Here is a 129,283-nt window from a genome sequence, read left to right as displayed (position 1 = left end):
GTGTGAGGACTGTAATACCACGAATATAATGAGATTTAATATGTGATATTAATAGACACACTTCAGTTTTCATTTCTGGTTAAATCTGGTTATTATTCTCTTTCTGTGTGTGTGTGTGTGTGTGTGTGTGTGTGTGTGCAGGGGTAGATGCTGGCCTCCGGACAGTGGAGATCACGAGGGTAAAGTTCCTGCACACTCACAGTAACAGCAAAGTTAATAAAAGAATGAGAAGTAATGAGCCAGTTCTCTTAACTGCATACTGTACACATGTACACACCCGACCAGATAATACCACAAGTTAAAGTATAAAAAAGCAAAAAGAGTTTAAGGTGCTTCAGGGAGGACTTGAGAAGTTCAGGCCTGGAACGTGTGTTGCTCTTGGAGGACTTGAAGAGTGCATTACTGGTATATGGAGGCCTGAAACCTTAAAGGGGGACAGGTGGTCTCGGGACATGTACAGACAACATTATGCTCTTCTTATTCGGGATAGTTAGTGACTGACCAACATATCACGGGGGAAAGTAATACAATTAGCAAAGAAGCAGAACACTAACATGACGCCTGGACAGACTTGAGTTCAGCGTCCTCGGGGACTGCTGCTGTTACACCGTTTAGATCAGGGTCACAGACTCTGACGGCTGTGGTTTGGGTGTAATTGTGACCCGTCTTGTGACAGTAGAGGAGGTGTTTGTGCTCTACAGACGGACTTACACACTAAAGTTTCTCCTTTCGCAGCTTTCAAACATTTCGTATCTAATATTTGAGGACACAAGTTCACAATTTGTGGTTTGTGGCCGTCAAAATGTGCCAACGTGGCTGCCTGTCAAGATTATGTCTGTGATAAAGTATGATGAAAACATTTACAGTAGCAATACAGATGAAACTCCTGTTCAGGTCACAATACGGTGTAACAGTTCCTGAGAGGCTGAGGCATCCTTTTGTTCCTCCCTCTCCCTCCCCTCAGGGTGTCGGTGACTCCCTCGGGGTGAGTATAGCAGGGGGGAAGGGCAGCCCGCTGGGAGACATCCCCATCTTCATCGCCATGATTCAGGCCAATGGAGTCGCTGCCAAGACGCACCGACTGAAGGTGGGCTGAGAGAGACGTTTGTGAATGAAGGAATTAGTGTGACACACAATGATACCACATATAGATAAACAAATACTTGTGTCTGTTGGTCTCACTGAAGTGTGTGTGTGTGTGTGTGTGTGTGTGTGTGTGTGTGTGTGTGTGTGTTCAGGTGGGCGACAGGATCGTCAGTATTAACGGTCAGTCTGTGGACGGTCTGTCACACAGCGAGGTCGTCACCATGCTGAAGAACAGCTACGGAAACATCAGCCTGAAGGTAACACTGCAATCTGTGACCCACCAGCAGCGATAGCAGCAGCCTTCATGCTGATGAAGCTACAGAGAGTCTGTCTGGTTCATAGTTTGGTGTTTTATTGGCTCCCTGCTTTAGTTCTGCTGGTTCAGCCTCTTGTTTGTAGTTGACTACTTGCTGCTTTGAATTATTTGTGGAAATCCTTGAATGCTTTGAATTCTTACGACCAGGACTTTGTATTGTTTCTGTAAAGTGTCTAAGTGTCTATTTATTTTTATATCTTGTTTTTGTTATTTATGTTAACATACATATAAAGATATAACTTACATTAATATTAGTCCTAGTAATTCAGTATTGCACTTCCATAAAGTCATTGTTGATGTGACAGATTTAAAAGCTTTAAAAGCCTAAATCTGAGCAGCTGAGGTGGAGATATCCTGACCTTTAGTCCGAAAACACTGGATCCTACATTTCCCATAATGCACCTGGATTCTTTCATTAGAGCCTCCCCGCCTCATAAACAGCCACATCTTTCGAACTCCACACCAAGTTTTCATTTCTGGTTAAATCTGGTTATTATTCTCTTTCTCTGTGTGTGTGTGTGTGTGTGTGTGTCTCAGGTGGTGGCGGACACTAACATCAGCGCCATCGCCACTCAGGTGGAGTGTTTGTCCAGCAGCTCCAGTCTGTCAGCCAACACTGACACACACACAGCAGAGCCAGAGTGAGTATACACACACACACACACACACACACACACACACACACAGCAGAGCCAGAGTGAGTACACACACACACACACACACACACACACACACACACACACACACAGCAGAGCCAGAGTGAGTATACACACACACACACACACACACACACACACACACACACACACACACACACAGCAGAGCCAGAGTGAGTATACACACACACACACACACACACACACACACACACACACACACACACACACACAGCAGAGCCAGAGTGAGTACACACACACACACACACACACACACACACACAGCAGAGTCAGAGTGAGTACACACACACACACACACACACACACACACACACACACACACACACAGCAGAGCCAGAGTGAGTATACACACACACACACACACACACACACACACACACACACACACACACACACACACACAGCAGAGCCAGAGTGAGTATACACACACACACACACACACACACACACACACACACACACACACAGCAGAGCCAGAGTGAGTATACACACACACACACACACACACACACACACACACAGCAGAGCCAGAGTGAGTATACACACACACACACACACACACACACACACACACACACACACACACAGCAGAGCCAGAGTGAGTACACACACACACACACACACACACACACAGCAGAGTCAGAGTGAGTACACACACACACACACACACACACACACACACACAGCAGAGCCAGAGTGAGTACACACACACACACAGCAGAGCCAGAGTGAGTACACACACACACACACACACACACACACACACAGCAGAGTCAGAGTGAGTACACACACACACACACACACACACACACACACACAGCAGAGCCAGAGTGAGTACACACACACACACACACACACACAGGTATATATAATGACAGGTGGTGCTAACCAGAATCTGACCCCCCTCCTCCTCCTCCTCCTCCTCAGGGGTCCGCGGCCCCGCAGCATCAGTCTGGAGAAAGGCTCTGAGGGACTTGGCTTTAGCATCGTTGGAGGATTCGGCAGCCCACATGGAGACCTGCCCATCTATGTCAAGACCGTCTTCAGCAAGGTCAGAACCTGTCTTTGAACTTTGGACAGAGCCAGGCTAGCTGTTTCCACCTGCTTCCAGTCTTTATGCTAAGCTAGGCTAACCAGGTTAGTTTCAAACCAACCATCTTGCCGCGTTGGTGCGTGTTTCAGGGCGCGGCGGCGGTGGACGGGCGCCTGAAGCGAGGCGACCAGATCCTGTCAGTGAACGGAGAGAGTCTGCAGGGGGCGACACACGAGCAGGCGGTCGCCATCCTGAAGAAACAGAGAGGAGCCGTCACACTGGACGTCCTGTCATAACACGCACACACACACGCACACACACACGCACACACACACCTGCATGCATACACAAATATGAATCACCTGCACACACACACACACACACACACATATGAACACAGAAGCTCCTGTGACATGATCAGATAAATCACACATACTTTGACTCCTGGACTACGTGTCATCATGGATCTTGAACTCTGAACGTCCCAACATGCAAAAAAAGAAACCGCATCAGACGGTGCCAACACACACACACACACACACACACACACACACACACACACGTCCTGTGTGGGCAGACTGGTGGGTGAAACCAGTACACACTGATGTCAGCATGGCTACATGTGTCTCACCACTTTAACACCTGAGACAGAGTTTCTCAACCTTGGGCTCAGGGCTTTTAGTGGGGTCATGAGAAACACCTGATACAGTGATACGGAGACCTCGGCTGGTCGGCTTGTTGTGATGTCTCAACAACTACTGGAGCATATTTGCATGAAATTTGCAGTTTATATAATATATATACAATAACTACATTCTGCTGATGGATTTGAAATATTTTTATAACCCGACTTTTCTTCAAGCGCCATCATCAGCACAAATATTCTGCTCATACACAAGAAAACACTCTAATGGGCAGATTGTGATGAAATGTCTTCCAGAAACTCTCCTTTCGTGACTCGTCTCTTCGTTTGTGAAGTTTATTCATAAAGCCTCAGAATACGTGAAACATTTTCAACTCGCGTCAAAATTCACAGTTTGTATCTTTGCGCACTCTTTCCATGTTTACCATGTTCACAATCCTAGTTTAACATATTGACATGCTAACATTCGCTAATTAGCACTAAACACAAAGAAGGAGAATCTCATTCGTTTTTCAGGTATTTGGGCAAAAAGTATTGGACACAACTTAAATGTTTACCTGAAAGTATTTAGAGCTGAAACATTTAGTCGAATAATTAATTAGTTGAATGACATAAATTATCAATTTGGCAATTATTGGCAACTATAGACTACTATTTTGATAATCTGTTAATAATTTAAGTAATGTAGTTCCATCTCAAATGTGTGTTTGTTGGTTTTCTCAGTCTTCCGTTGGTTTGACTAAACGAGACATTTGAAGAGGTCTTTGGGAAATAACGATGGACAATTTTTACTATTTTATGGACCAAACAATTAATCGATCATTTGAGAAAATAATTGTCAGATTATTCAATAATGAAAATAATCGTTAGTTGCAGCCCTAAAATGAATAAAAATGCATCTTGTGGGGATCATGATGTCGGATAAAAATTTCATGGCAATCCATCAAATAGTTGTTGAGATATTTTAGTCTGAACCACAATCGTCAACCTCATATTTCAGTCTGCTAGTGTGGCAAAAAACTGTAGTTTAACAGAAATCTGACACTTAAACATGGTGTCACGAGCCAGAAAAGGTTGAGAAACTCTGTTACTAGACCCACTACCACTTCAGAATATTATCTACAATGAATAACTACCAATATGGAGGGACCTTTCAATCCAGCCTGCACGCATTAATACAAGACTACAGTCAGACATACTGATTCTGAGGACAACAGGGAGGTTTGTTTTCATGGATGAACTGTTTATAATCCAGAGGAACAAAGGGAAGTGTTACAGGTTAGCTTAGCAACTCCTCTGTGGTAAAAGACCTGTTAGCTGTTAGCCACCGAGTAACAGTTATTATAAATGTGGAAACCACCAGAGGAGAAAGTGTGATCGTTATATCTGTTACCATGCCATGCTAAGTAGCTAGCCATCAAAAAGGTACTTTTCATCTTCAAATCAGCAGTAACGACAATTAGGTTTGAAAGTTTTTGTCTTCATTTTGTCGTACGTCATAGCCACACAAATGGAAAATGACATTTCGATTTGATTAAATGATTTCCTTTTAATATCAGCAGTCACAGACTTCCATATAAAAATGTAAAAGCACATTTGGGAAAAGAGGGTGAATCCAGTCTGAACCATGTGGTTCTGAGATGACTCCATGAAGTGGATCATCCCTGTGGTTCATTGTTTTCAAAGGAAATCTGATTATTTACTGGTGTTTATGTTGAACATTCAAAAAAACAAGTAGTTCAAATCAGATGAAACCATCAATAACACAAAATCTCTTTTAGCACATTGTGAGCTATTTTCACCAGCAGAGGAGCCTGTTTACTATGAACTGACTGCAGTGTCTAATGGATCAGAAACCACTTTAATGATGAGGACTGGACCCTGAAAACAGGGAGCCTCAATTCAGACTTTTTTCCAACGATAGTACAACGTTCCTTCATGATAGAGACACACTCTGTGTTTCCTGAAGTTTATCATATTTCTGTTAAATCAGACAATTCAACCTGTTGTCATATTTAGTTCTTTACAATCTTATGAAAAGTGCCATCGTTTGATAAAAGTTAGTTAAGTTCAGTGGTGAATATTTAATTCCTCTTACGGACACATACAGATATTTTCTTCCAGTAATTAATCCATATGACACATCAAAGAACATTATATAAATGTTAAATATAACATGTGTCTCCATGGAGATGACTCTCAGGACTTGGTGGGCTTGGAGACCCCCTGTCGCCCCCGGCAACAGATACAGTGTCTTCCACATGATTGTTACCATGGAGAGAAAAAGTTAAAAATGTGTCTCCATGGAGATTTAAAATAATAAAAGGCTTTCTAGAAGCAGGCGTGAATAAAAGCAACAGGCTGACATTTAGTAAAACTCTCTTGTTCTCTGTCGAGTCAGATGTTTCAGATGGATATCAGTTTCATCCCTACAAAGACATGATTAGCCTAGCTTAGCACAAAGACTGGAAGCAGAGGGAAACTGTTAGCCTAGCTCCATCAAGAGAAAAAAATCCACCTTCAAACAAAGCATTGCATCTTGCACGGATGCAGGACTGAGCTGCAGCAGCTCTTCACAAAGTCCTTCCCAAGTTCTCAGTAAATTCACTAAATAAGAAATGTCTCAGCTACTAAAGACTTTAGTCGTGTGTAAATCTGTTGCTAGGAAACATCTGTGGCGCTGTCCAATCAAGAGCAATCGTCTATGTAAACAGGAAGTCACTGTAGCATCAACAGCTAGCATAACTCCTACAGTTTTAGAGGCACAAAAGATAAATCTTTGTAACTCTATGTTGTCTGTGTTGCCAAAGCAGTACAGAAAAGGATTAACATTGATTGAACTTATGATTAGCAATAAACAACAATAACGTGCACATCAACAGTTCTATGATACTTGTACAGACGTTCCTCATTGTTAGCTAAAGCTTCAGCCGTCTGTTTCACTGGTTGACATGACAAACTTTAAATCAGCTAACACTCAAAACTGCAGAGTTTCTCCCTTCTCATCCAACACAATCTGATTCCAGGATTGGATGAGTGGATTTGATTAAATGCTAACAAACCTCAACCTTAGTTTAGACAGAGAACGAGAAGATTTACCAAAATGTCAGACTGTTGGTTTCAGTCTGACATTTTACAGCGTGAAGGTTGTTGTGTGTCTAGCATGATGCCGCAGCATCAGCCTCAACAGGGAATCTGTTCAACATATCGATCAAGTGCAAAATACTTTATGTTCAGCTTTTCATGTCCTAATTACTGTCTTAAGTTTTGGTACTTATTTGTAGATGAACTGTAATTTATTTTTTTGATCTTGCTGGAAATTAACAATGTCATTTTTGCTGCTGTTTTATTGTTATGAGCACCATTATGTTTGACCAGTGTCTGAATCTGAACAGTCAGAAATCACATTGGAAACCCTGCAGCTTTGGTTTGCCTTCACACAGGACTCGTTCAGAGTCGCTGCCAAAAACCAGCTGGGGTTGCACTTTATTTTACGTCACTTCATGATAATTCCCTCAGAAGCTTCCTGAACGTGGTTTGGTACTATTTATAGAGCGAATACAGGTTGTGTTCAGTTGAATCTTTTAGTCAGAGCACAAGAAATGAAGGAAAAGAACAACTGCTTCAACTGCTGCTTCCTACAAAATACAAGTCTGAGGACATAAAGTTGCAAAGTGGGAGGGATCATTTCGTGCGCCCCTGGTGGTTGAAGTGAAAGTCCCACTTCTACTGCTTGGATCGGCTTAAAAGATTAAGAACTTACATCTCGTTCTTTTATCAACTCAGAATGACATTTTACTTTTTGTGTGAAAATGGAGGAAGTCAAAAATGTTTCTGCTAATCTGGAAACATGCTAACACCAACATAAAGGCCTGTTTGTCGTAACGTCAGCTGATGTTCTCTGTTCAGCCTGAAGCTGTTTACACATGGTCTCTTTAAAGCAGCGTCCTCATGGATATACAGACGGCTGTCACTGGATCACTGTGATACTGAAGGAGACTTAAAACTTCAAGTTCACCTCACGCAGTATCTTTGCCTCCCCGTCAGCTCTCCGGCGCCCCCCTGAGGAGTCCTTTGTCTTCGTCCTGCTGAATGTCCATGTCTATTACACATCAGATGCCGTCCAGACGAGGCTTTATAAATGACCAGTGCCATGACAACGTCCAGCAGCCATTTTATGATAATGAACACACTTTTCTCTCGTCGTTTCTTCATGTTGTTGCAGTTCAACGAGCCGTGATGCTAAAATCCCTTTAAAGAGTTCAAACACAACAAACGTCCACCAGTCAAACCCCTGCTGCCTCCTCCCCTCTGCCTTTACTTTACTCTCCCGTCTCCTTCCCTTCAATGAGCTTTCTGTAGGTTTTTACAATACTGATATTTTTGTATTTGAGCCTCTCATTCTTAACATTTCACACCCCAAAAAAACTAAGACAGACTAATATAAATGATTTTATGATGAGCAGCATTTGACAGGTGTCACTGCAGGTTGTTTCTTCACCTTTGAGTGTTCAAGTTACATCAAACATTGAAGCTGTTACTGTAAAATCTATCTTAAGTTTATAATATATTTCATAGTCTTGAGTCCAACTGATATTAAGTCCATTGTCTTCCCCCAAGCAGATCAGTTTGATCCCAATCATAGGTATTGATCCAAAGAGGCTGTCGGTTGGCTCTGACGTGACTCTGACAGCTGATGTGGCTGTTGAACCAGCTGTGGAAATGTTGTGAATGATCTTTGTGTCTGTTCTGATTATTGATCATCTTCTCTCTTTGATTTGTACTAAATCTGTGTTTTATTAAAATGTAAAGAGAGCACAATCTACCTTGCTGGAGTCTCCCTGAACTATAATCTGTGTGCGAGAGGTCATAGTCTGTATACGACGTGTTTGTGTTGTACCTGCAGGTTTCTGACGGGGATGTTTAAAAACCTGAGGTTCTGGTTTACTGCTGGAGCAGACAGTGAACTAACCTTAGACGCTCCACTGTCCCGCTGTCGTTACAGACAGTGAACTAACCAGACACTCGACTGTCCCGCTGTCGTTACAGACAGTGAACTAACCTCAGACACTCGACTGTCCCGCTGTCGTCACAGACAGTGAACTAACCTCAGACCCTCCACTGTCCCGCTGTCGTTACAGACAGTGAACTAACCTCAGACGCTCGACTGTCCCGCTGTCGTTACAGACAGTGAACTAACCTCAGACCCTCGACTGTCCCGCTGTCGTTACAGACAGTGAACTAACCTCAGACTTCCACTGTCCCGCTGTCGTTACAGACAGTGAACTAACCTCAGACACTCGACTGTCCCGCTGTCGTTACAGACAGTGAACTAACCAGACGCTCGACTGTCCCGCTGTCGTCACAGACAGTGAACTAACCAGACGCTCCACTGTCCCGCTGTCGTTACAGACAGTGAACTAACCAGACGCTCCACTGTCCCGCTGTCGTTACAGACAGTGAACTAACCAGACGCTCGACTGTCCCGCTGTCGTTACAGACAGTGAACTAACCTCAGACCCTCCATTGTCCCGCTGTCGTTACAGACAGTGAACTAACCTCAGACCCTCGACTGTCCCGCTGTCGTCACAGACAGTGAACTAACCTCAGACACTCGACTGTCCCGCTGTCGTTACAGACAGTGAACTAACCAGACACTCCACTGTCCCGCTGTCGTTACAGACAGTGAACTAACCAGACACTCCACTGTCCCGCTGTCGTTACAGACAGTGAACTAGCCGCTGTTTTCTGTAAATTGAGACTTCCCTGCCGAGTGTTTAATTATTAATCGCAGGTCATTCTTCATTGATCAGTAATGAGAGCCGACACAGCAGTTTGTCAGGAAAGATCACTTATTAATCAGATCACAGACTTTTCTTCTTGTTTACTGAGGACCATTTAAAAAGTCAGAAAAACATGCAAACACACTAACTGATATATTGATCTACTTGATGATTAAAATGATTAATAATCCATATAATCTCGCACTCTGCTAAATGAATTTTGCTGTATTTGAAGATACAATGAAAACTGAAAAGATCAAACAGTCACAGAAGATATATATATATATATATATATATATATATATATATTTAGGAGTAAATTCAACATGGATGATATCTGAAGTTCCTCATAGTAAGCTCCACCCGCCGGGGACAACAGGTACGACGAAACAAACACAAAAACCACATCATCTGTAAATGTACATTTTCTCTATAAAAAGAACTTTGTGTGTTTCTGTCCAGAGTTGGTGACGTCGACGTTCAGACAGCCAATAGGATCAGTGCAGGACGGTCACATGGAGGTAACTTTGTCCTCAGTGCTGTCAATCACCAGGTTGTCGTAGGCGTTCATGTCTTCTTTGCTCCTGATCGACAAACAAACGCACTCTTTAAAACTGGTGTTTAAATAATAATAATAATGATGGACTGATGTGATTCAAAGCGCATGTTGCAAGTGCATTTAAGGCGTGTCCTCCTCCCCTGCTAGTTAAACGCTGCATAATCTGTGCGCGATGTGCAAAGGGGTTGTACTTAGTCTCGGAATTATTCACAGGTGTGTTTCGGGCGTAACATAAATTAAACCAATCAGAGTGTCATCTCCTATTGCCTTTAAAGCCAGGTGCACCTGCTGATTGAGGAGGAGGAGGAGGAGGAGGAGGAGGAGAGCTGCTGCTGCGCCTCCCTGAGAGTCTAACAGGCGTTGGTTAAATTGTGCTCAGGTCTCAGGTCTCAGGTGTCCTCGGTCTTAATAATTCAAACAATAAAACATGTTTTGTTCGTAGCTGTAGAGATCAGAGGCCTACCTGAGGTGATGGAAGAACGTGAGAACATCTGTCGGCGCATGGAGAGCTGCCTTTTCCCTCCTGTTACAGTGCATAACCTTCGTCTCCTCTTCCTCCCGTCAGTAGACTTTATTTTGTTCTCCAACTCATTATTACAGCAGTTTTCCTCACTAGTCTTGTAACTACGGTCTCTACAGTATGTACATGAACGCGGCATTAAACTGCTGACTAATTGCTACCTAATACACTAAATTTACTTTCTGCCATTTTATTTAAGCACCCAAATTCCCAAAAATTATATGTAATATATAATGTCCTGAATAATTCCCACAATGGAACAAAGAATGTGAAGTATTAGTTGTTGTTGGTCCTACCTGACCATGTCCAGGGTGGTCTCGTACGTGCCGTCGCCGTTCTTGTATGTGCCGGCGTTGTTCTCGAACGTGCCGTCGTCGTTCTTGTACGTGCCGTCGTCGTTCTCGTAGATGCCATCGTCGTTCTCGTACGTGCCGGCGTTGGTCATGACAAAGTCATTTTCCCTCAGCGACTCCACGGTGGCCTTCCTCCTGCAGACAGATGCACTATATTAGTATAGTATTAAAATATTAAAATTACACATTAAAAACTCTTCCCCCCGATGGACCTGCTGGGCCCTTCACACCAGGCCTTCTTCACCAGGAAGCAGACGAAGCAGAGGAAGAGGAAGGCAGAGACGGCGATGATGCCGGTGAGCCACTGAGGCAGCAGACGCTCGGCCGCTCGAGTCGGAGCTGCAACACAAACACACAGAGGTCCACTTAAAATAAGACCATAACCTTCAAAGTCTCTTCTACGTTTCCAGCAGTGTTTCTGCTTCTGCTAGCTAACCAAACTGTTTTAATGGCTAAACTGATGTGTTAGCTTGACTAATCTACACTGTTTGAGCTAATAAACTGTAAGATTAACTTAATCTGTTCTATCCAATCTAAACTATTTCAGTTGCTAAAATAGCCTCTAAAATAAACCATTAGCTAACCCGAACTTAACTCTTTTAGCTGCTAAAATAAACCATTAGCTAACTACCTTGACTTTTCTATTAGCTGCTAAAATAAACCATTAGCTAACCCGAACTTAACTCTTTTAGCTGCTAAAATAAACCATAAGCTAACCTGAATTTAACTCTTTTAGCTGCTAAAATAAACCATAAGCTAACCTGAACTTAACTCTTTTAGCTGCTAAAATAAACCATAAGCTAACTACCTTGACTTTTCTTTTAGCTGCTAAAATAAACCATAAGCTAACCTGAACTTAACTCTTTTAGCTGCTAAAATAAACCATAAGCTAACTACCTTGACTTTTCTTTCAGCTGCTAAAATAAACCATAAGCTAACCTGAACTTAACTCTTTTAGCTGCTAAAATAAACCATAAGCTAAGTACCTTGACTTTTCTTTTAGCTGCTAAAATAAACCATAAACTAACCTGAACTTAACTCTTTTAGCTGCTAAAATAAACCATTAGCTAACCTGTTCAGAAACGTTCAGAATGAAGACTAGGACTAAATATATTTAGTGAAGTAAAACGTACGATGTTCCCCTCTAAAATGTTGTTAAATAGAAGAAGGATAAAATAAAAATACTCACTTAAAGTACCAGTATAATACTTTAGTAAACGTAGGGTTTTGTGAAGGAGAATTGTAACACATTGTACAAGGTGTGTCTCCATTATATGACCCTAATAATGATATTAACAGGAAATAGAAGCTGCTTCCTTGTCCACTTGTTATATTTATCTTGTATGTAAAATGTAGAGAAAATGCATTTAAAAGTTCCCAGAGGCCAAACTGCTGATTTACTGTGACAGTCCCACTCCACAGATAAAGCAGAAACACTGGAACCAGATACTTATTGATTTATTGTTCATTTAAACAATTAATCAATCAAAATATTTCAGAGCTGAAATGAAAAAACTATTTATAACTATATATTTTCATAATTGATTAATTTTTAAAATACATTTTTCTAGCAAAAATGCCAAAGAATCGCTGGTTTTAGCTTTAGTGGATTTCATGTTTTTTTTCTTTGGGTTTTGGACTGTTGGACAAATTATAATATAGTTGTAATTTCACTACTTTCTGACATTTTATAAACAAAACAATTCCTCGAGAAAATAATATGCAGCTTGATTGATAGAGAAAGTATCGGCAGTTGCGTCTCTCTCTGATTGCGTGAACACTAATGCAGCTCGTACCTGGCTGAGCCGCCACTGCTCCGACGGTCAGCATCAAACAGGAAATCACTGCACAAAGTTTTCCCATCGCCGGTTCTCCGCTCAGGCTGAAGAAAAAGCAAAGTTGTAAAAACCTCCACAAGAGTTAAACCTGCAGCGTCAGAGTTCGAGTTGAGACTTCAGACGCTGAGCGTGAAACTAAGAGCAGACTGTAGATCAGTGGCTCAGGTGGTGTTGGTGTGCCAGCTGAAGCAGCAGGTCACGACGCTTCTGTTAATGTTTAACTCTGATTCACAGGAAAAGCTTTTATCTGCTCTCTGAGTTTACGACCCAATCGTGTTTCTGTTGTCTCAGGTGGACCCAACTGTTACCTGAGAAATCTCACTTATTTGTTGTTAACGTTGTTAAACCTGAGGAGGAAGAGGAGGAGTGGACTGTTTGTTTCCATCTATACGTTCTAGTGATTTCCACCGGGGAAACAGTCGCTGGCAGATTTGCTCGGCTAGCTAAAGTTAACGTTAGCTGTGTGTGTATATGGCTGTTTGTAAGAGTGTAGGTTTGTTTGTGGCACAAGTAATAAACATGTTACTGTCTTCATTTATATGGAGAGCAGACAGCCTCCACCCAGAAGGCAGAGCAGTTTGTATTTGGGGAGGTGATGAACTCAGAGTTTGGACACTTTAGTGAATGAATCAAACATGATATAATGCCAACTCAGCACTGTGTAAAGGTGCAAAAAAGACTGGAGCTACAACATCACACTGAGTTACCTTTTATTTTATTATTTGAGTCACTGAACAAAGATAAATAGATGTGACAGTGATTCATAGGTCGGTCACGCTAAAGGCTAAAGGCTAAAGGCTAAAGGCTAACAGGTCCCAAAAAGTCAGCATCCTCACCAGCTCACCTCACATTCATCCATCTGTTTCATCAGTCTGACGTGGCCTCCACTCCAAACCATTCTAATGGATTTTCGCTGACCAATCACAAGAGACCAACGGACGCGCCTGAATCTAACGTCCACTGAAGTCGACGCTGTAGTAGCCACGTCAACGTACTGGTTTTGCCGGGGTTTTAAGAGCGGAGCAAAGTAAAACTAATTATGATGTTGGGCGATATTGAGAAGACAAGTGGGATCGTATCAAATTGAAGAATAATATTCAGGAGCCCAGATGCCAAGGAGAGGCCATTAAGTGAACGTTTCTGAGATGTCGGGGTAATTCTCCATGTAGCCCGGCATACAGCTCGACAGCGGCGTCCCTCTGTGGTGCTGATTGGCTAATCACTTTTTTAACAGCGAAGCCGCTGTTCCACGTCAGGATGCCGGACCAGAATCAGTCAACTCGGTGGAGTGGGCAGATTCAAAGGTCTGGACCAGGAAAGGGTTCTAGCAGCATTTTGAACTATTTTAAAGGAATATTCCACTGAAAAGTGATCTTTTGAGAATGAAATACTCACCCTCCGTAGTCAGTTTGAAGCGTGGTTCTTCAGAGGACAGCAGCCGAAGGCAGTTTGACTTCACAGCAGTTACAATATTCACATGTAGTCCATACGAGACATCTGAAACCACCTCTGCGGTCCAGCTCTATCTGAAGGCTATACTTCATCTAAAACCCTCATATTTTTGCCAAAACATGGCTGAACAGTGTAAACTGTTGCACCTTTATCTGTTTACATTTGTTCCTCTCAACCTTTGTAAGCAGGTGCATTCAACAAACGGAAGAAAGGATTTAGCCATGTTTTGGTAAAAATATGAGGATCAGAAACCTAGAAAGATGTTTTAGTATATTTTATAGTGTTGTTTACTGTATATATATATACACACATATATATATACAGTAAACATCCTGTGTATATATATATATATATATATATATATATATATATATATATATATATAAAACAGTCATGTACATTAACCCGGATCACAACTGAACGAATGAACTTCTTAATAATGAAAATACATTTTTCCTCATTTTCTTTTGAAACCCCCCAGAACCTAGAGTCCGCTGGGGGTCCCGGGGTCCCGGGGCCCCAGTTTGGGTCCCATTGCCCTACAGTATGAGACAGGCGGAGGAGGGTTTGGCTCTGAGCATGCTCATGAGGTTCAGGTTTAACTGTGCCGGGTTGAAGTCCTGGAGGTCGGACGCGGAGGCCTGCTGGCCGCCCCGGTTCTTCTCCCTGGAGGTGACCCGGTACTGGGCCTTGACGTTCCTCAGAGGGTTGTAGTCCGGACTGACGTGGTCCGGACAGCGAAACACCTCTCTGATGACGGAGCCCTGCTGAGACAAGGCCACGAAGCCGTTCCTGAAGGTCACCATCCTGACGACGGGGGAGTAGACGTACTGAACGTACAGCAGGTTTCCTGAAAGGAAGAAACCGGAACAGCTGACGGCCCACGTGACCTCTCTATTCAAAGTGCAGGATGTAAACTACGATCCCTGTCAGTCTGACGTGATTCACAAATGGTTTGGAAACGTGTCGGACTCGTACCTGTAGCAACGTCCCAGACTTTGACGCTTCTGTCCTGAGATCCTGTGAAGACGAACTGGTCGCTGTCAGAGAAAGCAGCAGAGAGGACGCCCTCGAAGAAAAAACCCTGGACATCAACAGACAACAGAAGGAACCTGTTTGAGTGTTTTGGATGTACAGCATTTGGTTTATGTCTCTTTCTTTTTATTATTGTAAAGGTAGTTAAACTACATTAACATTAAAAGTAATATTTGATTCTGATGGTTTTGGAAGATGACCTGCAGTTATGTTACGTGTATATAATCTGATGGAGGTACAAGGTGGTTTACTGCAGGTGTACAGTGGGTCTGACCTTGTACTCCATGGTGTGGTCCAGGACCAGCGGGTTCAGGGCCCACAGCCTCTGAACGGCGTCCTCTGAGCCCACCAGGGCGTGGGTCCCCCAGTTACTGGCCGTCACACAGGTCACTCTGCTGCGATGTGGCTCCAGACCGGAGCTGCTGCCTCTGCTGAAGTCGTAGAGCTTCACCTCCCCACAGCTCGTCCCGTACAACAGCCTGCGGTCGGACAGCAGGGCCATGGAGGACAGCGGGGCGTGGAGCAAGGACAGGGGGAACCCCTTCAGGGGTCCCTCCACCGTGGGGAAGCTGTCTCTGGTGGTGATCTCGAACAGACACACAGAGTCCTCGTAGGCCACTGCCATGTGCTTCTCCTGGGAGCTGACGGCCAGGCAGAGCACCCTGGAGAGGCTCTCCGGAGGGGGGATGCAGAGCGTCTCCTGGGGCAGGGCTAACGGGTAGATGAGGACGGTGCCGGTGGTCAGACCGCAGAACAGCAGGCGCTTGTGCTGCGCTAACTCCAGACAGCACACCTCAGCAGAGACCGCCAAACGCTCCGATAGAGAACCTGCAGGGAGATCCAGGAGGAGGTTTCAGAGCAGCTGGACTCTCCACCTGCTGAAGGTGCTGGTTTTTCACATTTGTGAATAACTTTAGTTTGGATGAACATGATCACCAAAGCAAGCTAATGGAGGTAGATATATATTACCAAAACCACAAACAAGTGCATTGAAAAGCAGTTCATTCTCTTTCCTGTGACTTTGCTCTGCACTGGCCTGTGTGGTTGTTCCAGCTGATGACCTCTCTCTGGCTCTGCTGTCGGACATAGAAAACCCGGTCTGCGTCTTTAGTGACGGCGACGTGGGCGCAGCCTGCAGGGATGTGGGCGGTGGGTTTGTGGCGGTCGTCGTATTTCAGACTCCACAGACGGACGCCAGCAGCGGCCGTCGAGGCTGAAACCACGAAGCCGCGATACAGAACGACTGAGGAGACGGGGGCGTCTGAACCACACAGAGTGTCCAACAACCCACCGGTGGTCACCGACCAGATCTGACAGAGTTCATGCAAGACAACAGGAACACATAAATGCTGCTGCTGTGAGGTTCAGAGTTCTGCTTGTAACAACTCAGGCTGCAGTGAGATTCATAAAGCTGGAGTTGTATGACGCCTTTTCTACCCTACAATATCTAAAACTTTTATAAGCATAAGCTAATCTTGTGTATGTTGTTTGCCTGCAGCTGCTTCACAGTAAAGGAGCTGGAGGAGCTTTTACTGTGAAGGAGCTGGAGGGCTTTTACTGTGAAGGAGCTGCCAGGAATGAAATGTACATGGAGATGTTAATTTGGCCACCGAGCACTAGCTAGTTTAGCTTAGCATTGCATTGCTTGATAGAAATGTGTACATTTGGACATTTTTCACTACTTTTAAATACACAGGCTAAATTAAATGAAGTGGAATATAACATTAATTGTGTATTCTCATATCTTACTCGTATGAGTTGGTCAGCAGCTCCGGAGGCGAGCAGCCTGCAGTCTGAGGAGACGCAGGCGGACAAAACGGCGTCATCGTGTTGGAGGTCGAGGAATCTGTCCACAGAGTCTCTGTTGATGTTGAAGAGGCTCAGAGTCCGATCGCTGCCTGCAGAGGACAGAGACGCACATCAGCTGGAAGACGCTGAGTTTACCCTGAGAGAAGCACTGAACCAGCGTCACCATCACAGAGGACTTCAGATTCAATCAGATCTTTGCTCCAACGAGCGATGTGAATGTTTGAGTGTGCAGGCAGTGGTTTCCCTCTTTGTAGGTGCCACGGCAACCTGGGCTTCCTAAAGGACGGGCCAGTGGTGCCGCAGTCATTTCAATTATTTTATTGTCTGAATAATGTCCCACCTCAAAAAAACAGGGTGATATTTTAAATTAGCTACATTTTTATGTTGTCAAACTAGTCAAAACGGAAGAAATAAGTCATAAACACATTAAAAACCTGTTGAATAAGCAGTTATGTTACAGCTAATGCGAAGGCATCGTTTTCATAAGACAGGCTGACATACTGACAGCTTTAAGAAATGTTTGAGTCTGAGACAAAGAAGTAAAGGCTGCTGAGACTGAAAACGTTTGGGTGCCACAGAGTTAAACCTGACTCGTACCTGCCATCAGTATTTTTTCATCTTCAGTAACTGAAAGCAAAGACGGAAGCAGAGGAAACTCGACGGCTGTCTGTTTCCCCGTCCTGGAAATCTGCAGACAGGAAGGTGAATGTCATCATCATGGGTTACGGTCTTGTGTAGCAGACGACAAAATAACCATGTTGTGGTTTTAATGTTGAATACTGAAGAATATAAGAATAGTGTGTTTGGGTCTGTCGACTGTGACCTATGAACTCCGTCTTACTGCGTGCTGTCAGTCAACTAACACGACTACAGACACACTGTGAGTCCGTAAAGCTTTTCACACTCTAAAAAACCCAAAACAGACGCATGAAAAACTCACCTGATGGAGGAATCCTTCTTTAGAAACCACGAACACTTTCCCACGTTTTGGTGAAATAACAGAGTTCATAAGAGTCAAACTCCGCTGTGAGTTTTCCAGCTGAGGCTTCACACTTTGAGTCCCATTAACAGGATGAGAGATTCTCACCAGACCAGAACCAGACAGAGAAACTACAGATTCTTCCAGAACTCCCAGAACCACCGAGCCTTCATCGCTGCTGCAGCTGAGGAGCTCAGCTGCGTCCAGCGTCCACACCTTCACCTGCAACAGCAACACAAAGCTGGTGATCGAACCCACGGAACGTTCCTAAAGTCAAGGGCTGTAATTCAAGAGGAAAGTGCACTGAGCAACATTTACAGGGCACACCACACACCATGTACTGTGTACTGTGTACTCTGTACTGTGTGCTGTGTACTGTGTACTGTGTGCTGTGTACTGTGTACTGTGTACTCTGTACTGTGTGCTGTGTGCTGTGTACTGTGTACTGTGTGCTGTGTACTCTGTACTGTGTACTCTGTACTGTGTACTCTGTACTCTGTACTGTGTGCTGTGTACTCTGTACTGTGTGCTGTGTACTCTGTACTGTGTACTCTGTACTGTGTACTCTGTACTCTGTACTGTGTGCTGTGTACTCTGTACTGTGTGCTGTGTACTCTGTACTGTGTACTGTGTACTCTGTACTCTGTGCTGTGTACTCTGTACTGTGTACTCTGTACTCTGGACCGTGTACCGTGTACTCTGTACCGTGTACTCTGTACTGTGTACCGTGTACTGTGTACCGTGTACTCTGTACCGTGTACTCTGTACTGTGTACCATGTACTCTGTACCTTACACACGGCAGGTGGGACTTCTTGAAATAATCGTCCCATCATGAAAAGAAAATATCTCTGCATAACAAATTACTTTTGATACCAAGTAATAAGTAAAGTAATATTATTCCTTTTAAAGGAGTAAAAAGTAAAAAGTAACTTATTACACGTCCTGAGTAACTTGCCCCACACTGTACACAACTTTACATGACTTTTTCTTCCAAAGCGACTTACAATAAGAGCATTCAAACCACGCAGGAGAAAAAGATACCATCTCGGGAGTGTGACCAACAAATGTGTCCTCGCTTTCAAGTTAGAGACAAAACAAAGACAAAAAGACACAACTAGCACTAAAAATACTGGCAGCAAGAGTAGTACTAGCAGTAGTAGTAGCAGAAACTAGTCGAAGTACCTGTGTCCCGGTGTAAACAAAGAGCAGCTGTTCAGACAGGTGGAGGTGTACTGAGGAAGGGGCGGAGTCAACAGGCACCGCCTCCTGGATGCAGCGCACCTGTTGGCCGTTCATCAGGCTCCACCTCCTCAGAGAGCCATCAGCAGCCAATGAGAGGCAGTGGGCGGGGCTGTCAATCAGCTTGACGGACAGAACCGCCCCTACGCAGCACGGATTACACAGGAAACTATTTATTATTATCATCATTATTAATATTAATATGAATATCATTTCGTTATTAATATTCTTTAATCAACACAGGCTGACCCGTGTGTCCCAGCAGTGAGTGTATGAGCTGCTGGGCAGCGAGGCTCCAGACCGCCACCACGCCGTCATCTGACCCTGCGACCAGAAGCTCCGCCTCCACGCCGACGTCCAGACAGAGAACACCTGAAGACACAGCGACAGGTACAAGCTCTGCTGCTGCACCTGTCTCACCTCACACAGCTCGACTCAGGGATAAACCAACATTGTTATTTTCATCTTGATTATTTTCTATAAAATGAATTCCAGTATTTGTGGTCTACATAGTTTTAAACAAGACGCAAGACATCATCACCAGCAGTGATGACATCATCACCAGCGCAGACTTCACAGTGTGATGATGTCATCACCAGCGCAGACATCACAGACATCACAGTGTGATGATGTCATCACCAGCGCAGACTTCACAGTGTGATGATGTCATCACCAGCGCAGACTTCACAGTGTGATGATGTCATCACCAGTGCAGACTTCACAGTGTGATGATGTCATCACCAGCGCAGACTTCACAGTGGGATGACATCATCACCAGCAGTGATGACATCATCACCAGCGCAGACTTCAGTGTGATGACATCATCACCAGCGCAGACTTCACAGTGTGATGACATCATCACCAGCAGTGATGACATCATCACCAGCGCAGACTTCACAGTGTGATGATGTCAAATAAAAATAAAATGCCCCAAAAATGACCTCCAACTTTTATAAACACTCACCAGCTGCAGCATTAAAGTGATGAACACATGAATGCATCAATAATTATAATCCAATAATATAATATATATTATTCTCAAATGGGCCATTCTGCATACTGGGTACTTTTACTTTTGGTACTTTAAATATATTTCGATGCTAATACTTTTGTACCTCACAAGAATTTCAAATTCAGAGTATTTCTGCACTGTGGTACTACTACTTTTACTGAAGTAAAAGGCCTGAGTACAGCTTCCACCCCTGAACTGTGTCCATAAACATCTTTGAGGAGTCATTGTTTAATTTAGAAAAGTTGAGAAAAGTTAGAACTAAAATTGCGTCTGAGTAAAAACTGTAAATCACTCAGCTCTACTTTAACATTATACTTCTTTCAGAGTACCATGTAATATTTCTGACCTCCTTGTAGTCCAGTCAGTGTGTGTTGTAGCGCCCCCCCTGGCGGCTGCAGGAAACTGCACTTGGGAACGAGGACCGGCTCCAGACACGTCAGTAACCACTCCTCACATTGGCTGCACAGCCGTCCAATCACAGAGGGGAAAGGCGTGGCCAAGGAGCAGAGTCTGGCTAACAGCTCGGTGTAAAACAGGGACATATCTGCAGCCAGAGGTTGTTGTATTTTATGCACCTTTTCTTACACCTCCAATGTTTGGAAACATTTGGAATGAAAATTGTAAAAATATGTAATATTGAATAACTGACCCATGTGACCATCCAGGAAGTCCAGACTGGGTTTGATCAGGACCAGAGAGTCTCGGACCAGTCCGGTCTCAGTGCAGTCCATGTACTGGGCGCACTGGTCCAGGTCCTGGATCACGCTGGACACTCCACACACCCTGCTCTTACAGTACAGCCACTCAGCACTGCCTGAAAACCAGCAAGACTTTCAATGAATCTTCTGCAGGAACCGAGAACGATGAAGTGCTGAACTTTAAATTAGAAAATCACACATAAAGTGACTGAAACTGACCAAACCTGCGTGCCGATATTCTACTAATCTGCTTGACTGATTGATCAATTGATCATCTAATAAAATTAATAATAATAAAAAGGGAAAACAAACATTTACACGAGTGCCAAAAATAGACTGATTGTAGCAGTGAGTGAAAAGGTAAAACCATTATAGCTCAGCTCTCTCTTTGTGTGCTTTTACTTTATTTGTGCAACACTAATCAATCAGATGATTATGTTTTGATGTTTGTAATAACATAAACAAAGCATTAATTGGTGCTTTCTGATCTGAGGGCTATTTCACAAGAGCCGGATTCAGAAATCCAGGAAGAAAAGCGCAGCTTGACCTAGTTTAGTCAGAGCATCCTGGATCCTTAATGCGTTTCACGTTGGCCAAGCCAGGTCGAGGAGGTGCGACACGTGCCACGCACTTTACACGCAGCGAGCAACGGCCACTAATGGACGTTTACGAAGAGGTAAATATCTTATCATATGTGACAAAGGAAACTGATTAAACAAGCGTGCAGCCTAAAAACATGCATCTACTGACCACTGCTCTTAGCTGGAACCATCATAATCACACACAAGGAGTTACTTGTCATTTGCACAAATGAACAGTTGAACTCTTTGCCTTAAAAGAGAGCCGTGGATGTTATTCAGGAAATTTACCATTACGACTAATCCACAATGCCAGAATATGTTACACTCAAACATCTCTCGTGTAGATATGAGAAAGAAGAAAACATTCTGAATAACTGGTATTACCGTGCAATGCTGTGTTAGTGTGGCAGCTTACTCCTCCTATCAGTTAATGTTCTGACAGAACAAACACGACTGACCAAAGAGAACCTGGCAACAAGTCAAGATTAGTATAAGAGCATTTTGCAGAACGTGCCTCGATGAACTGTTGATTACAAAATACAAATGAGTATAAACGACTTAGAAGGTGCCACTACAGAAACTGCCCCCTTGTGTTATGTCGACTGTCTGATATTGTCTTGCAGTACCAGTGAGGAGTATTCATTAAAGGCATAGACTTGACATCAACACGAGGTCAATACAAGCTCTATTGAACGTGGCAGGGTGACGATGAGGAGACTGTCGGTGGACCCCAGAAGGCTGGATCAGTCTCATGGAAATACTGATGTGGTGCTCATAGAAAATATATTTGAATATATATATATTTATATAAATACATTTAAAAGGACCCAGACGCTGTACAGCCTGAGTCACACTGAGGAAAGTGGACTTGGAAATCCAGAAACTAGAAAGAGAAGTAAGTGATCACTGTTAGTGATAACTGGAAAATCCCGGTTTAATCTGCTATCTAGGTTTTGTGAAATGGCCCTCTGATGTGATGATATTTCCTTTGGCTCTGTTTTATATCTTCATATGATCATTTAACATTACAGTGAACCTCTTCCGACATCTTACCGATAACATCCTGCCGTAGCTCGTCCCACAGACCAGCATGCAGCAGGTGATAGGGCAGCTCCTGGAGCTTCCTGACGTTAGCCAATCCCGGAGCAAACCACAGCGGCTGGGGAGGGACCTGCAACGCCACAGAACCAATCAAACTGCCACAAATATGAGCGTGCTGGAAAGAACAAACAACATCTTGATGATTTATCTTTCCTTAGGGCCTGAAGGCCTCAGAGTACTACAAGTACTTTAAATCTACAGGGTTCATCCTCTGGAGAGCATGAATGAGATCAGGACGTTTCAACCTGCTCGTTAGATTCTGACATTTCTTCTGGGGAGTGTACATTTTGTCCCAGTGGTGTCGATAAAGGTAAGAACAGTTTTCATCCTTTGGGTTGCACGAATATCCAGTAAACCTAAAAGAAAACTGACAACTAGCTGTGAGATATCTTCTTCTAGAAAGTGTTGGCACAACCTGACGGTATCGTCGTGTTAAAACCTGTTTAAAAGTAGCCAGAATGACCTGCTGGTGCTGGGAGACACTGAAAGCTTCATGTTTCCCTCAGCGTCAGTCAGCGGTGTTTCAGGTACCTTTCTGTCGGAGAGGAGCAGCGACAGACCCGGCAGAGCCACCGGCTTCAGTTTCCCCGACCACCGACCCAGGAAGTACTCCGCCAGGATCCTGAGGCTCCGCCCCCGCCGCTCTGATGTCAGATACCGAGCCGAAACTGCCTCGCACAGACGCCTGCACACATTTTACTCAAACATTGACCTTTGACCTGAGTGACTGTGATCATTTATCAGATGTTTTTCTTTACCGGTTGTTGAAGGCGACGGTGGCGACCCCGCCCGACCAGCGCTCCTCCAGTTGATCCTCGAGGTCCCTTCTGAGTCGAGCCCAGAGGAGGGAGGGCAGCCGGATCAACGAGGGGGTCGGAGGGAGGGAGTACCTGTACACCTCACTGATGACATCATCATCCAGGGACATGACATCACGCAGTTCAGCCTCCAGCAGACCTTCCCTGTGGAGTCAGAAGACGTCAGTTTGTTCTTTGTAACATTTATTTAAAATAATACATTTTATTGTCTTCATTGTTGTTATTGTAGCACTAACACTGTAGGGACACATGACCCAGATACAAACAAATAAGACGGTCGAGTCTCACATCAGTGCTGTCTCTCTCTCTGGACCTGTCCTTATCCTTTCCTGTGAGTTATAGTAGATATGAAAATGATAAAAATGTGTTTTTTTAACCATAGCTCAGCAGAGAAACCTCAGGTTACTGCAATGAAACAATCCCTTCTTGCATTCACAGTCAATTGAACAATGTTGACATTTCCATCCATCCAATCAAATCGCTTCATTTGAAACCATATTTGAGGAGCGAACTCCAAACATCTACACCTAAGCTTTTAGGCTAAGTAGCACTAGCATACAGTCTTAACACCAACTCTCTTTTCTGGGACTTTCATGTGACCACACAGTTACGTCTCCACGACAGCCCCCTCACCTTGCCAGAGTGATGTATCCTAAGGCCCCGCCCACCAGCTCCTTCCCATGTTTCTCCTCCAGCATCAGGAAGAGCTGTGACATCACTTCCTGTGTGCTGGCGCCCAGGTGTATCTCTGTGAGCGGGGTGAAGGACGTCCAGCGTTTGGCTGCAGATAGAATCAGTTTGAGGTGCAGAGGACAGCCGGTCCGTTCGAAGCTCCGCAGCACGGCGTCGCTCTGCTCGGGGGTCAAAGTTCGTTGAGACGCTCGCAGGTACGACTCCATGATCTGTTTTCCTTCATCGCGAGACAAACGCTCAACTTCAAAGAAACTCCCCAATGTCTCCAACTTCAGCCGCATGTTAGTGAACGCCTCACTGTTGGTATCCATGGAAACCACCAGGTGGACATTGGGTGGCAGGTCGGAGGGCAGCCAGCGGAGTTTGTGAGCGTGATGTTGGTCTGAGAGCTGATCCAGGGCGTCCAGGACAATGAGCAGAGTGTTCCCCTGCTGGGAAACCTCAGCGAGGACGTTCCTGAAGAACCTGAGCAACTCCAGGTGAGTGTTGGCCGTCAGCGGCGAGGGTGGAGCCAAACCACAAGCCACACAGATCTGGAGGCAGACGCTGCGGAGGACGTGGTCGATGTCGGGTCTCTGAGGATGACGGACTGACAGCAGCCTGATCACCACCACCACCCCGGCCTCCAGGACGCTACGCATCTCTTGGACAAGTTTGCACAGCAGAGCCGTCTTACCCATCCCAGCAGCCCCGTGCACCACCAGCGGGCCGTGATGGACGTTGGTGGACTCCCACATGGCTAAGCAGAGCTTTCCCAGAAGACCCTCCCTGCCATAGAGACCTCTGCACAGCTCGGTGCTCGTGTCGACATGCCGTCCAACCTCTTCAACCACTTGGTCTGAGATATCCCCCCTTTCTTCCTCAGTGCTTCCCCAAATCTTCCTCTTCCTCCCCTCCACAGACGAATCAACCGCCGCTCCAATCCTGGCCTTCATCTGTGAGACGAACTGCTCGCAGACGCTGTCCAGGTACTGAGCGTGCTCTTTGCGCTTCGGGTCGATGCTTCCTTTGTTGAGCTCCACACAGTGCAGGTTGAGGGTCTTCTGCCACGTGGCGTAGAGGCGGGACTTCAGGCCGGTGAGGAGTCCCTGAGCTTCTGCGTCCAGCAGGCCGTCGGCGGTCAGGTCCATGTACTTGGCGAGACGTTTGGGACCGTCCCTCACTCTCTGGCGGGGAATCTCTCGGACGAAGAGTAGAGCCGAAGGTTTGCTGTCGTCCTTCCACAAACCCTGCTCCAACTCTCGCTCTGTGACTATGGACGAGAAGAGGAAGACTCACATTGTACTAATACTTTGAGACAAAGAAGGGACAAACTGTGCGACCGTCTCTGACCTGATATGTAGAAGAGTTGCTTCTGCTCGGCTGTGATGTCTCCGGCTGCCTCGGCGTCTGTGGCGGCGGATCGTAGGAGCTGCAACAGTTGAGTCTCTGTGAAACGCCAGGAAAGTAGGTTGTTGTCACGCTGCGGCCCGCTCTCAGGTCGGAGGTCGCTGTAGTGGGGGAAGTGAGCCGTGATTGGCTGAAGGACGTAGGTGGGTGGGACAGCATTGTTGTCTTTTAAGAACCACTGATTCAGCTGCTTGATGCCTTCAGGGTTTTTGGAGAGCTTGGACAAAAGAACTTCAAACTGCTTCTCTGGGATGAGGCGAGGAAGAGCTCGGTGGCCGTACCGGTTCCCCAGCAGAGCCTTTGGAGCCCGGACCCAGGAAAATAAAGAGAAGAAGAAGAAGAACAAGCTGAAAGATGATCCTGGATTAAATACTTCCACTCCAACAGAAATGTCTAATAAAAACATCGAAAACACTGGATGTCTAGTTGCTTTGGTTCAGAAGAAGGAAAGTGTGGTTGTGGTATCTCGTCTTCCTCTCTGCACATCTCCTCTGGCTGGACAATAAGATGTAGTTTTTGTGCTTCAGAGAGAAACATATTTCATCATAACATCATAAGCTGACCCTGAACTTAAACTTTAAGTCTGACTTTAATCAGCCAAATGAAGCTAATCTTGTTTCAGTTTCAGATACTGTTAACCTCAGTCCACCTAAGTTCACTGGTAGTTTGAGTGTTCAGCGACTGTCAAACTATCTGGTGCCATGTGATCTCAGCTTCACCACTGACACTTTGGGAACCCCGACAGCCTCATTAGATGTTTGTAGCACATCAAGTAAAAGCTGAAATGATTAGTAGATTGACAGTGTGATGATCTGCTGCTTTTCTCTGTTTTATATCACAGTCAACTGAACGTTTTGACATTTTGTCTGACGTTCTACAGACCAAACAATGACTCAAGACAATAGCCGGCAGATTCATCAATAATGAAAATGATTATTATTTGCAGCCCTCCAGAGCAAGAGCAACTTAACAGCTAACAATGAAGAGTACAACATAGAGAGGTCACTACAGAAAGGAAACACCTTCAGTGGCTATTACTTAAAAAAACTCCAACCACCAATACTATCAAAAATGGAAAATAAAAGGTAGTAGAACCTTTTTCAGGATATTTTGTTCTATTTTGTCTATTTTTCCAGGACTTTTCCATGACTGGAACGCTGATTGAAAGAAGAAGAATTGTGTTTTTAAGATTTCCTGGATGTGTGTTTTCTGTCAGCTGTAATCTTACAGGCTGAATATGTTTTAAAGAAGAAGAAATCTGGAGCATGAGAGGCTCACGATGAAAGCTGGACCGGCTGAAATCCTCCTACAGCTCCTGATCTCCTGCAGGAAGATCTCGCAGGCCTCGTGGTCTCCGGACGGGACGCTTCGGATCCCCCAACGCAGATCCACCACCTGAACAGGAAGTGACCTCACTGATCCATGAGCAGATATTCACATTATCCGGATGACTCTGTCATCTATTTACAGTAAACTTTACATTAAAGGAGGGGAACTGACCTCGAACACCAGCCCCAGACTGCGACAGAAAGCAAGGACTTCTGGGTAAGCTCTGTCCAGCAGGGCTTTCCTCTCACTGCTCATATCTGAGCAGAGAGCAGAGACAGTGTCAGAGAGGTCAAAGGAGAATCACAGTCCGTCTGGTCTAATGTAAGACTGAGCTCAGCGGTACAGAAGCATGAATCAGAGGCAATCTGACGTGAGGTCACCTGCTGCTGTAGCCTCGACCCCCCTGAGCTCATGTCTACGTTATTAAATTGATTAAAACACATTTTTACAGACTCGCCTTCTTCTCTGACAACCAGACTTATTTATTTGTAACGTTACAGCCAGACTTTATGTTTACTTTTAATTGTTTTCCTTGTTTGTAGCTTATTGGTGCTTTTATATGTAACTGTCTTCTGTTTTTATATCTGTGATTGTCTTGTTATGTTGTCTTCCTGCACTGCCTTACAAGTTGAGTTATTATTATTAATATTCATATTATTTTGGAGTAAATCAAATATGAAAAATCCTAATTGTTTTTCTAAAACCCTGACTACAGTCCTGACTTACACTTTATTTAGTTTATCTGACAACAAAGCTGAGAAAACAAAATATACAAACACATCACTTTAATGATCCATAATTTGGGAGAAATCCAAACTTTGTCTCAACGCAGACTAATAATAACTTTCAAATCCTGTCATTAAAGGACCATTTCAGCGACATGTACTACTAAATATGTTTTTTCCTCCACCTCCAGGCAGCCATTGGTTTCTGATCATTTCCATGTGACATGAAAATCAATGAGCAGACTCCTGAAACTTGCTGGATTACTCGTGTTGTCCATCACACTGAAAATAACGTCTTCTTCTGTGGATCAACAAGAGTCTGAGTTTGTGAAATGATGTTCAGAAAACATTTCAAAGCCTGTAAACCTTTAAAAAAAGAGAACGTGTAGAATGGATTTGTGGTTATAGAATAACAGTGAAGTGCAGAGTCAGAATCAGGACCACAGCACACACCGAGGTGGTCCTCTGTCATCATGAGATTATGTGGAGACCATAATCAGTGAGTTAAACCGCTCTGACCTGTGAATGTGGAGCCGATGAACACCCGGATCATGTTGGAGCTGCTCCTCGTCCTCTGAGCTCCATCCGTCCGTCCTCTCAGGACGTCCTGCAGGCTGACGTCTCCTCCTGCTCCTCCTGCTCCTCCTGCTGCTGTTGGAAGCTCCGCCATCGTCCTCTTCTTCCTCAGACTGCTCCGGTCGTCTGGTCTTCCCTCCCTCAGCTGCCTGTTTGTTTCCCTCAGAGAGTTTCCTCCAGGACAACCGCTTCTCTCACATGACCTGCAGCGTACCTGCAGCGTACCTGCTGTTACATGTTAATCACATGAAACTGGAGTAATTATCACAATCATCAGTAATGTGAAGCAGGTTACTGTTGGAGTTGAGGTGGAGCTTATTCTGAACTGTCAGCTAATGATTATTAGTTCACTGTGGATGAATCAGCTGATTATTTTCTCCATTAATGGATCGATTGTTTGGTCACAATGACCCAGAGCCCAAAGTGACGCCTTCACAAAGCTCCACATTATTAACAAGACATTACAGTTATTAACAGCATTCAGAGGGAAAGCAGCACATCTGTTTGCTAACCAGAACCAAACTGTTTGAGCTAACCTTTAGCTACACCAAACTAACATACACTATTCAGTTAGCTTAGAGTTAGCTTCTAGGTCCATCTAGCTGCGTAGCTGCATTCACATTATTTTAGCAAAATGGAAATATCAAGAAAACCTCCTGTTGTTTAGATTTTAGTGTTCATGTATATTCCAAGATGGCTAACCTAACTGCTAGCTTTGTGATTACACTGTATACATAGCCTAAATTAGCTATTTTATTATATAAATCATTTCACAGATATCGTTTCATAGCTAAAATCAGCTAAACCAACAGTACTGGTTAATATTGTATTTGAATCATCTATATTATTAGTGACGGTGGCTTCTCAGCTACTTTGTGATCAGTTTGTTGATGTTAGCTTTTAGCGCCTGTTAGCTTAAGAGTAAACTCCTGGCTTGACTTAACTAAACCCACCTGACTAATGGATGAACTGGTGACTAGCTTGTTAGCTAACATTAGATACAACATATAAATCAGACAGATTGTTTATTCTCTTTTGATGGGGCTAGGCTAGCAGTCCCCCCCTGCTTCCAGTCTTTATGCTAAGCTAGGCTAAACGCATCCTGGACCTGTCCCTGTCCCGGACACATATCCAGAAACAAATTACAGTCTGTTAATTAGCTGTGAGGCCATTCAAGTGAAGCAAGAAGAGTTTCCAGAAGTGTGTAACGTTGTTGTTTGTTCTCTGTTGGTTTTAGTGTCTTTACTCGCACCTGAGTGTTTACTAAGCGGGGCCTGTGGGAGTCGGGCCCCCAGGGGCCGCCGCTCACAGCTGCAGCTCAGAGCTAATTACACTGAAGACGAAGGCGAGGATGATGATAATGAGGATAACAAAGCTACTGTAGAGCTGCAGGACATCTGCTGCACCTGAAGAGACAGCTACAAACCTCTGACATCATGTGACGCACAAACACCTCAGACATCAGACAGGTGTGTTTTTTTCATCAGGTTCAGGTGATTTCTGTCCCTTACCAAACTGCAAATAATGAAATATTATTTTTACTATTCAGGGGATTAGTGCATCATGGACATAAATTAAAATCCCATTAAAGAGTAATTAATACACTCGTGTTAATAAAAGAATATTATTACAAGGATGTCTTGGAAGCACATTGTAATGGAAATTGTACTGACAAACATTTTATTTACGTTGTTAAATGTAATTTCCTTTGTTTTATTTATGTACTTGTACTTTACTTAAGTACAGTAGTTGAGTAAATGTACTTCGTTACTTTCCACCACGGCTGAGCAGTACTTCAGAACTCCTGCAGCATCTTTGATGTTGACTTTAATACATTTTACACCCTCCTGACGTCGTGTTTTTCCACCTTATAAGTCACAAAGAAGATTCCCTACAATCAGTCCTGGATCAGGACTAGGCGGGGACCAGACTCTACTGATGAATCCATCTGAGAAGGATCAATGGCTCATATTGAACTAATCACAACTCTCAGATATGAAACCTGGGATAAGGAGTAGCATGTAGATGTGGCTTTGTCCTAACGGGTCAAAGGCAAACAAGAACTTGGAATACGTTCTGTTATAGAGAGGCTTAATGTAAATGTTGACTGTGATAGATTCAAGTTTCATGTCTTTCAAAGATGATTTCCATACAAATGAAGTGAAGGAAGGAAATCGAGAAACTGATGGAGGTTTTGAAAAGTGATCAGCAGAGAAGAACGCTGACAGGACTTGTAGCTTAAACGTGTAAAATAAGCGCTGCGGTTGTTTTGGACGATGTAAAATCTGCCCTCCGTCCTGTGAATCTGTTTGTTCTGCAGTTTCACCCTCAGGCTGTTTTCTTAAAGCAGAGCTGTTGACCTGCAGGTCTCTGAGGACGTTACATCAGAGACTCCAGCTGGGAGACGCCACCTCAGTCACCTGCTGATACTTCATACTCCCATCAGTCCGTATGAAACCTCTCATGTGTGGCTGCCTGCTGCGGCATAAAGAGACGAAGCAGCAACCACCAGAGCATGTGGTGACAGGGGGCGACACCTGTCAATCAAAAAGCAGCTATAATAACTCTTTAATAGAACAATCTGCTCTCAGACTCACATCAGAAGAAGACAAACTAACGCCTGAGAGCAGAACCCAAACTGAGTTTGTAGAGAGAAGTTGGAGGTTTCCCCATTCACTTCAAGTTTGATCCAAGCAGCATCTAGTGGACGCAAGAGGAACTGCAGCTCAACACACTTCACCTGAGGAGGCTGCTGATTGGTTGCTGTTGCATGTCAATCAGTAAATGGCTCCAAATTACAGAGCTGAGTGGTGGAAAGTAACTAAGTACATTTACTCAAGTACTGTACTTTTGTACAATTTTGAGATACTTTGAGTATTTTCATTTCCTGCCACTTTATGCTTCTACTCTTCTACATTTATTTGACAGCTTTAGTTACTTTTACATAAAAACTAATTCCCCTGAATTTATTATCCATTATCTAATAATGTAAAATATGATAATATAGAATTTGCAGAACAAGTGAATTCTATGAGTACATTTTGATTTGAATACTTTAAATGAATGACTTGCACTTGTTATGTCATCTGTGGGCAGATGCAGAATTATCCTCAAATCTTTAAAATAATAAATGATAAGTTATCCACATGTAGAGAAATGTTGGCTACTCGCTGTGCAGATGTGGCTGCTGACAGATCAGAGCTGAGGTCACGACGGTGAACCAATCCCTGCGCTCGGTTTACTAATCTGCTCGCACAAATTTCCACATCAATATTTTGTCCCCCTAAAATATAATCAACAAATAAATGATGATTATTAAAAGTTTTATTTTGAAATGCAGCGCTGTGTCAGGTGTGGATGAGACCGTCGGGACTCATTTCTGTGTCGGACACAAACGTTGAGCCCAGTGAAGAAGACTTCTACACACAGGACGTCACCTCAAATCACTTTATTTACTGCTCACGTTGGGTAACATTTCATTGTTTATTTTCTAGAAAACTTCAGTCTGTTGTTCTCTGTGGGTTACTGCTGGGGGGCGGAGCCGGCTGCTGTGATTGGTCAGCAGGGACACGGCGTGCCGGCGTCCAGCTCCACCGTCAATCCTTTACTCAGGAGGAACGCTTCCTGTTTGGGTTCACGCCCGAGGAACTTCCTCAACATCTCAGAGGCGTCCTCGGAGCCGCCGGGCCGCAGGATGAACTTCCTGTAGTCCAGACCCACCTGGAGGACCAATCAGGGGACAGCAATTCACAGTCAGTCAAAATCTACATCAAAGTCCTGAACTCATAGTGGCTCTGTCCTGCTGTCCCTTTAGGTCTTTGCGCTAAGTATAATAACAACATCTACATTATCCATGTGTGCCTTTTAAAATGATCTACGAGATTCTAACGGATCTCTATTTTGACATGTGGAACCGGAACAGAGCCCACGTGTAACGGCAGCATACACAGATCATCATCGGTCTGACAGGAGAACGCTTTCCCCAAAATACCACCAAACATTCTTTGTTCTCTGTTTTCATGCTAATGTATGCACCTGACTCCCGCTGTAGAAATCAAACTAGTAGAATCCCTCCACGCTGTGATTTTATCAGACTTTGGTCTGATCGGTGGTGTCGCCCTAAATCTGACCTGTGATCAGCAACAACAGTGACGTCTGTCCTACGTTTTGCTTCAGTTTGTTTATGATCTCTCATTTGTTGTCTGTTTACGTGTATTTTCCTTTTTGGGAGAAGCACATTGTATTGCATCATTGTGTATGAAATGTGCTTTATAAATAAAGTTGTACCATTGTTAATGTAGGCAGGATTAAGAACACAAACGTTAGCTAGGACGAGATGGTTGCAGCTGCACAGGTCGACTTACAGAAATAACAAAAGATAAGTAAACTTCATCTGCACAGCAGCGTTCAACAACATGAGAAACACAAGTTCACATGAATAGGATTCCAAAAAGAGAAAAACTAAATAAAACAGAAGATAAAAATAAGCTGCCTGATCTGAGATCTGAGTCGTCGAGCTGACTGAAGATAAGCGCTTCAGCTGTCCTTTCATTCTTAACATAGGATTTTGTAGACCTCTGCTCTGGTTTGTGGTCTTTAACAATTCTTTCTGTTTTATCTTCGTTATATAAAAACCTCTAACGGACACGGCCTGTGTGTCCACTGAAAACTCGTCATATACTGGATTATTTGTCCATGTTGTTATCATAAGGCCACAGTCTCCTCAGCCGTGTGTTCTGGGATCTGACCTTGGGGTTCATGATTCCCTCCTGTTTGAAGCGAGCGAAGAACATGTCCATGGAGAACACCTCGCTCCACAGGTAACCGTAGTACTGAGCATCGTAACCGCCGGCCAGGTGCCCGAAGGTCGCCGGCATGTTGGTTCCTACAGAGAAAGGTCAAAGGTCAGAGACGAGGAGGACGAGGAGGACGAGGCGGACGAGGCGGAGGAAACCAGACAGCGGTGAGTTTGGAGGTTCGGTTATTTTCGGGGGAACTGTCCAAAAAAGAAATGGTTATTTTTGTTACTTAATTCGAAGGCTTATCACTTTGCGTCCACTACATTTATTTCCGTATATGATACCACCATAACTTCTGTTGGAATCTGAATATAGATTTCAGATCAAAGTGGCACTAGGTGGAGCCTCTTGTGTCTCACTGATAAATGTTTTGGTTTTCTTGGTGTAGAACCTCTGTGCATATTCATTTATTTATCTATAAGCATTTAAAAGGTGACCTGGAGACGCAGGGATTCCCAGGACGTCCTGACAGAGACGTCCGTACTCCTCTGCCGCGTCGAGTCCGTTCCTGGTGTGCAGAGCCTGATCCACTTTAGCCAGGACGATCTGCCTCAGGTTAAACAGACCTGCAGGAGAGTCGCGGTTACCATGACAACAGTGAAACGAGTGTTTCGCAGAAACAACAGTACGACTTCCTGTTCGGTACCCACCGGTGTTGGCGAGGCGGGACTTGATGAGTTTGTCGAGCAGCTCCTCAGGGATGGCGTTGCCGGTCTTGTAGTGTCTGGACATCCTCTGCAGAGGCTCCCTCTCCCAAACCCAGTTCTCCAACATCTGAGACGGAGCCTCCACAAAGTCCCGCTCCACGTGAGTCCCGCTGAACATGGCGTAGTCCGCCTGCAAACACACAGACACACAGCCAATCAGGAATCACATCCTTCTGGGGTCAACAGTCAAATACTGAAACTTCATGTATGTTTTCAATGAATTGAGTCGAAGTTTACTTTGTGAAACTCATCAGTTAGTCCTCATCCTAAACTCTCTGAACACAAACAAGTAAAGATCTGTAACTTTCTATAGTAAACGTCTTTACAATACTGTGCTGTCTAACACTGACTGACTAACAGTGCTGAGTTAGCATATTATCACCTGCGACGGGTGGACACAGAGCTAACGTTAACTAGCTACAGCTGATAAAATTAGACTAGCTATCACTTCACTGGACATGAGAAGCTGCTTCTGCCTGAAATCAAGGACCCCTTGTTTCAAAAAGGACGAAGGCTTTCGAAGGTAAATCTGCCGCCGTTATTACAGTAAACTGCACCCACGGCCCGCTCCAACAGAAAGCTCGACAGGTGTAGCAACAGTAACTACAGGTGAAGGTGTGTGTTTATCAGCTGACCTCGGCGCAGAGTTGGTGCATGACGTGGCCGAACTCGTGGAAGTACGTCTCCACCTCGTCGTGCTGCAGGAGCGACGGGGCGTCGGCCGTCGGCTTGCTGAAGTTGGCCACCATGGCCGCCACCGACATCTGCCGCGTGCCGTCGGGCAGCAGACAGCCGGGCTGGAGGCCGAAGCAGGCGGCGTGACCGTACTTACCCTCCCTGCACAGGACAGGTACGAGAGGGGACACTGAGAACACCTGGAGACTTCTAGTCACATCTACACCCTAAAACAACATGGTGCTTTCTGCCGTCCCGCGACCCCGCCTGCTGAGCCCTCACCTGGGGTACAGGTCCAGGTAGAACTGGCCGACCACCTGACCACTGCTGCGGTCCTTCACACAGTACAGAGTGACGTCCGGGTGCCAGACGGCGGCTCCGTCCACCAGCTCGAAGGACAGACCCAGAAGCTCCTGGTAGATGTCCAACAGACCCTGAGTCACCACCTCCATAGGGAAATACTCCTTCAGCAGGTTCTGGTCCACAGCGTACTGCGTCTCCTCCACCTGAGGGGAGGAGGAGGAGGAGGAAGAAGAAGTAGAGATAAAAGTTACTGTCACACAGGAACAGAACACACGGAATGAAAGAAGCTTTTGTGTTTGACTGCAGGACGTAAACAGCATCAGATTTAAACTCTCTTCATCTCTGACCTCCTGCTGCAGCTTCATGTGAAGATGAGATCATATTGTTCAAGATTCATTCGTTTGTTTTGTTGCGTTTAGGTGCTTTTATGTTTTCTGTGTCTGTCTTTTAACATCTTTGGACCATGTCGGAAACAATAGTTCTTCTTGTGTGTTTTGAAGGTCCATCAGTGAATCAAAGACCTGGAGTCCTGGAGCTGCTGGATTCGCTCCGTCTGTAGGAGCTTCGTCTCTCTGATCTTTGTGGCTCCACCTGCAGCAGCAGGTGGCTCAGGTGTGCAGCTCTTACCTGGGTCATGAAGTAGCGGGTGTCCCAGGCGTGCAGCTCTCCGTTGAAAGGCAGATTTCTCTTCTGACACTCCTTCTCCTTCAGTTGGAGGATGACCGCGCGCTCTTCGTCACCCAGCGGCTTCAGTTTACGGGCCAGCTCCTCTGAAGACGCAACACAGAGAGAAAAGTTCACGTTTCACTTCTGGAAGTTTCGTTGAACTTTGAACTCTGGATCAGATGACAGAAAACATTATATGACATTATTCTATCCAAACCGTGACGTGAATATTTTCAACATTAAACAATGACAGTAACAAAAAGGCCAAACATGTTTTCCTTCCTTCAGTCGCCATTTTCAGTCTCATAGAGTCCGTTTTCCCATTTTGCCCCAGTTGTGCTTCTTGTAGTCTCAAGATCTTTCTTCATTATCAGCCGTTGGTTCTATCTTCCTCCAGTTCCTCCTAAGAGCTTTTCTACTTTTTGAACCAAAGACCTGTCGTTTCCCATCACAGACCTTTATATCCTGGTACCTGTTGTAGCTTTACAACCATCTCCCAAAACAGAGTTACTTGAAATGATTCAAACTCTCTCCAACATTCAACATCAGCTCTTACATATTCAGTTGAGTGTTCATCACTAATGTTCAGTCCTTCACAGAAAGCAAAACCACGTCTTCTGTTACTTTCCTTAAACATTCAGTTTCTCTCTGCAGCTCACTCACCCAGGAAACCGGCCACCTTCTTTCCAGATTTGGCCATGTTCATCTCCAGGACGAAGTCAGCGTGGGTGGTGAAGCTGAGCACGGAGCTTTTCTGAGCCCGAAGCTCCACCAGCTCCTTCAGGATGGCCGAGTTCTCCTGAAAACACACACATGAAGGTGTTAATAGATCATTCCATTCTGACTTTGTTTAGTGATGCCAGCATGTTCCCAGATCTCAGATATGAGCTTGTTGGGTACAGTGTCATTATTATAATATAGTGTTATTATCACTGATAGAGATGATGGACATAACTACCAAATAAGAGCCAAGTTGTAATAAACAGGAATGATCCTTTAATTAAAACGATATTTAACATGCAAACATAAAAACCAGCTCAGTGATGAATTCAAGAAGAATCTGAGGAGGGAAGCCGAGCTCTAAGTCCACTGTTTGGAGTCTAAGTGTTCCACCAACATATTAGCGGCTCTGTTCTCAGAACAGCTTTACACTCACAGCATCCTGACTCTCGTTCTTCCCATCATGAAACCCTGCTCACTATCTAAACGTCTGAAACTCTTACAGCTGATGACAGACAGTGTTCGTTTCCCGCCTCACCTCTTTGCAGCGGGAGTTGAACGCCTCCTCCAGCTTCCTGCGGGTTTCTGGGACGAAGCACTTCTTCATGGTGGGGAAGTAATGAGGATACTTCAGGGTGACCTTCAGCTTCTCTCCATCCCTCTCCAGAGAGCTCAGGAAGTCCTCGGGGAGGCCGCCTGAAACCAACACGTTTAATACTCAAGAGAGGAAAAACCAGGTCAGACTGTCGCAGGTCCAGGACCGGCGGACTCACCCAGCTCGTCTCTGGTGAAGGACAGACTGGTGGTGTCCTCGTTCAGGTTCTTGTTGAAATCGATGCACAGGTTGCTCAGCTTCTTCTTGATGGTCTTGATCTCCTGTTACAGCAGAGTGAAGGTGGATCAGAGTCTAATGCCTCTACCTGACACCAGAGACCACAAAATAAGATTACAGTTACACTGACAGGGGACTTAATCCATGTAGCCCACTGATCCCACTCAGCCATCCGCAGATAATAGTTCCTCTTAACTACTCAAATAAACGTACTTTAATACACAGATATCCTGCATGTTAAAGCTCCACAACGTTGGTCCCGAGCTAATCTGCAGGATCAGGATCAGCTGTTCTGTTTCAAGCAGTTGAGAGCTTCAGAAAGCTTCGTTACCTCCTCACTTCGCTGTAGTTATTAAGGAAAAACTGGACAACAATGTTATCTGGAATAAATATAAGATGGTGGACATGTTTAATCTCTCTGCATGAGGAATGATGGTGGGCGGTGGTGTTCTAAGGGTGGAGAGAACTTGTGGCTGAGAGAGCTTCAGTCTCCCGGGATAATAAAGGTTCAGATCAGGAAGCAGCTCCACCTCTTGTGTCTCTCTGAGCAGGTGGAGGCCGTTTCTCTTCCCCAGTTTGATCAGTCGCTCCATGTAACGTTTGGACTCTGCAGTGAGGCTGTCGCCGTCGACTTTCTTCTGTAGACAGAAAGAACAAGAAACCTTTAGAAACCAGGACGCTGTGAGGAGACCTGAAACAGGTCCAAGTGATCTGCAGATCCTGGACTTCTAGACTAGATCCTGCAAATAAGAGGTCTCTATTCAAAGAGACAAAACAAGTGAAAACCTTGTTTGGAACTTGACTGTCGTTGCTTTTGAATATTTTAATTGCTGCTAAATCATTTTGATCTTTGACTGTACAGTTTATTTCTGAACACATGAGCACCGGCCCTGACTGTGACCCAGGCCGCTGGGACGCGTTTCTGATCAACAGGATTACACTGTTTTGGTTTACCAGAAACCGCTGTCACATATTTCTAGAATATTTCATTTTAATATTTCTCCAAAGGACACCAAATTAGCTTTGCACATCCAGTACGCTCTTGAGGTTTTCTGGCTTCCCGGGTGCTTCGGGTTGGAGATTCTTTGGGTCTGAGTTTACTTACGAGGACATTTGATTACAGTCCGATGTTCTATTATTGTCACTTTAATGAGTTTGTGAAAAACTCACTGAGAGTTCAGTGATGAGAAGAAGCCAAATCTTCGATGGGGACATGGGGGGGACCAAAGACTAATGACAGACATATCGACCAATCATCTATCTGTCTGCTGATTGGACGTCAGCTCACCTCCAGAGCGACGATCCTCTGGTAGACGTCCTCCCTCATGCTCATCTCCACATCGAACTCGGACAGACGCTTGTCGGCGTCGGTGCTCGCAGCTCGGACTTCTTTACAGGGAGACACGTGCTGCGGGAAGTCCAACATGTTCCTCTGGACTGAGATACAGGGGGCGGGGTCAGACATGAGAGGGGCGGGGCCAGACATGAGAGACACCAGTCACTAAGATGGATTTCCTGAACTGCATCCAACAGGATCTAAGGTGACTCGAGCTGCAACTATAGTTATTATATCAGAATCGGAAATACTTTATTTTTACAAGTAAGAAAAAACAAGAAAACAAACAGGAGCGACTGTAACAGGCTGCATGAACACTACTTGTCATTCTTGATTAATCTACTGATCATTTCTTTGATTTAACATCATAATTTACTCTTTAAAATGTTAGAAATGACAAATTCCTTCTCATCCCGTCTTCAAATTGCTAATTTATTATCTATATATTATTATTCTGATCGACAGCTTCAAACTAAATATTCTATTAAAAATGGTGCAAGCAAAACCTCACTTCACTTCATTGAAGCTGTAAGTTTTATTCTTAAAATCAACAAATAACTGTCACCAGGACAAGAAATGTAAAAACTAATCTCAATAACAAGTAATAATAATAAGTTCAATTCTTCTTCACAATTGCAATGAGGGATTTAGCATTTTGATTTAGCATCTAATGATTTCAACATATTATTTATGAACATTTTGCGAAAGTATTTCATTGTTTTTCTTCTTTTTGTGGCTGAGAAGGGAAAGCTAATTTTCCCTCTCACAGACTCATAGTTCCAGTGTTCCCTCCTGCAGCAGCAGCTGAAGGCTTCCAGCTGCCTCCACAAAGCTTCTGTCTCTATTGTCGCAGCAGCAGCAGCTGAACCAGCTGCTTTCTCTACAAACTGCTGATGAGTCTTTACCATCACATACTGATTCTGCTGACTCAGAGCTTTACTGCGAAGCTCACAAAGGACAACCAACCTGAGCGTGCGGTCAGGTTCGTGCTGTGTTCGACCTCTTTACATTCAGGTTTGTCATCCGTCAACTGTACAAACTGCAGAAATATCTGGAGGGTACATATGAATCCTAAAAACCTCTGTGCTCGCCTGTGACGCTGTTGTTGCAGGTATAAAGATGAAGTCTGGTGATATTTTATATGTTTCTTCATGTTCAGACTCAAAGCAGCAGCGAATGTATTGTGTGTGTATGTGTCACAGGCTGATACAACTTCCTCTGTGACAAATATGTCTTCTTCTTTGAACCACTTTAACCTCCTAAGACCTGGCTTCCACATGCGTGGACATCACATTTTGGGTTATACCATATACTTAATTCTGCTTATATGGAAATTCAAAATTGTCCCCGTATGCGGAACTACATCATGTCAACAGATGATGCTTAGTTTTTATACTTATCAGGCCCCAATAAGCCCAAATAGCAAAGAGAAATTAAGACAGAGCTTGGGTCTTAGGAGGTTAAGTCGTTGGATTATTGTCAGTTTGAAGTTTTCAGTCACAGACATTTATTTGTAAAACTCTTGGTCGTGCGTTCAAGAACACTCTGCTGCAACATATTACAGCCTCTATGTCTGCTTATTGTGGATCTCCTACCACTTAGTTTAACCATGTCGTGTTCGTCAGCAGCAGATTATGAAATCAGAGTTCCCTTGAACACACCGCCAAGAGCAGTTTTCAAACCAGTCCCTGCTCTTAACTGCACTGTCACATTACAGCAGCGTAACTTTTACAAAAACTAAACTTCAGTGAACATCGACTGTGATGGATTCTGTCTCTGCTACAAGTTTTACATGTTTCATAAAGTAAAACTGGAAATCCATTGAAAGCTAAACTAAACCTGTTGGAATGATCGGCAGAAATTTAACATCATGTACACAAGTTGTGCTTAATGGTTTTAAAGACAACTTGTAGTGTACATTTTTTAAAATAGAGATCTTGTTGATGAATGAGTCCAAGAAATACAGTTACCTTTCACTGCACAGGGAGAGTGTTGTTGTAAATTCATGTAATGACTTATTACTTTGAAATAACATACAAGGTTCAAAGGTTCATTACAAAAATGGAAATATGTATAACAGGTATGAGTTGGTGTCCTGTCTCTGACACTATACGGACTCTGAATGACGTCTGTTTTATATGACGTACTGTGCAGGACAGACTTACAGATGAATATCCTCAGAACATATGAGCTCTCAGCAGCTTCACAGGACGCAGAGACACGCTGTTGATTGGTGGATACTGACCGGTGTACTCGACCTCCACGTCAGCGAGGGCCTTCACCGTGTTCTCGAAGGTGACGCTGTCGAGGTCCAGCGCTCCGACGCGGTCGTACACCTTCTTGGTGTTGCCGATGAGCTCGTCAGAGAGCTGCTGGATCTGCTCGGGGTTCAGGTCCCAACGCAGCCGGTTGTCAGAGCAGACCGGCACCGGGCTGCCAAACACCACCTCACCTGGGACAACAAGAAGCAGGACGAGACAAAACGGGACATTAAAAGGACAGGAAATGACAATTAAAGATGGGACAACAAGACAGGTCAGTGGTGGAAGAAGCATTCATAAAAAGTAGCAATACCACGGCGTAAAAATACTCCGTTACTGTCCTGCATTCAATACTGAAGTAGTATCAGTGAAATGTACTGAAAGTATAAAAAAGTAAGTACTTAAATACTTGTAGGGCAGATTGTTTCATTACAATATATTTTATACTATTGGAATATTATTACCGATACATTAACACATAAGTAGCATGTTAATGTCACAGCTGGTTGAGGTTAGACTTCTTTTAATTTCATATAGTTTTGGCTACTTTAATCTATGATGCGTCAGAAGTTGATCATGTGTCTCAACTGTCAGATAAAGGTAGTGAAACAGAAGTATAATGTAGCATAAAAATACTCAAGTACCTCAAAATTGTACTTAAGTACAGCATTTGAGTAAATGTTACTTTCCACCGCTGTCAGAATAAGGTACAGGCATCTATATTTGTTTTTGATGATGACACCATCTTCTTTGATGTACATGTCAATTTCTATAACTATTTTCTTCCAAAATGTATTCGACAGCGGACAAAACCAAAATATATATAACTACATGAAGTATTTTTACTGCACTCCACAACAGTTTGAAGAATTGATGCATTATATTTAGATTGTATGAAAAGTGATAAATGTGGTTTGGTGGATCAGCAGAAATCTGCCAAATTCATAAGCAGAATGTGACCTTTTAGAAAAGGTATTTAGTTCTGTTTAACGAGGTAATGTATTTGGCAGCAAGCAGCGTTGACTTTAAATTGACATATTCATAATAGAGTTTGGCGCACTTCTTTCATATATGTATGACAGAAACGTCGGGAGATTGGTAATCCATCTGTAATCCATGGTGTCACCTGGAATAGCAGTTTCTCCATTCAGGAACAACACATTGCTCAACACTTAGTTAGCTCCGTGAATAAGCACAGTGAGCTAGCTAACACTGAACATGCTACATAAAACAGGAGAGAATCAAGGCAGAACTGCGGAGAAACGAGAAGACACCATTATAACACACCGTCTTTCTCTTGCCTTGTATATACTCAACCGACAGCTAACGTAAAAATATAGTTCTGGGGAAATTTAATTAATTGGCTCAAGTAGTAACGCTACTCTACAGCGCAGCAGCTAAACTAGCTAACGTTAGCGCTAAGACTTTCGTTAGCTAAAACAGTCTCAGTGATCAAAGCTAATTAACTCTAAATGATCACAGAGACAGTCAGAGAGGAAACATGGCGGCCACATTAAAATGATTCAGTTTCATTAAAAACATCAGAATATTACTCACCTGTCGGCCCCATGGTTCAGATATTGAATGAAGGTTCGTTAGGTCCGTGTGGTTAACTGTCAGGAACCTCTGTGGAGGAGGATTAAAGCAGCTACAAAAGAAAAACTACACTTCCGGGAAAACATTTCAAAGTAAAACCCTAACCCTAACCTTTTTTTTTCAGCAAAACTGACCAAATATAAATATATATATATATATATATATATATATATTGCACTATCCTGAACATTTTTTGATAAGAATTCATATTTCATTTCACTTATTCTACATATTAAAATGCATTTCACGCTTTTCTATATGTAGTATGTGTATGTATTACATTTATATCACATTTATACTATACATATTACAACCAAAGAAATACTTGATTTTTGAGGCTGATATTGGTATTTGACAGTTGAAAAAAATCTGTTAGTGTTTTTTCATTAATTGGTTATTATAAAATAATGACCAAGATATGTAGTGAGTGGAACATTTTACACTGTAAAAATCAACTTGTCAGTGCTCTCTGATGGACAAACTCTGTAATGGAGACACTATTTCTAAATTACCTCAAACATACCTGTGACATTTCTCCACTGACATTTGCTGGTTTTTAATTCAAGCTTTTCAATTTCGATTTCTTTCATGTTTTTTTCTACCACTGTTTCCCATGCTCTACTTATTTAAAATATAGCATTCTAGTATGATTTATGGTGAAGAAAAATTCTATCCTTGTGCCGTAAGTCTTATCTCGTCTTATCTTACATGTATAAGACTAAAAAAAAAAAGCTTCGCAAGTGTTTTATTCTGAAGGCAAATTTGCCAATCTTCCGGTATATTCCAGTTGTTACTGATAACTTGACACCAACCACACCACACCGGCGCCTATGCATGACGACATAACTCCGCGACAAGCTAATTGGCTATCTGAGTGACGGCTACGATTACTCGAAGGAGCGGAGCTAACGTCAACTATCCGTTACCGGGCTAATCTACACCTGACATACAGAGACAGCTGGTAGGAAAAACACACTACTGTGTTATCATGTTGAATTTGGCAGCATGACAGTTTCATATATACGACAACACCGTTGCAGTCAACGGGATGTGATCAGCTAGCTAGATAGCCGTTAGCATCGTGCCGTTATGGAATGGAGAACACGTCACGCCAAGCCCCTTTCAAAACTCTGGCAATACAACATGACCTTGCTTCTGAGTAAAATTGTACTCCGGATAGAACGAAAGTTAAGACTTGTGATCAACTGACAACAACCACTCTTCAATTCGGCTTACTTAACATACCCCAAGTAACCTCTACATTAATACAATTACAGCTTTTAGTAGCGGGTTCGCCCAATGTTAACACACTCTGTCCCTCCCGGGATATAAAGAACAGTAGCGGGCAGTAGGTAGCGATTGGCGTAAATGAGAAATTCGTTGTTTAAGTGACATTCTGTTGAGATGAGCTGCTGCCCGATGAGTCAACTATATACCGACTTTTTCATAAAACATATAGCGTTAGGAGTTTCACCCATGCAACTCAATCTCGGTCTAACGCTTCCTTGCTGCTGCCGATGAGCAAGGCAGCGTCCAACCACAACTCACTCGTATTAACTTATTTTACAAGTTACGGTACGCAAAAGTGAACCTAACGTAAGCCAAGCGTACACCGTGTCTTGTTCTTGGCATGCTAGCAGTTGCTAGCAGGCTAAGTAATCAGCTAACTTGTCCATGGAAAATGATTTAAAGTTCAAAGTGACCTCATCAGAATGACCAGTGGTGGTTAAAACGTCACTTAAGCTAGCTTTGACCCACAGCTAGCTGATTGTCTGCTGACTATCAGTTGTTGCCGCTAGCTTGTTTGATCATGATTCATATACCAAGATGGCAAGTGTTAGCTTGCAGCTGTTAGCATTACTGAGACAGTCATGTCGAGTTAAACTTAGCATGAGTTGCTAGAATGTTCTACAAGCTAATGCTAAAGGGGGTGGCTACACTGAGTGTAATAACAGTGTGCTTCTGTCCGCGACACTGTGGTGGGAAGGAGGTTGTATCTAATGTGACAGTTTGTAAGTAACAGAAGTAATGATGTGTTTTTCATCTGTATAACATTCAATGACATGATAACAACTTGGCTAGCTAGCTGACTTTCTCTGCTGTCACCTGCAGGGTCCCTCTCCCTCAGTGACCACAGAGAGGTCTGATCCTCCGTCACCATGACAGACAACAAGCGTCTCGCCTTCTCCATCATCCAGTTCCTCCATGATCAGCTCCACTCAGGGAATCTGACCTCAGGGGCCCAGGAGAGTCTGGAGGGTGAGTCCTCCTCATACCACAGGAAACGGGACAGATACTGAACTAAAAACAGCAGGATGTGTATTGGATCAGCCTGAGGAGTCAGTCACATCACAGCTGCTGAGCCTGTTGTTGGGTCACGTTTGGGTTAATAGACCATCTTTGTGACCTGTATGGTAGATTCATTAACAGTAACTTCTATCATCTGTGCCCTTTGATATCAGCCCTTCGAGACATCAAGTCTATGTGATGGTTTTAGTACATATTTGCATAAACGAGTCATCAAGTTAAATCTTACTGAAATCTGTCAGAATAAGATCTTTTAAATAATTCATTTTTTCTTAAAAGTTACAGGATTGTGGTCAACCAAAGGAACAGATGATAAGGAAATCAATCAAAAACATTTTTCTATTCTTCTCTCAAAGCTCTCTGACTTTGTCCTGTGAGGTTTGTTTGTACAGAGTCACATTCATTAAACTCTCTTCACTGCACAAACGTATGTCACCTGTTCATGACGAGGTGTTCATGTTAGTGAGAGTTGATCTTTAGCTTTCCCCCCCGGGATCAATAAAGTATTTCTGATTCTGATTCTGATTAATTGTTGTCCTGAAGAGTTCAGCCGGCTCAGATCAGCTGTCACTAATTGATGTTACTTCAGAACAAAAGTAAACTTGTCTGTTTGTGTGTGTGTGAACTCGACCAAAGATCCTCTGTGAGGGAAGAAGCTCCACTCTGTTTGAGTTGTTGAACTACAGAAACACTCTGATTGTGCAGTGGTGTTACAGAGTGAGACATTGTCAATAAAACCATCAGCTGATCTCACGTCAGTTTCAAGAGTTAAAGTCAGTTAAACTTTCATTCACATAAGATTAATAATTAGCTGGATCATCTTAATAGTTTTGAATCAGGATTTGGATCAGATTTGTGTCTACAGCTGTGTAGAAACTAATATAAGTATCCGACTCAATATTAAAGGACTCTGATCGTGATCATGGCCAAAAAAACATGAGCGGGACATCCCTAACTGATAGGAATTTTGTCCCAGCTGCCCACCCCTAGATTCTGCTTCTTCAAACAAACCCAGATATGAGATGTAAGATGGTTGTTATCGTGATATTTGTTGTTTGAGAAATGACTCTGACTTGTCTCTTGTTGGACCCGTCGTAGTTTCCTCCGTCTTTAAAGTGAGCTTGTTGTTCTGCAGTCGCTGTTCAGTGTTTGGAGACGGCGTTTGAAGTTTCGACTGACGACCAGACCCTCGCCGTCCCCATGACGTTACCGGAGATCTTCGCCTCAGCTACCGCCAAGGTAGACAGCCTGTTTTAAGGATGAAATCCGGACAGCTGTCGTTCTTGTTGGAGGTGTTTTTGTGACGCATTTTCCAGGAAGCGTCTGACTTACAGTGTTTGTGTGTGTGTGGCAGCATCCAGTTGAGTCGCAGGTCAACAACAACTCCACCCAAAACTCCCTCACTGAGGACCAGAGAGCTGAGGCCGAGACACTAAAAACTGACGGTAAGACGATGATGAATACTGCTTCACAGTATTTTTGGCTGCTGGTTTCTTTTCTAAACTTTATTTGTCAGTAATAACGTCGCGTGTTTTGTCTCGACTGCAGGAAACGACCAAATGAAGGTGGAGAACTTCTCTGCTGCTGTGGAGTTTTATTCGAAGGCCATCACCATCAACCCTCAGAACGCCGTCTATTACTGCAACAGGTCAGTGTGCCGCGGGGACGCCTTCATCACTTTAACCATTTAGATCAAAGTGTTCTGCCTCCGCACTGGCGACAGTCCGTCACATCCTCGTGAACGTGACCACTTGAAGGAATTTCTTCAAATTTGGCTCAAATATGACTGAAGGATGAACTGATTTGATGGTCAAACTTAACGGTGGTTAACTTCACTGTGACCTCATAATGTCCATTATTCAACAACATGACTCAGGAACAGAAGCAGAGACTGTGACCACTTTGGACTCAAAGGTCAAAGGTCACTGTGACCTCTAAAGAGGTTTTTAGGCATACTTCAAGAATGAATTGGGCGACTCCAGATGTCACACACATGTTGACATATAGCTCTGTTCTGTAACACACACACACGATGGTCCAGACGCTGCTTGTTTGTCAGACAACATCAGTGTCCTCACTAACATGTCAACATGTCTCGTCCATTCGGCCTTTCACTTCCAGCCTCGTTCTGAATGTCCAGCATCATCTGAATCCAACGTGTTGGAGCGCCGAGCCTTCATGAAGCAAACCAGCTTTAGTCTGGAATAGACAAAGGAATAATACAACACGCTTCAGTATTAGTTTAGTTTATTACATTCATAGTCAGGGACCACATACAAAGAACATTGATCTCATACAGAAGAAGAGCTGTATTGAACCAGAGTTAGCTACTAGCTAATTTCCACAAAGTCATTAATACTAAATTCAGTCAAAGACCAGAACATATGAATCTCAGCCAGCCAGCGGAGCCCCCAACTGTCTGTCTCATGAACAGCATCGTCCCCCGCAGCGATCAGGTTCCACTGTAGCTCGGTCCAGCTGCTGCGTGTTGCACCTGTAAAGGGGTGAATACAGCTGGATAAGACGGTTCAAGTCAACTCACACTGGCCTCCGTCAGGAGGAAGAAGACTGAAGGAGAATTTTAAAAAGGGAGCCGATCACCACATTTACACCTCCAGATTTGGTCTGATTGCAATGTTGTCTTTCCAAGTCTTTGCTCCTCTATATTCTTACAGGTCACATGCTGATGTCAGCTGGGATCAGCTCCAGCCCCAACACCACCCTCCAAAGGGTAAGCGGGTACAGCTGATGAGTTGATGTGGTGTCTTTGTGTGTGCAGGGCTGCGGCGTACAGTAAACTGGGGAACTACGCAGGAGCAGTGCAGGACTGTGAGCAGGCCATCAGCATCGACCCAAACTACAGCAAAGCCTACGGGAGGATGGGGTAGGAAACGCCTCGCTCTCTCTGTGGTGGTTCGGCTGCAGCAACACAAGCAGAAGTATTAAAGGTCAGTTAATGTTCCTGACTCGAGCCCTGACGTGTTCGCTGTCCTCTGTTTGTGGTGTTTCAGTTTGGCTCTGGCCAGCCTCAACAAACACACAGAAGCAGCCAGTTACTATAAGAAAGCTCTGGAGCTCGACCCCGACAACGACACCTACAAGACCAACCTGAAGATCGCTGAGGAGAAGATGGAAACATCCAGTCCAGTAAGAACAGGAGAGATCCAGTGGAACCAGTGATAGTGATGGTAGTGGACTTACCTGTCTCTCTCTCTCTCTCTCTCAGACAGCAGGGATGGGGGGAGTAGATCTGGCCGGTCTGCTCAGTAACCCCGGCTTCATGAACATGGTGAGATGTCAATCCTTCATCTTCATCATCTGCTGTCACTGAAAGTGTCTTCAGCAGCGACAGCTGTGTTCTTGTCTTTATAGCTGTGGTTGATAATGATTGAACTCTGTGTAAAACGATATTATCGTATTATTTTTGCTGCCAGTGTGAACCCAGGACAACAAGTAACATCCTGTTCACTTCGTATCTTGGTGAGAACTCTTTGACTCACTGCGTCAGATCATCGTACAGTCATAACGTCGGCCGAGACACATGACAGACACGTCGGCCCCTGACCAATCGTAGCGCGCAGTCTTTCACGGTGTGCGTGATGTCATCAGGAAGGGGGTGCTAAAGACCGACGTCCAAGAAAGGGAATGTAAACAAACATGGCACCCGATGCGTTTGCTGTCATGGAGTTGAACGTTCACCAGCCGTTCGCTGCTAACATTAACTAGCTCACAACAAATGCGTCCAAATGGGATCATTTACCTCCAAGTCAGTGCAGCGATTAGCAAACTAGCTAGCTAACAACATCACTAATCGGAGGCAGATCATCATAATCACGCTGCTTATGTCATTATACAGATACAGCGCGTATATTAATACAATTATAGTAATCAATAAAACAAACAATAAACATTCTAAAAAATCTTTCAGTACCTCAGTGCAGTTTACTGCACCAGCAGCCGGCAGCTCAGAGGCTGTGACTGAAGGTTTGTGGTTTGTGGTTCAGTTTGAATGAACAGAGTTCATTGAGTTTCTGTGCGTCCGTCTCTCTGCAGGCGTCGTCTCTGATGAACAATCCTCAGGTCCAGCAGCTGTAAGTTGATTCAGTTTCTCAGTCAGTGTGTTTTAGTGTTTCCTCCTCTCTGGTTTGTTGAGCTGAACTTCCTGTCTCCTCTCTCTCCTCGCAGGATGTCGGGGATGATGTCAGGAGCGTACGGTGGGATGGGAGGAGGAGGTGTAGGAGGTGGTGTAGGAGGAGGTGTAGGAGGAGGACTAGGAGGAGGACTAGGAGCAGGACTAGGAGGAGGACTAGGAGCAGGACTAGGAGCAGGACTAGGAGCAGGAGGAGCAGCAGGAGGAGGAGGAGGAGGAGGAGGAGGGAGTGCGGCGGCACCTGGAGCTGCTGGACCCGCCGGACCCACTGGACCTGCTGGAGCCGGAGATTTATCAGGACTGATCCAGGCGTGCGTACCTCTTCTCATTTCATTTTGAGCTTCTCTCCGAGTGCCGCTTGATGATATTATCACCGTAGATGTGTTTGGTCGGTAGAGTTGGACGTTAAAGGGCTCTTTGCTGTTTGTGTTGCAGAGGTCAGCAGTTTGCTCAGCAGATGCAGCAGCAGAACCCAGAACTCATCGAACAGCTGAGGAGTCAAATCCGCAACCGAACGCCCAGCGCAGGAAACGAAGAGCAGCCATGACACTCAGATACAGTAAACACACACACAGACACAGACACAGACACAGACACACAGACACACAGACACAGACACAGACACACAGACACAGACACACACACACACACACACAGACACAGACAGACACACAGACAGACAGACACACACACAGACAGACAGACAGACAGACAGACAGACAGACAGACAGACAGACAGACACACACACAGACACAGACACAGACACACAGACACAGACACACACACACACACACACACAGACACACAGACACAGACAGACAGACACAGACAGACAGACACACACAGACAGACACAGACACAGACACACAGACACAGACACACAGACAGACACACAGACACACAGACAGACAGACACACACAGACACAGACACACAGACAGACATACAGACAGACACACAGACAGACACACACAGACACACACACACACAGACACACACACACAGACACACACACACACACACAGACAGACACACAGACACACACACACACACACACAGACACACACAGACACACACAGACACACACAGACACACAGACAGACACACACACACACACACACACACACACACACACACAGACACACACAGACACACAGACAGACACACAGACAGACACACAGACAGACACACAGACACACAGACAGACACACACACAGATCACGGTGTTCGTTTCAGATTCATCTCTTTTCGATATTTAATAAGAACAAAGAGGAGGCAAAGTCTGGTGTCCAACGTTCAGATCGAGAAGTACTCCGACCTTTTACTTCAGTAAAAGTAGTAATACCACAGTGTAGAAATACTCTGTTATATTTTGTATTAATAATCTGAATCTGCAACGTAGCTATAGCTGTCAAATAAATGCAGTGCAGTAAAAAGTTTCCCTCTGAGCTGTGGAGGAGCTGTCAGTCACAGCGCCCTCACAGAGCCCTGCTGTTTGGTCTTTTATTTTGGCGGTGATTAATCTTTGGTTTCCTCTCTCTGTTTCAGGTCGGACAGGTTTGTGTGTGGAGGCGAAGAGCTCGTTTGGATCATTTATAACCTGAAGGACTAAAAGGAAGTTGTTGTTTTTTTTTTGTTCCATCACTGAATAATTCCTGCACGAGAGAACGAGAGGCCTCCCGCCGTCATTCAGGAGCCACGTCACCAAAAACTACGCCCACTTCCTGCAGCTCTGTGTGGTTTTTAGGAGGAAGGATTTGATGTAACACTTTAATATCAAACACAGATTCATTCTAATAAGTCATGCTCTGATAGGAACATGGATCCCAGAACTTAAACAGCTTAAACCAGAAGATTTAAATTTCTTCTTAAAACTACACAGTGTAACTTTAAATACAATGTTTTTGTCCAGTACCTTGTTTATGGTGTGTGTGTGTGTGTGTGTGTGTGTGTGTGTGTGTGTGTGTGTGTGTGTGTGTGTGTGTGTGTGTGTGTGTGTGTGTGTGTGTGAGTGTGTGTCTCCTCGGTCACATGGAGCTGTGAGGAGGCAGCAGAGAGCTGAAACACAGTCTGGGAATTAAAAAGAGCATCTCAACATTTTACACCCTCCTCCTGTCTGATGTCTGTTGATTCACAGTTTGGACTCGTATCAAACAAATATTCTGCGCTTTTCCTGATCAGCAACTTTACAGAAAAACTGGCTCACTGACTCACAGTAGACCCACAGACACACTGCTGTATGATCCAAGTGTTTAAAGTACACATACGCAACGCTGGAGGAAGTATTCAGGTCCTGTACTGCAGTAAAAGTACTAATGCTACACTGTACAAATACTCTGTCACAGTAAAGGTCTTGCATGTACAATGTACCTTCAGTAAAAGTCTGAGTATAATCAGTCAGATGTCCTCCTGTGTCTGTCCCCCTGTGTCTGTGCTCCTGTGACTGTCCCCCTGTGATTTTCCCCCTGTGATTGTCCCCCTGTGACTGTCCCCCGTGTCTGTCCCCCTGTGACTGTCCCCCTGTGACTGTCCCCCTGTGACTGTCCTCCTGTGTCTGTCCTCCTGTGACTGTCCCCCGTGTCTGTCCTCCTGTGTCTGTCCTCCTGTGTCTGTCCCCCTGTGTCTGTCCTCCTGTTATAGATTCTGTCATTAGAGGATTATTCCTCCTCATTAATGTGAAGCAGGATGTTGCTGTTGGAGTTGAGGTGGAGCTCATTCTGAACTATCAGCTAATGATTATTAGCTCACTGTGGATGAATCAGCTGATTATTTCCTCCATTAATGGATCGATTGTTTGGTCACAATGACCCAGAGCCCAAAGTGACGCCTTCACAAAGCTCCACATTATTAACAAGACGTTACAGTTATTAACAGCATTCAGAGGGAAAGCAGCACATCTGCATCTGAACAGCTGGAACCAGGAAATGGTTTTACGGGAAAAATAACAAACGACAGTCAGATAAATGTAGTGTAGTAAAAATACAATATTTACCTCCGAGATGTGGAGTAGTAGTAGAAAGTGGCATGAAAAGAAAAAGACTCAAGTAAAGTACAAGTACCTCATGTTTTACTGTAAGTACTTGAGTAGATGTACTTGGTTACATTCCACCCCCAAAGCCCAGACTTCAAACTTCTCTTCGTCATACGTTTCATGTCTGTAAGATTCTTACATTTTGAGAATTTAGTTTTTCCTTATTTTCTATCTAAGCAGAGGCTCATTAGTCGTCAACAAAACTAAATGGTCTTTATTTTTTCTCTTTGCTTGATCTGTTTTGTGTGAATTGCTGGACAAGTTGACCTCTGGGGTCTAAAAAGTATTCACATAAATGTGAAGGGAACATGTTCACATAGACGCGTGGCTGTATGTGAGGTGAAGGTTAAACCTGCTGCACCTGATGTTCAGTTGGACTGAGTCTTTGTGTCTGTGAGGGCTGAAGTTTACTTGTGAATGTCTATAAATGCTTAAACGTATTGATAATTGACATGAAAATAGTGTTTAATGATACAGATGATTTATTACTGACTTGATTATGTACAAACAGAAAAACGTACATTTCTTGTTTGTTTCTGTCTCTTCTCTGAAGTCTGTGACAGAAACAACAGTTTTCCTTCTGCTAATATTCAATATTCAGGAAATACAGATACAAAATAGTTCTACAGCTCAAATCAGAATCAGAAACTGTTTATTGCCAAGTAACATACATTAAAAGGAATTTGCCGTGGTCTGAAGGTGCTATTGTTTTGACAACAAATATGTAGAATATAAAAGGTAAAATAAGAATAAAAATAATAATAAATCATTTTTATATCTGAAATGACACGTTTCTCAGATCATGACTGGAGTCACTTCCTCTGCGTGTATTTCACACTGTGTTGGGAATAAAACTCCACATGCAGTCTAACGCTCGTGAGCATCTAGAAGCACAGTGTTTCCATCATAAGAGCGCGTGTCTCTTGCGTCATGAGCAGATCCTCCACTCAGCGCCCAGGGGCTGCGTGACGTCTACGAGGAAGTGTTTCCTTACACCTGCTGGAGAGGAGACGGAGGTCGGCAGGTAAACACCGTCACTAGCTCGTGTTTTGGGGCTTTAATATGCTCATGTTGAGCTGAGGCCGCTGCTTTCACTGCATCACACAGATGTGAACAGCTGCTTTCGTTATAACCGGAGTGTTTGTGTGTTAGCTAGCATCTTTAGCGACTAGCGACAGCTAGCTAATGTTAGCAACTCCGTCAAGCTAACCGCTGTTAGCCAGGACAAGAGCGGAAAGTTGGCGATTTTGTCGTAAACACATAACATTTACCAGAATAACTGAAGAAGTTAAGTCATATCTGTTAAATACATTTATCGTAAAGAGGAAGCGGCAGCTCACAGAAGGACACTAAAAATAATATTCTTAGTCTTGAAGCGCAGTATCTATTGTTTTATTTTGAAGTTCCTCACGGGAAGCGGGAAATGTTGGTGACTTGACGTCGTTGGTCCGCTGCAGTGACGACATTGACATAACAGTTAAAAACGGACAAAACAGACCAACAAACAACCGGTTTATCGGTTTATCTCGGCGCTGCTGTAGTTTAACGGTATTTTACGTTACGTTTGTGACGTATCAAACAAAGCGGGAGGATGCGTGCTGCCACCGGTGACCAGATGACACGTGTGACGTAACCGGAAAGTTGCAAAACCGTTGCAGGGTTTCTAAGAGTGCTTTTCCTGAACGAGGCCGGTTTTGGGTGTTTTGTCAAATTTGAAGTTCAACTGAAAACAGTTGACCAACTGTTTGTCTTTGAGATGATTATTATTATAAAGGGACATTTAAACGTTAAAGAATACTTAATGAAGGAATTCTTCCACATTGTTAGAAAATGAGCACTTTGAAGAAAGAAATGTGTTAGTAATATCTGTTTATGTTCATGCTGTGGTTCTTTAACTTTATTTGGTGATGAAAATGTATGACATAACAAAATGTATTTTTCCTCAAAGGAAATGGACCACAGGATGAAGGTCAATGAACTTAGAAAACACTTTGTAACTAACGCTAGTTGGACTTTTACATACATATAATCCAAGTAAGTCACACGTATATATATATATATAACATAGTTTTCTGTTTTAAATCTGGACTTGATGTTCACAAAAGCCTCACTTTGGTATCATTTGTGCTCAAACTTTGTTAAGCTTTATTAAGCTCTTCAGCTACAGGTCTTTACTACAACATGTGAATTTGTGATGCAGAGACTTGGCTGAGATACGTTCATCAGCTGCTGTTACATATTGTTGGATAGTTTAATCTGTGACAGTGGATCATATGTATGTCAGATTTTTTTTGATATATTGAATTCCTTTTTCCCAAATAGAAATGAAAAGATAGAAAAGCATCAATGTCAAGTTTAGTGCTAACTGCTAAAGAAGAAGGAGGATGCAGGCAGGAAGGTACTGGCAGCTCTGTGGTGCAGCAGCAGTCAGCGCGGCTGAGACCATCACATCAGCGTAGTCGAGTAATCGTCCGGGACATTCGGATTTTACACACACATATATATGTGTGTATATATATATGTATGTGTGTGTGTGTGTAAAATCTGTTAAGTAAATGTTGTGCTGTAAAAAGTGCAATATTTCCCCCTGACGTGTAGTGGATGAAAAGTAGAAAGTAGCGGGACATGAAAATACTCAGCAAAGTACAAGTACCCCAAAATTGTGCTTCAGTTCAGTACTTGAGTAAAAGTACTTAGTTACTTTGCACCACTGGTTTTCCTGTTACTGTACTACAGTGAGTAGCTTTATTTATAATATTGTTGAGGTGGATGAGGGAGAGCTGCAATGATTAGTGTATTCATAGATAAAGTACAAGTACCTCAAAATTGTGTTTAAGTACCACACAGGAATAAATGTACTTCATGACTTTCAACCACTAGACAGTAGTTTTCTCTGTCAGTGGAGGTTTTTATGTGCCAGACGTCTGTCACTCAGTGTGGTCCTCTCAGAGAGAAGAATCTGGGTGGACTGGTTTATTCTGGTTTAATCTGCACATTCTGCTCACAGTGTCTGTGTGTCCCAGTAGAACCAGTAGAGGCCAGCAGCAGCAGAGTGGAGGTTTGCTGAGCAGAGCTTCAGGATGGAGATCCTGGTGGCCAAGCTGCTCGGCCTGCTGGGATTGTTCGGCCTCATGCTGGCCGGTGTACTGGTCCCAGTGCGCCTCCTGCTGGTCGACTACGACAAGGCCCACAGATACAGGAGGGCTCTGTCTCTCTGCAACTCGTTCGGAGGAGGCGTTTTCCTGGCAACATGCTTCAACGCTCTGCTGCCCGCCGTCAGAGACAAGGTGACACACACACACACACACACACACACACACACAGGTTACAACTGCAGCTATTAAACACAGCTGAAAAATTCACTTTGTCCTCACATCTTGAACATTACAAACACGTCTGATCACAGGAAGTCTTTCAACACGACGTCACGTTGGCTGTAGAATCGCTCCTTATTTATCAGAAGGGTTCCGATTTGAAACCAGATCCAGAATCAGTAAAATGTCGTCAGCTGGATGAGTTTGTATGTGAGCTGATCTTCAGTATTTCGACTCTCCTCAGGTGGCCGACGTGTTCAAGCAGCTGAAGATCGACAGCGACTATCCTCTGGCTGAGACGATGATGATGCTCGGCTTCTTCCTCACCGTGTTCGTGGAGCAGGCCGTCCTCACCTTCAGGAAGGAGAAACCGTCCTTCATCGACCTGGAGACCTTCAACGCCGGCGGCTCCGAGGCCGGCAGCGACTCCGAGTACGACACGCCCTTCATCTCCTCGGCACGGGGCTCGCCGGGCGGCGGCGGTCGGCATTCCCACGGACACCAGCACGCACACTTCAGCCCCGCCGAGCTGGCGGGGGCGGGGCCTCTGCGGCTGGCCAGCCTGGTCCTGGCTCTGTCGGCTCACTCGGTGTTTGAGGGCCTGGCGCTCGGCCTGCAGGAGGACGGAGGAAAGCTGGGCGGCCTCTTCCTGGGCGTGGCAGTGCACGAGACGCTGGCCGCCGTGGCGCTCGGGGTGAGCGTGGCCAAGGCGTCGCTCGGCATGAAGGACGCCGCCAAGCTGGGCGTCACGGTCAGCCTGATGATCCCGCTGGGGATGGTGGTGGGAATGGGCATCGAGTCGGCTCAGACGCTGGCGGGCGCGGTGGTGTCGGTGGTGCTGCAGGGACTCGCCGCTGGCACCTTCCTGTTCGTCACCTTCTTTGAGATTCTGTCCCGAGAGCTGGACGACAAACAGGACCGCCTGCTCAAAGTGCTCTTCCTCATCCTCGGCTACGCGGCGCTCGCGGCGCTCGTCTTCATCAAGTGGTGACAGACAGGAAGTGCACGGACACAGCACAGCAATACCAAAGGAAAACTCATAACTCCATAAAGGCTCAGCTCCAGCTGTGAGAGGCAGAAACATCTGGAGCAGCTGGATGAACACAAACTATTTATTGTCCTCTGAAGGGAACAAATTTAAGAAATTCAAGTTAGTTATTGAGAAGACCCCCCCCCCCCCCCCCCCCCAATGTATTTTGTCTTCGTAGAACCTTTAAAGCTGATTTTTGGAAGAAATTTGAAACTAAATTGTTTACATCCATGTTTACTTGCAGTCTTCTTCTTGTCTGCCTTTGTTGGCGCATTCCTACTTTCCTTGGCACGTTAGCGCCACCACCTGTCGATGGTGGGAGTAGCCTGCAAGTCTGGCAGGACGGTGTGTCAGGTCACAAGCTGCTAACAAAACAGAGGACGAGAGTAAAAGTACTCTGTAAGTACTCTGTATACAGAAGAATATATATTATACTATTGATTATAATTATCGATGCATTCATGTGTTCATCACTTTAATGCTGCAGCTGGTGAAGCTCCTTTTGATGACTTTATATACTGCTGGGTAGTTTAATCTGTAATAGTATCTAATTTATTTGTTAATATTTTGTATTACAATCTTAATCTGCAAAGTAACTATAGCTGTCAAATAAATGTAGTGGAGTGAAAAGTACAATATTTGCCTCTGAGATGTATTGGAGTAGAATAAAATAGAAATACTCAAGTATCTCATAAAAGTACAGTATGTGAGTAATTGTACTTTGTCACTTTCCACAGCTGCGAAGTAGAATATATATTAAGGCATTGCATCACTCTTTAATGAACCTGCTCCACATGGAGCCACTTAAAACTGTAAAAACACCGGAGCCTTTAAAGACAGTCGGGATACTTCAGTCCATCACATCTTTATTTTTAGGACATTTTCACTGTTTTGTGTTTATGATGGTTCGTGCCATGTCATCGTTGTCTCATATTTGTTATTTGTTAGTTGACATTAAACCGATAATTATCAAACTTATTTAAGGATGGCTTCATTATTATTATTATTATTATTATTATTATTATCAGGTAATATAATATAAAAGGCAAACTTGACACCATGGTCATGTGGTTGCAGATACATGAGGTCGGTGTGTTGGGAGCCCTCCCAGCTGTGTTTCTGCATTTGTACTGATGTTATCTGGTTCTGCGTTGTTCTCCTCAGTGTTTCCACACTGTGATCTCTGTTAAACATTAGATATTAATATTCATCATTAACCTGCTGTTTACTTAAACCTCTTTAACTGCTGTTCATTATTTAAGAAGTTTTAATGTTCAAATGACAAATTCCCATTTTAATGTCAAACTTAATGTTCTGGCTGCAGTCTTTTTGTTCAGTTTCTCAAACTTTGGTCACGTGTAAGTTCATCTTACCCTGGTGTGTTTCATGTTTCTCCTTCAGGCTGCTGCTCATCGTCGTTCATCCTGAAAGATTTTGACCAAAGACGAGTCGACGCAGACACTTTATTGAATCACAGGTAACAATAATATACATGTGGTCCAGGTGCCGTGCTGCAGATTAACCTCCGAGAGATCCTCAGTCCTGGAGTCAGTGACTGGAGCGATAGCAGGGCGAGCCGTCACAACACTAGTAGTTTGGACCTTTACCAGCTAAACATCAGTACCTTCTTTCTTTCTTTCTTGCACTGCTGAATTTAAAAACCACTGATTTCACCACGGGCTGACTGTTCTATCCGTTGTCTTTATTTGATACGACCACCAGGAGTCACTAAAATACCAAAATCAGAGTTGTTGAAAACCTCCTCAGAGGAGCTTTAAGTTGGAGATGAACTCCTTTCAGTCTGCTGAGTCATTTGGGGAGTTAACTCGTCAGTTTGAGGGAAACAACATGCAGGAAAGTCAGTTCATGCCTGTCTGGCTGCAGGTCTGGTCTTTGTGTGAGTTTGTGTTGGACCTGCAGGTTCACCATTGCGTCGCATCCTGACCCATCAGACCTGATCCCGACATGACGCCAGCCTCTAACAGCCCTGATTGGATTAGTGCTGATCCACCAGAGTTTGATTGTTTATTGACACACTTAAAGACAACTGACAAACCCGAACATCACGATCTGGACCACTGAATCGGTCCCTGAGTTTAGGTCGGCTGTAATGTGATCAATAAGAGCTCCGTCTACAGATTATAGAGCTGGAACTCAGCGATTTAACTAAATGTGAGAAGGATTTTCTGATCAGTCTGAACCTGAACATCAACTCAGTCCACTCAGATCTGTTGGCACCTTTTTAAAATTAGTAGTTTGATGCCAGACTCCGGAATCACTGGACTACTGTAGTCTGACAGTCTGTAGTCTGACAAGTCTGTAGTCTGACAGTCTAGTCTGTAGTCTGAAAGTCTGTAGTCAGTCTGTAGACTGACAGTCTAGTCTGACAGTCTGTAGTCTGACAGTCTGTGGTCAGCCTGACAGTCTGTACTCTGACAGTCTGGTCAGTCTGACAGTCCGTAATATGACAGTCTGTAGTCTGACAGTCTAGTCTGACAGTCTGTAGTTAGTCTGTAGTCTGACAGTCTGTGGTCAGCCTGACGGTCTGTAGTCTGACAGTCTGTGGTTAGCCTGACAGTCTGTAGTCTGTCAGTCTGACAGTCTGTAGTTAAAAATGTGTGTCTGTGAGCATCCGTCCCTTTTGTATGTAGTCTTTTAAAAAACTGGACCAGGTCTGAATCAAACAGCCAGTCAGGGTAATCAGGGGTTCTGTGTTCTGAGTCCAAACCAGAAGGTGGAACCTTCCATAGAAGCCGTGTTTGTAGAGAGTCGATGTGATTGGCTACGTGCTAGCTAACCCTGATTGGTCGTTTGATTCAGACCTGGTCCAGTTTTTTTAAAAGACTAAATCCAAATTCAATAATCTTGCCTACTGTAGCTTTAAGTAACAGATCTGAGGACTTCTTCCACCTGTGGTGGTTTTTAAAGATCTTTTGTACACATTCACAAACGGCTCTGTGTAAACCTGCAGCATCCTCTGACCTCTCTGTTGACTTCTTGACCCTGACAGTTCAGCCAAAAGGAGTATTCAGAAACAACAACAGGATCTGGTCCAGCAGCAGGACCAGATACCACAACAAAGGCGTGTGAGGTGTTGTTCCACCTCTTTAAGCCTCTTAGTGCCTGTAAGTCTGCCTGCCTGCCTGCAGCCGGCCTGCAGGGCTGCCGTTGGCCCTGATCACACCGTGATGATTTAATCCTTCAGTGGAAAAGGTTAGCTCGCCTTGGCGCTCTCAGGTTTGTCACCCTGCCAACCGCAAAGAGACAGAGAGGAAGACTTGGGAGGCATGGAGGAGCTTCTGTTACCGAGCGGCGAGGAGGAGGCGCGCTCCGAGCACAGTTCGTATGTTCCAGGAGACGCAGGGAGGACGATGGGGGACCGAGTGAAGACTTTCGTCAAAGTGACGGTGAAGAAGGACTGTATTAGGACTGTGAGGGATTTCTGTAAGACGAACGGGCTGCTGACGCTGTCGGTCATCGCCGTGCTCACCGGCTGCACGCTGGGCTTCATGCTGAGAGGAACTCACCTGTCCACACAGGTACGACTCACCTGTCAGGACACAAGGATTCAGCTACTGTTATTCTGTGTTTTAGCTTTAACATCCAGACTCGGGGGCTCTGCTCCGTGTTGATTCTGTCCCGTTAGTGTCCTCCCTTGATATGGACCTCTGAATTTAACATTTCAGCTCCAGTGTCTATAGTTTCCTTTAACCTCCCATTGATACTTTGGTATAAACTCCCCAACAGGACTCAAAATGTTCCCATGAAGACACTTATACATGTCCCGCCCAGCTCTCACGTTCAACTGACATTTGAATTCTCTGGACTTTTTGTAGAAGAACATAACAACTGCAGCTATTGTTCATATATTTTAGACAAAGGATTCAATCTGTCTCTTTACGATATTCAACACTTTATTCGACCCACCGTGATGCTCAGGTTGAATTCAGGTGAAGGCTAATGTGGGAGGCTAACTAGCTTAAACTCTGAAAACAGAGGCTAGTTAACTTAGCTTGCTAGTTAACTTAGCTTTCTAGCACCGATTCCAACAGACGTTACTTCTTTTCGTGAATGCTATTTCTCCGTGATAATATGTCAGATGATGTGTTTACAGCGTGTTCTGTTGCCCCCAAGTGGTCAATAAAGAAGCTATTGCAGTTTTAAATTTCCTGTCAAGCTCCCATGTCAATATTTTCCTTAAAATTCAGCCCCCACTTTCCTTCACGGTTGCCTGTGGAGGTTTTGGCCACTAGTAGTGCTATGCTAGTAGCAATGTTTCTAGTTGTGGGTCACAGTTTGTATTGTGGACGAGGACGCGAACAGTTTCATGCTCCTCCGCTAACAGACAGGTGGTGGCGATAACAAGAAATAACAAGAAAAGAAACGCAGCGATGTGCTAACAAACACAAGGAAGAAGAAGACGGCTAGCTAGCAAACACGGACGTTAACAATGCAGGTTTAAAATATTCAAAAAATCTTTTCTTCCAAATGTTTTATGAGGAAAGAAATGTGTTCAACATGTTTGTTAGAGCTCAAAGATTCACACACTCAAAGAGTTTCAGTGTGAAAAGTGTTGGATTACAAGAAAACGCTCTAAATTTACCCTTAAGTCTCCTCATGTTGGTACTTTCCTTTGAATTGAGCCGTCGATTCTCTCTTCTGGGAAACAGTGTCAGGGAGCATTAACAGCCACAGACGGAGACTTCAGCCGTCCAAATCCACCAACATTAATCCCTCCATTCAATGAATGGCTGTCAGCCTCTCACTTTCTTCTTCTTGTCTTCTCAGCTGAAACTGAAACCAGTTAAATGATAAAACACGGCAGGAAATAAAGATGCAGAGCTCGTGTCCTCTAAGGCGCCTTGAACATGGTGCACATTTAAGCCTCAGCATGTTTACATTTGACCACGTTTAGACCAACAGGAAACAAACCATTGAAGGATTTACATGAAGGCTTTGAGACAGTGTTTAGATTTTATGTTGAAAGATAACGTTTACATCAAATAACTGAACAACGAACTGAGTTAGATCTGAAATGATCCATCAGTTAATGATCGCTGCGTTTCTGTCTCATTAAAAAGTACTCAGATCTTTGATAATAACTTGAGTACATGTAGTAATACCACACTCTTAAAATACTCAGTTACAAGTCAAAGTCCTGCATTCAGAATTTTACTATCTTCATCACAGCAGACTGTTAAATCATTTTCAAGCCTTTTAAATAGATAATACGTAATATAACAGTCATTGTAACTGTTGGTTAAAAATAGAGCAGGTCCTCTGTGAACTGTCGTTCCAGGAAGAATTGATCCATCTGAGGCCGACTGAAGTTAGAAACCAGTCTTTTCTGCCCGGCGTTAAAAGGTCCTCCAGCGTCGCAGGTTTAGCCGTCACGCGTTCTGCTCACAGTGAAGACGAAGAAGAAGAAGGACGACGTTTTCTTTAGTTTCCATATTTGAACAATTGATTTCAGTAAAGGATCTTATTGTATTTCAGTGGTGACAGAAGAACTCAGATCTTTTACTCAAGTAAAAGTAGTAATACCACAGTGTAGTAATACAAGTAAAAGTCCTGCATTCAAATTTGACTTACGTAAAAGTATTAGCATGAAAATATAGCCTACTTAAAGAACCATAAGCCAAAGTTTTATCGCCAAGTCGATATTTTGTTGAATAACAGTCACAGTAAACACAGCTGCACAGTGTTTTAAAGGGAGAGGATGGAGTGTTTAAATGTGTAAATAATGCAATACTACAATAATACATATGTATGTATATATATATGTAAGTCTCTTTGGAGCTCCTTCAGACGCGACCTGCAACAACAACCTATAACTTCACTTCCAGCTTTGTTTTTGTGGACAGTTGAATGAGTCATAATACTACAGTATTATTATATTAGTAGTACAATACAACACAGCTGCTGGATTGATCCAGCGTGTAACTTCACTGTGTTGGACGCTGCTTAAATAAATGTACATTTTACTAATAACTAAAGCTTTTATTTTGAAATGATGACGTGAGGTGTAATTTCTAAAATGTCTCTCTCATTTATCACCGCAGGCAAAGATCTACTTCTCTTTTCCTGGAGAGCTGCTGATGAGGATGTTGAAGATGCTCATTCTTCCTCTAATCACGTCCAGGTAGGTCGATGCCACGTCACACACCTGGAGACACCACAGTGTCCAAAGTCTGTCTGAAAATCAGCCCGCTGAGGAGAGACAATCTATCAATCAGTGTTTAGTCAACTTCACTGTCAATTTCTTTTTGACAATTTCTGTCTGTTTGTCTGACCGTCCTCTCTGTACGTCCTCTCTGTCTGTCCGTCCTCTCCGTCTTCTCTGTCCTCTCTGTCTGTCCTCTCTGACCGTCCTCTCTGTACGTCCTCTCTGTCTGTCCGTCCTCTCTGTCTTCTCTGTCCTCTCTGTCTGTCCTCTCTGTCTGTCCGTCCTCTCTGTCTGTCTGTCCTCTGTCTGACCGTCTTCTCTGTCCTCTCTGTCTGTCCTCTCTGTCTGTCCGTCCTCTCTGTCTGTCTGTCCTCTCTGTCTGTCTGTCTGTCCTCTCTGTTTGTCTGTCTTCTCTGTCCTCTGTCTGTCCTCTCTGTCATCTCTGTCCCCTCTGTCTGTCCTCTCTGTCTGTCTTCTCTGTCCTCTCTGTCTGTCTGTCTGTCTGTCTTCTCTGTCCTCTCTGTCTGTCCCTTGTGCAGTTTGATGTCGGGTCTGTCGTCGATGGAGTCGAAGGCGTGCTGCCGGATGGGCGTCCTGACCGTCACCTACTACCTGTGGACCACCTTCATCGCCGTGGTGGTCGGCATCATGCTCGTCATCATCATCAAACCCGGCGTGGGGACGGAGATGGAGAGCAACCGGCTGGGAGGGGGGCCCGTCATGACCTCGGCCGACGCCCTGCTCGACCTAATCAGGTGAGAGGGGTCAGAGGTCAGCTTAAAGGTGGATGTGTAGAGGCCAATAAGAAATCAAAGCCGGGACTCTCTGGGACCAGGACAGCCTCAGTGTCTCTGTCTCAGTGTATCGGATGGTTGATTGATTGATTGATTGATTCTACTGTCATTTTGATAATATGCTGCCCTCCTGTGACATATTCTGATCATAAAAACCATCAACACTCGGACGCCTGCTGAAACAGCGGCAGCTCTCGTGTCGTCGCTCTCTGATCTTCTGCTTGTGGGAACAAAAAGATGAAAAATGAGGAGAAACTTCTTTAAACAGGTGAAAGCACAGATTCATGATGCGGCCTGCAGATTGTTAGCAGCGGCGTGACTAACAGCCAATCAGCATCCTTCTGTCTCTACTGCTGGCATTGTTTCACCTGCAAGTAAGCAAGAATAGAGATAATCCATCTTTCCTGAATAAGATGACGCACACTATGTGTTGACTTCCAGTCAAGGTTGAAGACAGCAGACGGCCTCCAAGCTTTTACTGTGAAACTGTGTTGGACAACAAATTCAGTGACTTCCATCCAGAGAGCTCACAGCGACACCGGGATCAGTCACGACAGACTGTGGAGGTCACGCTTCACTAAGAAGTAGACTGTAACAGACTCGTGGTGATTAACACATTTCATAAAATCAAAGCGTTTCTGCTCTGGGAGACGCTCGAGTGGCTGCTCAGGATCTGCTCAGGATCTGCTCAGGATCTGCAGGTGGCAGGACGGGGAGACGTGATGACGTTAGTGTTTGGATGCTGCGTTCACATCATGTTATTTAGAGCCAAGTCAGATAAATCACACATGAACGCTGTGACAGAAATGAGGATTATGGAGAGAAGAAGAAGAAGAATGAACTTGACACGAGTGTCTGTCTGTGACGCTGCTGTTTGCTGCACGGCAGTCGAGTTTGTCGACTAGTTGCTGATCATTTCAGTCGATTATCAGCCACAAACTGTCAATCATCCTCTGGATGTTTTATATCTCAGTAAACTGAGTCTCTTTGGACAAAGATATTTGAAGACTTTTTTATCCAAATAAATAAATGATATTCCAACATCTAGTTTAATTAAATAGATAAAACAATGAATTCATTGAGAAACCAATCGGCAGATTCATTGATAATTAAGATAATGGCCGAAAGTTAAATGAAATAAATTAAATAAAACTTTGATCTTCATCGCAGCTGAACAGCAGGTTCTTCTTAAGTTAAATAAATGATATATATATATATATATATATATATATATATATATATATATATATTAATAATGTGACACTTAAGTGTTAGTAAACAATAGTGCCATTTCTCTGTCAACTGTCTTTCCAGGAAGAATTGATCCGTCGAGACGATTCGATTCGATCAGATTAGTCTTTCTTGTGTCCCTTTGGAGAAATGTGTCAGCTGACGTAACAGTTCACAGTATCACACACAGATCTATGAACACCAGAACATACACACCCTCCATCTCACCAGCAGACGTGCCGTCCTCACATCCTGCACAGCCTCTTCTGTCTCTGCCTTCATGTCTGAATCTGTTGTCAGTAAACTGAGTTTGGCTGCATCATCACAAAACCTGATGAAGTGGTCCTGGTCTCTGCGGTCAGGAGCCCCGCGGAGCTGCAGTACTAAATGCATGGTACCAGCCGATTATAAAGGGCTCCACCTCCACCTGCTCCAGCTGGTTTAACATAAACATTAGCTTTTAGAATAAAGTGTTTAAAGCATCGTCAGGGTTCTAACTTCTGGTGGGGGTCTCAGAGATGACGACCTCACTTCACTTCCTGTCATGACGTGATTTCATCATTACTGATTTCGGCTGAAGTCACGATGGATGTTCATCATTTATTATTAATGAAAATAATGATCAGTTTGTAGAAACCCAGTGTCCAACAGGCCGTCAGTCAGCTGAACAACACACACACACACACACACACACACACACACACACACACACACACACACACACACACACTCTCTCACACACATCAATCCAATTACAGGCCGGGCTGATTAGTATATTTTTAGTAATCCTGCAGGGATGAGTGACAGATTAACTGAGTCAGCGGCGGTGCGATGCAATGATCTCTGCTGCTGCACGTTGGCAGGTCCAACGCATCATCATCCTGTTGACCTCTGACCTGTGCTGCAGGTCAGGTGATCTCAAAGGTCTGTGTTTACCTTCCTGCCGTCTGACCTCTGCGAGCCTCAAACTGCTCACTTTAAATGAAACCTTCTGATTTATTGACGGACTGAGGCTTCAATGTAAAACGATGCTCACTAGAAATGAAAGCTGTCAGATAAATGTAGTGAAGTAGAAGCAGGAAGTAGCATGAAACAAAAATACTCAAGTAATACCTCTAATTACTTGTACTTAAATACAGTACTTCAGTAAATGTACTTTATACCACTGATATCCGTGTGTCTCAGATCAGTGTACAATATTTACTGTCATTTTATTTATACAACTACTTCTTCACTGTGGCAGCAAACTTTCATCTGTTTGAGTGTAATTGTGTCTGGAACAGCCTCTGTGATTATTATTATTATTATTATTAATAATAATAGTACCTGTAGATAAGACCCAGACCAAACCCACCAAACCATGCCCAAAAAACACCATGGACATTTACAAATGTCCGACGGGGACTCCTCTCGGACGACACAGAGGATTATAAGATGAAAAAGTCTCGGGGGGAACAGCGGACCCAATTATTCAGGGTTCAGGGTTCAGGGTTCAGGGTCCCTGGTCCCGTGTTTTGATGTGGTCACAGTACGATGAGAGCTGCAGCTGCTGCAGGACTCATTCGTTTGCTTGATGTGTTGGATGGTAACAAGTTGCTTTATGTGTTCTGATTATTCTGCTTATAAACTCAGGTTCAAGTATTTGTTTTGAAATCACAGCTGATCTGCTTTGTGAACAATCATGTGTCTCTTGTTCCCTCCACAGGAACATGGTTCCCTCTAATCTGATCGAGGCCACGTTTCAGCAGGTGAGAGGGCAGCCGGGAGTCCAGGACTCATTCAGAACACATAAAGTTTATCACTTCCTGTAACAAACCCGACTGTGTTTCTTCAGTACAAAACGGACCTGATTCCCATCCTCAAAGCCCCGACCAGAACCGTCCAGCCGAACTTCGTCTACGTCTTCCCCGATGAGATCAACCCTCAAGGTCGGACGGTGTACCTGGAGCTGACCCCGCCCCCGGAGATCATGTACAAGACGAGTCCCGGCAGCAGCCAACAGATGAACGTCCTCGGCATCGTCATCTTCTCCGCCACTATGGGTGAGGACGGTCTCCAGAAACCTCCGGTCATAAACGTTTCTGTAGTCTGTAGCTGATTATAGGCATCAGTCCTGACAGCTTCTCATTCTTCTACCCATAATCCCTTGTGTTTTGGGCCTGAACTAGCCACACCAGATTGTCTTATTATTGTTGTAATAATAGTAACTGTGTTGTTGTAGGCCTGTTGCTGGGCAGGATGGGAGAGCGAGGAGCTCCGCTGGTCAACGTCTGTCAGTGTATCAACGAGTGTGTCATGAAGATCATCAACGCTGCCGTCTGGTGAGAATGTACACACAGTACACACAGTACACACAGTACTTATAGTGAGAAAACACTGGTCCACCTAATAGGCCCTTTTAATAAGTGACAGCAGGACGTGTGAATTCAGTTTCAGGGTCCTGTTCTTGTTCATGCTGGTCTCACTGGTTTACTGGGACTCTTGAATGGATCAGACTGTGTTAATGTTATGAATAACACCTGTGATATGACTACTCTGACTAGTCTAGACAGACTGCTGGTCCCCTTTATTTACAGCTGTGTGTCCAGCGTCGTTGTAAGAAGTCAAACCTTGTTGTTTATTGCGGTTGATTCCTTCTCCGGGCGGTTTTCTCTCTGCGATGCGATTCGTTTGAGCAGATCTGAACACAGCGGTCGCACTCGGGTGCAAAACAACCGCACAGAGACCCTTTAGAGGAAGTGGTCTCCGTTTACTTGTGGTGGGAATGTGATCCGACCTCAATCTGACCCAAACAACTCCAGCAGCCAGGTTGCATGCTGGGGTGAAACGGTTGCTAGCAGCCCACAGGAGAATGAATGGAGGTCTGACCTGGACTAGCTTCTTCAGGACTTACTTTCTCACCCCAGACACATCTAACCAATGAGAGGTTTCCTTGAATCTTTTTCTGTGTGAGAACGCTGTTTTCACCTCTGACTCGTTTGGCTCGGTTCAGAGGAACTCTGCTCTGTTCTCCTGTTTCGTTTGTTTGGGCTGAAACAACAAGTTTCCAAGTGAACTCTGGTCGATTTGATTGTGGTGTGAAAGCAAAACAACTAAACCACAGGACTACGTGAGTAGATCACAGCATGATTAGCATGATCTGCTCTCTGTAAACTGTATTAAAAACTGTGTGAAACGTGGTGAACGGACAGTAACAGCCCTCCTGTAATGCTACAGTACAAGATGCATCTTTTTCTCACTATTTATGATATTCGAGGTCCAGAAGCAGTTTATACTATTAAAAAAGACAAATACCAAATGAACCAAACTACAGTTGTGAAAGCACCCCATAAATAAGAACCGTTAGAGCAAAACATAAAGCATACATGTCACAAACTCCAGGGATGGATCTGGTCTTTGTGTGTATTAATTGATCCTGATTTCACAGGATGATTTATTTTCTTAATAATAAAAATAAACACCATCTTTTTGTTGCAGTAAATACAAAACTTTGTGGTATTTATGAACTTCACTGAACCAGCAAAGGTTTTGTTTGAATGTGACCCACATGAACTCCTGGATACTCTGGCAGCATGTATCTCCATGTTTAGGTAATATTAAATTACAACATGGTGTATTAGTTAGTATTCGTGTCATAAGGGTCTTACTCACCCCGGGCTGAGTGATCCTGGATCTGACCTGATGACCTGCCAGGTGATCAGGTGGTGAACACATGCTGGCTGTGACATCATCGTGTCCTCCTGCTGCAGCACATGAGCAGATTACAAACAGCAGCCATACGAAAGAGTCTGACACTCAAACCAAACCTAGTAATATCAACTCATTAACAGTACTGACTATTTCACACTACTTCACAAGCATTGTTCATGGACATTTCGTTAAGTTTCAGGTCAGATATGTTGACCATCCTCCATATTACCTCATTCACTTTGAATGGCTCAGATATTAGCATGCTAATGTTAGCTTTGGGAGCTAGTTCAGTTAGCTACACGACAGTCACACCTGTAAATATTTAGTAACAACTAATCTCTACGTCAGAACTAGTTTGTGAGCTGCAACCTGTTTTAATTTAGTGATGATAAAACTCCACCCAGTAACACTGACATCAGGAAGAGGAGACGTGCTTTGAACAGCGGCTGCAGCCAACTCAAGATTATCAGGACTGATTAGGCCACTTGTTAAATTTTGTCGTACATGAGCTGTACTGAAGAGTAATTGGAAGAAACAGCTGCAAAGTTGATTCAGATATATTGTATCTGTAATGACGGCATTTTAAAGTCAGACTTTTGCACACACACACAAGCGTACTCATGCTAGAAATCCAAGATTTCTGGGTAATCAGTGTAGATTTTAGGACACATTTCAATCTGAAATCCCAGTATTCAACCCTGCCAAATTTACAGAACATATTCCTGCTCCCCAGAGGAAGAACTCTTTATATTTTAATGACTCCATGATCTTTCTTCTAGCGCCACCTTCAGGACAAACTCTACATGTTTAGCTCCACTAACAGGCAAAACTCTTAAGTCATCAGGATGGTGTTTGTTTTGTCTTCTCAGGTACTTTCCATTCGGGATCATCTTCCTGGTGGCGGGGAAGATCCTGGACATGCAGGACCCAAGCACGCTGGGGAAGAAGCTGGGCTGGTACGGCATCACCGTGCTCGCCGGCCTCTTCGTCCACGGACTCATCCTCCTCCCTCTCTTCTACTTCATCCTCACCGGCAAGAACCCCTTCTCCTACATCCGTGGGCTGCTGCAGGCCATGGTGATCGCCCTGGCTACCTCCTCCAGGTCAGAGTCCAGGACAGTCCTGGTGTAACCTGCTGTTCAGTGGATGTGTTCAGGTTTTTATGAATGCCATCTCTTCTCAGCTCTGCCACACTGCCCATTACCATGAAGTGTTTGTTGGAAAACTGCCACGTTGACCGACAGATTGCCCGCTTCGTCCTCCCTGTGGGTGCCACCATCAACATGGACGGCACAGCGCTGTACGAGGCCGTGGCGGCCATCTTTATCGCTCAGGTTAATGACTATGAGCTGGACTTCGGCCAGTTGGTCACCATCAGGTAAACCAACACAGACGTGCAAACTGTCTCAAACTGTCTCTTAAACAATTCATGAGGTTTTGAAACATGTAGAGATTTCGAAGGGCAGCAAGAACAGGAACAATCTCACGGGTCAATTATACCTTTTCTTCTGTCGTCCTCGCGTGTTTGTCCGACAGCATCACAGCTACAGCTGCCAGCATCGGTGCAGCGGGGATTCCTCAGGCCGGTCTGGTTACCATGGTGATCGTACTGACGTCAGTGGGCCTGCCGCCAGATGACATCACACTCATCGTGGCCATCGACTGGATCCTGTAAGTAACAGCACTCACTATGCAGAGAGGACTCTTATTGTATTATTGGATTAGCAATCAGCATGTTAATGTTGCAATGTGTCAAGATGGAGCTGCTGTTTTATATACAGCTGGGTGGTCTAATCATATTATCAGGTAATCATATGTTTTGTACCTAATGTTTGAATCTGCAAAGTAACAAGCAACTACAGCTGTATAGAAGCATGAAATGGAAATATTTAACCTCCTAAGACCTGGCATCCACATGCGTGGACATCACATTTATACCATAATACTTAATTCTGCTTATATGGAAATTCAAAATTGTCCCCGTATGCAGAACCACATCATGTCAACAGATGATGCTTAGTTTTTATACTTATCAGGTCCTAATAAGCCCAAATAGCAAAGAGAAATTAAGATAGAGCTTGGGTCTTAGGAGGTTAATAGAGGATGTGAGTAGAGTATAAAATACTTCCTGCTCAGAGATTCTTTGTGTCCTCGTCCCCTCTGTCTCTGCAGCGACAGGTTTCGGACCATGATCAACGTTCTGGGCGATGCTCTGGCGGCGGGAATTATCGCCCACCTCTGTCGGAAAGATTTCCCCCTCAGTGGAGCAGGAAAGGTAAAAACACCATCTGTAAGTTTCACTTGTTTTGACAAGTGTGTTTTGACTTGTCAGTGGTATTTCAAACTTTTTTGTCTCATAATTTTAAAGTAAATTTTTTGATTTACCACCTTTTAATTTGGATTTAGAATAAAAGTTCTCATAATTATGACTGTTATTTTTGTCATTGCTAACTTTTCAATTATTTCCCTTCAGAAATTGGCTTCCATAGAGGAAAGTAACTTAAAATGAAAAAATATACAAATAAATTGACTAAAAAAGAGAAACGTTTTGTTCTTGTTTCTTGTTGTGGAGAAAATGTCGTATCTGAAGCCAAACATCAGTCTATATAACTTATAACCTCTCCATTACACCTGTGAGCTGTTGCCTCATTCATGCCTCTTGGGTTAGATTAGATTACAGCCGATTTTGCTCAGGTTGGACAAACAACCACAACAGATTAGAGACTCTTATCTTGAATCCTATTGAGTCTTTGTCAAGCTCCACCCCCTCTGCCCTCTGTTGCCGGGCAGAAAAGTCAGTTAATAACCTTTTGAGAAACGCCTATTAATTTAACAGAATTCATTTCCACAGTCAATTAACTGACTCACTGAATCACTCCCCAACACAGCCAGCAGTTGTTTTTGTGACTGTATTGGGTTGATCCGACTGCGGCTGTGTATTAGCCCACGAGCTAGTGCTTTTGCTATTGTTACAAGAGTGACACTATAGCAAATACTGTATGTAGCTGGAGTTAGAATGTGGGTAGCCTAGCATAGCATAAAGACTGGAAGCAGGGGGAAACAGCTAGCCTGGTCCTGGCCAAAGTTAAAAACACCAACAGCTGCAAAGCTCACAGATTAACATGTTGTATCTTGACCGTGTCACTGTGGGAAGCTAATGTGTGTCTTTGTGTTTGGTCCCCAGACTGTACCGTCATACGGTACGCAGACTCCTCACACTCACAACAACTCCCACAGCATAGACGTGCCAATGACAGAGATCCACACGCACAAAGACTGCATGTTCGAGACGATGGGTGACTCAGCGGGCGAGAGGCACGCACACACCGTCTACTACAACATCTGTCAGGTGTGATCGGACGGAGCTTTTCGCCTCTAAAGACCACTAAATCCGGGAGAGTCCGGTCAAATCTCACCGTGCCATCTGAAGAGGAGTTAGGAAGAGACGGACTTCGTTGTAAGGTTTGCTTTAGGTGACAGGAACTGTGGTTTATTGGGCCAAAAGTGGACGTGAGCTTCTTTTGAAGCTTTGTTCTCCTGCTCACTGATGTCAGAGAGAACAATCGCATCAAGGGCACATATGTGCGACTGTACCCTGAACAAGTGGTCCTGACCCTGTTTATTTAGGTGCAGAGGTGGATCAGTACCTGGATCATTTAACAGAGCTTTTACCTGCTCCTCATCTTTACCAAAGCCAGAGCAAATCCGCCAAATCCGAATTGTTATACAATAGAGACAAGATTACATGAAATTTAAAATTCATGGCAGTTGACCAAAACAAAGCTGATACGCTTGGATCCCAAACCTTTTGGATCTTGAAGAGTCGACGTCTTAGAGAATGCGACGAACTCCTTCGTGCTGCGGTTTGTTCTGAGCCACATCTCTGTCTTATGTTCTCAACAAACCTTTGACTGAACTGTGTATTTGATTGGCCGGTGCTCACTGCCGCCTGTGCTCAGACTGGTTGAAGGGTTAAAGGGTAATCCGTCCAATCCGGCGGCTGAATGTACTCAAGTGCTCTTCAACCTTCTTGTTCTTTGTTGTTTGTATGTGACAGCATGCTGGCATGCGTTCTGACTGGCTTCATTTGAAGTCCACGTGCATTATTTTCTTCTCTTGTTGTTTTGACTTGAATCATGCGAAGTAAACAAAGTGCTGTAGGGATTATGGGAATCTTACCAATGTCAGCTGCAGCTGATGTGAACAGATTGTTTGGGTGTCAGTGTCATGGCTGTTTTATTTGTCACATATGACAGGAAATTGAATATCTTAAGGTTTTAGACTGTCAGACGAAACAAGCCAATTGACAGCTGCTGGGCAATGATGTCCTGGAGCTACAAAGTCGGCAACCAACAGTGAAATTCAGAAAGAATACCGACAGACTGCAATGGGTTAATAAGGACTACACTAACTTTATGGGAATGTATTACTTTTACCAGAGTTCTTTGTCTCTAGTAGTAGACTCAGCCAACTTTGCAAGCTAACATAATTGTTGCTGCTCTTCTCCGATTGAGGATGAGGATCATGAACCTCCAAAAAGACCCTGCAGTGTGTTCATTAAACCCCTAAAACTGGCGAAGGTTTTAATAATTATAGGAAGACACTGGTGATTTTTGCTGTATTTTAGCCAGTTAAGTTGTGTACATTACCTCAAGTCGTTGGAGTCATTACTGATAATGACTGACTGAGTCTGACGAAACACTGGAGGTAACTAAATGTTGACTGTCACAGATTTTTATTTATTGTTTAACTGAAACCAGTGGGTTCCTAGGTAAGAAACTGAAGGTATGATTGGGAGGATGGTCAGGATAAACCAGTGTAACGTTAACTTTACATGATTTGTAGTTAAGTGGCTAAAACATGAAACATTGAAGATTCAGTCCTTTCAGGTCACTTATAGTAAATCCAATATTTTTATCTTTTCGGTAAAGTGCCCCTTGAACTTCTCTCTGTGTTTAAGTAGTTTTGTTGTTTCAAGTTAGAGTTGAACATGAAAATGTAGATCTGCCTTAATTTGACAGTTTGAACTTCTGTCGTTTTAATCCACAAACCTCAACGTTCATCTGCCAACGCACACCGTCAGCCCGACAAACTGCAGCATTTTCAACTATCACCAAAGCACATTTCTCATCAAACTGCATCGTGTACATACTTCATTTGTTGTTTTTTATATGAAATATGCATGTGTCTTTGGACTTTATGTTAATTTGTATTTGAAAATAAACACTGTTAATATACTTCAATCTTTCTTCCATGCAGTGATACTGACGTGTTACTAACACCGACAAGATGCAGGACATGTTTAGCCTAGCTTAGCATAAATACTGATGTAGAAGCAGGGGAAAATGACTAGCCTAGCTCTGTCCTAAATTCAAGCAGCTCACTGATTTGTAGCTCTGTCCTTAGCTCATTAGTTTAATCTGTGTACAAACAGAAAGTAAAACCACGGTTTGTGGTTTTCGGGGGGGGGTTATGTGCTGGAGCTCTGACTCTGATTTCTTGACCCGTCCAGCGTTTTAATATCGTCACCGTGTTCCCAGAACTCAGAGTACAGTGTTATCAATGCTAATAGTAATAAGGGAGAAATATAACTCATAATAAACCAGAATATCCTTTGATGTATGCTAGGTTGCAAAGACTCCATAAACTGCAGAGGGATCACTTGGACACAGAAAAGGACATTATCACTACTGCTGCACACTCTCACAGAGCGCTGTAGTCATTAATCCAATAAAGCGAGCGTGAGGGCGCACGGGACTGAATGCCTGCGACAACACGCAGCCACAGGTGTTTCGACTGCTAATCCTCCACCACAGATTAAAGTCACAATGAATGAGTGAAAGACGAACAACAGGGATTAACCAGATTTAGTGAGGGGTCTCCTGGCTCTGCATGCTGAGAGTTTCTCTCCTCAAGGACGAAACAAAGCATTCAGAGCAGAGTGTCACTTTGACTTCAAAATAATAATGTTTGTAAATGAAGCATTAATGAAATAAAAGAGGCCGGTCCTTGTTGCTGTTAGTAAGTCAGAAGCTTAACATGGTGACCAGGAGCCAGACCATGAAGTGCTTTAAATGTTAAAACAGTAACACAGCAAGACTTAAAGAGAAGCTGTGAGGCAGCAGGACAACTGGACGCAGCATCAGTATCCATGAGGTCTCATGGTGGGGTGGAATGAACACTGCAGCCTCTAGGGGGCACCAGCAGAACATTAGACTGTTGATAGGTCAGCAGTGAGTCTACTGATGTGAGAAGATAGAAAGGACAGATTGTCTTCTGTACGTCCAACAGACAGGTCATCAGCTGGGACAACCACCGCGGAGCAGAGTTACTGCAGCCTTTAGATCGTTTAGATTCAGGATTGGGTCTAGTTTTATTGCTTAAAGGGTAACGAAGTTTAGTTTACTAGTCATGAGGAAGACTACAAAACCCCCAAACTGACACAAGGCAGTGAAAGACAAACAATTCAAAAAATATACGTGAATCGTTAAAGAAATAATCATAAACCTTTATACTTGTTTGGTTGTTTTCTTTCCATCAATCTTTCCATTTGATTTTAAAACTAATTTATTTGACTCTCCTGTTAATCTTTCACAAGTCCTTAGTTTTCCGATGTTTATGTCAGTACCATTTTCCTTATTGATTATTTATCTGTTTCCTATTTTCCGTTATGCAGTGTTGGAAGAAGTATTCAGATCCTTTAAAGAAATCATCACAGCGAGAGAATCTGAAGAATAACTATGAAGCTTTATTCGCACCGGAGTGAATGTACACATTCAGTGTACATAATACATACTGTCAACACACAGTACATAACATCTGTTGTACTAGTAAAACCCTGCAAATGGTGCTAAAGAGCTGTTACTTGCTGTTACTCGTTAACAGCTCTTTAGAATATAAAAATATTCTGTAATCTTTTCACACAGACTTGTGGCTCAAGCAGTGCGACAGAATACAAACGCTGAAGATCTGTTCAGCGCTAACGGTCGCAACACTGACTTTCTTTTCCAATCATTTACTTTGATTAAAAATGTGTGACGTAAAGAGTGTTTTCCGTGAGGTAGTGGTTGAACTGCCAACACCTCAGTCTTACTGAAGCGTCCTGGAGGGAGATGACTATAAATTCACAGTGTAAACAGAACATGTCTGTCAGCTGTTTTCTTTTTCTGATCCGTCTCCACAGTCAGCTTCAGATCTCAGAAGCAGTTTTTACTCGTCATCAAAGTCTGCAAAAGCAGGATACCAGTAGCTGTCCTTTCTTTCCGATTTGCCTCTAGTTGTATTTTCTTCCATTTGTCGTTGGACTTTCTTTATCCTGGAGATTTGAGCGGCAGCCAGGCAGATCATGCCGACCTACCGGAGGCAACATAAACAGATTAGAAACTGATCAGTGCTGCTTCTGTCCAAACTCTGTCTGTTTCTTTCTGTCATATACCTGAAGATTCAATGTTATATCTATATAAAGTTACCTTACCTTATGGTAATGCAGTTTAAAGCAGGGCCTGATTAAAAAATGCTTTCTTGTTGGGGAAACAACATCTTTCAAGAATTCATAGTTGGGTTTTTTGATCTGTTTCTTGATAAAGAATAATACCCACAGTATATTCTCTAAGCTCCAAAGCTAACACATTTCTTACTGAGTCTTTCATCTCATGTGGCTCTTTTATATGAACAAAGATCAGTCCAGAAAACATACTGGCTTCTCATTTTCTAGCCAGCGCTGACTGTTGCCTTTAGATGTTAAAATGAAGTAGAAGTAACTTGTCCACAGGCCAAAGAAAAACCTTGGCTGTTGACTGAGCTCTCTGAAATCCCTGTCTGTACTGACCAAAGATCTTTTGTTAGAAAGAATCACCACTCTGTAAGATCAGAAGTGGAAGGTGTATTTTTGTAGTTCAGCAAGAACATTTTTTGCAACTTTCTGAACAAGGCAAAACAAGTCTGATGAGTCCTTTAGACTGAAACAAGTCTGAATCTCCCAGTTGAAGGTGGGGTGAAAAGATGTCATGGAGAGGGGGGAGATGCAACCGTCTCAACTGGAAGACACTCATAGTGTTGCACACAGTTGTTCACACAAAAAGTGCCAAAATAGTTGTGTAAAGAATGAAAAGACGGAGCTGAGAGGGAACTTCAAACCCTGCCTACATTCTCATCTCCACACAGCTGGCCAGTCACAGCATGAAGTGGGTCTGAATATCGGATTGTCAGTTTTGGAAAGTTCTAGACAGAAACTGAAGCTGTCCTCCAGTCAGCGGTCTTACCTCGAGCAGCAGCAGGCCGGCAGTCAGACCGGCCACCAGCAGAAGGTTGTTTTTAGCCCACCAGATGATCTTCTCCAGGCAGCCGATGGTGAAGACGTCCTCACCGGCTGAACGCTCCTCCAGCTGCTGCATCCCATAACCACACATGGTGTTCAGCACCGTCTGCCGGAGAGAGTAACACACTGTTCCTGCTCCCCAGATGATCAACCCTTCAGATTTCAATTACCCCCTAACCTTTCCTCTAGCGCCACCCTCAGGACAAACTTTGTATGTTTCACTCCACAACAGGTGAGACTCTGATAAATCTTCAGGATGTTGTTGCTGTAATGAGCACTGTAGCCTGCAGGGGGCGCCAGCAGGACTGTAGACTGTTAATCTGGTTCTCACATGTAGAGGAACACAAGGTTAATATTTCTACATATGCAGATGATACGCCGTTGTTTGTTTTTGTATCACTCAGTAAAATCAACGCTACTAATGAACTGCTTCAATGCATTTATCATTTTAAATTGTAGTTAGAAGTTAACCAACATCACCAGCAACTAAACCAAGACAGATGTTCAGTTAAATGACTCATGCAAAGGCCAAGACAATGAAAGCCCCTGACTCTAAATGTCAGCTATCAAACTCACGACTGAGGTTCCATCGATCCAAACGTCTCTTCATAAACCACACAGACTGACAGACTACAGACTGTGGTTCAGACCTGGTTCTGTAGGTGAATGCAGCAGGAGAAGGGAACTCCACAGGCCTCCAGACTGGGGTTGGTGTCCAAGCACTCAAAGTAGACATTATGGGACCAGTCCTTATAGCTCTCAACTCCACAGCACTGAAACTGCAAACACAACAAACAGCTCACTACCAACGAACTCCATCTTAAAAGGCCTGAAGCTGAATCATTAAGGACACAAATCATTGTTCTTCTTCACCTTCTTCTGGATGAAGTCGATGGCGTTCTCCAGGTCCCGGTCCTCCCTGTAGCGGACGATGGCCTTCATCATCAGCCTCTCCGTCCTCTCCATCACCTGAACAACAGGTTTGTTTGGTGCTTCAGTTAATTCATGCAGAATTATGTTTCCTGTCTCATCAGAACGGTGTGATGTTACCATGTCAGTGAAGAGGTATCCCACGACTCCAGCAGCGATCTGCAGGAGGAGGACGGCCGCCAGGATCCCCAGAAACTGCAGGAACAAACACCAGCTGGTTACAACAGACGGCCTGAACAGTAAGAACTCAGCAGCACTGATGTACATAATAAATATTACACTGAACCCGGAACAATTTAATAGACAGAAGATATCAGCTGATCAGGGATCAGTCGTACCATCTTCAGCAGGCAGGTGGCGTTACGCAGCGCTCCGAAACATCCGAGGAACGTAATGAGAAACATCACCGAGCCGACGACGATCAACAGCAGAGCTGGATCTACTGTCAGGGTGTCAACCACATCTACACACACACACACACACACACACACACACACACACACACACACACACACACACACACACACAGGAAACACACAGTTGAATTCAAACCATAATTCGTCACAGCAAGTAAAAGTTGAAACATGTCTGATTCACTTTTTGTGGCTCCTCCTCAGGAATGTTATCAGCAGTGTATTGTTTTTATAACACACACACACACACACACACACACACACACACACACCAACTACATGAAAGAATGATATATAATATTCATTCCCTTTCCTTCCCTTCATCGTCTCTGGCTCTGCTTTTGTTTCCACTGTTAATAATAAATTAAACAACACATTTGCTCAGGAGGCAGTGCACATTCAGTGATGACACAACCATTGTTGGAATGTAACTAAGTACATCTACTTGAGTACTGTGCTCAAGGTCAAATTTGATGTACTTGTACTTTACTTGAATAGTTTAAGTGCTCCTTTCAGCAACGACCTGTGTTCACAGTCAGCCTGAAAGAAAATGATGTAAATCATATCAGCTCCACTTGTTGTTGTCTGTCTGCAGCCGCCGGCTTCACTCTCCTACTGAACCAGTCAGTCCTCTTTTTAATGATCCAGAACATCTTTGGGCCGGTTTGACCAATTTTGCAGCAACATGCAAGCTGTGAGTAGCAACGTGCATCCTGCTCATTTTGACTCATTTCACAAATCAAAACAGACACCATACGTGCAACCCACGCATGAGCACCTGAGAGCCTGTGGGACCTGTTGGAGATGAGCCAGACCGACGCAGACCTGCGCAGTTTCGGTCGCCGTCTTGTTGAGTGAATTGCATGATGGGTAGTGAATTTGTCCGACTTGCTCTGGATGCTCGACTGCGTGAGATTTGGAAATCTCGCGGGCCAAAGACGTGCGCAGCTGACAGAGCTAGGCGCCGCAGTTGCTCTTCACGAGCTGCAGAAGCAGAATGTTTGATGGGAAAGATCGAGCCAATAGATCGAGCTGAGCGCTCATTGGGTGTTTTTACCTCATGGTATTGATGAAAGTTTTACATCACCACGCACAACATATTCGTCAAATTTTTCAAAGTAAAAACTAAATCTCATAATTTTATTGGAACACATTTGGAAGAAATAGACAAAAAACCTTCTTTTACCTGACAAATGTTGTATTCCTAATAAAGGCAAAGACGTTCATTTAATAACGTTACGTAAAATCATCCAGTGAACTCTTTAACCTCCAGATATGTGGATGTTGATAACTCTTGTTCTCCTGTATTGTGTTGGTTTGTGCCTGATGTTATATTTACATTTTCTTGTTGAATGAAGTTGAACAAAGCTGGAGTCAGCTGACTCCGAGCTGTCCGACTTTCTGAGACCTCCCCCATCATCACCTCCCCCCTCATCTCAAACAAGCCGTTTATCTGCAGTTTGACAGTCATCCGTCACACGAGGCGCCGCCACCATTTGGAAAATCACTTCTGTGAAACATCCCAGTTCGTATAATACGATGAAAACGTACAGAAGAAAGTTCAGGTTGGGAGGCGGTTACAGGGTGTCACGTTCCTGCAGTCGTGAATATTTAATAATACACATATTTAGTGCATCCTGTTATTATGATTTTTTGACCAACCTTTCTCCTTGGCGATCTTGGCGTAGATCCCCACCGCTATGAGGACGGCGCTCACAACCTGCTGACACAGAGACGATGTTTTATCAAGAGAACCTGACCCACATTAAGACAGGCAGACATCTGACTTCCAGGTTTTGTGCTAAGCTAGGCTAAACACGTCCTGGACGGACAGGCAGAGATGAAACTGAGATCCATCTGAATCATGAAACACAACACTGTGGTAAAACAACATAAACAAAAGCGAAGGATCTGCATTGGTGTTGGACGTGTTTCTACAGGTGAGAACATGAAATACTCAGCTTCATTCTTGACCTTTGAAACAAGCTTGACTACTGTGACTTTGTGTCTCATAGTTTTAATAACTTAACATCTAATTTATTTTCTTCTCCTGGCAGAAATGGACTTCCATAAAAAAATTACTGCCCACATTTTACTTTACATTTTGGCTTTAAATTGATTGATATTAGGTTTTATTGTAAATATTTTTGGGGAAAAAACACGCTCAGGATTGTGTCACTTTTTCATTTGTCCACAAATGAAGCGCTTCTTTTCAAAATCAGAGGAACTTAAACTTCAGACCAGTGACATGGTGTAACTGTGGTGTTGCAGTAAAACCATATTGTGCAACGAGTTAAAGAATGCGCTTTGCTGAGATCGACCCCACGAATGAACCTGTGTACGTACATAAACACATACACACATGTTGGATCCTCAGACCAACACAGAGACTCACCCAGAAGGCGTAGCAGAAGACGAATAAAGTGTACTTGATAGTTCGGTATCCTCTCATCTCCCCTCAGCAGGTCTCTGTTCTGTCTGACTGAAAGTCTGTTCAAGGTTTCTTATCTGCTGACATGACGGCAGACGACGTGTGTCGGCCTGCAGGACGCATTCCTCCTGTCAGGCTGCTGGAGGTCCTCCTGTCATCACAGCGAGGGAGGAGGCTAACCCTAAACCCTGTCGCTGTCAAACCACATCACATCTGCTGGTTCAACAAGAACACCCCAAGTCCTGTCAGCGCCCCCTACAGGCTGCAGTGTAAGGTTTGTCCTGAAGGTGGCGCCAGAGAAAAGATCATCATTCAATGATGGAGACCTCATTAGATGTGAGACCCCACCTCTTTAAAATAAAAACATTTATTTGCTATTGGACACAATTTTAATGAAAAGTTGAGAATCCTGCTTTCTTCTTCCACTGCTTCCTGTGTGCTGGCTGTAGATCCACAGCGCCCTCTACAGTGTCGGAGAGCAATTCAATTCAATTGTCTTTTCAAAATCGTTGAAATGATATCTACTCCTCCCCCTTCATTAAAGATCCAGAATCTTTGCTGCTGGACAGCAGGTGTCTCCTCCTTCACTGTGAAGTCCAGTCTGTGTTTCTGCGCTGGAGGCTTCACGTTTCCACATCACACTTAAGTTAAGTTGAATATTGATCAGCTGAACGTGAAAACATCCTTCTAGAGTCAAACTGTGAACAAACACCATCCTTCAGGAACAAGAAGGAGAACATGTTTGAGTGGAGGGGGACTTTAAGTGAGTCAATAACACATTTCTGATCCTCTTGAAGAATATAAACCCAGCAGGAGCCTTTAGGAAGCAGTCAGCTGGTGGAACAAACAACTTCCTGATGATCTGAAATGAATCCCAACAAATCTAAAATATAAACTCCAGCAACACGTGGAGTGTTAGCGTCACCTGATGGGTGGAAGTCCAGAAATATCTGACGTCGTCCTGCTGATCAAATGTTCAGTTTGAAGGACATCAAATCATCTGCTCCATCTTCTTCTTCTCTGCTCCAATTCTGTGCCTCCTCTACCTCCTCCTCCCCCTCCTCCTCACCCCCTCCCTCCTCCTCTCCTCATTAAAGCAGATTGTGTCTCTCAGAGGATTACACTCTGCTGTGTTTTCCTCTCCACTGCAGGTCGTCTTCCTCCGACCCCCCTGTTATTTGAGGACCTGATTGAGGACCATGGGCCTGCTGGACATCCTCTCGTCCATCAAAGACAGAGCCGAGACGTTTCTGAACGAGAAGAACGTGGTGACGGACTTTCTGGGGAAGTTGGAGGAGAAAACGGGGATAAAGAAGAAGATCATAGCAGTGGGTACGTGAGGTTTGTTCTCTGCTCGGTTCATCACAAACTTGCTCTGGATGATTCGACCGTCGCTCGGTTTATATTTAGTAGATTTGTACCTGCATGTTGCATGTCGATGGAAACTGAAGAGGATTCAGTTAATCCTCCTGTGAACAGCTGCTGTCTGTAAACATGAAGCTGTACATGTTCTGGGTCAACATTCGAGCTGCAGTAGATATTAACAATATTTATATTATACTTTTCACACAGCGACATCCATGAGATATGATGAGCACATGATGCACGCTCGCATAAATAATAATAATAATAATAATAATAATAATATAATAATAAACTTTATTTAGTCACACTTTTCGAAACAAAGCTGCAAAGTGATGATTTACATGAACCAAAAACATTAAGATGGATGAAATTGAATCAGACAGTAACACAAGAATAAAAAGGAAATGAAACACAGAAAAGGAATATAAAAAATAAAAAGCAACAACATTAAACAGACGGAAGTAAAATGGTGTGCTCGCATTAATAAAAGCTTTTTAAAAAAAGTGATTCAAAAGATGATTCTGCAGCAAATGTATTGTGGAAGTATATATACGTGTGTGTATATATATACATATGTATACGTATATAACACACACAATACATGCCGAAAGAAGGGAAGTCACAGGATGAACAGCTCTTCAGTACGCTGCAGGGAGGCTGTACTGACTCTGGATCAAACTGCACATATGACTAATAAATAAGATGATGAAGAATTATCATTGAGCGCTGATGTTGAATCAGTTTGTTGCGTGTCGTATTCAGCTGAGGACATTAACTGCAGTGAACAGCAGTCTGTTCTTACACACTGATGCTCATACAGTGGATCAGTAACACACTGACATGATGTCACTGTAGTGCCTGGTGCACACTGTCTCCCACTCTGCAGTGAAGTTAAAGCAGATTATCCACAGAGACACACAGCAGAGCACACCGGCCTCCATGTGTGAACCGCCACATAAGCTGATCAGAGGTAGGACACGTTTTACTTCCTGTCTGTCTCACTGACATCAGGTTGAGTCTGTCAGCAGGTCAGTCAGGAGAATCCTCAGTGTTCAGTTCTGAAGACGTCTGTCTGTTGCTCTGCAGACCTGAGTTAACTTTCTCTTTCTGATTCTGGGTCATTTTAACATGTTTGCTGCCGTGATGACCCTCTGAAGACACCGTCCCCACCGAGCCAGATTTGACTGCTTTTAGAATCGGACTGAATTTCTGCTGATTGTTGTTGTTCGAGGTCTCAACAGCTGATTCAGTTCCTGATTGATCAACGATCTGGCTGTCGGACGATCGGTTGGATTTCTGGCAGATTAAATGTTTGGTTGTCTGTCTGCAGTTTGGTTCACTTTCCCAACATGGCTGCTGTCAGAGATCAGTTCTAAACCGTGAGCTTGTTTCAACATTACTACAGTAGTGTTTTACACTGCAGAACAGACTGTCTGCGTTTTCCAGCTCCATGTTTTTCTTTTTTTCTTCTTACTTTCTGTTTGTCGTCTTGTTTGAATAAACTTTAATGCCACTCAGTGAGGGCAGAAAGGACGAATAAAACGTGACGTGTGAGTTAACACGTTGTAATTCTCATGGATTCAGTGCAGCCTCCGGTTTCCTGTTTTCATTATATTTATATAATTATCTGTTCTGTGATGTATGTTGGTGCTATGATGTAGCTCCTTGTGGAGTACATTACTTTCCGGATGCACTGTATATATATATATATATATATATATCTCTATATATATATATATATATATATATATATCTATATATATATATATATATATATATATATATATGTATGTATGTGTGAAGCTGTGTTTTGTGGTACATGGTTGCCTCAAATACATACATAAACATACATCTAAACATACAAAAGTAAATAAAAAGACATTGTGAGCCGTGACTTTCATCTTTCTATAAGATAACAGTGTTTTTAAATGTGTCTGCATCAGTGTGGACGTGAAGTCTCCCTCCTGTCTCGTCCAGGTGCCGTCTCACTGACAGGACTCTACCTGGTGTATGGATATGGTGCCGCCCTCCTCTGCAACCTGATTGGTTTTGTCTATCCAGCCTATTATTCGTGAGTATTTCATATTAAGATGCAGATCTGCTTGTTGTGTTTTCTTCACTCACAGGGACACGTCTGTCCAACACTGTGATGGACGTGAAACAATCCTGAAGCTCCCCTTGTTTGACCTGAGACACTGACACCGAGCCTGTGTCTATAATGACCATAGCATAGAAGTCTGTATCTGAGAGATGAATGTATTTCTCTGTGATGGACGGCTCACCTGAGACACTCTGACAGGTTGTTTCCACTCGTATCTGCAGAATCAAAGCCATTGAAAGTCCGAGCAAAGAAGACGACACAAAATGGCTGACGTACTGGGTGGTGTATGGTGTCTTCAGCCTGGGCGAGTTCTTCTCCGACATTTTCCTCTACTGGTTCCCGTTCTACTACGCTTTCAAGGTGAGAAAACACTTAAGAACCAATGATTGTTGCCAGATTAGGCCTATTACCAACCTCACTTTAGCAGAACTCTGAACTTTAAATTGACCTTTAACACTCAAGTTTATTGTCCGAATACTAACTGTGACTTGCTTTAAATGCCCGTTGTGGCCTAAATGTAAGTAATTCTATCACCCTACAAAATCAGAGATGGGAAGTCTGGAACCAGACTATGACTAATGAGGATCAAGGTGTACACCCAGTAAATAAGCATTTATCTAGAAATGTCCCCTCTGTCGTCTGCGGTTCCAGTGTCTCTTCCTGTTGTGGTGCATGGCTCCGATGTCCTGGAACGGCTCCCAGATCATCTACAACAAAGTGGTTCGGCCCATCTTCCTCCGCCATGAGGCCATGGTGGACAACATGGTGAGCAACCTCGGCGGGAGGGCCATGAGTGCCGCCGAGAACCTCACCAGAGAAGGTACAGACCAGTTCAACACCAGCACATTGTGGTTACACACATGTATTAAGCATTCTTAGATATTCAGTTGAATATTCCTTCCTTCCCTCTCTTCAGTTCTGACCACTCTGGTGAAGAATAAAGCTCTGGTGACTCCGATGCAGCCGGTCGCTCCGCCTGAACCTAAAAGTTTACCAAGTTCCTCAGCAGCTAAAGTAGCTCCATCAGAGTCGAGCGAAGAACGACCAGTACGTAAACCACAGCTTCCGGTCTTTATGCTAAGCTAAGCTACCCATGTCCTGGCTCTAGCTCAGTATCATCAACATACCAAGTCCTCCCTCTGACCCTAACTGCTGAGTCCCTCTGTCCATAGAAGTAGAGCATGTAGATGTGCAGCACCTTGTTGTGTTGAGGTCTGTTCTGAGCTGCAGTTTCTGTGTTTCTTCTTTAGTGTTTGTGGATTTAGAGATTCCCGCGGCCTCTTAGAGTCGCTGTTTCACCACGTGTTTTCAGTGCAGTCTCGCTTGTTTGGTAGAGATGTTGGTTGGTTGACTGGTTTGTCCATTAAGATATCTCAAGAACTGCGGACGAGATTGTCATGAAGGGTCTTGATCACGTTCCTGATCCCTTGTAGCTGGTGAGGCAACCAATTACATGCTAATTAGTTGCTAGCTTGCTAGTGGTACTTAGTCACAAAAGCCCTCCAGAAGCTAGCTGTCTTGCTAAGTGTCAGTTAGCAAGCTGTCTAGATCTATCGCAAACGGGCCAAATAAATGTAGAGTTTGTCTGAGAGATGTTTTTGTACCATCGTCTCATCAGTCTGCTGTTTCCATTTCCTCAAAGGGTAACAAGGTCCAGACGGTTTTCTATCGGTCAATGCCGCTAATTTGCGTTTAAGAATTCACCAAAGTTGAACCGAGGTCAAAAGATTTGCATAGATTTACTTTACGATTCCGGTGACATGAATTGATTTAATTGCGACGTCCGCATGTTGCTTGTTTGAACACTTTCAGATTGTGACTTCTCGGGGACGCTAGCAGGACTTCACACTTTTAAAATGCTGGTTTATATAATATATAACATGAACTGTTTGTACATTCAGATTAGAGCTGAGGACTAAACATGCTAACCCAGCTGTCCTGTTACCTGTTCCAGCCTTTCCTGGGTTAACCAGTATGGTAAGTCAACTGGGGTGGTGTCAGTAGCATATTTAATGTGGTGTGACGATAGTTAATATGAACCTCAGTGACCCTCGTAGATCATCAGTGTTGTAATGGTTTAAAGGCAAAGCAGCTTTCTTCTTCGGTGGTGCTGGGCTGCAGATGTGGCTGTAGCAGCAGATGGAGCTGACAGGATCCTCCAAGAAGGCATGGAGACCTGAACAGACCTGAAAGCTTCAAACGCCCCCCTTTCCCAACCTGCTGCTCTTAAGTAGGCTAGTAGCGTCAGCGCTGAGGGAGATCAACTTCCTGACTGGTACTTCTAGAAATCTGCTTGTTGGTTTCTAATAGAACAGCAGCTGAGTTGTTGAGCTGTGAACAGAATCATTAGAGTCATTAGAGTCATTAATCCCCAAAGTAGAAAAGTACATTCAGCAGTCGTCACTAAAGATGATGCCAGTTTTTAATGTAATGATAAGAATAATGAAAAGATCATTTTAGGTCTCCCAGTAATGTAGTAGCTGTTATCAGTCAGTCGTTTGGTTTTCTACAAATACAAATGAACTTTAAGTAAAATAGTTAAGCAGTGAATAATAATAATTAATTAATTATCCTCTTGACTTCGCTATGTTTTCTGTGTATGATTTCTTCAATGTAATCAAAAACAGTTGGATGTATCATATCTGACATTTTAATGTCACCCGGTCTTCACAGCTTTGTTATTCTCCCCTGTTGGATGAAGTAGTGACCATATAGAAAAGTGTTAATGTTGTCTGTTGTTGACGGTGTACAGATGTTTTCTTCAATGTGAAGTCTTCACTTGTTTTTAATTGTGTGTTGTGTGTCTGTTGAACTGTTCTTGGCGTCAGGATGGGCTGAGCGTAGACTGACGGTAAGTCAGAGTCGTCTCTCCGAACAGGGAGGACTTGGATAAAAGATGTTGCTTTTTTGTTTTGTCATCTTGACATAACAAGTTTGTGTTTTTTAGTTACAAAATAATGATGATGTTTTGATCGCAGAATAACATCTTTGTATTTAAAACGTTTTCAGAATGATGTTGTAGAGACAGAAACAGGACACGTTTTAGTGTCTGCTGTTTCTACTTTTAGCATATCGACTACTATCAGAACTACTTGTACTATTACTTCCACCACTCTGCCTCTACTACTGATCATCAATAATCTGATTGAATGTCTCGGGAGAAATATTTCATTCACTCATTCTTACAGCCAATCAGTATCAGCGTATTGACTGTAAAACTGATCAGTTCACTGTATCGTGATCGATACAGAGAAGTAGGGCAGAGGACTGAGACCATTTCAAAATGTCATTTGAGTGGGAGAATGAAAGTGTGATTAAAATATAGAATAAAATGTCGCCCCACCCACCACCAACGTTAGAAATAATAGTCAATGTGCTATTTGGTAAAGTTTTATTGCACAGGTGCATAACTTCCAAATAAATTCCAAAGGTGTAATTTGGTACTACTTAGTACCAATACAGTAAATATACATTAATTCTATTATTGAATGTTTCACTGCTGTGCACTGACTAACATACTCTCTAGGTTACACTAATAAGTCATTGGAATTAATTATTTGGAAGTGTATTAACTGAACACTGTCTCTATAATTAGTGTTTCCAGGAGACTTCCAAGGAAATTATAAGGAAATTATTAGGAAATCATGAACCCATAAAATAATGTAAACTGTGTTTTCCTTTTTTTCAGTCCTTCAGATAGCAGCAGAGGAGGAGGAAGAGGAGCAGAGAACGAAGGTTTTCCTTTTCATCCTCACTGATCCCAACGAGAAGAGACTGAACTTCCTTTTTATATCAGATTTGTTATAATTACAACAGGATTTATTATGAAGATGTCTCAGTTTGGTCCAAAACTCTGCAAACAGACTCTGATTTGACACTTTCTTTCTTTCTTTCTTTCTTTCTTTCTTTCTAGTTATTAATGACTTTGCGGGGTCAGTGGGATTTTTTTTTGTTAGATGAAACTGGCTAATAACTAACTCACACACTCACTAGCTCACGTTTAGCGGGCTGCAGATTCTCCACCAGGTGGAGCTGTTCCATCATTGTAAGAACAATTCTACACCTGCCAACCTGCGCCACCCAGAGGAAAGTATCAGTAATAGCAGTTTGGACCTGCAGACGTAGACACGTCAGTGTCGCCTCCTACAGGCAAAGAAAGTAACAGCTGCTGAGGCTTTTAACACTTGAGTGTTACAGCTGAACTTTCTCTCTTTTTTTCTAGAGTTTATGATAGTTTATTTGTGTGTTTTTAGGTTTTATATTTACCATCTGTATCAACTGCAGCTGCAACACTCTACCTGCAGGTGGTGGAAGTAAGTTTCCTGTTCTGAGACATCAGCAGCTTCCCATCAGTGACACTGTGTGTCCTCTTTTATTTCGTTACATGTGTCACTACTATTTATGGAAAATATGTTTTGTTTTGTTTATAAATCTGAAGGGGATTGTGACCTTGATATGACAATTGCATTATGATAAGAAATAAAAAGTACTAATCAGAATAAAACAAAATGTTTGACTGCTCTGTCGTCTTGCTCACAGCTGAGAGCCTCATGAAGACAAGACTGCTTAGACACACTGGTGCTCTGAGCTAAATGCTAACGTCAGCATGCTAACATGCTCGCAATGACAATGCTAACATGCTGCTGATGATGCTGAATTATTTACCACCATTTTAGTTTAGCATGTTAGCGAGCTAACATTTGCAAATTAGCAGTTAACACAAAGTACAGCTGAGGCTGATGGGAATGTGATCAGTTTGATAGACATTTGATATATTTATAGATTATATTATACTGTTATATATACTAAGGACAGTTGTCAGTGATTTGTTGTTCTGTGTTTAATGTCATTACAGCCTCACACGGCTGCTAGAATGGACTTTCATCCTTTTCATCCTTTTTTGATTTGTCTTGTTTTCATTCTTTATGAACATTTTATTTATGGCCATACATATGAAATATATATATATATATGTACACAGTATTTACATATATGGACATATTTTTTCTATATAAAATCATTTTTTCTGATATATTACAAATATTACTTTTGTTAATATTAATCTTTTGGCTCTACAAAATATATAATACATATGGGTATATAGTCAAAACATATATATTCAACATAATAATGTGCATTTGTGTTCATACCTTTTATGATATACATGTATTTATTATACAATATATATATACATATCTGAAAGAATATATAAGTACTTTGGACAAATTACAATTACAATTATTTTAGATCTGAGAAGTTGAGCTTCATTATTTTGTAAGTCTGCAAGAAAAAACATATTCCTGTCAAACGTTGCAAATATAGTGATTTATTCTTTCTGGCTATGTTCTCATTGTCCCATATAATAGTTTTGTGGGGAGAGAAGATGTAGATAAAGCATCATCATAAGAACCTGTTTATGAAATTTAGATAACTTTTGTAGTACTTTTGTTTCATCATAATTACATCGTAATATAGATTGTAGTCCTCCAAAAATATATTATATTTTTCAACAACTTTATTGATAGAGTTATACAACAAGTTTAAACACCTTGTGTATACAGCACGATATAAGCATATATAAGTTATATAATAAACGTCTTGTAAAGCCTTTGTGTTCGGACATTCACATAAAGAAGGAATGTATTGTTGGAAGTGGACAGTCAGTTCTGAAAAGTTTGGCTTTTTGCTTAAGACTTTGGATTTGTGAATATAACATTTGGTCAAAATGATAAACAAATGAACCGGATAAAACTGTCTTACTCAGTGAATCCGAACAATACATGTTTCTAAAGTAATTTTATTACAGTTTCCTGTAATAAGAATCCACTGAGGAGACCAGAGCGTATGACGTTTCATGAGGGCGTGTCCTCTGTGTGTCGACTGTCGACGTACTGACGTGGCAGGTAACACGTTGACGTGCCGTGTTTTAGTATTTTCAGCAGCAGCATCAGGACATTGACCGTCCTGAAGTCTGTGAACGGTTACAGGAGACAGTCTAAGAGCTGAGACTCGCCCGCTGTTTTAACGGTGAAACGACTGAACACTGTAAGTACCGACAAACTGTAATCCTTCAAGATTGTTGTCACACAAAATGCCGAATTCCGTGTAACAGTTTTGAAAGTTTAACTATAACTGCTTATCGGCAAACATAACGCTTTCTTCTGTCTTTACCGAAGATGTCGCATCCATTTGAATAATTTTTTGTTAAATTCGGCTTAGAAATATTCCACCAGGCTGCAGCCTATTTCCACGTCCAGACCGCTTTAGCTAGCTAGTTAGTTAGCAGTGTTGTCCTCAACGTGCTGTGCTGGACGATAACAGGTGAACCACTAATTTACGTGAATCTAAGGCCAACAACAACGCTATAGAAGTTGAATCTTTATTGAAATATATACTTATCGGCTGATTTGAATTAAAGAGTAACTCGTAGCTATTCAGAATGTATTTTAATCCATGTTCTACTAGCTGTAAGTTATGCGTTCACCGATACACAATTGAATCTGAATTGAATATATAATTTAACAGAGGTCTGGTGAAGGCGTCAGACCGTGTAGGGCTGTAGGCTGACTAGTAAACAGTGAATACATCATAAATAAAGGTTAGCGTAATATGACATTTAATATCACTGTTGAACAGTGATCAGACAGACATTCAGGGTCAGTTAATCAACTTTAACATGGAATTGATTGATTGATTGAAATCCTGGAGGAGCAGCTGTTTTTCTCAGTTTCATGTTTATTTGACAGCTAAATTGTCAAATGTGTCACATGTGTGCACAGATACAGGAGGTGAAGCTGGTTCTGCAGCAGAATGAATATTGGTTCTAAAAATAAGAAGCGGGTGGTTCTGCCCAGCCGTCCTGAGCCCCCAACTGTGGACCAGATCCTGGAAGACATCAACAGAGCCGCTCCTAACGACCCGGTCTTCAGCATCCTGGAGCAGACTGGACAAGGTGAATCCACACAGACCTGCAGAGGGCTGAGATAACATTATAACATTACCCACATTCAAACCTTTCAGTTCTGTGAAATAATGAGCAAATGAAGTAACTAATAATAAATAAATAAATAAATAAAAAGTAATAATGTCCAGCTGTCCACTCTGTTGACTACACTGAAAAATAAAGAATCCTTTTCAGCTGCATCTCACTTCAAAACTGGTTCTTATCTGATAAAAAACCACAGATTTGATCAGAGTCACAGGACGTCATCGTTCAGCTTGGTGTCATTTACTCTCTTGAACGCACCACAGTGCAGAAGCTCACTCTGAATGTTATACATGATGTTAAGTGACTGTAACTTAGTCTGTTTGTGAAGTTGAAGTCCATCTTCTATGTGTGTGGGAGTGTGTGAACTGGTGTTTACTGACTGGTTCTCCTGTAGTTTACTGACTGGTTCTCCTGTGGTTTACTTAACGTTCTCCTGTAGTTTACTGGCTGGTTCTCCTGTGGTTTACTGACTGGTTCTCCTGTGGTTTACTTAACGTTCTCCTGTAGTTTACTGACTGGTTTACTGGCTGGTTCTCCTGTAGTTTACTGACTGGTTCTCCTGTAGTTTACTGACTGGTTCTCCTGTGGTTTACTGGCTGGTTCTCCTGTGGTTTACTGACTGGTTCTCCTGTGGTTTACTTAACGTTCTCCTGTAGTTTACTGACTGGTTTACTGGCTGGTTCTCCTGTAGTTTACTGACTGGTTCTCTGTAGTTTACTGACTGGTTCTCCTGTGGTTTACTGACTGGTTCTCCTGTGGTTTACTGGCTGGCTCTCCTGTGGTTTACTTAACGTTCTCCTGTAGTTTACTGGCTGGTTCTCCTGTGGTTTACTGACTAGTTCTCCTGTGCTTTACCGACTGGTTCTCCTGTGGTTTACTGACTGGTTCTCCTGTGGTTTACTTAACGTTCTCCTGTAGTTTACTGGCTGGTTCTCCTGTGGTTTACTGACTGGTTCTCCTGTAGTTTACTGACTGGTTTACTGGCTGGTTCTCCTGTAGTTTACTTACTGGTTCTCCTGTAGTTTACTGACTGGTTCTCCTGTGGTTTACTGGCTGGTTCTCCTGTGGTTTACTGACTGGTTCTCCTGTGCTTTACCGACTGGTTCTCCTGTTCCCTCCTCAGGCTCCTCCCGGCCTTCAGACAGCGATGTGGACTTGAGGTTCCAGCAGTGTCGTCAGTATCTGGAGCTGAACGAACGGTTGCAGGAGGTTCGAGGTCGGCTACTGCGTCAGAGGGAGGAGCTGAGAGCGGCGGGTGAACAGCTGGAGAGAGACGTGGCAGAGGTCAAAGGTCAAGCACTCTGACTCTACACTCTGACCCCTCTGTTAGAGACTCTCCTTCTCGGGGCAGACGGCCTGGTGGCTCAGCTGGATCAGGTCACACCTGGCCAAGTGAGCCAGACACTGGTGGTGCTTCAGGAACCCCAGTGTCAGCTGTCCTCTGACCTCTGACCCCACAACTTAAATATATATATATATATATATATATTATATATATATATGTATGTGTGTGTGTGTGAGAGGGTTAACACAGACTGACATCGAGGCTGACACGATGATTACTTTCATTGTTATTGATGTAGAAATTAACTTTTTCAATGAGTGTGAAGTGATGTTAAACTTAAGCATATTTTGTGACACCAGAAGCTAAAAACTAAGCAAAGCAAACAAGTCCTCATGTTTGAGAAGTTGTAAAGACCAGTCTTTGGAAGTTTTACCTGACAAAGGATGAAATCATAGTTCATTATCAGAACTGCAGCATAACTGATTTATTAGCCATTTCTGGCCTTGTTGCTCATCCCATCAGATGTGTGTTCAGATAAGTTCAGACTGAACGAGAAGCCAATCTTTGCCCTGTTTGAGTATTTCTTCAGTCCTTTCTCTTGGTTTTCCTCTAATCTCTCAGACAGTGCGGTCACACATAGAGATGTGGCAAACTGAGCTTTTTGAAGAGTAGAACCATTATGAAGTCCTGATGATGCAGTCAGGAGCGACCTCTGCTGGGCAACACATGCCATTGCATTGTCATTGAAGGATTAAATAAAAGCTTCTGTCTTAAAAAAAAAGAACATTGAACCAAAACAGAACATTTAAACAGGCTTTGCTCGCAGGAACCGTTCCTTCTGTTCATACTGGACATTCAAAGATCCTGATACAGAATCCACAGCCCAAAAATAAAGTTACGTTTATCTGAAGTTAATACGAGGCTTCAACAGTCAAATCAAGTGTCTGTCATCCAACGTTACGTCTTTAGTACGAAGTGTCCTCTTGGTCTGCAGTGGAGGGATGGAAACACAAAGAGGGAATTTGGTGCTAAAAGCACAGTAACTTTGGAAGATCTCCACTTTATCTAACAGAAGTATGAGCTTCAGATGAACGCTACACAAACGCTGCCTGGCAGCATGTTAGGAAGGATCTTATTGTCCAGTATGAACAGGAGGAACTGGTACAGCGACCAAAACCCGTCTCAGTGTTCAAATTAGCTTCTTGTTTTAAGACGGTTCCTTAAAACTAAAACCTCATGATGAAAGTCTCATTAAGTGGTCTCACTGATGTCTTAAACCAGCCCCCCACCTCCAAGACGATGGTGGTCTCGTCTGTCTTGGTGTATTGAAGCATCGGCGGGTCTTCCTCACAGATCGACACTGTCCAGTGTTCTGCTTGTCTCACGTTTTTGCTTTGACTCTGTTTGCGAATGAAAACTGGCTTCACGTTCAGTCTGAACACCTTTTTGTTGACGAGGTGATCGTTTCACAACAAGAACAAATAAAAGCACGATGCTGATGATGTCATGTTTCTGTCCGGCCTCTGAATCAAGGAAAGACGACTCGGCGCTTTAATGAAACACGTCACTTTTTATTGGATGAAAACATTTATTATGACACACCTCTGGTGCTTTTGCCTATTTCAAATGGCACCATACGCCCCTGTGGTCTTGTTCACGCTCGAAGGCTGGGACCTCGCCGCCTTTATGACCAGGTGAAGCAAGATATCACCTGATAACTCATGTCCATTACACTAAAGGTTTCCTCTAATCCGTTATGCAATTTTCTGTTTTGATAACCAATTCAGTCACATGCAGGTTCAGCGTCATTTTAACAGTTAAATATTTTGTTTGTGAATTGAAAGTAAACTAAATGCAGAGCGTACGGTACATTATTTAAAACTCATCTGCATCAGTTTGGACATGAACTCAAATCTCGTCTCCAGCCCGGCGTGAACAAAGCCGCCGACTGTGACTAACTTCCAGAACCTTCTGATGGCTTTTAAACTTGGAGCTTAATTCCATGTGCGTCTCATTCACACAATTTTCATCCTGATTTTACTTTTAGGGGCTGCTGAAGTGATTCTCCACCCAAAAATCTGACTTTTGAGTATCAAACGATCAACTACAAAGTCCATAAATCTACTTCAAGCCTACAGTTATGGGCTCAAATAAGGCCCAAAAGATTCTGCCTTTGTGAAATGATGTTATTATAATAATAATGATCTCAGATTCGGTGGTTGTATATTATCATATCAGTTCAAAGTGGTGAGTCCATCCACTGTTTCAGTTGACTCCCATGGCTTCACCTCCTGTCTGGTGGGTGAAAGCAGAGCAGTCTTCTTTCAGTCTATTCCTCTGCCATTCCTCTGCCATCTGGAGTCACGACAGTCCTGTAATCTACAGCAGGTGTTTTTGTAGTGTCACTGTTCGACTGTTGTGACTCCACAGTTAATGCACTAGCTATCTTCCATGTGACTGTTTGATGGGATTTGTGCACACATTTCAGGTAGACATTCTCAACTTTATTTCTACAACTACACTACAAACCTGAATTTCTCATGCAGAGGTGGTGATATACAACCACAGGCTTTGAAATGATGTAACATCATTTCACACGCTCAGCATCTCATTGACCCTTATTTGAACCCATAATGGATGAGTGTTTGATACTCATGAGATACAGTGGATTTCATTGGAGTATCACTTATATATCTAATAAGGGCCAGTGGGACTTGAAAGGTTTGCGTTCAAAAGCTACTCTGGCTTTATTCATAGTCAAAACATGCTATGGAAATACAGCAGGGTGGTAGTAGTACATACAAAACCGTGTTCTTATGAATAAACAGCCCCTTAATGTAGATTGATGTTCTTCCGTCCAGCACTCCGCTGTCTTTGATCTCCAAGCACACATGGAGGAGTGATGGTACAACTACAGAGGATACTCATCGTCTTTATATTCGACTTCTTCTCGACCTATCACTACTTTTACAGCAACACAGTTAAGCGGATATTAACACGTTATAAAGACTTCCAGAGGATAACTTCCATAAGGACACGTGTCCATCGACTCAACGGCCAACCATCATTGGATCAAATCTTTTTGTTTCTTGACAGGAAATACTCAACAGCAAACAGTGTCTGAATCTAGTAGCAAACACAAATATAATGTCATCGCATTAACAGAGTTCATCTACGCTGACAGTTTATAGCATTATAGGTCTTTGCGGCACTTGAATACAGATGGCTAGTAATGCTCTCGTCGGGCTTTAGAAAGTATTTTACCGCTGAACAACAACATCATTGTCCTCCAGCGTACACAATGTTAACAGGTGTGTATACAGTCAGTGAATATATTGGCATGCTGTCAGGGAGCAACACAGAGATGCTTTTGCCCACCGGGAAGCTTTGAAGATTTTGTATATCTGCATGTTATTTACAATACTGATAAAGACAAAGAGTATAGGAGAGTGTGAAGTTACTCAGGATCAGCTGATAGTTTGGAAAATGACAGTAGCTGCGATAATATTTTCTGCAGCAGTGATGGAACTAGAGTCCAGTAGGTCTCGGGGTGAACAGGTGTGATAAATCATCCCCTAAAATTAATCATTGGAGTGCTTAGTGTACTCATTTAATGCCCACAAGTAGGGTTGGACGATTTGACAAAATCTACTGTGGGAGATTATAAATTGTAAATTTGCCATACCGTTTATACTGAGATAGCAATCCCATAATATTTCTGTTTAAATACCTTGATTCCTCAGGTATTTAACTTTCTGAATTAGCCACAAACGGACATTCCTGTCTTGTTTGTTGTGTTCCACTAACAGATACTTCATTATTTTTACAGAAATGTACTATATCACAATGCATATCAATTTTGTAACATCAAAATCATATGTATGCTGATAGATTTGATCTATATAGCCCACTCCAAACCCTCAAGCTAGTAGTTCATAGTTAATCAGTTCCCTCAAATGTATTTTTTGTGTCCTCAAAATACTAACTCGTGTTTTGAAACAACTTAATTTTTACCTCAGCTAAATGTTTTGCTTTATTAATTTAACTATTCATTTGAAGACATGTTTTATCAAAAATGTTCCCCCAAGACCAGTGGGCTCCGTATATGTAACAGGAAAGGCTAACAGTGTATCATATTCAGTCGAGTGTTGAGGCAAAGGCCCAAAGCGTTGATGTACTGTATGTAAAAAAGACTTGACATGTCAATGTATCTGTGTCCTTTGTGAGAGTCTATCAACAGTCCGCCACAGTTTGTACCTTTTCAGGTAAAAGTCCAGCTGAGTTATCCTTCAAAAGTTTGCATAATATTGTTCTTTTATCGATTCTGTCCAGGAGACCAATGGTGATTTATGTGCTGAAATCAAGTTCATTGTCTTTTGCTTTGTGTTTTCACTACATTTCTACCAGGCAACGATTATTCTACAAATACAAAAAAAGTACAAAACGATGCACTTCGATTTCTCGTGAGATTTTTCTCCCAAATGCATCTCTAAAAGTTATTGATGGTCTGTTCATGTCAGACCTGTCTCAATGCATACATCCAACCCTTTGTGAATGGTAGATGGAGCTGTCATCAATTGTTCAGAGAGAAAAACTTGAATGCAGTGAATGGGGAAAGTAAAGGGTCAATACCCGAGGTATAGGGACCAGCACACTCTAGTCTGTCCACCTGAGTGCTGAGTTTCATTCAGGAACACAGTAGTCATCCATGTCGTCAGTGTTGTCCTCTAAATGTCCTACGACTCACTTTTCCCCCCTGACTTCTCATTGATTGTGGCTGCTTGGCTCTGTGTGTCTTGTAAGCAGCAGGAAATGGGGCTGGGGGTGTAATTAAATGGAGTGACTCGGGCGGCCTTGCTGGGGGATCCTTGGCGGAAATGGACAACTCCACCCATGTGGCTGTCTGACGTTCCTGTGGCGACGGTGCTGTGGCTCCTAAGGGAGTTGTCTGTATCTCCATCCTGGAGGTTACTCCCAGAGGTGGCACTAATCTTTCTGAGTAGCGCTAGTCGTGCTACTTCCTCTGAGATCACCGGAGCTATTTCGACTGTTGGAGAGGTGCTCGAGTTGGTCTTGCTTGAAAAATCTTCTGTCTGGACTGTTGCGTCACTTGTCTTGCGAGATGCAAGTAGAATTGTTGGCAGTTTTCCTGGAAGAGCTGGTGGCTTTGGCTTTTCCTCGTCAGGAGAAGGCACCAGAGGTAATGCATTGGCTGGCAGAGTGCTTTTCAAGATCTGAGGTACATCTTCATCCCTGATCCTCCTCCAGGTGACTCTGTCATTTAGCCGAGATGCAGATCTCTGCCCCTTCTTCTTAGTATCATCCTCGCTCTTTGCTCTTCCACTCGAATCAGATGATGAAGAGCGGAGGGAAGAACGGCTGGTCACGCGGCTCAGTATGTTTATGCTTGGTGATGAGGCGTGACGTTTAAAGGTATCTTTGTCTTGTTGCTGCCTAGCTCCAGACACTCTGCCAGGCCTGTTTCGCTGAGCCACCCTGCAGGGGCTTTCAGAGCTAGTTCTCCTGCCTGGGCGTCTTGCAGATAGGTCCCTTTCACTGGAGGTCGCTCTCGAGAGGGTTGCAGTCTGCTTCTGAAGGCCACGGTCTGGCCTCTGGACTTGTTGTGTTTGTTCTGGACTTTTTACTTGCACCCTTCTCTGGGTTTGCACAGCTGCCTTAAGTTCCTGACAGCGTGATGAGCAAAGGAAGACAGCTGAAGCTCCAGGAACTGCTCTGTGGGGGGATCCATTCTGAGATCCAGGCATGTTGCGTGCAGAGCCATCACGTCTCAGTACAGTTTTTGATTCCTTAATGAAAGTCAGCTGTCTCAAGAATCCACTGCGATCAGACTCACCACCACTTGAATGGACAGAAGTCATCCTGACCAGTTCAAATCGATTAGAGGGTGGCACCCTTTTCCCATTGACCTGATTGGTTTGTCTGCCTGTCACCAAAGGTGACAGAGGTCTGGGCCTGACTGAATTTTGCATAAAAGGGATTCGGACAGGGGACTTCTGAGTTTTAGGTGGTGGGGATTTTTCATTTTGATTCACAACAGGAGAGCGTCCCTTTCTTTCAGGGGGGCTACTAGCTGGCAGGCTACTAGCTGATGAGGCATTCTTTTTCTGTATGGGTTTATTTGTCTGAGTCGGGGATGTTATCTTCTTCTGCGACTGTTTGGATGGTGTAGAGCTTTGCGATGATCCAGAGGATGAACTTTTTGGTATCCTTGGAGGGGGAGTAGAGCTCCTCTTTGGCAAAGACAGTTCAGTGTCCTGGGGGTGGCCTAATCGGTGTAGGCTCTTTGATCTATGCTGAGCAAGGTTTGGGTTCTTTGGAGCATCGGTCTTGGTTGGTACTTTTCTAGGAGGAGGTCTTTGTGATGGAGCTGTCTCTTTTTTCGGTGTATAGATCACTGTCCTGCCTCTGAAAACTACTGGTAAGTTTGGAACTGGCTTGCGCTGAGCAAAGTCTAGAGGTTTATTCGCCTTTTTGTCTTTAGCAAACTTCCTTTCTTTGGGTGTAAAGCTGGACGTTGATATGAATGACAGAACTGATTCAGTCTCTTCAGAGGATGGCTCTTGAGACTTTGATGCTTGCAGCCCAGTGACAACACAATTAGCACCTTCTTGTATGGCTCTCCATTCAACACTATTGAGGTCTGAATCTTTATCCCATGCTGTATCGTCACTATCCATTTCCTCATCCATGTTCCACCCATCAGAGGCCTTTAGTTTTTGTTTTTGAGTATTTTCTGCTTTCTTCTTCCTGGCAGCAAGCTTTCTCCTCTGCTTGGGCATGGCAGATGTTATGCATTTCTGAAGGAGATCATCCTCTGAATCCATGCTGACAGAGCTTGGTGAGCTTGGCTCTTCATATTGGCTGTGGATGGTCATAGGCTTTGTTTGTTGCACCATATTCAATGTTTTGTTGTGTCTGTTTTTGTACCATATTTGCTGGGCTTTTGATTTATGATCCTCAAACTCTGCATCACTCAATGAACTAAGAGAGGAGCTGAGTGAGTAACATGCCAGGGAGTCATCCTTTATCAGATTCTGTTTTATCCTGTGAAACCCTCTGGACTTTCCTTGGGAATTATCAATCCTGCCAATATTTGTCATACTCCGGGAGAGAGTATTTCTACTTGCTTCCCTGATCTGTTTTCTACTTGCTCGTTTCATTGCTTCCTCTTTTTCATTTTCGTCATCATAGAAGCCGTTACTGTCCTCTGAAGAATGTGTCATTTGTCGAAAGATTGTGTTTCCTTTTTGAGATCCTACGTTAAGGTTACCTTCTGTGTTTTTCTTTATGACAGGCAGTTCCAGTTTCCTGACTGGGCCTTGACCTTGCCTCTTCTTTTGTTGGTTAGGAGACTGATCACGATTTCTTTGGCTTGCCACTCTATCGGCTACCTCTTTGCTTTGCATCAGCACCCTCTGGGTGGGTATGACATGTTTGGTTGTTCGGTTAATTTGTATCTCAGGTGGGTAGTTCATCCTGTTGGGTTTGTGGAAGTGTGAGAATATCCTCAAGTCTTCGATCCTCTTTGCCTCATCATCGAGCAATTCCTGTTTGTTCATACTTTTAGCTGTGCAGTCTTTAGCCCCCCTCTCCTTAACTGGGTACTGAAGTGTTTCATCACTTAGCGATGTTGTGCTGGAGAAGTTGACAGGCGTCCCTTCCGCAGAATCAGTGAAGGATGAGTCATCAAATTTTAAGTCCTTTTGTGGAATGACAATTCTCCTCCCAGTACACATTTGGGTTTTGCCATTGGGGAGCATCATGTACACTGGTAAATGTATCGGTTTTCGGATCTGGGAATTGAGAATATGAGGAGGAATGGTGGTCATCAGGGAAGGTCTTACTTTTCTGAACTTGGAGGGCATTGCTGAGTTGATGCATTCCTTTAAGATTTCTATGTCATCGTCTGAGTTACCCTCACTATATCTCTCCCCGTGGTCGAGTCCTTGCTCATCCTCATCAGGAAAAGGAAGGTTTTTGTCATTTTGCTGGAGTAGGGGGGTCAATTTCAACTCCACATCTTTCTGTATGTAGTGCTCGTGAAGAGGCAGAGCACTTAAGCTCGAAGCACAAGAGAAGTTCTCAGTGGGCTTTTCCACAGTGAAGTAGATCATGGTGTCCAGGTCAGGAGGAAGGTTAAACCTCTCCTTGGAGTCTGCGATCTCCATGAACTTTCGCAGGCTGCTTTCCCACTGGCCGGCTATTCCTGTGGCCTGTGTTTCTGGTCCATTTGACTCAACGCAACATGGAGTTTTACTTCGACTAGGAGGCATGGTTTGCCCTGGGCTGTCAGGAAGATCACTAGGGCTTATTGTTCCATCAATCATCTCACTGCATGGGTCACTTTGGATTGAGCTGGCAATAGAGGGAGACTCAAAGCTGCCTAGTGAACTGACTGAGCTACAGCGACTCATTACCAGGGGTGTCTCGTGGATGTAGTTCTCAGATGAACTGGAAGGAGATCTGTCTTCAAGTATGGCTGGTGAAGCTCCTCTAAGGAACACCTTTTCCCTTTTAGCAGAACAGGGGATCTCAATGGGATTGGTCTCTTTGCTGGGGAAGGTTTTTGAGTCAGTCATCAGTAGTTGGCTGTCACTCAGATCCTCCAATGTTTCATCCTCTTCAGCTCTCTTCACCACTTGTTCATCCTCCACTTCAATAATTTCTAATGACGAGTCACTCTCCAGCTCATTTTCACTTTGTCCATCTAGTGCTCCGTCGCCAGAAGAGAGGGAGGAAAGTGAACTGCAGCGGGAGAAGCAAATCGGGGTGTTCTCCACAGAGTACTTCTGGACCGTCTCCATCGTCCCGATGGTTGGGCTTCTGATGGATGTCATTGGAGAAAATTTTGTAATACTCCCCCCAGTCATCACAGTAGGTACCCATGCTTGCCTCCTCATTGCTTGGGCAGCCTGGACATTGATGGCCGTCTTTGCTACACCAAATTTGGCCACACTCTGAATGAGCGGGACCTGTTGATAAGAAGGAGAAAGTTTAATTGAAGTCATGCTGACATCAGAGGAGAATTTAGTGGATGCACTGACAGGTGTTTGTACAGCTTGATCCTGGTTCTTTTCTGCATCTGTGCAGCTGAACTCTAGAGCTTTCACATCATTGTTGTCCACAGAATCTCTCTCAGGAATATCTTGCTGGTTAGTCTCATTCAGAACAGAAGGTCCTACATTAAGGTAATCTTGATGAGCCACCTTGAGATCAAGCTGGTTGGGTCGTTGTTGCATCATTAGAGTTCTTGGAGAAGGTCGCATCTGGTCTTTGCTGCCACAGTAGCCATCACTGGTGCTTCCACTGTTTAGGCTGTCTGTTGATACACTTGTATGGGCAGTTTTGAGGCGCAAGAGAGCGTGTGCTCTACTGAGGCGTTCTCTGTGGGCCAAACTGCTAGTATCGGAGAGACGACAGGGGGAACATGATTTCGCCCGGGCTTCATTTAGTTCGTCCAGTCCGTAAGGCCAGTCTGCCAGGTGGTCCTCAGAACTGAGACTAAAACTGTCCTCCGAGGATGTGTGCATAGTGATGTCCTCCACTAACCTGTCGATCTTGGCCACTGTGTTGGTGATCTTTTTTGCAAGCTTCTCTGCAGCAGCAGACACCACATCGTCAGGAGGTGCATGTCTCTTCTCGACCATCTGAGGTGGGTCTATGTCTCTCTCGGGTTCACTGTCCCTCTTACGTGGCTGATTTTGCAGGAAGTTAGAGTTGGTAAGGAACATGGACAGCATAGAGAAGTTCCCAGTGTCCAGGCTACTGGAGACATTGGGGGCCTCATCATCATCAAAACAACCAGAATCGGATGCATAATCCTTCGCCAGACTCTCAATGTGCCGTAGAGGCTTGTTGAGGGTCAGGTGTTTGGGGCTCTGTTTCTCAAGGGTATCAAAAGTCTCCGCTAGGTGTTTTGCATCCAGCTCTGCCTCTAGAGCCTTCTGTTTCCTCATGTAGAGTGAGGGCATGCAGGAGCCAGGGGATACAACAGCAGCATCCTTATATTTCAGGGGTCGATTGGTGAGGAGGTTCCTTAAAGCTGCAGCGCTGCCCATGGCTATCATCTTGTGCTTGGAGTGGATAAGGTTGCGCAGCATGCTAACTGCCCCAAAGTCCCAAAGCAGTTCCTGGTCTTTTGGACTTCGAGCAGAAAGGTTCCACAGAGTCCCGCAGGCGTTGCTCACTATGGTCAGGCTGTGGGAGCGCAGGTGCTGCAGCAGAGTGTGGAGGCAGTTGTGGTCCCTGAGGATTTGCCTGTGAAGAAAGAAAGCCAAAGACATGAATCTTTTTCCTACGTCCAGGAGAAGCAAATTATTGTTAAAGGACCATGCTTGCTTTAGTTTAGTTATCTAATTGTCGACATCATATCTGCTTTTGTTATTGTCAACATTACTTGCTAGTTACATCGTAATGTAGTGGTATGTGCAGGTTGATTAGAACATTCTGTACTGAATTACTTATTAAACAATAATGTAACTGACAAGAATCTCATCGGACAGTATCTCAATTGAATTCTCTACAAATTGATTTCAATACAGTACAGAGATAAATGGAAGCCAATGGCTGCATGGAAGGGAACCTTTGTTGTGATCTGTGAAATGATCAGCAGTAATGGTTTATTTGTAATAAATTGGCTAAAAAATACAAAACCCCTTTAACTAGAGTCTTTTAAATTTCAAAATGCACAATGTTTTAACTTTTATTGGGTCACAAGGTTATTAAAAACTGTAATGGAAGTGACTTTGACTTAAATGTGATCGTTTATATTTGACTCTAAGAATAACAAAATCTTGTGTCTGACTAGCTGTTTCTGGAGTTTTCTGGAGTTTTTTTTGTCAAACTATTTACAATGTCAATGTGAGTTTTCATTCGCGCTCAAAAAGGATGACATTTCTTTACTAATGTGTGTTTGAGTCTCAGGAACCTACCTGTAGTCTTCTCGTGTGGCGACCAGACTCGAAACATTACGAAGGATCCCGCCGCCGCTCTCGATGATGGCGAGCGAGTTGGTCTGACATCGGTACGTCAGCGTGCTGACCAGGAAGCCCAGAGCTCCGTCCACCGAACAGATCGCCACCTTGTTGTCGATGCTGTGCGCCGACAGATTCCACAGAGCGCTCAGAAGACTCTTCAAGGTCGACTCCTGGAAAACCAGCAAAAAAGGTTTTGTTTAGGCTCATTTACAAACACACAGAAAATACACAAATTACAAATCATGACTGAAAATATTGAGAGAGAAACAGGACAGAGCAGAGAAGACTCATACTCAGCTTTGACCATGATGTTGTTAATGATGCCATACTCTGTGTGGGTTGGTTTGTTTTCTGTTACCTTTGTGGCCTGCAGGGCGCAGGTCATCAGGGCAGACACACAGCCGATGTCTCTGAGGACTCTCTTGCTGCTGATGTCGGCCCTCCAGGACAGATTCCTCAGGATGCTGGAGACCACCTGGTGAAGCTCCTCGCTGTCTGAGGCCAGCTGGGCCACCAGAGCCTGAAGGCAGCTCTTCTTTGAGCACAGAGTGGCCTACAGGAGGACGAGGTGGAGGTCAGACAGACAGGACCGTGTTAGTTTGGAGAATTCGTTTTTCAGAGCCGTTTCATATAAACTCTACATCTAAAATGACACAAACAGACAAACTAAGGCGATATTAATGCTACCACCAAAGCTAACAACATGCTAATGCTAACTCCAACTAACTCCAAGGTTAATAACATTTTAATGCTAACACTGTAGCTAACACTGTGGCAATCTTACCACCAAGGTTAACAACATGATAACACTCTACTGCTAACACAGCTAACAATATGCTAATGCTAACACCAATGCTAACAAACAAAAAGGTTGGGAATCATCATGTTTTAGAAGTTCAGCTTTGGTGCTTGATGTAAATAACTTTAAAGGAACGTCACACTTTACAAGAATAACGTCTCTTTATTCACTGTCCCTGTCCCTGTCCCTGTCCCCGCTCTGGCTGCCAAACATTACAGCCTACTGATGCAGGATTGTTAAAACCACAACAGCGTCATGCTTCTCTGTACCTTGTTGACGACGTCTCCAAAGGTGAGGTTGGTCACAGCCATCCCTGCGTAGCGGCGCAGTGCCATGTTGATGGGGTCATTCTGCATGCCGTACATTTCCTGGTCCAGGTGGATTAGATCAGCCACCACATGCAGACCGCCTGGAAGAAAACACTAAACTCTCAGCAAAATGTGTCACTGATGTTGAGAAAACCGAAAGACTTGTATGTGTTTCGCAAACCTAATTCGTTCATGGCGCGCCGGTACTCCTCTTCAAAGGAAAGCTTCATGATGGCGCATATGGCCTGACAGATCTGAGGGTCCACCGGTTCAGGAATGTCTGCAGAGAAGACAACACAGAATAGAATACAAGGCAAAGTTTTGGTGGAAGTTCATTCACAATAAATCTACTCAATGAAATATGATATGTGCCTATATGTTGTACTGGTACAACACACATTGCACTGTACCAAAAACAAATTCTTCCTACTCTGGTTATTGATTAGTCAAGTTCCCTTTAAATCTGGACGACCCCACCGGTGAGGGAAATCATTATTGGTTTTGGTTCCTTGGGGTTTGCTTAAGCTTAGAAGGAACCTGAGGGACTGGTGATTTTAGTTCCTTCAGGTTTAGAGGGAACCTGACTCACCAGTGAGCCCACTGAAGTGAAGGGTAGTGAATGATGATCATTTTCTTATTGCAAAGATTAAAACCAAGTGAAGTGGCACGTCAGTAGAGCTGGACTGCCTGGACTCAGGACTTGGCAAAGATTCAGTGCATCAAGGTTTAGAGAACTTGAGAGACTCACCGGTGATTTTGGTTCCTCCGGGTGAGGGTGTCCCTGCGTGACTCTCGATCCAGTCCCAGCCGCTGTCACAGTAGGTCCGGATCTGCTCCAGCATGTGGAGCACCCTCATCTCCCGGCGGGCCTGGCCCTCGTCCTGTTGGGAGTAGATGATGTTGTGGAGGGCGGCACTGGCTCTGGATTTGGCCTCTCGGCTGCAGCCTGTCGTCGTACCACCCGCCGCCATCTCCCCGGGTCCGCCGCCGGCACCCGGAGCTTCGTGCAGGATCTGGACCAGCAGGGGGACGCAGCCGAACTTTCTCATGGCGATGCAGCTGTCCTGAGAGCTGGACAGAGCCAGCAGAGTCCGAGACATCTCTTCCTTATCTCTGTTAGCGAGCATGGAGAGCAGCCAGAATACCATCTCCACCTGAAGAGAGGGGGAGGTCAACTGTTGACAGGTGTCTGCTGAGATGTTATGTTAATATCTTTATTATTATTATTGGTACTAGTTGTAGTAAATACACTGGTTTTCTTTCCGGTCGACATTTCCTTGAAAATCAACTTGCAGAGACTTAAAACTTGACTGTGGAAATAATAGTTTGATAAAATACGATGATAAAAGTTATTTAGTCAAAGTTATGTTATTACTTAAATAAACTTGCAGCAGCCGTGTTGCTAACCACTGAGCCACAAATATCAAAACAATTATCTTAAAATATGGAATTTTCTTGTTTAAAACTCTTTTACATCAAATGTAAGAAGAAGTTGATGTAATAAAACAATTCAGTGAGGGAAGTTTTTTCATACAGTACTTTTGATTTAAATACTGCAGCTCCCTAAAAACATGGTTTTCCTTTATGTGTGCATAAACAATAATAATAATAATAATAATAATAATAATTTCCTTTTCAAATATTATGCAAAACAAACTTTGGATTAGGACAACAAAACATATGGGCTGTAATTCATGTTCTATATACGTATATTAAGTAATTTGAGCTTATGAATCATGTCTCTGGTGCAGTGATGTGTCACCTTGCTGCCTCCATCTGCATGAGCTTCTGTTCCTGCTGCAGCAGCTGATGACGTGTTGTTCTCTGGTTCTCCAGCAGGGGGCTTCTCCGCTCCGGACAACTGCGCACACACACACACACACACACACACACACACACACACACACACACACACACACACACACACACACACACACACACACACACACACACACACACAGAGGAAGAAGACGACGTGAGGAGGAGGAGGAGGAGGATCCAGTTATATTAGAAGCACAAACACTGACCATTCCACACTGAGGTGTATCTCACTGTGATATAAATAATTATTATTGTTATCTTCATTATTATGTCATCATAAATGATGATGATGTGTTGTATTAGTGTTGGCACAGTGTTGTATTTCAGCAGGTCTCGTCTGTTTTCTTCTTATTGTTGATGTGACTGGAGTTTCATCATGAATGTACTGTGAGATGAGGAGGCGTGAGGCCTTTTTTAGTCATTGTTCTTTATTTTTGGATATAAAATGATATGAGCTGTGATAGAAGACAACATTAGAGTTTTGATCTCAGAATATAATAAAGTTACAGATCCCAGTTTAATGTTGACTGAATGATCCTGTCAGTGCAGCAGGTGTGGCCGGTCCTTTGTGTGCAGAGGAAGGACAGACGAGCAGAGAGGACGCAGACGGATGATAAACACTTTGACTTGATCCTTTGAACTCATTTCTCCTGCTGAAAGACTGCTGACTGTTTACTTACTTATTCATTATGATTACTTATTATTACTTTTAGCGAGGTCAGGGCTGACTGGAGCACAAAGTGCAATACTAATGTTTTGGATCTTAAGACATTTTATGTATAAATATGTATCTGCCCCCATATTGTTTTTACTGTATTTCAGCTTTTTACTTTCAAGACTTTACATTTGAAATAATTCACTTCTAGTTTACTACATTTTTAGAATCTTACAGTTGATCCATCTATCTATGGATGTGTGTGTGTGTGCTGTATACTGCAGCTTATATATTTATGCTTAAAGCTGATTTAATAAACCAAACTACTTGAATTTATGTTGAATATATTGTGGCTTTATTTTGACATATTTGGGCTACTTTATGTATTTATTAGTATTAATTGGTTAATCATTCTTCATTTCTTTTGTATGTTGTGTTCTCGTTTTTAACGATTACTTTTTGTTTCTTATTTGAAGAAATCAACATTTAGGTTGATCTCTTCTCCATCAACGTTCATTTCACTGCACACACACACACACACACACACACACACACACACACACACACACACACACACACACACACACACACACACACACACACACACACACACACACACACACACAGCCCTCTTTGTCTGCATACAGTCTTTGGTGCACACACACACACATCACACCCTGAGGCGTTGCCATGGTGACGGGATGGATAAAAGGGGGGATGAAAGCTTTGATACGACTCTCTGAGGATTTCAGTCTGTGAATCCAAATGAAGCTGTGTGTGAGTGTGTGAGTGTGAGTGTGTATTTGTGTGTATTTTCCTCCCGTTTCACAAAGGAACCCTGAGTATTTGTCTTCTTCCTGTGTGTCTGACAGTCTGAATCTGTGGCTCTGATCCAAACCTCCTCCATTAAACACAACCGGCTGCACACATGACGACAAAATGGACGCCGGCGAGAGGAGACGCAGCCGAGGATGAAACTGATCAACTCGTTCTCTCTGCTGACAATCCCACAAAGACTCATCAGTGTCTGAAATCTACGTACTGTGTACTGTGTACTGTGTAATGTACTGTAGAGAAAGAACTGAGTGTACAGGAAGCAGTATTACAGCTCTGGTGACTGAGCCCTAAAGAGGTCTAAATTCAGCCATATTACACCAGAATCAGGAACATGAATAAGTGAATAATTCTATTTCCGTGTTTGGTCGTTTACATGAATCATCCCTCATGGCAATATTCAGACACATTCATAAACAGCAAATCCTGTATTCTCATAAACCCACCAGCATCTAACAGCACAGCATACTGGCTACATATATAATGTCATTTAAATAAAGACGTGTGAACTGAAACATAAATGTATAGTCTGTAATCGACACAAAGTGTGAGGCCTTAAGTTATTTCTCAAGCTTTAGAAATCGATTCAGAAAACACTAAAACATGAAGCTCCGTCGTCACTTCTGATCAAATCTGAACTTTTTGAACAACAAATCATGATTTCAAGGACAGACTGGAATAAATGAGTCTGATTCTGGGTGCTGACACTGGTCCAAGTGAAGCCCAGGTCTAATTATCTTTGGGTCTATTTTGGACCAGGTCTGACTCAGTCCCTCTTTGACCCAGTCTGTTTGACCTTCACTTGAAATACCTCTTAATCAGCAGTTCTGTCTGCAGAAGAGAAACAGTCTCCAGTGTGAATCATCCGGAATATGTCGTGTTTCAACACTGTGAGCAGCACAAACTAGAGCAGAAACCTGAAAACCTGGACCCATGAAACCAGAACTACCTGCAGGGACAGAGACGATGTGTGTTCTTTAATGAGGTCATGAAGAATCAGACAGTCAGAGATGTTTTCATCTCTCCGCTGCCTCCTTGTTATTCTCGGAGGGAAGCCGAGCAGAGAAAGGACGAATCGACTCGCCCTCTTTATCTCAGACACACTCGCTCCGTGCCAACCCTGCAGCCTGGCAACAGCCAATCACAGCACAGCTCAGAGATGGGTGAAAAGACCTGGTTTCTCTGCATAGCAACGAGCCGAAGCTGAGACGGAGGCGGAGGAGGAGGAGGAGGAGGAGGAGGAGGAGTCCTCTACTGAAGCAGAACCTTCATGTAAAGAACCCTGAAGAATACAGGACACCATATAGATGAAGTCTCCTGTCTGTCTGTCTGTCTGTCTGTCTGTCTGTCTGTCTGTCTGTCTCAGTGGTGGATAAAAGTACTCAGATCTTCTACTGCAGTAAAAGTAGTAATGCAAGTCCTGCACTCAAAATTTAAATGCACTGCAGTATTATCAGCAAAATATACTTAAAGTACCAAAATTATGCAGACTGGCCCATTTCAGAATATATATTATATTATTGATTATAATTATTGATGCATGAATGTGTTCATGTTACTTCCACCAGTCCATCCACTCTGATTAACTATATAACTATATATATATATATATATATATATATATATATATATATTTAAACAGCAGAAGTCACATCAGGGTGGAGTTCCCCCCGGCTCTGTCCTCGGCCCTCTGTTTGTGCAGTTTAAATGCTTGATGCAGATCTTTGTTTTGACGAAGTCAATATTTTCCAGTCGTAATCTTTATTTTAATGTATGTTTTCAATGAATAAATTCACATTGTTTTATGTTGTTTTGAAGTGCAATATGGTATAAATACATTTAGTTTTATTATATTTTTTAAAAGAAAATGTTTATCAGTGAAATAATTTTTTTCATGTTTCATTGTGGTTTGAAGGTCAAAGGTCACTTTCCGTTCAGCCCAATAAATAATTAATGAGCACAGCTCAGATGATTTATTATTCATAAAGTCAGACCTCGCCCCTCCCCTCCTCAACTAATCAGCACGACGAAAATCCCTACTGACTGATTTAACAGTTTCAGTTGTTTCACATTTTATTCAACGGATCTGTTTTAACAGTGCGGAGAGAGTTACACTGTCCCAGATTAACAAACGGTAATTTCACCAGAAGTAAACATCTCATGAATATTAATGAGTTTCAGCAGCTTATTAAGCACAAACAAACACTGAATCTGCTGTCAATCATCCAGCTCCTCCTCCACACGTTTAGTTTATCTGCAGCTCCACGGAGCCTGTTAGCCTCTTTCAGCTCCTAGTTTTGGTTTTGCGGCACACTTCCTGGTTCAGAAGCCACTGAACTCGAGCTGCTCAGCTGCAGACAGACTCAGTCAGAGACCAGCTGCTGAACATAGTGCAGCGTTCAGCAGCTGAAGAGACAGATGTTCCCCTCAGGAGGTGGAGGAGACCAAACACAGAGCTAACAGAGAGAGAAGACTGGACTTCATCCATCAGGAGACACAAACATGACTCTGCTCTGTATATTTATATATACATATGTAACTAGACATGTACACTCTTTCACTACATTTATTCCTGAACTTTAGAACCTTAATTTTATAAGAAAATTGTAGTTAAATTATATAAATACAGTGAAGAAAAGTTGCTCAGTGACCCTGAAAAACCCTAAAACCAAACATTAAGCAAATTATATTTAAACTGAACCGTGACACTCAACAACAGTGTGCCAAGAATTCTTGTTATGATAAATATTGCTGCTGTCACTTTTTGTATGATGATTTGTGTTTTTAAAGGAATAACTACAGTTTATATAAACTGGATTTAACTGCTGTGAGAAGACATGAAACTCTAATTTAATACTAGTCCTAGTTCTAATTTTGAACCTAAAACTTGAACTAACCCTTCAAAGAAGTGATGAGCAGCTGAACGCTCACTCTGGAGGATTTTCCCTCAGCTTTCTTTCACCCACACAGAAACTACTGCACTCATCAGCCAATCATCAGTCAGAGTGAAATATGGAGACAAACTGGTCGAACCAGAAAACATGTTCAGCTGAATGAGACGAAGACGTCCTTCTTAAACACAGAGAGAGAGTCGGAGATTACAGCCACAACACCCCGAGCGTTCAGACTGAGAACACTGAGCTGGAGTTTTGGTTTTTGAAGTGACTTTGTTGTGTTTTCACAGGAAGAGTCGGACACAAACATGCAGACTGAAGCAGCTGTAAGTATCTGACTGAGACGCCCTGACTGAAACAGAAGAACTGAGAAGTGTAGAGACAAACATCAACGTTACACCTGAGAGTTGTGATATTTGACCAATATTGAAGTCATTAATCAAATGTTTTTTTAAAAAGGTCACATTGCATTGTGGGAAGTGATGTGACTTCTGCTGTTTAAATCTGATTAACTAAACTAGCAGCTCTGGTTGACTGTACTTAGACACAGTGAAGCTTTGAGCTAAAGGCTAACATCAGCATGTTAACATGCTCACAATGACAATGCTAACATGTTGAACCTAATTCATTTAACTGACATAAACAAACTAATAGTAGAAAAGAGACGAGAGAACGTCAAAGACATTTGAGCTCATATCAATTTTACAGAATGACGCAGCAAAATATCTCCACTCAAAGCCTAAAACAGACTAAACTGTGGCCAAATGACTCTGGTTTATCTTATTTATCAATGTTATTCATCAAACTCAACATTAACGTCAGAGGTCACCACTAACAATAAATTCAACAGATATTTCAGCTCCCCTTTGTGGCTGTGAATGAAAGAGACTTGCTACAGAAATAAAATAAAATGTTATTTCTAGACAAAACATTTGTCAATGTACAATCAATACGTATTACTAATTCTACTGAATTCCACATTTATCTGATAACACAGGTGCTCTCCGAAGTCTCCAACAATAAAACGATTCACTGCATCTAAAAAGGACTCCCAGAAGATTAAGTAAAGAAGTTCAAAAAACAACAAAACTCAGCTGAAACAAGTTTCATGGGACAAAAGAGTCTAAAAACAGATAGAAAATGAGTCTCGTTGAGGGACCTTCACAAGAAAATGACCCAGAAGACGAAAAGGACAAAAATATGAGAATGAAAGACTCTCTCAAGACAAATCAGAGGGATAAAATGAGCATAAGCCCGCTGAGTCTTCTCAAAGAAGACTTCAGCCAGTTTAAGGAAGAAGTGTTGAAAGTGTTCAAGGACAAAGACACAAAGACGGAGCATGAGGACTGCCCATCGAGCCAGGCAGAAAATAAACCTGCCAGCAGTGTGCTCAGTCTCCTGAAAGAGGACTTTAGCCAGCTCAAAGAAGACGTGAACAGGGTCTTCGCCAGCAGCTCGTCCAAGGACAAAGAGACAAAGTCTGCAGATCCCAAAACGAGCCAGTCAGCAGAGAAGACCATCAAGCCTCTGAGCTTTCTTAAAGGGGACTTCTCTAACGTCTTCAGGATCGGCCTTTCAAAGGAGAGAGACAACAAGGGGGTCACTGTGAAGGAAGACTCATCTAACACCTTGAAGATAAAAGTCTCGAAAGCTGAAAGGACTGATGAGCCCTTTAACCCTTTGAGTCTGTTCAGAAGAGACCAGAAACTTTTACGGACTTCTCAAACAGCAGAGAACAGTCAGGGAGGTAAAAACACATTTTCAGAAAGGGGCGAAGAACAAATGGACGATGGTTTTAGAGGAAACCTCTCAGAGGACAACAAAGAGACAGTCGACGTCGAGAAAATCAACAACAATGTGAAAGATAGGATGAATGAAGTGGAGAACAGTGAAATGGATAGATCTGTCGCTGAGGAGAAAAGTGAAGCGACAAGTCTCTCTGAAACACAACAAAGTGAGGAGATGATTCCTACGTCACAGGCAGGTAGGCTCCATCATTGTCACTCTACAACTAAAGATTTATGGGGGAGCACGTAACTTGTTAGATTTCAGAAACAATCAAAATCTTTGAATCCAGATTATCACATAAACCGTTTTCCACTGCGTAGAACAACTTTACGTCACAGCATCAGGTACAACTCCTGAGCTCTTGTGTAAATCTGGGTTCAAAAAGACATGAAAGATAAGAATCAAGTCTTGGTGTAGCTTCTGTTCCTCTACTTTGATATTATTCAGCAGCGTGTTCCTGCGGTTTACTGTCCATATTCAAAGATGATAGAGTATTCACTACAGACCTGGATATTATAATTTGAACCTTTCATGATTTTAAAGTTAAACGATTTTATACCATTCAAAAAACGAGTGGGTCCACTCATAAAACATTGCTCCATAATGCTATTAGTGTTAGTATTACCTTTAAGCTTAAACATGCTGTAGTTGCCATGCACAGATATTGTCGAAATAAATAATGATTTTCAAAACACTGTTCTGTTCAGTAACAGTGCAGAATTGTGCAATATCAATGTTTTTGTCTGGCTTGTGTTTAAACAGACGTGGCTATGTCTGAAAACTTTGCCCCATTATTTTACAGTGTGTTACATGTGTCATACTGTATATTAACTCTACAGCCGAGCAGAGATGTGAGAGTGACAACTCCTGTGTGGTGTCAGCAGAAGACAAGAGGATAAAGGAAGAAGAAGAAGAAGAAGAAGAAGAAGAAGAGAAACCATCACAAACTCTTCCCTGGGAGTCTCTGTCCTCTGGGATCAATCTCTTTAGTCTGAGAGGCCCAAACAAAGACAACACCAGGTGAGTCGAACCACAGGAAGACACTGTGTTTACAGTAAAATCTAAAAGTAAAATGGTAAATGTTATACGTTACATGTCATGTGTAGTTGTATGATGTTGTGGATATTTCTGCTCTTGCAGCAATCAACCAGGAGGAGACATGTCGTCGGTGAAAAAATGTAAGTTTACGGATTTCTTCTGCATTTCGTCCGTCTGTGCCTATAATAAACTTTACAGTATCATCTGCATAGAGGTATAACATTCACTAACATAGTAGGAGGGTTTGGGGCGGAACGCTACAGGAAAACAGAGTCATTGTGGTTACTAATAAGGACAGTAGGACAGAACTGCAGCCAACCCCTGGAAGTAGCTGTACATGGGTTTAGTATTACCTCCTGAGCAGAGCCCTTAACCTGGGCACCCCAGAGCAGCAAATCTTCAAATTTAAAAAGCAGGAACCAGAGAATATTTTGAGTTTACACGGGAGAAATTACTTCAACTATCTTCAAATAGCAAAATTAATTGCAGAATCAACTCATTTTGTTCCTTGTTTTGTCCCTAAGTTGCCTGCTATTTGACCTTTGACCCAAACACTGCCAACTCAGAGCTGCATCTGACCGACTGCAACAGGAAGGCAACTCGAGTGTGGTCAGACCATCGACCCTCGGACCACCCTGACCGGTTTGAGCGCTGTCCTCAGGTCCTGTGCAGGGAGGGGTTGCTGGACTCTGTGTACTGGGAGGTGGTGTGGAGCAGCGGGGCCGACATCGGCATCACCTATAACAGCATCTCCAGAGACGGAGACACAGGGAGCTGTCTGCTGGGACACAACAAGCAGTCCTGGAGTCTGGAGTGTTCGGAGGAAAGCTACACACCGTGCCACAATAACAAGAGGTTCAGGTCCTCCTCACCCCAACCCTTCACCCACAGAGTTGGGGTTTACCTGGACTGGTTTGCAGGCTCTCTGTCCTTCTACTGCATCTCTCAGGACACCATGGTCCACCTTCACACCTTCAACTCCACCTTCACTGAGCCTATGTACCCGGGTTTCTGGATCTGGGCCTATGATGGCTCAGTGTCACTGAATCAGGTGAAGTTAGACTGGGAACAACTGCTGCAGTGAACTGATGAAAGCAGGTTGAGACTCAGGGGTGGCGGTGGAGGGTCTCCGTGGTGGAGCAAAGGATAAACTGACTGTCATCACCAGATGACCGAGACTGGGACAGACCCTGTCCAACTGAATCAGACTGGAACAGACCCGGACCCGGTCCAAATGACCCAGACTGGAACAGACCCGGTCCAACTGAATCAGACTGGAACAGACCCGGACCCGGTCCAAATGACCCAGACTGGAACAGACCCTGTCCAACTGAATCAGACTGGAACAGAGCCGGACCCGGTCCAAATGACCCAAACTGGAACTGACCCGGTCCAACTTGGTCCCATCAGTTGTCACTCTCAAATCACATTCATCACTTCCACTGTCCTAATGTCTGTCCCTGTCCTCAGCTGATGTAACGCACATCTATAAGTCCACCTTCAGATCTAAACAAGTCCAAGATACCTCTGAAACTAAAAGACTGAATTTGCAACAGCCTTGTTTTAGTACCGGATCAGTTCTGTCTCTGAAACATTTATGAACCTGCTTTAATAAAAACTGCCAACAGAGTCAGTCTGAGAGATATTTACTGTCTGCTGTGTGTTATTGTGTATGTCTGACCTGTAGCTGGCTCTCCTGACTCCCTCGGGCCTCCTGCAGCTCTTTCTCCAGCTGCTCCAGACGTGCAACACGCACCTGCAACACACACACACACACACACACACACACAGTTCAGACTCGTCCAGATGTGTTCAGTTTCCATCAACCAGATGTCTGTCGTATTCCATCAACAACAATTCAACAATGTACGTTACTAAAATGAATCTATGTTGTTTGGATTTTTAATCTGTTTTGACATTTGATGAAATAATCTGCTGCGGCTGACGGTGTGAATGACTGTCCAATCAGCAGCCTCCGTCTCACCTGTGTCCTCTGAACGATCTCGTCGCTGGTCCCGAAGCGCTCCTCCATCACAGATTGAACCTGCTGGGCTTCAAACTCCAGCTGCTGCCGGATCAGATCCATCTGCAGAGAAAACTACAACACAAGCACACAGAGGTCAGGGGTCACAGAGGTCACAGACTTCAGGACAGATCTGAGACACGATTAACTCTTCATCTGATACTCAGATACAAACAGCCACACTCTGCAGGACAAGGCCTGCATTTTAACTGGTTACTGTAATGTGATCACAGTGGTGGAAAGTGACAGTACCTTTAAGAAAGTACATTTACTCACTACTTAAGTACAAGTTTGAGGTACTTGTTCTTTACTTGAGTATTACCATTCTATGCTTTTACTGCACTACATTTGTTTGATAATAATAATAAATAAGTGTAGTGGAGTGAAGTATAGTTATACACACTAATGCACTGTGGGCAGTGGTGGAAAGTGTGTGTGTGTGTGTGTGTGTGTGTGTGTTGTCACCGTGTCGATGCGAGGCAGCTGAGCCAGTCTCTGTGACAGCGCCTCCAGCTGGCTGAAGTACCAGCAGCGCTCCCTCTCCTCCCGGTCGATCTCACCCAGCAGGAGGTTCCTGCAGACGGACACACACATCAGATACTAGTTACTGTGGTTACTGTGGTTACTGTGGTTACTATGGTTACTATTATTTTCCTCTCTCGAGTGGCACCAGAGAAGCTCATGAGGATTTATCCTCTGGAGAACATGACTCTCTACAGCTCACTCTGGACCAACATCAACACCCCCTCTAGGAGAACCAAAGGAATCAGCTGACCTCTCCTTGTATAGCTCCTCCAGGGGGTGATCGCTCGGTCGTCCATCCGCCCCACTAATCACAGCTGTTTTGGGCGGGGCTCCGTCCAGGAAGTGATGCGGCAGCATGGCGGCGGCAGCCTCCCACCCGGACGCTGCGCTCAGTCGGGACGACGCTCTGAGCGGACTCCTGGCTCTGCTCGCCGCCGCCGAGGAGGAGGAGCAGGAGGAAGGAGGCAGGGCCAGACGATCATCTAGCTCCGCCCCTCCGGCAACACCTGTTAGCCCCGCCCCTCCCAGACTGTCTGTCAGCAGCCTCAGGTTGTGAGGTTGGTGTTTGAGCTCGTAGTAGTTGGTGAGGTCCATGTGGAGCTCTGAGGGAGGAAGAGGATCAATAATCAATTCATCAAACAATCATCCATCGTTCCATTTATGTATGTATGTCTTCTTTCCTTCCCTCCTTCCCTCCTTTCCTTCCTTCCTTCCTTCCTTCTTCCTGTATTCTACAAACGCAGCTACTGTTAATCTCAATTGGAGTAAACTGAATTCCCGTCCAGACAAACCAATTCATATTAATTCGCTGTTTAATTTGATTGAGTCATAATGAGGCAGAGCCAGCAGCAGCCAATCAGGTTAGCTGATTGAGTCGATTCATTTCTCTGTGAATGCTGATTGGTCCCAGCGGACGCTGAGCTCACAGCCTCGGAGAGCAGCAGAGTGGAGTAGAATCCCCCTCATGTGTTGTTTCTACCCGTCAGACTTTTAAGGAACATTAAAACTGAAATCTTCTCATGTGACTCTGGAGAACCGAGTAAACACGAGGATCTAAACGTCAGACTGTAGTTTTCTGACAGATTCAGACCTTTGAGTTGGTGCAGCACGTCGCTCCTCCCGGACGAGGCCAGTGTTCCTGCCTCCTGCTCCAGTTTACTCTGCAGCTGCTTCAACACCTCCTGCATCAAAAGAGGAACAACGAGACGTTTACAGACAGGAATCCACAGGTGAGAACCACCACCCAGGTGTAGTGGAGGGGCCTCCTGGAGGAGGTGAACTGGTCCCAGGTGACGGGCCAGACTAATCGTGTTCAGACAGAATGTGAAAAAAATGTTCCATAAAGTCAATGGAACAAGTAGAGGAACCTCACAGGACCCCGGGAGACCAGGACCCCTCCTGCAGAAAGGCCTGTTCAGTTATAATTCTGTAGGTTTTATCCTCTTACATGATGTTGTAAATGTTCCGTCAGAGAATTCTCCACAATGTCAAGAATAAACTGTGATTTTGGTGAAAATCACTTGTTTTTACTTGGAGTCAACATCATTGTTTTGCATTAAAATAGTCATATTTAAACATGTTAAGGTTTTTAACTATAAATCATCAGAATCTGTCTTAAAAACCCAGCAGGTGTCATTTGTCTATTTGCAGAATGTAAACTCCACCTCAGGACGTTAAAAAGAGGACATGTCCTGAATGGCAGCTACAGCGCTTCCTCCGTTATACACTGCTGCGAACACATATGAAGATTAGCAGATTTAAACCTCCTCATTCCTGCTGTCTTACTCTTGTTTCAGCAACAATAAAATCCAACAACTCACCAGATCCAACATCCCACAGAACAGATTGAGTCGAGAGAGTACCGACATCAAAGACATAAATACAGATTCCACAGAAGATAAAATCCCACAAAACAGGTCAAATCCTCGAGCAGCAGATAAAATATCAGAAGAAGTTATTCCTTCACATCCAGACGAGCTGATTTTAATGCTGCAGACGGACGTTGGAGATAAAAACGGACTTTGTTTTTAATCAGATGTGTCCGTCGTCCACCTGCTGCAGGTGAATCACGTCCAGCTGCTGTCCGTGTTAGCATTAGTGTTAGCGTTAGCTCTCCTCTCTCGTCTGTTTGTGTGTCGGACGTCCTGATTCTGATAAAAACCAGCTGAGCCCAGTCTGATAATCCAGCTGCTCTCAGCATCTGGACACGTGAGAGAGTGTGTGTAGTCACATGCATGTGTACACGTACATGTGTGTTTATGTGTGTGCAGCTGATGGGATTTATGTCCAGCAGGATTTGGGTCTTAGCCTGATTTTACAGGTTTCTGTCTCTCTGTATATTCATTGATTATTTTCTCATAAATGTAATTGATTTTAGACATTTGAGGTTTTTATTTGAGACTTTAAATTTCCATTTTGAAGAAAAAGTGAGTTAAAATGTCTTTATGAAGAATGACAAATGATATATTTTTATTTTTTTCCCAGTGAGACAAAATTGTTGAATAGTTTTACAATTTAGTGTTTTGACCCAGTTTTGCATTTATTGTCAAAGAAATCAATTATGTCTGTGTTGGTGTTGATGGTGTTGGTGGTGTTGTGATGGTGTTGATGGTGTTGTGTTGGTGTTGATGGTGTTGGTGGTGTTGTGATGGTGTTGATGGTGTTGTGTTGGTGTTGATGGTGTTGGTGGTGTTGTGATGGTGTTGGTGGTGTTGTGCTGGTGTTGTGATGGTGTTGATGGTGTTGGTGGTGTTGTGATGGTGTTGATGGTGTTGTGTTGGTGTTGATGGTGTTGGTGGTGTTGTGACGGTGTTGATGGTGTTGTGTTGGTGTTGATGGTGTTGGTGGTGTTGTGACGGTGTTGATGGTGTTGTGTTGGTGTTGATGGTGTTGGTGGTGTTGTGATGGTGTTGATGGTGTAGGTGGTGTTGTGATGGTGTTGATGGTGTTGTGTTGGTGTTGTGATGGTGTTGTGTTGGTGGTGTTGTGGTGGTGTTGTGATGGTGTTGGTGGTGTTGGTGGTGTTGTGATGGTGTTGTTGGTGTTGATGGTGTTGATGGTGTTGTGTTGGTGTTGTGATGGTGTTGTGTTGGTGGTGTTGGTGGTGTTGTGGTGGCGTTGTTGGTGGTGTTGTGATGGTGTTGTTATTGGTGGTGTTGTGGTGGTGTTGTGGTGGTGTGTTGGTGTTGATGGTGTTGGTGGTGTTGTGATGGTGTTGATGGTATTGTGTTGGTGTTGATGGTGTTGGTGGTGTTGTGATGGTGTTGATGGTGTTGTGTTGGTGTTGGTGGTGTTGTGATGGTCTTGTTTGTGTATCCAGACTGACCTTCATGCCAGAGGTCTCCGTCTCTAGTTTGGACAGGTGGTTGGAGTTGTCCTCTAGCTCCCTCCTCAGGTGGGAGTTCTCCTTACGGAGCGCCTCCACCTGGTGGGCCAGCTGGTCGTAGGAAGCCACAGCGTTGGCCATCTTTACACTCTGCAGCGCCTCCTGCAGGAGCACAGAGGAGGAGGAGAGTTTTATCAGCCTACGCTGCTTCACATTCATACACTTTGACACTTTCACACATGATGGTGCAGCTTCAGAGACAAAAACCTGCGTCCACGAAGAAAAGAACTGCAGACAAACTACAACAAACTGTCGGCGACTGCAAACGCAAAATCTAAAAAACAGTGAAACAATCCATTCAGCTCATCTCACAGCAGCTGTTTGTTTGTCATCTGGTGTAGCTGCAGAGTTAGCACTCAGGCTAACCACCTTGGAATAATGCGTCAACAAGTTGGAATGACGGGTGTTTTTCCTGTTCTTCCCATTCTGCAGACATTTCATGAATGCACCATTAGGAACAATTCAATCACACCAACTAGAGACTCACTGAAGGGCACAAAGCACAAGCAACAAAACACTGAACTCAAACACGTTTCCAGAGGTGGTTTTATGTTTTATAGTTTTGGGGATTTTGCGTTATGGCTTCATTAGAGAGCTGACAGGAAACGAGGAGAGAGACAGAAGGTTCACAGCCAGACCTGAACCTCCTCCTCCTCCTCCTCCTCCTGGGCAGGGAGTCTGCTCACTGACAGTCAGTCCGTTAGATAACATGTTATCTAAGTTTCTCCTGCGGCTGTTTCCAGCCTCCACTCAGCTGATCCTGAATCAGTCTAATAACACATGACACTTTCCACTCGTTACGTTTTCATGTTTCTGTTTCTGTTTGAACTCAAACGGACTGAAGCTTCAAACTACACCCTTCATCCTTCTTCTTCATTCATCCGTCCGTCCTGTGAGCGCACAGCTTACAGAAATACAAACCATCAATAAATGAGTCTGTGTGACACAGTGAGGTCAGAGCTGCACATGCTCAGTGAGCTCTGCTCATGTCACTGAATCAGACTGTGACCTTCACTGCAGAGAGAAACCAACACGTGAAGCTGCTGTTTGTTTGTTTGTTTGTTTCAGACAGTAAATAAAAACTACTGGCTGCGTTTCTGTTGCTCTTCAGATGATTTTGTGTCGTCAGGTTTTTTCTGCTCAGTGCGGCAGATCTGAAGTCAGCAGGCGGTCGGTGCAGCAAATGTCACTGCTGCATTCATTATGAGGAGCTGACCCCCAGGGGACTGTGGGTAAGAGGATGGAGGTCTGAGAGGAGAAACAGGATCCAGACTGTCATTTAAGGTGGATTTACTGGTTCTCAGGTTACAGGACAGACCGGAGAGCACCGACGCACTGGACTCATCAGTAATAATCTGAACAAGTATGAGACTCTACAGACAAACAAAATCCTAATTTTTACCAAAATGCACTCTGATTATTGGCCATGAGGTTTTTTAACAGCATTTTAAAGGTCCGAGTTATGAATGGATCAATTTGGGAATGACAGTAGTGTCCAACCCCAGTCATCAAGACCACTATATGTAGAACACAAATGTCACAACAAAGAACCAGATACTGTAAACCACTTTAAGGTTCAGACTAAAAGAACGTTCCCTCTGAAGAGAATCCAGACAGAGATTACGTTTGACAGCAAAATGTAATCAGGAAAAATATTTAATATCATAGAAACGTGATTTGTAAGAGATGGTCGATCGATGACGGTCCTCACAAGTATAGAACAACAAGGTAAGAGATAATGCAGACCTCAGCTGGTGTGTGTGTGTGTGTGTGTGTGTGTGTGTGTGTGATGTATTTCTCATCAAAAACCTCAGATATATTGATGTTCTGTTACCACGGTTACAGGCCCACATCCCCCACCATCGCCATGGTGACACATTTACATCAAGTGATGACTCTTTCTGCCTCTCTTGTGACACACATACACACACACACACACACACACACACACACACACACACACACAGCGTTCACTGCTGCAGTTGCTGCAAAGCATGCTGGGTAAGAAAGCGTGGATGCTCCCGAGAGGATAACGAATCAGACGGAGACACAACGAGCATTAACTGGGCCAGTTAATGGTGCAGTTGCCATAGCAACGACCAATCTGACGCCTGTGACCCCAATATGAGACGAGGACGTGAAGAGATGGAACGGGAAGAGACGAGAGAGAAGGAAGAGAAATAAAAACAGAAAAGACACTAAGACAAAGGGAAGATATCTGCTCAGACGGAGGACAGACAGACGCCCGAACAGCTGAAGACTCTGATGGACAAAACTAAACACTGAACAGATGAACCTGCCAGCCGAACTGTCTGCACTTGTTTTGTTTTGTCCACCTCATGTTGTTGTTACATGTAGCTCCACTGGCCCCAGAGACACGACATGTCTTCCCTACTGCGTACTTGTACATGGAGGCCCTGACAGTCAAGTCTTTATATCAGTATCGGCCTCAGAAATCCAGCATCAGTAATGAGGTCTACCCACCTGCTCCACAAATATATGAACATACAGAGGAACAACTTCAGCTCAAATACAGTACATTCTTAAATAACATAAATAACAGGCTGAATTCTCAAAGGAACTCCACAGCACGAGACTCTGAACAGGAAACAGTGCAGGAGGTTAAACAACAACCAGCCAATCAAACACGAGCAAACGCACATTCCTGGTGAACGACTGTGTGATGTCTCAGAGCATCTTAAACCTTCACACTCATGGATCCGATCCTCAAACTGGACTTCCTGGATCAGATTTCATCACCGGACACACCACAAACCCTCTCAGTCCACAGTTTGTTTGGCTGCGCTGTAAACAGCCGGCCCTGCTGTTACCACCTGAAACCACAGGGGGCAGTGAACACAGGCTGACACACCTCCACGTCCTCCAGCTGTAAAGATCATTTTCTGTCTGTAAAAACAAACCTCCTGTCAGAGTGAGACAGATGATCATTTCCTGATGAGATCAATGATTCTTTCTTCATGAAGTCAGATTGTAACTTTATTTAAAATAAATGTATTAAAGTGTGTTTCTGAACAAAGAGAGAGTCGATCACTCCCACCACCTGCTCCACCCCCACATCCTCCCAGCCTGCCCCCCCCCCCACCCCCTGTGGGACTGTCTGGTTACCGTGGCAACCGCATCCTCCAGGCAAAGAGAAGAGGAGGAGAAAATGGCGTCAGTGTGTGGAGAGCGGAATCAGTCACACATCCAGATATGTCTTCCCCTCTTCAGGGGTTTAAACCAGCTCCAGCCTGTAACTGTAACACTGTCAATAACAATGTTATTACTATAATCTTAAAACCAGTATGAGACCATAATTTAATCTGGTGTGTCAGACTGAAAGGAGACACTCCCTGAGACGAGGAGGAGCAGGATGAAGATAAAACTCTAATAAAAGCATTTCCTCTAACAGTCACTGATCCTTCAGATGCTATATGCTACGCTAATGAAAGCTAGAGGATAATGGTAGTGGCTGCATCTCATTTCATTTCTACTGCAGCTGATCAGCATCATGAAGGGACAGAAGTTACACCCCTCTACACGTCAGGCCTGCAGACAGAAACCAGGGTGTAATGTTCCACAAGTCCTCCAGTCCAGTTTTTACCAGCTGAGCAGCATCTTTAAACTCTCTTTTCTCTCTTGACCTGAAGCTCCTTCATGCTTCATTTCTGACAGATTATTGTAAATTGTTGTGTTCAGGGTTTAAAGCCAGAAAACGACATCAGACCTTCAGCTGGTACAAAACCGACAAACACTAAGACCAGATCACATCGACCTGTTTCAGACTGTTTCAGCCTCTTGGTCAGTTTTAGAGTTGACTTTAAGGTTTCACTGATCACCTTTAAAGCTCTGACTTGCTGCTCCTCTATGAGCCAGAGCCTCAGATCCTCAGACAGTCCTGGTTCAGGACTAAAGGAGACCTGATTTGATTTGTTGACAAGAAGAAAAACAGAGAACAATGCCAGACTTCCTTCACTAAATGTGACAAAAACCTTTAGCTAACCTTTTGGAAAATGATTCACCTCCAAAAACCTGAGCTACAACTCAACTAAACTAAAAGCAGGAATGGACACAAACAGTGACACTGAGATTCAACTGAAGCTACTGACAGTCAGCAGATTCTGTCAGCTTCCTCTGAGGTTGTAGTTCAGATTAAGAACATTGATGCAGAGCAGCTACATGTCTGTCTGATTCCGTCTGAAGTGAATCCACCTGAGGCCGAAGAGCAGGAGGAGGAGGAGGAGGAGATGGGTGGATGAGGGACGGAGCTTTTACTGCAGCACATTGAACAGACTTCATTCACCACATCAACAATCTGTCATGTGATCACAGAGTGAGTCAGCGCTCACACTTCCTGTCAGCAAACAACCAACAGCTCTGACTCGGACACACGGCCATGTTGTTGTTGTTATTGCTGTTGCTGTTGTTGTTGTTGTTGTTGTTGTTGACGTTGACAGGATGAAATGTGACATATGCTGCTTCTGTTTCTGCGAGTGATGGCGGTCGATGACTCGTTCATGTCGTTGTCTCGACATATCAAACACTGTTAGTCTCCTTACTGTCCATAGTGAACTCAGTTTGATGTAATTTGATTATTTGATGCTTGGATTGTTCTTCTTCCTTGTCTACATTACCCACAATGCACCTCTCCCTCTGACAGTTGTGTGGTAGACTGTGTTATGCTAGTAGCGGCTAATGTAGCCTCCAGCCTGCAGCAGAGATGAGGAGCAGCTACAGATCTCTGGTCAGTCTTTCTGACTCCACAACAACAGACTGTTTCCAGTTTCAAACGTGTAGTCTTCAACCGACGCTGTTGAGGACATTTATCAGACGTCAGCTCCCTCTGAGACACTGAAGGCGTCATACTACTTTAAAACATGCAGGAGAACTCCTCAACACCTGGAAACACCTGGAGACACACTGAGGGGGGAAATCTGTGTTCATCTCAGACAGGAAAAGATGAGAGTGCGAACATGAGTTTGCTCTGATGTCATCCGGACAGTTAGACAACATGGCTGCTTCATCAGCCATCAAACTTTCAAACCACCTCTGTGCTTGAGCAGATGAAAGCTCTGGAACAAGCCAGTAAGTGGACCTTGAGTTGTTTTTTCGCAGCTCAACCTTCAGTCTCGTTCAGATTCAAGCTGTCAGCGTTTGAAGTCTGCAGATTTAAAGCATCAGTCAGCAACATTACAAACAGACAAGAAGAAGGTCAAAGGTCAGAGGCGAGAGCTCCAACAAAAATCAGCTGTGTGTTTCTCTCAGCCTCCCAAAACTTTGTGTTACATAACGTGAGGGGACACTACAGGAAACACTGCAGGAAACACTACAGAAACACTGCAGGAAACACTACAGAAACACTACAGAAACACTGCAGGAAACACTACAGAAACACTACAGGAAACACTGCAGGAAACACTGCAGGAAACACTACAGAAACACTGCAGGAAACACTACAGAAACACTACAGGAAACACTACAGAAACAATACAGGAAACACTACAGGAAACACTACAGGAAACAATACAGGAAACACTGCAGGAAACACTAGAGGAAACACCACGGAAACACTACAGGAAACACTACAGGAAACACTGCAGAAAACACTGCAGGAAACACTAGAGGAAACACCACGGAAACACTACAGGAAACACTACATAAACACTACATAAACACTACAGGAAACACTATAGAAACACTACAGGAAACACCATAGAAACACTACAGAAACACTACAGGAAACACTGCAGGAAACACTATAGAAACACTACAGGAAACACTGCAGGAAACACTATAGAAACAATACAGGAAACACTACAGAAACACTACAGGAAACACTATAGAAACACTACAGGAAACACTACAGGAAACACTACAGGAAACACTACAGGAAACACTGCAGGAAACACTACAGAAACACTACAGAAACACTACAGGAAACACTACAGAAACACTACAGGAAACACTACAGAAACACTGCAGGAAACACTACAGAAACACTATAGAAACAGTGCAGGAAACACTACAGGAAACACTGCAGGAAACACTACAGAAACACTACAGAAACACTATAGAAACACTACAGAAACACTACAGAAACACTACAGAAACACTATAGAAACACTATAGAAACAGTGCAGGAAACACTACAGGAAACACTACAGGAAACACTACAGAAACACTACAGGAAACACTACAGAAACACTACAGAAACACTGCAGGAAACACTGCAGGAAACACTACAGAAACACTACAGAAACACTGCAGGAAACACTACAGAAACACTACAGAAACACTACAGGAAACACTACAGAAACACTACAGAAACACTACAGGAAACACTACAGAAACACTACAGGAAACACTGCAGGAAACACTACAGAAACACTACAGAAACACTGCAGGAAACACTACAGAAACACTATAGAAACAGTGCAGGAAACACTACAGAAACACTACAGGAAACACTACAGAAACACTACAGAAACACTACAGGAAACACTACAGAAACACTACAGAAACACTACAGAAACACTACAGGAAACACTACAGGAAACACTACAGAAACACTACAGAAACACTGCAGGAAACACTACAGAAACACTACAGAAACACTACAGGAAACACTACAGAAACACTACAGGAAACACTACAGGAAACACTACAGAAACACTGCAGGACACTACAGGAACACTACAGAAACACTACAGAAACACTATAGAAACAGTGCAGGAAACACTACAGAAACACTACAGGAAACACTACAGGAAACACTGTAGGAAACACTACAGAAACACTGCAGGACACTACAGGAACACTACAGAAACACTACAGAAACACTACAGAAACAGTGCAGGAAACACTACAGAAACACTACAGGAAACACTACAGGAAACACTGTAGGAAACACTACAGAAACACTGCAGGAAACACTACAGAAACACTACAGAAACACTGCAGGAAACACTACAGAAACACTGCAGGAAACACTGCAGGAAACACTACAGAAACACTGCAGGAAACACTACAGGAAACACTACAGGAAACACTAAAGGAAACACTGCAGGAAACACTACAGAAACACTACAGAAACACTATAGAAACACTATAGAAACACTGCAGGAAACACTACAGAAACACTACAGGAAACACTACAGGAAACACTACAGGAAACACTGTAGGAAACACTACAGAAACACTGCAGGACACTACAGGAACACTACAGAAACACTACAGAAACACTACAGAAACACTGCAGGACACTACAGGAACACTGCAGGAAACACTACAGGAAACAATACAGAAACAGTGCAGGAAACACTACAGAAACACTACAGGAAACACTACAGGAAACACTGTAGGAAACACTACAGAAACACTGCAGGACACTACAGGAACACTACAGAAACACTACAGAAACACTGCAGGAAACACTACAGAAACACTGCAGGAAACACTACAGAAACACTACAGAAACACTGCAGGAAACACTACAGAAACACTGCAGGAAACACTGCAGGAAACACTACAGAAACACTGCAGGAAACACTACAGGAAACACTACAGGAAACACTAAAGGAAACACTGCAGGAAACACTACAGAAACACTACAGAAACACTATAGAAACACTATAGAAACAGTGCAGGAAACACTACAGAAACAATACAGGAAACACTACAGAAAACACTACAGGAAACACTACAGAAACACTACAGGAAACACTACAGAAAACACTACAGGAACACTACAGACAAACACTGAAACTAAACTTGAGCTTGTTCACGTCACATACCTCTCTGATAATCACTTCCCATTTTCCAATGAATCATCCATCAGTTTATTGAGTGATTTCTTTTCTTCCAGCAGACGCTGGTTTCAGTTCATTGCAGAGAAATAATTCACATTTGGTTGTTTTTTGTCATCATGTGGAGCTGCACCTGTTTTTAAAAAATACTTCCTGTTGGTGTGTTCAAGGACACTCCGACATCTGATACTAATGGATGTTCTGTTGTCAACTACTGAACAACATTTGAGCGATGAATCAGGAAATCAAACAACAGAAGAAAAACATGGAGGATGTAAAAAGGTGAATTTGGTCGTTTCATGCATTACATTTTTTGCTGTTCAGCAGCCGACTCTCAAATGTCAGAGTTTCAAACAAGCTTTAAAATAAAATTAAACAGTAAAATTAAATCAGAAATCGTTCAGTGGTCCTAAACTCCTAAACAAATCTTCGAAGATCGAACCTCCAACCAGCAGTGCTAACCACTGCGCCATCATGCCGCCCATGCATGAATACTTGTTGGTATACATTCAGTGTTTGAGTCTGAACATGAAGAAGAGAAATATAGAATATCACCAAGAGAAGCCGCAGCAAGTCAAGCACTGTTTCACCTTTTCATTCACGTTTGTTATAAACATCCTCTATTTATTTTCATAATGTCACAGACAGATAAAACTGATCATTACGATTGGCATTTTATAAATCCACATCAATCCAACAAACCAAAAACAGAAACTACTGATCAATAAATATACTACAATACAAATCCATAAAATACACACAGGAAAAACACTCAAACTAACCTACAAATAGAGAATAACAAGGCACAAATGAGACAACCAGAATAAATGAGTATTAACAGGCTGAAGCCTCCCAGCACCACAGAGCGTCATAATGAACCAGTGAAACCAGCACAGACTGGGAGAGACCGCAGGAGACGTTCAAGGCCACAAATCATCAACCAGCCGGAAAACAAACACCCTGATACTCAGATCCAACAAGCCTTCACGTTTGACTGACGACGAACAACCCGGTGTGACGTTCAGGTGCATAAAACTCAGATTTACACAGAAACATGAAGATTTAAGGAATTTCTGACAAACACAAACAGATTTCCAGTTTGATCTCCAGAATCAAACCGGAAATCTGTTTTTATTCTGCTTCATTTTTATATTTGACCTCTGAATTGTTTTTTAGCTGCTGCGTTTTTCTGACGACATCTATGATTCATCATCTCCTCCATCCTCATCCTCATCCTCCATCCCTCCGCCTGCATGAAGGAGGACAAAAAAACAGGACGCACCCCCCAAAAAATCCGCATGAAAGATGAAATGAAAACATGAAAAACACGAAGCGAATTCAAACCTCAAAAATCAGATTTAAAGCTGAAATCTGAAATCAGTCTCCTCCCGCCTCATCTGCACTAATCAACCAGCCTCTTGTGTCTTTATTCGCAGCGTTTAGTAGCAGAACCAGGAAGAACCGGACCGAGCCGGGCCGAGAGAGGCCGGGCGGGTCGGTGGGGACGGTTTACCCGAATTAACCGAATTAACACGGATTAAAAAGATAAATGAGAGTTTAAGGCAGAAACAGAAGGAGCGGCCGGTTCTTACCTCATGACTCCGAGCAGAGCTGAAGATGACTGAGAGAGAGAGAGGGGGGGGGCAGAGAGAGAGGGGGGGGGGAGGGAGAGAGAGAGGGGGGAGGGAGAGAGAGGGAGGGAGAGGGGGGGGGGCAGAGAGAGAGGGGGGAGGGAGGGAGAGGGGGGGGGGGAGGGAGGGAGAGAGAGAGGGAGGGGGGGCGGGGGGAAGAGGGAGGGGGCAGAGAGAGAGGGAGGGAGAGGGAGAGAGAGAGAGGGAGGGGGGGCGGGGGGGAGAGGGAGGGGGGCAGAGAGAGCGAGGGTGGGCAGGGAGGGAGGGGGGTATATATATATAACATATATGTCATATATGTTATATATATATACCCCCCCTATATATGTTATATATATATATGTTATATATGTCATATATATATGTAATATAAGTTATACATGTTATATATATATATGTGTTATATATGTTATATATATATATGTAATATAAGTTATACATGTTATATATATATATATGTGTTATATATGTAATATACTGTATATATATATATATATGTTATATATGTTATATATATATGTCATATAAGTTATATATGTCATATATATATATATATATGACATATATATATATAACATATATATATAACATATATATATGTTATATATATATGTTATATATATATATGTAATATATATATATGTAATATAAGTTATACATGTTATATATATATATATGTGTTATATATGTAATATATATATATATATATATATGTTATATACCGTCCCTGGTTTAACCAGAACAGCATCAGGGAGGTTCAACAGTAAATGCAGTAAAAGAAAAAGCTCCAGAGTTGGAAATGACAGAGTCAACAACAACAACAACAACAACAACAACAACAACACAGCTCTCCAAACACCAACCAGAGGAAACCAAATGATATCACAAGTATATCAGGATGTTATCTGGTCCCAGAAAGAGATTCTGGACTGACAGAATATGTCTCTATTGTCAGAGAAAGACAGCAGAGACAGATCCTGACCAGTCCAGGATCAGGGACCACAAACATGGCAACCAAAGGAAAACAACATGTGGTCAGTGTTGGACGGGTGAGGCTGAGACAGAGATGCACCTCCTCTTACAAGGTAAAACATTTAC

The 129,283-nt window shown here is 43.5% G+C and overlaps 12 protein-coding genes across 15 annotated transcripts in view; 7 read left to right on the top strand and 5 right to left on the bottom strand.

Annotated features, from left to right (window-relative positions):
* Nucleotides 1-3,408, top strand: part of patj (PATJ crumbs cell polarity complex component) — a 96,182-nt gene extending 92,774 nt beyond the window's left edge. Inside the window, exons 43-48 of the mRNA XM_070908664.1 lie at nt 142-179; nt 965-1,087; nt 1,239-1,343; nt 1,940-2,043; nt 3,007-3,130; nt 3,262-3,408. Coding sequence (XP_070764765.1) covers nt 142-179; nt 965-1,087; nt 1,239-1,343; nt 1,940-2,043; nt 3,007-3,130; nt 3,262-3,408 — 641 coding nt within the window. The remainder of the gene's footprint in view (nt 1-141; nt 180-964; nt 1,088-1,238; nt 1,344-1,939; nt 2,044-3,006; nt 3,131-3,261) is intronic.
* Nucleotides 3,409-10,049: 6,641 nt separating this feature from the next.
* On the bottom strand, nt 10,050-12,833 carry pdzk1ip1 (PDZK1 interacting protein 1). Its single transcript, XM_070909638.1, has 5 exons — nt 12,767-12,833; nt 11,183-11,309; nt 11,054-11,105; nt 10,914-10,996; nt 10,050-10,122 (listed from the first exon to the last, which is right to left on the bottom strand). The coding sequence occupies exons 1-5, from the start codon at nt 12,831-12,833 to the stop codon at nt 10,050-10,052; spliced, it is 402 nt and encodes a 133-aa protein (XP_070765739.1).
* A 1,966-nt stretch (nt 12,834-14,799) lies between these two features.
* On the bottom strand, nt 14,800-25,925 carry nwd1 (NACHT and WD repeat domain containing 1). The gene is made up of 16 exons (XM_070909613.1): nt 25,559-25,925; nt 24,167-25,478; nt 23,474-23,677; nt 23,247-23,400; nt 22,668-22,785; nt 20,985-21,149; nt 20,682-20,879; nt 19,573-19,695; nt 19,267-19,466; nt 18,045-18,305; nt 17,702-17,792; nt 17,045-17,193; nt 16,332-16,605; nt 15,570-16,123; nt 15,239-15,344; nt 14,800-15,110 (listed from the first exon to the last, which is right to left on the bottom strand). The coding sequence occupies exons 2-16, from the start codon at nt 25,354-25,356 to the stop codon at nt 14,800-14,802; spliced, it is 4,098 nt and encodes a 1,365-aa protein (XP_070765714.1). The 5' UTR covers nt 25,357-25,478; nt 25,559-25,925.
* Nucleotides 25,926-31,678: 5,753 nt separating this feature from the next.
* Nucleotides 31,679-42,158, bottom strand: thop1 (thimet oligopeptidase 1). Of its 2 annotated transcripts, XM_070908655.1 has the most exons (14): nt 42,102-42,158; nt 40,529-40,735; nt 38,236-38,384; nt 37,478-37,585; nt 36,889-36,991; nt 36,654-36,811; nt 36,059-36,194; nt 35,357-35,499; nt 34,709-34,932; nt 34,387-34,588; nt 33,695-33,881; nt 33,482-33,610; nt 32,994-33,130; nt 31,679-31,965 (listed from the first exon to the last, which is right to left on the bottom strand). In XM_070908655.1, exons 1-14 carry the CDS (start codon nt 42,112-42,114, stop codon nt 31,804-31,806), a joined length of 2,058 nt encoding a protein of 685 aa, XP_070764756.1. In that variant the 5' UTR covers nt 42,115-42,158; the 3' UTR covers nt 31,679-31,803. The 2 variants fall into 2 exon arrangements, with proteins under 2 accessions (XP_070764756.1, XP_070764755.1); XM_070908654.1 differs by having other exon boundaries at nt 33,482-33,881.
* An 838-nt stretch (nt 42,159-42,996) lies between these two features.
* On the top strand, nt 42,997-50,706 carry sgta (small glutamine rich tetratricopeptide repeat co-chaperone alpha). Its single transcript, XM_070908590.1, has 12 exons — nt 42,997-43,101; nt 44,253-44,399; nt 45,583-45,686; nt 45,802-45,892; nt 45,996-46,095; nt 47,227-47,331; nt 47,459-47,594; nt 47,674-47,736; nt 48,501-48,538; nt 48,633-48,908; nt 49,033-49,156; nt 50,146-50,706. Exons 2-11 carry the CDS (start codon nt 44,300-44,302, stop codon nt 49,142-49,144), a joined length of 1,125 nt encoding a protein of 374 aa, XP_070764691.1. The 5' UTR covers nt 42,997-43,101; nt 44,253-44,299; the 3' UTR covers nt 49,145-49,156; nt 50,146-50,706.
* A 1,917-nt stretch (nt 50,707-52,623) lies between these two features.
* Nucleotides 52,624-56,100, top strand: LOC139288174 (zinc transporter ZIP3-like). The gene is made up of 3 exons (XM_070909440.1): nt 52,624-52,652; nt 54,655-54,915; nt 55,187-56,100. The coding sequence occupies exons 2-3, from the start codon at nt 54,709-54,711 to the stop codon at nt 55,931-55,933; spliced, it is 954 nt and encodes a 317-aa protein (XP_070765541.1). The 5' UTR covers nt 52,624-52,652; nt 54,655-54,708; the 3' UTR covers nt 55,934-56,100.
* A 3,159-nt stretch (nt 56,101-59,259) lies between these two features.
* On the top strand, nt 59,260-71,207 carry slc1a8a (solute carrier family 1 member 8a). The gene is made up of 11 exons (XM_070908238.1): nt 59,260-59,511; nt 62,035-62,114; nt 62,678-62,893; nt 65,868-65,910; nt 65,997-66,204; nt 66,384-66,483; nt 68,722-68,955; nt 69,036-69,230; nt 69,389-69,523; nt 70,025-70,127; nt 71,037-71,207. Exons 1-11 carry the CDS (start codon nt 59,260-59,262, stop codon nt 71,205-71,207), a joined length of 1,737 nt encoding a protein of 578 aa, XP_070764339.1.
* Nucleotides 71,208-74,580: 3,373 nt separating this feature from the next.
* On the bottom strand, nt 74,581-80,080 carry LOC139287543 (tetraspanin-33). Of its 2 annotated transcripts, none has more exons than XM_070908610.1 (8): nt 79,908-80,080; nt 79,175-79,235; nt 77,438-77,562; nt 77,220-77,294; nt 77,043-77,138; nt 76,820-76,948; nt 76,114-76,275; nt 74,581-75,205 (listed from the first exon to the last, which is right to left on the bottom strand). In XM_070908610.1, the coding sequence occupies exons 1-8, from the start codon at nt 79,962-79,964 to the stop codon at nt 75,062-75,064; spliced, it is 849 nt and encodes a 282-aa protein (XP_070764711.1). In that variant the 5' UTR covers nt 79,965-80,080; the 3' UTR covers nt 74,581-75,061. The 2 variants fall into 2 exon arrangements, with proteins under 2 accessions (XP_070764711.1, XP_070764712.1); XM_070908611.1 differs by having other exon boundaries at nt 79,175-79,232; nt 79,908-80,079.
* Nucleotides 80,081-81,142: 1,062 nt separating this feature from the next.
* reep6 (receptor accessory protein 6) lies at nt 81,143-87,184 on the top strand. 2 transcript variants are annotated; one of them, XM_070909106.1, is made up of 6 exons: nt 81,143-81,275; nt 83,286-83,379; nt 83,631-83,769; nt 84,061-84,229; nt 84,326-84,456; nt 87,098-87,184. In XM_070909106.1, exons 1-6 carry the CDS (start codon nt 81,143-81,145, stop codon nt 87,107-87,109), a joined length of 678 nt encoding a protein of 225 aa, XP_070765207.1. In that variant the 3' UTR covers nt 87,110-87,184. The 2 variants fall into 2 exon arrangements, with proteins under 2 accessions (XP_070765207.1, XP_070765206.1); XM_070909105.1 differs by lacking the exon at nt 87,098-87,184 and adding an exon at nt 85,311-85,344.
* Nucleotides 87,185-89,337: 2,153 nt separating this feature from the next.
* c7h19orf25 (chromosome 7 C19orf25 homolog) lies at nt 89,338-93,189 on the top strand. Its single transcript, XM_070908809.1, has 3 exons — nt 89,338-89,454; nt 90,189-90,361; nt 91,521-93,189. The coding sequence occupies exons 2-3, from the start codon at nt 90,220-90,222 to the stop codon at nt 91,700-91,702; spliced, it is 324 nt and encodes a 107-aa protein (XP_070764910.1). The 5' UTR covers nt 89,338-89,454; nt 90,189-90,219; the 3' UTR covers nt 91,703-93,189.
* Nucleotides 93,190-96,418: 3,229 nt separating this feature from the next.
* Nucleotides 96,419-118,845, bottom strand: apc2 (APC regulator of WNT signaling pathway 2). Its single transcript, XM_070908340.1, has 13 exons — nt 118,690-118,845; nt 116,455-116,545; nt 115,615-115,966; nt 115,305-115,413; nt 114,801-114,914; nt 114,498-114,572; nt 105,549-105,647; nt 104,535-104,940; nt 103,968-104,066; nt 103,748-103,887; nt 103,038-103,232; nt 102,635-102,849; nt 96,419-101,960 (listed from the first exon to the last, which is right to left on the bottom strand). Exons 1-13 carry the CDS (start codon nt 118,828-118,830, stop codon nt 96,419-96,421), a joined length of 7,578 nt encoding a protein of 2,525 aa, XP_070764441.1. The 5' UTR covers nt 118,831-118,845.
* Nucleotides 111,233-114,449, top strand: LOC139287334 (tripartite motif-containing protein 14-like). The gene is made up of 4 exons (XM_070908313.1): nt 111,233-111,974; nt 112,618-112,798; nt 112,919-112,956; nt 113,341-114,449. Exons 1-4 carry the CDS (start codon nt 111,233-111,235, stop codon nt 113,898-113,900), a joined length of 1,521 nt encoding a protein of 506 aa, XP_070764414.1. The 3' UTR covers nt 113,901-114,449.
* Nucleotides 118,846-129,283: the final 10,438 nt, after the last annotated feature.

The sequence above is a fragment of the Enoplosus armatus genome, chromosome 7, assembly GCF_043641665.1.
Source record: "Enoplosus armatus isolate fEnoArm2 chromosome 7, fEnoArm2.hap1, whole genome shotgun sequence".
Classification (NCBI taxonomy): domain Eukaryota; kingdom Metazoa; phylum Chordata; class Actinopteri; order Centrarchiformes; family Enoplosidae; genus Enoplosus; species Enoplosus armatus.
Note: the sequence above shows the minus strand (reverse complement) of the source record. Positions and strands in the feature narration are given on the sequence as shown.

Coding starts and splice junctions, on each gene's coding strand:
- pdzk1ip1 (XM_070909638.1), bottom strand. CDS start 12,833: ATGGGAAAACTTTGTGCAGTGATTTCCTGTTTGATGCTGACCGTCGGA. Junction 11,310..12,766: donor AGCAGTGGCGGCTCAGCCAG/GTACGAGCTGCA, acceptor TTTGTGTTGCAG/CTCCGACTCGAGCGGCCGAG. Junction 11,106..11,182: donor TGGTGTGAAGGGCCCAGCAG/GTCCATCGGGGG, acceptor ATCTGTCTGCAG/GAGGAAGGCCACCGTGGAGT.
- nwd1 (XM_070909613.1), bottom strand. CDS start 25,356: ATGGACCTGACCGCCGACGGCCTGCTGGACGCAGAAGCTCAGGGACTC. Junction 19,696..20,681: donor ACTGACTGGACTACAAGGAG/GTCAGAAATATT, acceptor CTGTGTCTTCAG/GTGTTCTCTGTCTGGACGTC. Junction 15,345..15,569: donor ACCACACCATGGAGTACAAG/GTCAGACCCACT, acceptor GTTGATGTCCAG/GGTTTTTTCTTCGAGGGCGT.
- thop1 (XM_070908654.1), bottom strand. Junction 33,131..33,481: donor GGGAATCCCTGCGTCTCCAG/GTCACCTTTTAA, acceptor CTTTCTCTGTAG/GAACCAACATGCCGGCGACC. Junction 31,966..32,993: donor AGGGAATCATGAACCCCAAG/GTCAGATCCCAG, acceptor TTGGTCCTCCAG/GTGGGTCTGGACTACAGGAA.
- sgta (XM_070908590.1), top strand. CDS start 44,300: ATGACAGACAACAAGCGTCTCGCCTTCTCCATCATCCAGTTCCTCCAT. Junction 44,400..45,582: donor GGCCCAGGAGAGTCTGGAGG/GTGAGTCCTCCT, acceptor GTTGTTCTGCAG/TCGCTGTTCAGTGTTTGGAG. Junction 48,539..48,632: donor AATCCTCAGGTCCAGCAGCT/GTAAGTTGATTC, acceptor CTCTCCTCGCAG/GATGTCGGGGATGATGTCAG.
- LOC139288174 (XM_070909440.1), top strand. CDS start 54,709: ATGGAGATCCTGGTGGCCAAGCTGCTCGGCCTGCTGGGATTGTTCGGC. Junction 54,916..55,186: donor TGCCCGCCGTCAGAGACAAG/GTGACACACACA, acceptor GACTCTCCTCAG/GTGGCCGACGTGTTCAAGCA.
- slc1a8a (XM_070908238.1), top strand. CDS start 59,260: ATGGAGGAGCTTCTGTTACCGAGCGGCGAGGAGGAGGCGCGCTCCGAG. Junction 66,205..66,383: donor CATCTTCTCCGCCACTATGG/GTGAGGACGGTC, acceptor GTGTTGTTGTAG/GCCTGTTGCTGGGCAGGATG. Junction 69,231..69,388: donor GGCCAGTTGGTCACCATCAG/GTAAACCAACAC, acceptor TTTGTCCGACAG/CATCACAGCTACAGCTGCCA.
- LOC139287543 (XM_070908610.1), bottom strand. CDS start 79,964: ATGAGAGGATACCGAACTATCAAGTACACTTTATTCGTCTTCTGCTAC. Junction 79,236..79,907: donor TCTTCTGCTACGCCTTCTGG/GTGAGTCTCTGT, acceptor TCTCTGTGTCAG/CAGGTTGTGAGCGCCGTCCT. Junction 75,206..76,113: donor CCGGCCTGCTGCTGCTCGAG/GTAAGACCGCTG, acceptor TGCCTCCGGTAG/GTCGGCATGATCTGCCTGGC.
- reep6 (XM_070909105.1), top strand. CDS start 81,143: ATGGGCCTGCTGGACATCCTCTCGTCCATCAAAGACAGAGCCGAGACG. Junction 83,380..83,630: donor GTCTATCCAGCCTATTATTC/GTGAGTATTTCA, acceptor TCGTATCTGCAG/AATCAAAGCCATTGAAAGTC. Junction 84,230..84,325: donor CGAGAACCTCACCAGAGAAG/GTACAGACCAGT, acceptor CCCTCTCTTCAG/TTCTGACCACTCTGGTGAAG.
- c7h19orf25 (XM_070908809.1), top strand. CDS start 90,220: ATGAATATTGGTTCTAAAAATAAGAAGCGGGTGGTTCTGCCCAGCCGT. Junction 90,362..91,520: donor CCTGGAGCAGACTGGACAAG/GTGAATCCACAC, acceptor TTCCCTCCTCAG/GCTCCTCCCGGCCTTCAGAC.
- LOC139287334 (XM_070908313.1), top strand. CDS start 111,233: ATGAGCATAAGCCCGCTGAGTCTTCTCAAAGAAGACTTCAGCCAGTTT. Junction 111,975..112,617: donor GATTCCTACGTCACAGGCAG/GTAGGCTCCATC, acceptor TTAACTCTACAG/CCGAGCAGAGATGTGAGAGT. Junction 112,799..112,918: donor CCAAACAAAGACAACACCAG/GTGAGTCGAACC, acceptor CTGCTCTTGCAG/CAATCAACCAGGAGGAGACA.
- apc2 (XM_070908340.1), bottom strand. CDS start 118,830: ATGGCCAACGCTGTGGCTTCCTACGACCAGCTGGCCCACCAGGTGGAG. Junction 115,967..116,454: donor CGTGCTGCACCAACTCAAAG/GTCTGAATCTGT, acceptor TTCCTCCCTCAG/AGCTCCACATGGACCTCACC. Junction 114,573..114,800: donor AGATCGTTCAGAGGACACAG/GTGAGACGGAGG, acceptor TGTGTGTTGCAG/GTGCGTGTTGCACGTCTGGA.